General features: G+C 39.4%; 1 protein-coding gene across 2 annotated transcripts; it reads left to right on the plus strand.

Moving 5' to 3' along the window:
- Positions 1 to 65,955: 65,955 nt before the first annotated feature.
- EPS8 (EGFR pathway substrate 8, signaling adaptor) lies at positions 65,956 to 120,678 on the plus strand. Of its 2 annotated transcripts, none has more exons than XM_009955150.2 (20): positions 65,956 to 66,017; positions 67,082 to 67,155; positions 77,120 to 77,187; positions 79,151 to 79,312; positions 79,516 to 79,665; positions 81,982 to 82,064; positions 84,108 to 84,244; positions 86,114 to 86,187; positions 87,221 to 87,347; positions 87,659 to 87,747; positions 91,272 to 91,346; positions 91,909 to 92,057; positions 94,404 to 94,587; positions 98,807 to 98,940; positions 102,625 to 102,736; positions 103,623 to 103,766; positions 111,245 to 111,482; positions 115,006 to 115,186; positions 115,622 to 115,751; positions 120,565 to 120,678. In XM_009955150.2, the coding sequence occupies exons 1-20, from the start codon at positions 65,956 to 65,958 to the stop codon at positions 120,676 to 120,678; spliced, it is 2,487 nt and encodes an 828-aa protein (XP_009953452.1). The 2 variants fall into 2 exon arrangements, with proteins under 2 accessions (XP_009953452.1, XP_086323124.1); XM_086466998.1 differs by lacking the exon at positions 65,956 to 66,017 and adding an exon at positions 104,068 to 104,103 and having other exon boundaries at positions 67,134 to 67,155.
- The last annotated feature ends 1,218 nt before the right edge of the window (positions 120,679 to 121,896 follow it).

Consider the following 121,896-nt stretch of genomic DNA (forward strand, 5'->3'; position numbering starts at 1 on the left):
CTAATCAAAAAAGGCTTGGTTTTTAAGATGCAGGCATCTCCCACATGCAAGAATGTGATGGCTGCTCCCTTTCTTCTTCTGTGTAAGATGTTCTCTCTTATTTTGAGTGATGTTTTACCACTCATTCTGTGGTAGGGCTGTAGGCCAATGCTGTCGGTGCCCCCAAGCACTCAATGGAGCAGAGCACAGGCTGGATCACAGATGATGGGCTTGATGCCTCTCTGAGCTTGCAGCTGGACTGAATTATGGTTCTTTACAATCTAGCTGAGGCGTTTAGCACCATCTGTAAGCTGTTTGTAGGCAGCAATGGGTTTCACATTCTGGAGTACGTTTGGGTGAGAGAGAAGAGAGGCTGGGAGGGGCAGCAACCCCAGTTGCTGGTTGTGGGTGTATTTCACGTGCATATTCAGTCAAGATGCACCCAGAATAATGGATAATGCTGAAATTTCTTTGTAAGAGTCTTTTTCACCATGGTCAGATCCCTCTAGATTACTACATTCAACTTTTGTAGGCTTTTTGATAGGTATGTTGGGACATCTGTAAATATTCATTCAGTTCCAGCTGGTAGTTTCCTGTTGCCTACTTCTCATCATCTGTTTATTTGCAGCATTGAGGGATGGCTATGGTGCCTGTGGGGTAAAAAATAAAGAACAGATGGATCTTTCTTGAGCCCAAACTACCTTTGGGCTCTGCTTGTGGTGGGGTTTCCATGACTTTGTGGTAAGTAAGAGGCCATTTTCCTGATTCAGGGGTTGGAACACTTCATAGCTTCCATTTGCCAGGATATTGTGAGGTGATTGGGGTTTTTTTTTTGTTTGATTTTTTTTTTTTCTCCTTTTCCCCCACCCAGAAGGACAGGGGGGAATCTAGTTCTCAACTAATACTGCCAGTTCCTCTTTGCCCTTGGAGAATATTGCATTACAGATTTTAGGGGTTATGTTTGTTTTGTTGTGGTAGGGTTTTTTTTTTTTTTTAAGCCAGTTTTAGTAAACAAGTTGAACTTGCTCAAGGCTAGAGATACAAAGAAATTTAGGGTGGTGACTTGAGGCCTTATGCTGAGACATGTTTGCAAACCAGCTCTGTTACCAACTTGGAAGCCATGGGTAATTTGTTTTCTCTGTAAGTGTCCCTGAAGAGGAGGCAAACAGAAAGTATTTAAAAAAAACAAAGCTTGTAGTTAGCTTTCTGCTGTTCCTGGAGGTGAAGGAGAGGGAGTTATTGTGCATGTCCATGGTTCTTTTTTCTTCTCTTTTATGATCTTTAATAGTTGGGAGTGGGGTAGTGTTTTACATAGTTATAATTAGAAATCTGTTGTTGATGCTTTGCATGTCAGTCCTGACTTGAATGCAAATAACCATTCAGTTAGGTAGAACAGGTATAGTTTATACCCCCAGGACACTGATTGAGAGTAACTGTGTGAGGCCATAGATATTTCCCTTCCCTCATGCAAATAGAGAGGGAAGCATTTGCCCAGCCCCCTCCTTGTTCTGCAATCTTGCTTAACCTGGAATATAATGGAGTGAAGCATGGGATTTGTAACAGCTTACAAAGGGGAAAAATAAGTACAGACTCTTTAATATTAATCTTTTCTTCCTTGTTGGGTACAATCTAAGGAGAGAGCTCCTGCATCTACTGCTGTGTCCCAGTGCTTGTGCTGGGAAGTGCTCATCTGGGCTTCATGGCTCGAACGAGTTCTCCATTGGGCTGTGACAGTGGAATGTGGTTTTCAGCCCTGGTTTTGTAAGGAGGTTCACAGTAAAAATAATACTGGAAACTGTCAAATCACAAAGGATTCGCAGATTTCTAAAAAACAATATGCCAAGCTAAAGTTAGATTTTTAGGAACTGTCTCAGCATTGATACATGGGGAAAATTTTATTTTCTTGCCTGGCTAGAGGACTGCCAGCTTTCATGCTGTCAAGAAGAATCCGCATGTAACCTGAATAACACATAGTCATGTCTCACTGGAACTTAAAAATATGATATAGTGGGCTGACAGGCTCTTTGTTGTATCAGCATTGTGTGGTTGTAGTGCAAACAAAAATGCACTTCAAGTACCTAGAAAAGAATTAGACTGAAAAATATGTCATGTTTTTAATTCTGTGAATTGTTATGTCTCTGAGTAAGTCTTGTATGCAAAACATTTTTACTTCCCTCAGGAAGACAGGTGATTAAACATAATATTCTCATTTTCCTGTTGCTGCAGTATTTTTGCAGCTCAGTAATAAGCACTTCTTTTTTTAAGCCATCTGTGCCCACCGTGTTTGGTTTTGCCCACTGAAAACAGTCTTCATTTCTGACAGTTTCATGTAAGTCAGTAACATTTTGGGGACAAAGCTTTGCCATGCTTTTGCTACTCACTGTAGGACCAGGGAGGAGGTATTTGAATTCCCAGCTGCATGTTGACGACACTGTGGTCAAAACTTTTTTTTTTTTTTTGGTCTCTTCTGCAGCCATCCCACCATTGCTGGTATTGGTATAAATAATGAGTGGTTAAAAAAGTGAACAAAGTGGCTTAAACTCCCGTTTCTGTAAATATAGCATCTTCCTGCCTAGTTTTCCTGAGAGAATTTGTTCTAATGCTGTTTGCACTACAGACTGTGGAGTGTATTAATCTCACTACTTTCACAAGGGTAAATCAGGGGATCTTGTGAAGTCACTGGCCCAGCATTGCTACTAAGCAAATGTTTGCCTGGTTAATTTATTAATATTATACATGATACAACTCAAAGCTATTACAGACAAGTATTTAGCTGTTTTTACACTGTAGAAGGAACATGTCATCTCTCAGTGGAACAGCTACATGAGTGTCAATAGAAGAAAATAATGTGCGCAGACTGAGTGCTTTATCTTCATTCTGCTGCCATATTCAAAGCCATCCTGCATCTACGTTAATTTCCTATAAGGAAAGATTTAGAATTTTGAAATCCTGGCCTGAGTTATCATTCTTCTGAAGTAACTTAGCAAACTGGAATGTAGCCTTGCCGTGTCATGGTTGGTCGAGGTCCTGAGGCAATATTTAGTGGAACAGAATAAACAGTGCTCCAGTTAACACAGTCATCTCTTATGCAGAAAGATGCGTTTATGCCTTTCAAGACAAAGAACCTTTTCACTGTACATCCAGCTATTATTCTTTGTGGAGAATTGCCACATCTTTGTTTTCCTTGGGGTGGGAAAAGAGTTTAACGTGTTCTTTCTGAAGAGCACAGAGTTTGAAGCCACAACACTTACATGAGGATTAACTTTTTTAAGGACTTGAGGGTCCCTGTGGAGTTGCCTGAAGCCCATTACTCAAAGAATGAATTCTCAGTCTAATATATTAGTTATGTTTGTCCAATTCCTAGAGGGGCAGTAAATCAAATTAATCTTAATTAAATTTAAGCCTGTGATAGGAGGGGCCAAAAAAATAAATAAAATCATAGTATTATAGAGTTTAAAGGTTGAAAGGATCATTAGACAAGCAGACCATTACTTTTTCCGTTTAAACTGTAAATATATTTTAAATTCACATTTCTGTAAATACATTTTAAGTTAATAATTTTTAGACTCAAGTTAGACTTTCAGTAGTACACTGACTACTGTGCTTTTGTCTTCATGGGAAGAGTATTTTTACGACCAGTAGATTGAAAGCTCATTTGATAAGCCTGTCTTTCATGTGAAGCCTGTAAATATTTTTGATCAAATTTGTGACTGTAATTTTAATATTAATATTAGAAACAAAATGCCTGTAGTGGATGTTTCCATATGCTCTCCACTTCTGCTTCTGAAGGGTGTACTTAGTGTTCTTCTGTATCTCTTCTTTTATGTCTCGTAAGAAAATTTGTGCACAGACAGTCGGCAGCATTTTATTTTGTTTTATTTTTTTGCATTAAATTAGATTTTGGTGCCCAGAGCTGTGAAAGACAGTATTAGCTTTGGTCTTTCTTCTAGGAGGACCCTAGTTAAAAGCTGTCACTTCTCCTTGGCCCATTTCTTCATTCATTTAATTTTAGAACAATTCCTAGAAGTCTGCAGGAAGTTTTTACGTGCAGGGTGTGCTTGGTGTAATCCACTGACGTAATTTATATATTTCATAGGGCTATGTCCTAGGTGGGCAACCTGACGTAGCTGGTTTATGTTTGTGGGTTTTGTTTTGTTTTGTTTCTTGTGGCATGGCACGACAATGACAGCAGAGGGAAATGAAACTGTTACCTCCAGAGCATGATCTTGATGCATCAAAAGGTTCTTCTTTCTCTTTTTCCCTGGCATCTCCCATGTGCATCCTCCCTTTATTTTAACAGTCTTTATTTCATCCTGGCAAACAGTGAAACTGTGCGTTTGTTATTAAACTCTAATAAGGGTGCACAAATTGTTTCGAAGGTAAAGATAAACACGACTGCTTGGGCTATGTAAATAATGCAGTGTGTTACCTGACATACTGGAGCGGCTTCTAGAATTTCTCGCCTCGTCACATCTCTTGCAAACAATTGGTAGTAAAGGTCAGCTTCCGGTTAGTCTGGTAGCTGTTACTTTCTTCATTAGGCTTAAAAAGGCACGTGTCTCTTCCCTGTTTTTTGTAATGTTCCAAAGAAATGAAACGTCCAGGGAGACTGACCACAATTTTCCTCTTTCTTTGCTTTAATGTGTTTTGCCATTACAGAGGTTGAGAGGTTTGCTGAGCACCCAGCCACTATCCTAGGCTTTTGAGCAGGTTGCTGAGCCCGATTCTTTGAATAAGTTATGTTGTGGTTTATTAGACTATCTAATAATTCACAATGATACAGATGTTAACATGCTTAATGCCTTCTTTGCCTCAGTCTTTAGTAACAGGAACACTTGTACCAGGGGGAGTCAGCCCCCCAAGCCAAGAGACAGGGGTCGGGAGCAAAATGTCACCCCCACAATCCAGGAGGAGATGGTCAGTGACCTGCTGCTCCACATTCATGTGAATAAATCTATGGGGCTGGATGGGGTACATACTAGAGTGCTGAGAGAACTGGCAGGGGTGCTCACCGAGCCACTGTCCATCATTTATCAGCAGTCCTGGCTGACTGAGGAGGTCCTGGCAGATTGGAAGTCAGCCAGTATAACACCCATCTATAAGAAGGGATGGAAGGATGATCCGGGAAATTACAGGCCTGTCAGTTTGACATCAGTGCCAGGGAAGCTGATGGAGCAGGTCATCCTGAGTTCTATTATGCAGCACATGCAGGACAACCAGGTGATCAGGCCCAGTCAGCATGGGTTTGTGAAGAGCAGGTTCTGTTTAACAAACCTGACCTCCTTCTGTGACACGGTGACCCGCTTGTTGGATGAGGGAAAGGCTGTGGATGTCATCTACCTTGACTTTAACAAGGCATTTCACACTGTTTCCTACAGTGTTCTCCTAGAGAAAATAACTGCTCTTGGCTTGGATGGGCGTATGCTTTACTGGGTGAAAAACTGTTTGGATGGCCAAGTGCAGAGAGTTGTGGTCAATGGAGTTAAATCCAGTTGGTGGCCGGTCACGAGTGGTGTTCCCCAGGGCTCAGTACTGGGGCTGCTCCTGTTTAACATCTTTATCAATGATTTGGACAAGGGGATGGAGTGCACCCTCAGTAAGTTTGCAGATGACACCAAGCTGGGTGGAAGTGTCAATCTGCTTGAGGGTAGGGAAGCTCTACAGAGGGATCTAGATAGGCTGGATCGCTGGGCCGAGACCAGTCCCATGAGTTTCAATAAGGCCAAGTGCTGGGTCCTGTACTTCGGCCACAACAACCCCCAGCAGCGCTACAGGCTTGAGGAGGAGTGGCTGGAGAGCTGCCAGGCAGAGAGGGACCTGGGAGTGTTGATTGACACCCTGCTGAACATGAGCCAGCAGTGTGTCTGGGTGACCAAGAAGGCCAATGGCATCCTGGCCTGTATCAGCAATAGTGCTGTCAGCAGGAGCAGGGAGGTGGTCATTCCCCTGTACTCGGCTTTGGTGAGGCTGCACCTCGAGGACTGTGTCCAGTTTTGGGCCCCTCTCTACAAGAAGAACATTGAGGTGCTGGAGAGGGTACAGGGACGGGCTACCAAGCTAGTAAAGGGTTTGGAGCATGTCTCGTATGAGGAGCAGCTGAGGGATCCGGGGCTGTTTAGCCTGGAGAAGAGAAGGCTGAGGGGAGACCTTATCACTCTCTACAACTACCTGAAAGGAGGTTGTAGTGAGGCGGGGGTCAGTCTGTTCTCCCTGGTAACAAGCGATAGAACAAGGGGAAATGGCCTTAAGCTGCACCAGGGCGGGTTCAGGCTAGATATTAGGAAGAATTTCTTTACCGAAAGGGTTGTCAGGCATCGGAACAGGCTGCCCAGGGAGGTGGTGGAATCACCATCCCTGGAGGTGTTTAAGAGATGGGTAGATGTTGTACTTAGGGACATGGTTTAGTGGTGTTGGTAGAACTAGGACAAAGGTTGGACTCGATGATCTTGAAGGTCTTTTCCAGCCAAAACTGTTCTATTATTCTGTAATTCTATGATTTCTCAACATACACAGCCATTCTGTATTCACAGACAAACCTGTATTTAGTAAGAGTTTAAGACTGGAACCTTGCTGACTTGGTCACAGCTTCACCACTTCAGCTGAGCTGTGTTCTTGTATCTACTAGCAGAAAAACCTGCTTTCCTTACTGACAAACAGGCAGCTTCAGTTTGGGATACATTTGTTGTCTTCTGTAGATCTCAAGGCTGCAGAATTGTCCTACTTCATGGGATATATTGCCAGATTTCTGCTCTGTGAAAGGAGAGATGGTGAGGAAGAGAAGAAATTAAAAGTGTTGTGCTTAGGAGCTTCATGGGTTTGCACTAAATCTGCTCTGAATGTGGAGAAAGCTTTCTCCTTTTGTTCTGAGCCTGATAATACATGTGTGTAAGATGTGTTTTGTGGTACCTGTGTTGTCACCCTTTCTGTTACAACCTCATTATCTTAAGTTTTGTATTTTGGCCCTGAGTTTATTGCTCCATGCAAAGATGTGGCATAACTTCTTTCAGCCTACAGTGAACACTACTTTATCCACATTTTTCTTTAATTTGTTTACCAGTTTGGGGTTTTGTTTGTTTTTTGATTCAGCACCACAAATGTGATATTTAAAGCCACAATTGCAAATCTAAAAGTAGCTTTGTATGCGTAAAATAACAAGGTGATGTACATTATTTTAAATGCTTGGAGCGGATTTCTGCTTTTATTTATCTATTTTCCCCAGCAGAATTCTGGTGGTAAGATTAAAATGATGAAATACTGGATTAGGAATTGTTTGTTCAGAGGGATTTTATGTTTGAGTGTGTTAAGCATTGGTAATGACAATACATGACTCTATGTAGTGAACAAAAACAAACACAAATAAAATACTTTGTTGATATTGGCAAGGCAAATTTTTAGGCATTCTTGGGAAACTGGTTTTCCTTTAGCTTTCACTTTTTTTTTTTCTTCTGGATGGGTTGCACAGAAGTCCCTTTTGGTCATATAGATCTTCAATGTCCTTATTCTGGCTGTGTGGCTCTGAATTTGTCTAGGTGTGTTGCTTTAGGTTATTGTGTTTTGGTCATACTTGCCAGGTAAAAATAATGTGGAAATACAAGGGATGTGCAGATAGGTTAATATACAGACAGAGAAAAGTGTCCATGTAACCATGGTGGTTTGGGCTTTTTTTTTTTTTCAGTTTGCAGGGTGGTTGAGCTTTTTGTGTGTTTGTTTTTATGTACGATCGGTTAGCCCAGCATTAGGCTTTTTTGTTTGTGGTGTAAATCCTGCTTTTGGCCTAACGTGAATGTTAATTACACTTATGTACTTACATGTGTCACACTACAGAATCAGCTCCTTATTAGTAAGACAAAAAGCACAGATGAGATGATATAAGAAAGTCAAAAAGAAGCTGAGATCAGATCAAGGACAAATGCTCTTGTTCCAAAATTATAAATCAGAGCAATAATGATGCTTAGAAAAGTTGGAAGGTATTTAAACATGAGGATTTCCTTTTTGTACACTCTGAACTTGCAGAAGGGCATTACTGCAAGACATTACTGAAAACGTTACCTTTTAATAGGCTTCAATAAAAGAAACATTAGCAAGAAAACCTTTATAGAGATAAGTGGTGGAATTTGTTGTCCTTTGTGGTTTTTTGACAAGTTGGACCTTTTAGAAAGCCAATTCCTATCTCAGACTTGAAAGCAGTTGGGTAGAAATTTATTAAAGGAATGTTACTTTATAGTTGTCCATCGTAGGGCTCCTTATGAGTACTTAGCCATCATTGGTACCAGTCATCACCTACAGGAAATGGAGCTAGGGGACCTTGTTCTACAGGAAAGGAACTGTCATATTTGTTGTTCTTGTGTAGGATCTGAGGAGAATATTTAGCCCAGGTACTGCAGAAATACCTGCCTTTCAGAGTATTGTGAGCTCTGTCCTGGCCAGAGTCCTGCTCCAGACTGGATTGCTCCTGGTGATGTGTACTAGTGCAATGGGAACTAACAATAGAAGTAATAAAGTGGTAGTGATAAAGTACTACATAAATGATTTTGTTGTATTGAATCTTTTGTTTATAGGAATTAGTAGTTTTGTTCTGTTGGGAGCGTTGAAGATTCTTTTGAAGGAATAGAGTGGCCCCAAGAAAGTTGCCACCTTGTCCTTGTTGCAGAGTAGGCGCAGTATTAGGTTTCTGATTTTTCTTTTGACAAAATAACATTGCTTTTTTCGTTAGACCTGGTAGTTGGCCTGAAAACAGGTTTGCGCTCTTGCCCCGCCCCGCCCCACCCCCCCCCACCGCCCCCCCAGCTGCATTACTAGACTAGTAAAAGCTGTTACAAACGTTGCTTTTCATAGTTGCATTGACTTTTAGGATGGTTTAACTTGGAACACAATGCAGTGAAGCATATTAAATTCTGATAAACCACTAATTCATGATGTAGAGGTTATACAGAAAATAATAATGAGTTCAAAGACTGTGGTCAGTACCAATGACGGAGTAGAAGAAAAAAGGGTCATTAGCTGCCGTGTAATAAGTTGCTTTGAGTTACAGCAGAAGCTTTATTACCTTGATGAGCCAATCAAAAGAGACTGGAAAACATCACGTACAATGCAATGTTTTGACCCCAGTGGACCAGGTGAGCTCTAACATCAGAGATTCTAGTTGGGGATAAAGGCATAGGTAAGAAATGGTGTTTGAGAAAATGGGGAGATGAACTGAAAATTGTGGCATCCAGATGACTTGATGCTGCAACTATTTGTGATTCCCAGGGAAAGGATAGCATGTACTGATGAAGAATATCTGCTTTTATTATTGAGTATAAACCATGTGACTTGATGTGCTTGAGTGTGAGAAAAAAAATTATATGAGCTTGATAGAAGTTTTAGGTGTTTCAGAGGTCACGTCTGTGGTGTGCTTTATCTTCTGTTGAGATAAAAACTTCATGAGTCCAAGTTTTGATATAGCTTGGAAGCAACATCTGATTATGTCATGGTGGGGAAACTCCCCATCAGCTACAAAGAGAAAATTGTTGGCACTAAAATGGATTTATAACCACAGGCTGTGCTTAAAATAACTTCTATTATCATAGTGGCGATAATGTGGTAGAATTCTGTAGGTGCATTGATCCGGAAACCTCCATGCTTTTCTTTGTAGAAGTGATTTCAAAAGGCTGCCTGATTTTTGTGCTTTCCTTGATAAACAGAAAAGATTCAAGATCTTCCTCATGATGCAGTTTTGCAGTATGGTAAGAGAGTTAGGAAGGGTCAGGTGCAGGAAGCACTAATAACTGCACAGTTTTAAGTTTATACCACTCTGAACCAAATTTTCAGTCATTTACCTTTTGGCCATGAGTTTTCTTCTTAACTATCTCGCTATTGATTGCTCTTTCATGCTGCTTCCCTATCGTTCTCCTTGTGAAGGGATTCCCTTTTTTCTGGCTTCCTTCCTCCACATCTCTAGAAGTCTTACAAGAGAAGTAAGCTATAATAAATTTGCCCAAGGGAAGATTAGCAATTTTTCTAAACAAATATCTTTATTTGTTAAATTTCAGTGTGAATACTGGGCATGTTGTGTAGCATGCTTTGCTTTTCTGAAAAACTAAGAGGAACCTGACTTTTCAGGCTATGGTGGGATAGTTGCCTGGATTGTTTCAGCTCTCGTTTTACAAGAGGGCTAGCAAAGGAAGGACTTGATAGCAAGCAGCTAGGAAAGTTATTTTTTTTTACTACTGAGTACAGCAGATGTTTTGGTAGGCTCTAGTGATATGTGAAGGATGAATGATTTTTTTACCTCAGTCCGTGCATATCCTCTTTGTTTCCCTGTTTCTGGTGAATGTCATCTGGGGTTTTTTTCCCTTTGCTGAGCAGGAAAATTGAGCAAAAAAAGTCAGCTAGAAGAACACTGTTACTTTTCACGGTCTAGTTTCTGCTGCTCTGAGCACCTGTGGCAAACGTCATCCACTTCTAGGCCGGTAGTAGGAAGAAAGAAAATGAAATAAATGAAAAGTCTTTGGGTGGGACTGGGGGAATGCAAACCATCTGCATGGTGAATAGGGATATGATGGGTATTTTTGCCACAAGATGGTATCTGGAAATTGGTATCTAAAATAATCTTCAAGTCACATTGAACGTGGTAAGTCTGGGAATCGAGGGCTGAACAGCTCTGCTCTGAACACGCTTCAGAGCAACTAGAAAGACACCTTCTCCTTCTCACACCCCCTGCTCCTTTCCAAAACCACAAATTGTTTTTCTTACTGCTTCTTCCAATACCACACGTGATGCTTCCCATGCATCTTTTAAGCTACATCAGTCCTTGTCAAAGGACTGAGAGTTGAGGTAGTTTTTAAGAGCGTTCACAATCTTACGATCTCCTTTCACAGGAGTAGGCATGGAATTTGTACTTCAGCCGCTAACATCCACATGTCCATTCCCCACTGCGATACCTTCTATGCGCATTAAAGTCTGTAAAGGTATTTGAAGACAATCTTCCTGAGTAATACGCTGTGCTCAGTTTTGTTTGCTTACCACATGTATCTGAAGAGACGAATTTGTCTTCTGAAGCGCTAACAAAAAATCCTGGGCCTATTGAAATGTAAGACCAACCATCTGTTGACTTCAGAAAGGCAGAACTTAACCATGCAAGTCTTTTACATTGAAGTAAAGAGATATTATTAATAAAAAAGAATAATTTTAGGTGTCTTACCAAAATACGCCTCTGGTAGGGAGACTAAGGGTTTATCTATGAATATATTTGCCACTGTAACTTTTATGCCCTTAAGTTTAAAAGTGGATCCAAGTTGAATATATGAAAACAACTTTTATAAACCCTGAGACTAATATAATTTGTTTCCTATTTCAAAATAAAACAAAATAAAAATGGTACTGATTGGTTTTCAAGTGAATAAACCTGATCCTTGTAGAGCTTGAAACCTAGACATTGTGGCAGGAGGAACCTGAAAGTAAAACAGATTTCATTGTTCATCCTGCAAGAAGTTGAAGCTAGGAAAAAGGCAAAAGTAAACAAGGAAACAGTGACAAGTAATTAGCCACTGAAATAATCTAACAGATGTTAATAAACCAAGTCTGGCATTAATGTACAGAACCAAGGAAGGTGTAAACATTCAAAGGGCAGTAATAATAATTTAAAAAAAAATAATAAAAACCTATAGCAATTTTGAACTTCTGTGGCTATGAGGATGGACAACTTCTAGTCATCTGACTCAGATTTAGGAAACTTTGTGCCAGTATAAGTAACGTGAAATACATTTTGCAGTTCTGTTGTCTTTCTATCAGGTTTCTGTCTTCCTTTCTTATCCTTCCCAGTTCTGAGAGGTGTTTTATTGGTCTGTTTAGGATGACCCCTCTACAGTGGGATTGTAGTGCAGCATTTTGAAATTATATTGTTGACTATAATGTTTTAAGAAGTGTCTGACTTGTACATGGGTTGTTCTGTGGAGGTTTCCATCTCTTTTGGCATTCTGCTTGTTTCAGGCAAAATGATGCAGCATCTTCGCCCATGAGACTCTGAGAAGAGATGGACATTTGTGTGCCAAATATGACAAATAGGGCTGTGGTACATTGGTGGGAAAATCTGTACTTCTAGTGGTTCTGGAAGTAGTTTTGCATTGTATGTTTTGTGAAATGAGGATTTCTATTAGTCAAGAGACTTTCACAAGTGTACGTGTAAACAGAACTGTTGTAGAGTAGACATCAGTGTGTTTTTTTGTGGGCTCAGTGTCCTCATATAGAGTAGAGGATGTATACAATTTATTTTAAATCCATTAGTGTTTCTAAAAAGGATTTACAAAAACATTACACTAAACTATATATTGACTCTTTTGACCTTACCAGTAATGCTTTTCTCTTTGCCTTGGAAAAAAGCTTTTCCCTGTGTACTTGCCCATCAGCTCCTGGAAGGCAAAATGAGGTAAAAGCTGAGCTGAAGTTGGGGCGGTTTGGTTTTTTTTTGTTGTTGTTGTTTTACTTTTTTGCTAGAAGATGTATAGGACTGATTTAAGAACAAAATATTATGTTACGTAAACTGGTATTTAATGACTTCCAGTTCTTTTTCCTGTGCTGCTTTACTATCTCAATGTGTTGCATCTCTTATCTCCACATTCTCAAACCCTGCTGGTGAGCATCAAAAGACTAGCATTAAAAAAAGAAGAAAAAAAAAAAAAAAGTTGATTACAGTTGCTTAGAATGCTTTGGAAAAAATGTTCCACCCCCCCCCTTCTAGGCTATTAGTAATAATTTCACAGAGCAGCAGTGGTTCTAATTTTGTTCAGGTGGCCAGTTCCACTAACTGAAGTGTGTGACTGGTGTGACTGTGCTTTTTTCAAGGCAAGCCTATGCCAAATTAATTGAAAATTATTTTTTTTCTTAAGTAAGTCCGGCCAGGCTGCACTCACTTGGATTAAATACAAACTAAAAGAAAACTCACATTGGTTCAGGAAGTTTGTTTTGTGGTTATTTGGAAGAGAACATTCTGTCCCCTCTCTGCAAAACCAATACAAACAGTCTCTTGGCACAGACAGTATTCTTTGTAGATACCTTACTCTAAATTATCTCTCAGTTATTTTGCAAGGTTAAGTATCACAGTTCCTATTTCCTGGATAAATTCTGCCTTGTATAATTGTGCTTTCACACTGTAAGTCACATCTGCAGAGGTATTTGAGATCTGTTGATGAAACATACCGAATAATAGAAATTATGATTATACATTGTAGGGTAGTAAATGTTGTTTATAAAATAGCACTTATTCAGAAGTGGTTGTATCTCATTGTAGAAATGATCATGTAGATATGGCTTGTATGACTGTTGATCTTACTGAAAAAGAGCTGTAGAAGTAGCAGTAGAACATCCAGAACTGTGAGGGATTTTTCTTTATTGTGTAGTTGAGGAATTGTGTGTGAGCTTTGTAGTGAGATGTCCTTTTCCCTTTTGTTTAGCTTTTTTATTTTTTAAAGAATATTATTAAGCTACTCTGGATTACTAAAGTACAGAGGACAATGCATTTCATGTACTTATATTGGGTGTTTCTCACATGTGAGAATCTGGCATGAGCTGCTGGAATTACAAATAACAGCAGGGAAAGAAATGTTTGCTGTGCAGCCTTAATCAAACAGGGAGAAATCTTCAATGCCCTCTTTTGATAATATTTTCAGTGGAACCATTTAGGGGAGGATCTTAAGTGATGTTGATGAGTTATTGGACTGATCGTTAAGTGGCTCCTCCTGACTTGGGCTCTTACTAGAAGGGAAATGAAAGATATCTTGCACCTTGTAGGAGGCAGTCCTACTTGTAGTAAGTATATTCCCAGAGAGTGATAAAAGCACAACAAATCCCTGCTGTAACAGCTTTGAAGTGAGCTGAAGGTTTACATAATTTTTGAGAAAGAGCTATTTTTTTTCTATTATAAAAAGAAAACACACTGGAAAACCTCAACCTTGTGAACTTTCCATTTCTATACATTTAAATCCAAAGATTAAAGTGTTTTGATTGTCATGTCTGTCTTAGCTTGCTAGCAAAGCCTTTTTCCTATAATTAAAAGGGCATCAATTTTTCTAATTGATGCCAAATCCAATCTAAGCCACCCATGCAATTATTTCACCCTTCCCTCCCTCTCCCATCATTATCTGATATTTTGTTTGCACAGTCATTATTCATTAACTGTGTTCATGTCCAGGGCTGTGAACAGTAAAATCACATTAGCAAGGAGGAGCTCTATGAGACTCACCAGTGAAATCTGTTTTTTTCCTTTTTGGTTTTACATTGGCTTTTGGAAGAGAATCCCAAAACCTGTCACAAATTTTGGAGACAAGGAGCTTGGAAACAATGAATGTGCCAGTGTTTGGTACTTTCTTTTCTTAGCAGAATTCTTTAGTTCTTCCATACTACTGAGAAGAATTAAATTCTGCATAAGAAACTACTGAGATCACAAGTTACTACTGGGAAAGAGGTGTAGTCTCTCTGTTTTTTTACATACATACTAATACATACATGTGTGTGTATATATGTATGCATGCAACCAAGCCTGTTCCTGTGTCTCAGGGCGTTATAGATGACCCTCTTTTATTTAGAGGTAAGTTTTGAGCATGTCTCTTTTTTCCTTTTTGGTGTACCCTCAGGTGGCTGTGTTTGCCCCCTTGCCCTTTTGAGAGATAGACACTGACACACAAAGGTCTCGCAGTGATTCTGAGATTGCTCCTGAAGGCTTTTTCGTCTGTTGCTTTTTCAGCATTTGACCTTGGTTCCTCTGAAATCAGTGGCAACCCTCTCACGCTGGCCCAGGGTGTTGGCAAGCATTGGATGTGCTACTAACCATACCTGGCTCCCAGAGTGTTCGCTTGCAGTTGTATTTTAGTTGAAAAGACTGTCACCTTTATCCATCTTTTGCAAAGGAGAAAATGGGCACGGAGGGTTAGAGAGTCTTGCCCAATGCCAGTGAGCTGGGAAAGGCCAAGGCTCGTCACTGGGAAATGAGGTATGACTGGAAGGCAGCCTGTGCTGCCTTAATGTGTTGTGCCCACGTGTCGTCCTTTCTTCAGTGTGGGTTTCCTGGTCAGCAAACCATTAATTGCCTAGCCCCCCTTAAAATTTGAGAATTTTAGGTTTTTGACAGAATTAGGTGATTAACAGATAAATCATCACTATAATCTGGTCACATTAGTAAGCAGCTTGATAAGGTTCAGATATACTAGCTCAATATACTACTTCCTATATTAATATGCCACTACTGGATCAATTCAGTCAATCTGAATTGACCTGTTGCCATTTGCTCTGTTACTGGATTGCATTGTTACTGCTTCTTCCTAATTCTGTTGCTATATCAAATTGATCCGTACCTTTAAATTATTTTTAATTTGATTTACTGTAAAATGTAAAACATCACAGCATGGCTGGTCCTGTAAGGGAGGAGAGTGGGACCTCTCATAGAAGTCACAGAATTGCGATTATGTCAAAACGACATCCCAAAGAGAGTAACTCATAAGAAAATTCAACTGTAAACAGGGCAGGTTTGGCAAAATTTGAAGGACTGGTCAGCGGTGGGACGGGGCAGCTATGAAGCTGGAAGCAACTTGTACGTACAACCATGTTAGAACAAAGTTTTGGATATGACGAAAGAAATGAAATAGAAAAGGCTGAGGGCCAGGAGCGCAGGGGCTCCGTGGGCAGCAATTGCTTCCCGTCGGGGATAGGGATGCGAGGTAAGGAAAGGGCTTCACTGTCACCAATACCTCCATCCTTGTGGTTGACCAAGCTTTTACAACATGTGTTTATGAATGTGTTACACACTCGTTCCCTTTGGGTTTGCAGCCTTCTCAGCTCTGCTGAGCCTGTCAGGTCCACAGCTTTGTAAACTCCCCACCCCGCTCTTGAAGAGACTCAGCCTTGGATCCTTTCTTGAAAGTAGGGTATAGGGTGGAGGTTGTCCACGTATCCTGACTACGAGGTTCGCATTAGCTGTACAGAGGAGTTATTTTTGATGTTACTGGTATTTAGAAAGTTCACGTTTGACAGTAGTGGATGAACTCTAATCAGAAATGTACTTCTCCCTCTCGTGCAATAACAGAATTCACATTTTAAGAAGTCAGCGCTTAGCAAGTCTAACTGATTGTGTAATGCGCAGTGGAATTGCAAAGCTGAACCTGTTTCTTTTTTGTTTTTTTCAGTGATTTGTCCTGTTGAGCAGCTGCCTTCTGAGTGGCTCTGGAGAGATGCCAGCCACTTGAGCTGAATCAAGCAGTGGCAGGGACAGCATCTACCCGGGCTGAAGTTTTAATCTCAGGCACGTGGCGTTTGCACAAGTGATCACTGGTGAGTCGTACATAAGTGCAGCTTCTCTCTCTCTCTCTGTCTCCTTAACAACTGCCACCTTGTTGCGAACTGTAAGCTTCTGGATGCAAAGACTGGCCTGCCTTGCTTGTTTTTCCCAGAGGGTGACTGATGAAAATGAGAGTGATCCAGGTTACCAGCTACTCTTAGGAAGTCCTTACCTATCTGTTTGTATGTTTACGGATTATTTTTTCCTTTCCCTCCACTGATTGTGTAACATCCTGGTGAGGCCAAACTTCAAATCTGTAGCAGTTGGTGTGTTGTACTAGACAATATCACTGTACCTTTTTAATCAGAGGAGGTTTTATACCGTCTGCCATAGCGCTTCATAGCCTGGGAATACAAGCTGTGGGGCTCTGATAACAGAAGTAGTGACTGGCTGCTGTCAGCATGAGGATGATTAAAAATGTGTGTGTGCGTGCTTGTTCACTCCCTTTCCAGCTGAATAGAAAATGAAACTCCCAAAGCCTTTTATGTAAGTGCATGGTTGTGGGTTTTGTTTTGTTTTTTTTTTTCCCTGTTTAAATCTGTGTGTGGCTGTGTGCAAACTTTGTCCTCAGCTTACTTTTGAAGATGCTTTGTAAAGAGTAAGAGTGAGCCATGTAGCAAAAAGCAATGCAGCAATATTGAAAGCAAAGCGCAAAACACTGTCTAACCCCAAGTGCAGGACACTCTCCACGTACGCTGCACTTGAAGCTCTATGCTCTACTAGACAGTGCTCTCGGAAATAGAAAAAAAAACCCTGCATTTGAGCTCACACACATTTCTTAAAGCAGCCATAGGCAAAATCATCAAATTGGATGTATTCAGAGCACAGGGTGATTTACATCATGATGTAATCACTACTTGATGTGAACCTCTGAACCATGATCCTGTCTTCAGTTCAATACTAGGCATACCCTCTCTGCAAAAGATAATAGCTAGCAATTTTTTAAATTTTTTGGTTTGTTTTGTTTTGGGGGAAGGTAGTTTCCAGTTGGTTTCTGCCATCTGTGATTTTCCTTGATAAAACAATGGCAATCTGCTTCTTCCAGCAGCTGAAATGCTGTGATTCTTTGACAGTAAACGTGTGGAGTGCTGCCTTGCACCTTGTAACATGCTGCTTTATTTAAGACACTGTCATGCTGGGCTGACTGCTGTCTTCCCAGGAGGGTTGCAGCAAGGAATTATTGGTGAGATGCAGCCTGGTCGCAAAGCACATGTTCGCTGCTAAAACCAACATACGTGCCCTTAACTATTGGTAATAATTTAAACATTTCTATGAAATTTGGGGCAAGTAGCCACTCTGTACATGGATAGAGTCCTGTTAAAGCATCAGCAGGGTACAGCTTAGCATCAGATACTGAATCTTCCTATGAATATCAGAGTTGAAGATTGGTGCTTTTAAGCTGAACCACTTGAAGTTATCTTCCTGAGAAGGTAGAAGCAGCCCCCTGTAAGGATGGTGCAGGAAGGGCAATACGCGTTCTGGGCTCCTGTCCAACTCTTTCAGGCTTTTACCATGTTGTTAAAAGCGCTCATTAGAATATTTGGATGAAAACCTGGAGATCAGTGCCATATTGAGCTGTACATTGTAACTTGATTATCAACGGAGTTAGGAAATTACTCTGGCCCAAAAAATTATGAAGGTAATTCTGGCTTTATGTTGGAGGCAGCAAAGTCAGAACAAGGAACTCAAGGACATTATTTCAACGTTCAGTAGTCTATTAAACCAGGCTAAAATAAGTAGGTTTTAATTAATGGAAAGTCTGGGAAAACAAATTTGGTGCTATTGTCAAGTATCCATTGTATTTTTGCAAGTTGGAAGATACCTGTCCTTAAGTGCCCCTCATTCTCCTTACTGCTGCTCTTCCAGCTTCAGTTCAAGTGTAACAGCTGCTATCTTGGGAACTGCTGAAAGTAAATGCAGTTCCTTTATACTGCTCAAGAACTCTGAACGCCAGCACTTAAATAATATAACAACTTCAGTGCTAACTCCAGCAGCTTTGGAAAAGAAAGGTTTTAAAATTGTTGCTATTGATTTTCTGGGTGTGTAGAAATAGAGAAAGCAAGGTATCGTAATTGAAGAGATGTTTATTTTATTGAAAATCATTATCGCTTGGGTAGGTGCACTTTTTTCACCAGTATATATTTTCAATTATTAGAAGTTAGAGACTGCAGATTTTCTAGAAGCCTAATAATTTCATGTACATAAAACTATTCTCTTACAGTGGAAGCGTGTCTATGTCTTGATCAGGAAGGTCCCACATTTAAGTCTGGTTGCTGTCTGTTGTATCTGTGGTCCCAGACTGACTCACAAGCTTGAATGCCAGCATGGGGAAGAAGGCAAAAACCTTTGCTCCCCTGCAGTGTGGGTGGGAAGGCATCTCCATGTGGAGAGACTTCTTTCGAAACCCAAGATAATCAGGAAGGTACATTGAAAATGCACTGCACAAATGAAGATTGAGTCAGCCAATGCCTGCTTATCACATCAAGTAGTGATTACATCATGACGTAAATCACCCTGTGCTCTGAATACATCCAATTTGATGGTTTTGCCTATGGCTGCTTTAAGAAATGTGTGTGAGCTCAAATGCAGGGTTTTTTTTTCTATTTCCGAGAGCACTGTCTAGTAGAGCATAGAGCTTCAAGTGCAGCGTACGTGGAGAGTGTCCTGCACTTGGGGTTAGACAGTGTTTTGCGCTTTGCTTTCAATATTGCTGCATTGCTTTTTGCTACCTGTAAATGCAAATGCAGTGTCCTCTTTTGAAACAGCAGTTTGAATCTGTATCTGTAACCTGAGTTTTCTCATACATCTTTTTTTTTTCATTGATCCTTCTCTTTTTGTATGTGTGTGTGTGTTTTTAGTTCTTCTTAATTATGGGCAACCTTTGGTGTCAGACCTGTGATGGGCTAATACAAATATTACAGAATCAGGTAAAGGAACCTCCTGCCCCAGATGTTTGTGTATGTTGCTGGCACGCTGAAACACACTGTCAGAAATTGCAAACCATCATAAGCCTCCAGATGATTCATGGTCAGCTATAATGATTATTTTGAAACTTAAAAATGTTAGCTTAAGCAGTTGATATAAATTAAACCACTCTTTTGTTAGCGTGCGTTTTGCTTAGATTCATGGAATCGCTGAAGCTAGATGGGTATTTCTGGTGGATTCGCTACAGCAGAATTTGTCTTATTCTCGACAGGAGTAAATGGGACTTAACCTTTGAGACTTCGTGTTATCTGCTCCAATCACCTGTGTTTTCCATTTAAAAAATAAAATCCCTAGGAACCATTGGGGTTTTTTTAATCCTGTATTTCAAAACCCATGGTTACCCTTTCTTTTCAATCCTGAAGATAGGGAGGGCATTCTCACATCAAGACCTGGCTGCTCAGATGAGGGATTTGATTTTGGAGAAATAGACAAACCTGGGCATTTTGAGTATTGTCATTGCGTGTGTTGTGGCTGCTGATGCCCACATGTCCCGCCCTGCAGTCAAAGGATCAGAGTCATGAATGAGAGCCACGTTGCTCGCTGAGTGTTCACAGCTTGTCATTACAGACAGTGTTTTTTCCTCCTGGCTTGTAGTTGAAAAGATTTAGGAATTATCATCATCTCTTGTTCTCAAGTGACTTGGTTAAGCCTTGGGGTTTGTTCTTCCCAGATTCGGGGAGAGGAGAGACACTCTGTTTTTCGTTTGTGCCGAGTTTACAATTATTTTACTGTCTCATTCAGATTTTCTTAATGTATCCAAAATCATTAAGCTCCCGCAGAGTGAAAGAGGATGTGAAGAAAAGGAGTGGCAAGGGGAGAGGAAGGGAGAAATGGTAGTTAAACAGGTTGGGGGTTTTCTTGGGTTTAGGTGGGGTGTTTATTTTACAGCAGTTATTCCTGGTACATAGGGGAGGGTGCAGGGAAGGTGGGGTGACGGTGGGTACATGTAATAGACTATGGCATCTGATCAGCCATGTGGCAAGAAGGAATTATACATTAGCCAGTTCTTTTCTGTCCTTTTGACTGGGGCTATAGAAGGGTTTTTTTGTTTAACGCCTAAATATGGCCATTCTGTGCTCTGGGCATGTGCTCTGGGCTGCTGAAATTTGAATTAATAAATGAGATCCAGTGACATAAAAACAAATGAAAGCAAACAAGCCCCCTGTAGGGTGCAGACGGAGAGCACCCTTCGTCCTCTGTCATCAGAGGAACAAGGCTGTTTGAATTGGCTTCCACCTTTGTTTTGAGAGGTTGCTGTGGTGATGAATAACCTTTGCTGAGGGTGTGTGAGCAAAAGTGGCGTGTGCCTTGGTTCTTGCATATCAAACAATACTGCCGAGCACATGGCTTTTAACCCCCACATCAGAGCGTATGTCCTGGCAAGGGTCGGCTGCTCCCCAAAATGAGTTAAATAACAAAACCATTGTCTTAGATCTAATTCCTGACACGGTGTCAATCTGCTGATCGCTTCCTTACGTTGCTTTCATACTAGGTAGCAGGACACTGGGTGACAGCAAAGCAGTAGCTTTTTTTTCATTGTATGGCAGGGGAGTTGCAGGTGGCTGATACAACTTATTTGCGCAACTTATGACACCTGAGCTTTGTCTTGTTACCTGGGCTTGAGGAAGGATAGTATGTAGAGAAATAGGCTGACAGAGGTACTCTGTAGAAGGAAAGAGGGAAATGCTATTATTTGAGAGGGCTTTCTTTTTTTCCCTAACATTGCAAAGATTACATTTTCTATACTGAGGAAAAAACCTGGGGATCGTCTGTGCATTAGTATTGTTTCTTTTTACTCTCCATTCATCAATAAATATTACAAAAAAGTTATTATTAAATTTACTGCAGCTCAAAATAGATAAGTGTGTTTTTCATACTAAGATGCGAAACTCTGATATAACAACTGCATGTTGATACAAAAGGGACTGTGTGAAAACTAGAATATACGTATGAATATTCTGTGAAAGACACTTTTTTCATGAAGTCGCACTGGTACAAGTACAGTTTGATGGTACAGTTGTCTGAAGATGTATAAATATAACTTCTAGGTAAAGAATTGCCTTCAAGAAAGTCTTGTAAATTTTATTTGTTTCACCCCTGCTAGAAAACCCTAGCAAGGGTTGGCAAGAATGAATTGCCATCTGAGAATTTTCTTCCCTGCTTATTACCCATGTTGCCAGTGTCTGTGAAGCTGCCCAATACATAACTTCTAGGAGGTACTCTGGGAAAAACTAAGTCAGTTGGGGATGATCCAGTGGCCATGACAAATACAGTGAACGTCTACTTCTGCTGCGTAATTCCTGAACTTTAAAAAAAAAAAAAAAAATGTGAATTACTCAGTTCTGTGTCAGCTCCCCATCTCTTCAGAGACCATCATAATTGGTGGTTTCATTTGTGAAGCTCTTTGAAGGTTGTCTTGTTCTTGACTGCAGCCATACTGAAGGATCAAAGAGGTAGATGAAAACGTTTTAAAAGCAGTAAGGCCTCTCGCAGTATTTAAAGTGAAGGTGGCGAAGGCAGAGTGCATGGCCCCCTTGCACGACTGATGGGACTTCTTGCTGAGTTAGAGCAGTTGGGGAAATAACCTCTCCCTCCAGCAGTTTTTTGAAGGTTGTCATCTTGAAGTTTTCCCCAGCACAATTTGAGCATGCTTTCATCTCCCTTTAGTGGCTCAGTTAAAATCACCTTCACTAAGGAGTACTTAATTGTGTCTTTTAATAACATTATTCAGGCTCCCTTCCTGGATTTTTCACAATCTGGAGAGCACTGCTAATAGACTGGAGCCAGCATTCACAGGAACAACTTAATAGCAGTACCATAGCTTCGCTTTTTACATCTGACACATTCTCCAAGTCTAACGCCACAACTCTCGTACTTCTTCAAATTCATTTGTTCCGTTTCAGTTCTGTCTTTTGAAATATTTTGTGATGAATGAGTTCACTTTACAAGCCAGTGATCAGCAGCAGCTGTTCATAGTCATGCCTTAAATTGAATCCATCTGTCAGTGGGCTCTTTAAAGTGGAAGTTTCACATTGTCAGGAGACCTGATTACACCAGAGTGGTATCTGGGTGCTGTTTGCCAAAAAGAAAAGGAAAAAAAAAAAAAAACAAAGTGAAGTATGTTTGGATGGGCTCTGGGTTACCCTTACAGTTTCATCTGTAGAACCATGATTTAAGTGGCTGAGAGGAGAGGAGCACAAAGTGGCTACAAGCAGTACTTTTGCACTGACATGCAGATAGGTGTTCAGATGTAGGCTGAAATTAGGAGGTGACCTGCAGTAAGCTTTGTAGAAACCAGATGCAGTGCTTGCTGCTTTTTTTCTGATCCTGACCCTTTGATGAACCTCATCACCAGCTCTTCACACTTTTTGTTTGTAGCATTGGGGCAGATTAATGTTCTTCAGAGGATGGACTGAAGAGGAAAAGACATGGCTTATTCAAATCAGCAAAAGGAGACAACACTGCCTCTTATTGCCCTAGTATTCATGCATAATTTTAATTTGTAACTAGAGGAGGGTGAAATGTGTCTACTGAGGCTATTTTGGAAACTGCATTTAAGGCAACGTCTGAGAGCAACAAATGGTCATTTGCTGACTGCATTAATTGTTCTCATAATTTTATGTGAAAATTTCAGTCTGTAATATTCTCTGTAAATTACATACTGGATATGGAAACCAGCTGATTCATGGCCTGCAGTCTGTTGGTCTTATCCACAGGTACCTTCTCATACTTTCCTTCTCCCCAGTTTGTTCCTTGCCAAGAGTTTTGTGGAGAGGACTGGGTTTGTGCTGGGGTGTATGTATAGCTCTATGGAAAAACATTTCTTACCAGCAGAAGCTTATTCACCAGAGTACTGCATGTTTACCCAAGTACATAATTATTAATTTTCATTTCACTTTAGGAAAATAAACCTTCCTTGGAGGAGCAGAACAGTAGTACAGCTTCCTTTGCCACTGCAGAACTGTTGTTTTGTAGTAGGAGGGCCATGTTTAATTTCTAGGTTCAGTCATGGTCTCCAACCGCAGAGACTACCCTTTGTCAGTGGTCAGATGAACGTTGTCTCGGCAGCCCACATCGCCTGCAGCAGCAGGAGACCTCACACAGTGGGTGAAGTCCACTCATGTTTCTCTGCTATAAACTTCTCCGTCGCACTTTTGCTGTTGCAGCGTGCAGGCATTACTGCTCAACAGTGCAGCTGCATCGCTGCTGCATTCCTAGTGCAGTGCCAAGCCAGCCCTTTAATTACACTAAATTTAGTGCTGGCAGAAGCATAGAGAAATGCAGGGGAGGGGGGGAATATAGCAAAACAGAACACCCAGACTGGCTTTGTGAGCTTGTATTCTGTGTCAGTCAGAGCTGGTACAGTGTCTTTGAAATGCAGTGTCTGTTGTCATATGGTAAGAGAGGAACCTCTTAGCTTTTCTTTAGCATATAGATATCAGCACTGTGTATACCAGAGCCTGTTATTGCTGTGTGCTTGATAAATACAGATGTGTTGGGGTTTTTTAATGGAGACTCATTAATGTGTTCCACATGGAGATGGTGAGAATTGCACATTGAGTGAAGAGATTGATTGATGTTGGCTTGTGCTAAGGAAATATGGCTGACAGAAGGAGTCAATTCATGCTCTTTTTTTCCGTAGAGTGCATTATTTTTGTTGTATGTGTTTAATCAGGGAACTTAGCAGGGGAATGCCATTGCTTAATAGCTGACTGTATCTTGTAATCTTCCTTTGGAATACTTAATAGAGTTATAATACAGTTATTAAGATCTAGCACTGATTTCAATGCCCACCTGGGATTTTGGGTTATAAACATGCAGTATTTGTAAATTAGCTGCAGACCCAGAGTAAGTATTTGGTCCTTCACCATTTAACCTAACAAGCAGTAAAAGCTGCGTGTCTGAGCATGTGAAAAGCCTTGATCTGTATCCCTTCTCGCTGAGGGCACTCAGACCTCTGAAAACTGCTGGGTTCTGATGTCAGCTTTTCAAACTTCACAAGCTGGGCCTGAACGGAGGGATTGGGCAGGAGAAGAAAGAGGAAAACTCTTCTTTCCCTTGCCACATAGAGAAATGGAGGTGAACATGGAGAGCACACTGAAAGGGATGGGCTTCCCACATCAGGAGGAGCTATGTGGTGTGACATCTCTATAAAGAAGCTCGGGGGAGTGTCTGTGTGCAGCATCAGCCTACTCGGCTCCCAAGTCCTTCTCCAAGATCAGTGTGAACAGGCAGGGTATGCCAAGCCACTGCTGTGTGCATATTTGAAGAGGCAGCATTGATATCTAAAAGCATTATGAATTAAATTCTCAATACCTTGTGTAGACTGTGCTAATCACTGAGGATGAAATGATTAATTTTTAAAACCTTTAAATAGGTTATTTTCCTTTGTTTTTTACAATTGTTTTTTAAAAAGCAGCTTTTTGGAACCATAGTATGCTTTAAGTAGAAAAGCTGATTGGTGTTTGGGTACCCTGTATCTTTGGTTTCTCACTTGAAACTAGATGAATAATGTATTTTCTGAATACCTGTGACTGAATGCAGGTTTAACATTTATGTTGCTGAGAGAAATTCATAGCATGAGCAGTATGATTAGTGCTGTGTAAGATTTTAATTTTTTTCTGATTTATTTTTTCATGAGTAGTTACGAGTAACATTCTAGTATCTGGTTTAATTTTTATCAGATGTGCACAGATATCTTGTTCCTGAAAATGCAGACCTGGGAATGGGGTAAGGAACAGACAGCACTGTCTGAAGAGTTTTTTTAATCTCTGTTACTTGCTGCAATTCTTGGTGAAGGTCTGAAATGGTAATGGCTGAGCCAGTAAGGATGTGATAGACAGCAAAACATCTTGAAGTTCTTGTAGTACATATTAGTATGTAATGCCGATGTTGGCATTATTACAGTTCCTCAGTTTATATTGTAGCTATTATAGGAGAAGCTGAAATACTCTTTGCTAAATTGGAAATTTCTTCCATTTTATTTACTTATTTAGAAATTCTATATGAAAGATCTGTTGATGTATAGAAAATGTAAAACTCTGAAAATGTTTACTATAATATATCGTTGCCAATATCTTTTCCTGCAAGATTTCTCAATGCACCCTAGATTATTAATGGGAGAGTCTTGTGTTTTTTGGAATTCCTTTCAGTAAGTGAGGTGGAGTACACCCCGCTGTAAGGCATCCAGGATTTCTCACTGTTATCTACTGCATCTGGGAAGATTTGTGTAGAGGGAAAAAAGAGTCTGCTCTGTGCTATTTATTCACGGACAGTATTCCCTAAAAGCACTGTATATATTATGTAACCAAATAGCATCTGTCATGTAGGAGCAATGAGCTAAAGATTTATGTTTGTTTCCAAATGCAAGTATCCAAAATTAAGTACATTTTGGGCAATTAATTATCAAATTTATTTACCTGAAGCCAGTTTACTTTCATCCCCCCCACAGTCAAACACTGCTGTGATAAAGTTGTAGCTTTCACTGGGACAAATGAAATTTAGTTTTCTGGTGGCATGTCTGTTTTGGGTGTGCAGAAAAGCCCCTGCAGATTGCCGCTTCACTGAAATCCTCAACAGCCAGCTGAATATCGAGCTGTAGCTGTTTGCACTTGTGATAGTGTGTCTGTGTCTTTTAAAGAGACACAAAAACATGTACCTTTCCTTTATATCTACCATCTTGTAGATCTTTCTTCTCTTTATGGGTAGGCAGTACATCTTAAGTAACTTGGTAGCTGCCTTAGGAATTATCTGTTGTATTCTTTTAAGGAGAGGAGCACACGCTTGTCGTAGTCGGCATTGCGCTGCTTGCTGTTGGGCTCCTCTTTGCAATTGCTCACTCAAACGCATGTACTAGTCAGTAAGAGAGGGCATGGGTGGCTGAATCATAGTCTGCGATTTCAAAGAATAACCACTTTCCTGCTGGCGTAATTTATATTTTAATCCTCAGTTGCTCTACAGTTGGGTCAAGGCAAACCTGCAATACTGGCTTTTGTGGCACAGGACGCTCTGTTTGAAGCTGGGTATGTGGCAAGGCATTGTACTTATTACCAAGCTCCTAATATCCATCAGATTTCATCCTTGTTGGTGTCCTTCCTGCAGCTTAATCAAGAGGCTTTGCTAACATACCATAGCTCTTACAGAGGTTGTGCAACGCCTGCCTCGTAACACAGGGCTGCATCTGTATTTTGTCTTCTGTGGCTAAATAGCATTTTGGGCAAAGAGGAGAGTGCTGTACTACTTTCTTGGTACACTTAACTGATGATAAATAGGGATCTGATTCAGCTGACAGCTTATACTGTATTGATATGTTCCTGTCAAATTGTGTTGAGTAGGGTTGTGTGCTCCCCAGGGAGTTTCAGGAACCTGTGAACTTTGGCACCTGCCTGTTTAGAGGCAGGGGCAGCTGGTTCTGACTAGTAATTCTTAGAGGTGAAGTGCAGAAGAATATGGTCTGTATAACAAATAAGGAAGTGCAAATTCCTTCTGTGAAAAGGAATAGTGTAGTTCAGGATACTGGCAAGACGTTGATACACCTGTACAGTTGTATAGCATTGAACTGCAAACACCAGTTGAAGGTTTCAGTTTTTAAAGAGGAAGGGTATCATTCTTCAGTTTTCATGCTGATCCCTCTGTGGGGTGAGGAAGGGACTTTCTCTGGCTAAAATTCTTAGTGGAAGTCAGGAATATCGCCTGCTTTATGTTGTGGTCAACCACGGAGTGTTGGCTGGTAGCAGATGCAAAATATTAAAGCAAATAGATCAGACATGTGAGTCATTATAGTTGTGTATTGTAAAGGAGGGCTCATTTTTTTCTTGTTCCATTGCTTTTCTCATTTAAGTAAAGCTGTTGACTTTTCCTTCTTGTGTAAATGAATTTTTCTTATAGTTCTTACAACTCTTTTCTGTATGCTTTCAAAAAAAAAAAGTTAGACTATATCTTCTACAGCTGCTAATTGTTTCTCATGCTTCTTACTCATGTTTAGAGAAGAGGAGGTCCAAAGAAATTCAGACCAGAACTCTTTCTACTTATTTATTACTGTTACTTGTCTTCTTAAAAACACAACAAAGTGGGGGAAAAAAGCCTTTCTATAATGTGACCGTTTCAAAAAGCAACATCTCACTTTTAAACTAGTTTATTACTTAATGGATTGTATTATTTGGGAAAAAAAGTTGGAAAAATTTTCCTCTCTACTGTCATTGATGGTGGATAGAGTGACGCTCCTCATCTTCACTCATAATGACATATTTTTTTCCCATCACTTAAACACTTTGAATTAAAGATGCTTTTAAAATCAATTATCAATATGGAAAATACAATTATTCAAGCAGCTGTAAGCCACAGTCCCCTTTCCCTGCTCCCTTCTCCAAATTAGTTCTTCCTTTCTATACTTCTCAGTGCTGTATCTGCATATGTGGGAGGAGGGAATCACTTTCTCTGCTCGCTCTTCACTGGGCATATTTCCATTCGTTGCTGGCAAAGAAGCTCTTCATTATTGAACCAGCAAAATCTTTCAGCTGCTGTTTATAACTTTAGAGATTAGGTTTGCTCCCGTAGGTGATTGTAAGTGGGAGGAGTTCCTGAAATCTGTTGCTATTCTGACGCTCCAGCTTTGGTTTGAACAGCTGCCTTCTGCTCTGGGCTTTTCCTCAAAAATACGCAGGTGAGCTCGCTTCTCAGGTGTTTTTTAACCAGCCCTTTAATCTCCTGGCTTGGTACCTAAGACCTGGGTGGCCTGGCAAAGCAGCACCGGGGGGTGTGCCCTGTCTGACTTTGTCGCGTCCAGGGTGTACGCAACCTGTCTGAATGGGTGTTCTGAATTGTTCCATGCTCAGGTGTTAGGTGCCATGTTTGCTGTTGAAATAACAGAGCATGACCTTGTGCCATCAATAGAAAATGTGAGATGAACTTTGTGGTATATGTAGGGAGCTGTGGGAATGATATTTAATAATATACTGTTCCTGATCGCAAAAATCTCTGTAGAAAACCCTTTTGACAACTTTGGTAGGGATTGAATAGGTGCAGTTGAAATGTTATGGGGTTCTGGCATAATACATGGTAGTGATCTTACGTACTCGGCTTTCATTATCAACAGTGTTCCAAAATATATGCATTGAGATTTTTCAAAGCAGATTGGAAAATGTAATACTGCAAGTAGCATTCATGTCACTAGGAATTCTCGCTGTTCTCTGTTCTGCTTTGCAAATTTATATATTTTTTTTTTCTTTAGTCTTTCAAGTTACATGCTTAAAAAATGGCAGTAAGTAGGCAAGTGTACCTTTTAAAAGAAGTCCTTATTGCTTGTGGTATCACAGTGTAATAAAATTGAACTTGATCCTAGGGGCTTTGAAAAGACTGCAGTAATTGTCTAGACGTTTACCTTTGTAAAGTTACCTCTTTGCATTGAAATATACAGTGATTTAGTGTGTTGTTGATACTAAACTCATGATTCCTTCAATTAAACTACTGTGAGTAGCCATACTTTGATTCCCTCCTTCCCTTTTACAAAGGTATTCATTGTTGCAAAACTGTAATGTGATGCATAGATGTTGCACAGAAACAAGGTAATAATTTACTTAACAAATAAAAGAATTCTTGGTTAACGCCCTTGGAAAACTCAATGAGGAACTTCATACAATACTTAACTCATAAAGAAGGTGACACCTCTTTGCTGATATGCAAAGTTATTTGTCTTTTAGGGAAGAGGTAAAGCAGCATCTTGAGTGTCGGTACTATCTGACTGTGTCTTAAAATATTTTTTTTTTAAGGTGGAGCTTTGAAAGAAGTTATTACTAACTGTGAAAGAATGTGTTACTTCCTATCTGAGGATTTTAATGGTTTCAATTTGTCACTTGTCAAAGTACATAACAAAATTAGTGTGTGGTGTACAACACTGATAAATCTTAGACTGTTGGCCCTTTGAGCATTTATAGCTTATGAGCAATGTAGTGTCTTGCAAAAAAAGATTTTTGTGAGAATTGATATCATCATTTGTAGACCTTCAGAATCTGATTCCTCTGAGACTACAAAAGTATGATTATCGCAACAATCTTAGGCTTCAATTTAAGTTATTTTCCTGACCCCAAACTGCAAGGTTTACACACACCTGTTTTATTTTGTGGATAAAATAGTGTCAGTTCAGGTTGAATTTAGCTGTGAGTACACAGTCTTAATGCTAAGGATTTCTGTTCTAAGCGTTAGGATTTTGTACCAAAAGTTATGAAGCATGTTGTTTTTAACAACTTTCGGAGTATAGTAATGGCTTAGAGAGAATGTGTAGACTTGCCAGCAGATGCTGCAGTAGAAGACTTAAATTTTTGAGTTTTGTATTGAAGGAAAGAACATGCCTTAATTCTGATCTGGATTATTTTATTTTTTTTTTTTTACTGGTGAATGTATCATTTGTAATCAAACTGAAATTGTTTTTGAATAGTGAAGAATCGCTTGTTTTGAGTGCTCTGCTAATAAAATAATGTTTCCATACTAAATTTCAGCCAAAATTGTCATAACCATTGAAAGAGGGGCTCCAATGCCAGCCTGTGGTGAGAGGAGGGAGGAACATTCCTGGTTTTAGAGTTTGAGAAAAGCACTCATTGAGTTATGAATTAGTGAGGATCTGGGGTGAATCCAGTTAAAGGGAAGAATGAGACACATCTTTCTTGAGACATTATTTTCTTTACGCAAGATAACCTGTTTTAGAAATAACATGTGCAAGTGGGACTGGGACATGTCCAAGGTGGCAATGAAATAGTGTTAACTCTGGTCTAGAAGTCCTGAAGCGATGCCTGCACGTTTGTTGAGCTGTGCCCACAGCATGTGTGACGGTTGCTGTTTTGCAGGAGCAGCTTCTGTTTCAGCTCAGAGCAAATCAAGTATCAGTGGTACTGAGCGGGAAGTAGGAATGTGCAGGGCCTTTTCTCTGAGGGCTGTTGTGTTAGCCTAACAGATTATTCAAATGTTTTCCCGTTGACTTAGCGCAGTCACTGGTTTCAGCTGTAACCTTTAAGTAGGACTTAAGTCTGTCAATAGATACTGAAGATAGCTGTGAATCTGGGAGGAGGGAAGAGGAGCTCTTCTTAAGAGGTGGTGTGGAGCTGTGGGACTAGAGAAGGAGAGAGGCAAGATGATGCACCCTTTGGAAAGGAGCGTAACGTCAGTTTGGATGAGTGTGGGATGGGGTCAGGCTCTGTCCCTAGTGCAGTGCCCGCAGGTCTCTGCAGTGGTTCTCTTGAGTGCAGCTGTCAAGTCCCTCTCATCAGTGTCTGTGGGTGTTACTGCACTCCTGGCGGAATAGAAATCCTATGTAAGGAGCTGGGAGATAAAGCATGAGGTAGAACTTTTCCTGTAGAAAACGGAAGGTGAATAATACACCCCAAATGCTGCCCCTCTCCCCGGAACAAGGAGTGCAGGAGTGCGTGGGGGCACAGGGCAGGCGTCGTGTCTGACATGGGATCTCTCAACGCAAGACCCCAAGTAGTTTTCACTCTTTCCTTCAGTTTCGATGGATGTTGATAAATAGTTGTGACCAATGCAGATAGTGCCTAGGGAGCTGCCTGTTGGTTTTTATTTTGCTGTGTCCATGACAGTGACAAAGATGACTTCAAGATCAAGAATTTCTTCACAGCTTAATTAAAGGTCTTGTTGACTTTTACCTCGATTACCTTTCACCCATCCCTACAGCAGTACTCAGAAAACGCCCTTTGCAACCAGCTATCTGTGTGCTTAATTTGAGCTGAGGAAAAAAACCCACCTCATTTCTCTCATGCTCTGACTTTAAACCCTCTAACACTGGTGACACAGAGAGTTTTTCACTTACCCTAGCTTCCCAAGTCTCCTGCAAGCGACTGGGTGGGCAGCCACCGGGGTTAGCCTGCTCCTTGGGCCCAAGACCCTCCCACTAGGGTCACGGGCGGTGATTTGGGGCAGCCCACCGCCACCCAGGGCTCAGGTGATTGTTTCTGCCTGGCACATTGTCTGTTCCTGGCTCTTAACAATGTCATTTGGGAAGAAGATCAACAACTTAAAAGTAGGAAGAAAGTAGCTGCCCATCCTGTAGAGACAAGGAACGGGCTTCTGGTCCCAGAGCAGGAAATACGTTTCAGTGGATCCAGGTATGTTTGCTCTTAATTTACTGTTTGTTGCTTATGTTTCTTCAGTAAGCTTTGCCTGTGATTTTTTTTTTTTTTTTTTCTGAATGGAAATGTTTGAATTAGAGTACTTATCAATACATTCTTGAGCAATATGAAAGGCCTAAGTCCAAGGTAACATATGACACCTTGTTCAGCCTATGTCTTGCTGTACTTGGTAATAGAAACTCTCTCCAGAATGTGTGAAACACTTTGTTCTGTGATCTTGTGAACTGAAGAGACAGGGCTACAGCTATCTGTAATCATGCTATCTTTGACTCGGTCATTTTCATCATGAGAAAGTTGAAAATCGAGGTTGTTCTGTATTTGTTTTGGTTAAGTTCTTTTGCTGAACTGAACTTTGAGGACTGTTGTGTGTAGAACCATAGATCATAGAACAGTTTTGGTTGGAAGGGTCCTTCAAGATCATTGAGTCCAATCTTTGTCCTAGTTCTGTCAACACGAGTAAACCATGTCCCTAAGTACATCTACCCATCTCTTAAACACCTCTTAAACTCCACCACCTCCCTGGGCAGGCTGTTCCAATGCCTGACAACCCTTTCAGTAAAGAAATTCTTCCTGATATCCAGCCTGAGCAACCTTTACTATTTGCAGTGGAAGAAGGATGGGTGTTAATTCGATAAAGCTACCAGCCATTGCTGCTTTCTCACACAACTAAATTGCCGAAAAGGGCAGCAAAAAAGTGTGCCACAGGGTGAGAGAAAATCGTACTCGAGTTTTGAGCAGTGGTAAGTTAGGTTTGGTTCAGTAGCTGTATGATTGGGCAGTCCAGAGACTGGGGTTTTGAGAGTCCCTTTGTGCTCTGTAGTTATTGTCATTAAGGGCAGTGACTCACAGGTATAAATGTCAGGCCACACCTATACTGTCGCCAGCTTTGGTCCTGCTGGGGATGAAGAGAGGAGGAAGGTGGGTCCAAGTGCCAAGGTGTTTGCTCAGAAAGGAGGGCTGTAGGGAGGTGGGACAGAGCGATGGTCCCAAGTCCCCGCCCCGCTTTTCCTAGGAGGGCGGGTGGCAAATGGGGCAGGAACCACTTGCCATCTGGAATCAGCCAGTGAGAAATCAGTGGAGCCACACTGAACTGAACTGTACTATAACTCCACCATTTTGGCTCTTTTAATTGCACTAGATTTTAATTTTTTGTTGTTGTTACCCAAGCACAAGATCTTGCCTTTTGACCAGTTTGGCTTCTGAATTCATTTGCAAGAAGCAGTCATTTCATACTTCAGATGGCAGTGTGCTGTTGGATATTAGTGTTTGACCTTTAGAATTAGTTATCTAATTAAGGAGCAGGTTGACCACGTAGTCTGTGTTTGACCAAATTGCTGAGAAATAACTTTGTGAATACTAATGATGCTAAATACAGAGCGCTTGATATCCTAGTGCTTGCAGAAGCAGCTGCAACTTTTTTGACCTCCTGTATTCAGCCAGCCCCAGGAATGAACGCTGTGATTTGGCTTAAGTGGCTTTTTGCTCAAACTCCTTATACTCAAAACCCGATTGAAACTACACAGGAGACATTTGAAAAAAGAGAAAAGCCCATTTGTTTCATAGTCTGCTTTTCATGACGTGTTATTTTTTGATAGTTGATGTGACATTTAAAAAAATATTGCTGTAGAATGTATCTTCAGGAGAGTCTGTATTGGCATTTGGAGAACATTATTAAAGTTTGAATTCTGAATTAAAAACCAAGTGATACTGAAGTTTGAGGTTTTAATAAAAAAAGTGAAGTTGATATTAATAAGAATGTTTTAAAGATATAAATTGTGCTTTCCACTTGAGGTTAAATCCTACTGTAGTGTATTATAAACTTACTTTTTTTTTCTTAAAATTTGTAAATTGGCCTGAATGTCCCCCAGAATTTTGGGGTAACAACTGTGCTTAGCCTCCTTACCCTCATATTGGTACTTCTGGTTTATTTTGCACAGTTCAGTATGTTTAGTATCGATGCTTTAATACTTTATCTTACAGTATTTGTGTTAAATAGTTTAAAGGAGTATTAGTATTTTATTGCAAAATCTATTAAATTGCAAACAACCCTACTTGATGTTTTTGTGAGAGGATTTTTAGAAATTTTCCATGTATTTTTAGAATGCCCTGAATCTGTGATAGCTATGTGCTCTGAGTATTGAGTCACGTTAAAGGATTCCCACTTGCAGCTCCCCTGCATCTGAGTGCCTTTTAACATGAATTCAGAGTACTACTTGTGCATAGGCTGCAGCAGCTCCGTAAGCAGTGATGACAGCGTCGGATGCAGTACTGATGGCTGTCCTGCTTTTGGATTTATCCTGTCCCTCAATTTCCTTCTCCGCAGCACCGAGCCTCCCCCTCCTTCTTTTCTGACAAAGACTCCTCTATGCTTTTAAAATGTATGTTTTCCTTTAGTGCAAAAGAGGAATACTGCTTAGAGTTCATCAGACTGAACTGAAACAAAGCTACTTTTTATAGCAGTGGTTTTTTAATTATTTTGCTTTAGAAAGAGAAATTTGGCTTATTTACTGTGCACTGGTAAAGCTCTTACTGAGCTTCCAAAGACAAGTTGTGAACATGAGCTAAGGGGATATTTTCGAGTAGCTAAATAGTAATTGGTGACCTGAACACATAGAAAAACTACACTCTCTTCTCTTTTCTTTTCTCTCTCTCTCCTCACACCCCGCCCCCCCCCCCCCCCCCCCCCCTTCTTTTTTTCTCTTTCTGAAAGCTGATTTTTTTTTTCCTTCTTGTTACCATGCTTTGTGTTCTGGGATTTACATTGGTGTATGGCATTGAAGAATGCTTGCTTCAAACTCATGAAGTCTGAGTTCCTTTCAAGAAGTAATTAAAGAGTGAAGGAGAAAAAGCTAGATTTAGCAATTTGATCTCTTTTATTTTTCTTTTTTCAGTCACAGAACACTGAGAAAGGGAGGCTTTGGATAATGGCAGCTATGAGTCTGAGAGAGATTAATATGCTCCCCAAGATGCTTTGGGGTGGGTTTACAGATGGGATGCTAGTCCATATTTTGCTTCCTCGGTACAAGCACATTTGTTTCAAACCTGTTTCGTTTATAAGGATTCTGAAAGCAGTCCTAGAATCGAAATGCACAAGGCACTAGGATTTACCAGAATAAGTGTCAGTGTTTAGATGTTCACCAAGAACAAATCAGGTACCATGTTAGCATCTTAGTGTGTCTTTATAATTATAGAGTTTCTGTCTCTACCTGTTAAGTGATTGTTTTACTAAAAGGGTTATAATTGGCATTTTACTTTTATTCTGAAGCATCTTACTGTACTATGGTTTCTGATTTATTTTTATTTAAATGTAGCACCTTATAACTTTACAATACACAGTAAATACACAGATTATTTTACAGTATCCTGCATGGATTTTTGTAGAGATTCATTAGTTTAACAGCTGTCTAAAACTGAGTGATTATAGTACATTTAAGCTGATGCTGTCATCCATCTGCTCCTGTGTAGTCCTTATAAATTCTGCTCTGTCAAAGCTTTCAGCAGGTTCAGCTCTGCCATCAGCAACTTCTGCTTGCCTGAGTTTTTCAGGTGGCTTCTGTGTATCTAAATCCATGTAGTTAGTAATTGACAACATATAAAATGTCAAGAGTACATAGCATTGGCTGGGGTCTTAAGCTACAAGTTGATATAAAAAGAGAAAACCAATAGTAAGGGAGACGTTTGGTGACTACACTGGCTAATTAATTGAGCTTAGAGACAAATCCTTCGTGACAGGCCCTGGTCATGTTCTGGCTCAGCAAGAGTAGCAAGAGTTGGTTTATACTGAAATAGAGGAGGGATGAATAAGAGATGTGAAGCTTTGTCCCCTTCTTTTTTGTCCCCTTCTTTTTTGTCCCCTTCTTTTTTGTCCCCTTCTTTTTTGTCCCCTTCTTTTTTGTCCCCTTCTTTTTTGTCCCCTTCTTTTTTGTCCCCTTCTTTTTTGTCCCCTTCTTTTTTGTCCCCTTCTTTTTTGTCCCCTTCTTTTTTGTCCCCTTCTTTTTTGTCCCCTTCTTTTTTGTCCCCTTCTTTTTTTGTCCCCTTCACTTCTAAAAAGAAACAGATCCGTCTTCTCTTCAGGAGAGACCTCCTTTCAGCACTGTATCAAAGTGCAGGGGCCTGTTAATCGCTTCTGTGTTTTGAGTTGGAAGAAAAAAATCAGTCCGGTTATTCACCTCTGCGATCAGTCAAGGAGGTAGCTCTGAGAACTATGAGTGGGTATCTTGTTTCTGTTTTTATCCAAATCGAGAGGGAGGGAAAAATATTGTAAGTTGGTGACAGCTTTGATGCACAGGTGTGAATACTTTAGTAACCATCATGTTGTATAGATCCCAGACACCTGTCCAAACATCAGGGTTAGCCTAGAGAAAATATTGTTATTTATTTTGCTACCTGAGTTGTTAGTGTCTACTAAAATCTGTTTGCAGCTGAGCTTAAATGTATTTTAATTCTGTTTGTACTAACAAATGCTTGAAAAATCTAGAACTATCACACTGCTTATGAATTGGGACACATAGCTTTTTAACTTTTTAAACAGAAATACAAAATGAGAACATGGTAGCGGATCAGTGGATGTGTCAAATGGAGAAACTGCCTGTCCAGAGCTGAAGCTCTTTGAGACCCTATTTGCAGTGATGTGAGGTGAGGGGGCCTGTATACATTGAACAATGACTTCTCCAGACCAGTCACTTTTGTGAAAAGGCATTAAATTTCAAAGCTTTTTGCTGAAGAGTTTTCCTATTTCAGGATTGAAAATGCTTACATGACACCTTTAAACAACCAAGGGCATATTTTTTTCCAGGAGTACAGGAAGCTTTAGCTCACATGAGCCATGTAGTCTGCGTGTCCATCCTCTCCCTGCCCTTTGCAGGGGTGCTGTGCCTGCTCGGAGGGAGGCATTTGAAAGACTGTTCCCTGCGGTGTTTCCTAGATGAGGATGGGTTAGTGGAACTTCAGAAAAAAAGGTGGTTTTCACTAACAACTTCTTTTTTTTTTTTTTTTTTTTTTTTCCTTCTACTTCCTTAGGAAAGTACCCAAATTCTTAGTGACTAACTGGGTTGAGTAGAAAAGGGCAAAGGTTGTGAACAAACACAGAGCCTCATAAAGCTTTATGCAGAGTCATTTTAGAAAGCAAAAATCGACTGAGGATTGGAAATGCAGCTGGCAGAACAACTTTTAAAGTCTGGAGAGGTGTTTTAGGGGTGTTTACTGCATGTGTAACGCATTGCTTCATCACCTCATTCTCTGTGGCAAATGAGCGGTTCAAGATGGGGAGAAAAAGGTGATGACAGAGGGAGCTGCATAGGGATGTGGTAGAGAAGACAATGGCCAGGACGTAAAATGGGGTATGGAAACAGAAGTGCTGATGTCCTTAATGTTAACACTCTAGCTCAGCTGTGCTATGTTTATATGCTGGTTTGGGGTTTTGATCTGTGGGGTTTTCTTATGTAAGCTCTTCTGTTGCAAAGGTTTGACAGAGTGATGCACTTGCACTCTGGTAAGCACCCGTTCAGTAAGAATGCATCTGCTCCTGCAGTGTGTGGTGTTTGATTGCAGAGGTAAGTCCCTTCCAAAGGGGGTTCTCTGTTGCACTTACCAAAACAGTATGTGTAGCTACCAGCCAAGTTATCTAGCCAGCACAAGCAGCAAAAACAGCAGTGTTGGTATAGTGACACCCAGGCATTGCTGCTTTTAGGACTGGACCAAAAAACTCAATGTGCTGCTGCGTTGATGGACCAGTGAGAGATCTTTAATGTGTTTCTTCATTGTACTGTATGCATGTGATCCAAACTGAGGCCATGCACGTGTACAGTAGGTTGGTTTAGCAGGTAGAGAAATGCCAGCATGTATCAGGTTATGCTCGTCAAGCCCAAACAAGGAAACAAGACATGGATTTAAGGGAACATCTGCTGATGCATTGTGAAAGTTTGCCTCTGTCTTCCACTTGAGTCATAAGAATAGGCAAAAAAAAACCTTCTTGGTGATTCCTTGTGAAATAAGAGAGAGCCATATGCTACTACTAGACTGTCAGGGATATAAAAGGACATTTTCCCAATACCAGCCTGACGCTTGCTGACTGAGAATACGTGCTTGTAAAGTCTTGTGTGAGAGAAAGTAAAGCACGGAGAGAAATCATCTGCCTCCTGTGGTTGAAGATCATAGAATCACAGCATGATTTGTGTTGAAATGGACCTCAAAGATCATCTGGTTGCAACCCGCCTGCCATGGCAGGGATACCTCCCACCAGACCAGGTTGCTCAAGGCTCCATCCAACCTTGTCTTGAAAGATGTGCTGCACTTCATGATTCAGGAGGTGTAAAAGAAGCCACATGTAAAATGTTTCAGAAAGGTAGAATGTGGCAGCCTAGACTAGCGAGGCTGCAGTTGGTGGGGCCTCAGAGGACAGGGATAATCCCAAACCTGCCCTGGAAGGAATAGATAGATGTGGTTTTCTTGCACTTGGAAATAGTGGAATAGTGATACATTTTGCTTCCATGGCAGTTTCTCACCAAAATACCCATTTATTCTTAACCAAATGTCATCATATGAATAACATTAAAATAATATGCTATAACTGTTTCTAGCATGCAAACGTTTGAGGCATATACATATGTGAGCGTATGTCGCACAGGTGGTATGCCTACGTACGAACACAGAGGTGTTTAGAAACGGCACTTCTCCTGTACCGAAATAGTGCGTCCCAGGCCGCAATTGCATCAAGATGCACTGCAAGCCTGCAGTCGTACCACCTGCCTCTTAATACATTTCCTGAGATACATCCTCATGTTGCATGTCTCTGAGCAGCTCAAACAGCTTATCAGGGTGAAGAAGGACAAGGCAATAGTAATAAGTAAGTGCAGGAAGATGAACTGGTGGGAGAAGCCTTCCCTCCTCTCCCCAGAACTACCTCAGCTTGCAGGTGAGCACTGGCAGGATTCAGTCCTGGACTAGAGACAACTCTTCTGAGCCGCAGGGTGCAATGGTTGCAGAGCTACTGAACTCATGATAGCTGTGCTGATGTTTGCCTGATAAGGACCAAGCCTTCTATGCCAGGTTAACTTGAACGGCATTTCATTCTTGCAGAAGCTTGACATAACTAAAAGGCTTGGCAGCTTGAGTCATAAAAAGCCACGAATTTGAGATAAGTTGATTCAGTTTATTTTGTTGTGTGCCAGAAACTCTATTTATAAAATGTCTGACCTAAAGATGCAACAAAAAAGAGAGCAAGTTCCTCTGATCTTCTTTGGCGCCATGTGGTGGTTTGGCCCTGGCCAGATGCCAGGTACCCACCAAAGCCACTCTATCACTCTCACCCCCTCAGCTGGACAGGGGAGAAAATATAACAACGGGCACGTGGGTCAGATAAAGACAGTTTAATGAAGCAAAAGCCACGCGCGGAAGCAAAAGCAAAGCAAAAGATCTTATTCTCTACTTCCCATCAGCAGGCGATGTCCAGCCACTTCCTGGGAAGTAGGGCTCCGGTATGCGTAGCGGTTGCTCTGGACGACAAACGTGAAACGAATGTCCCCCCTGTCACTCCTGAGATCCAGATGGGTTCTGTGCCCCTATACCCTGATGGCACCAACGTACATTGCACACCAGTATCTACTAAAGCTTTGTACTTCTGTGGGTCTGATGTGCCAGGCCATCTTTATCTGACCCACGTGCCCGTTGTTATATTTTCTCTCCCCTGTCCAGCTGAGGGGGTGAGAGTGATAGAGTGGCTTTGGTGGGTACCTGGGATCTGGCCAGGGCCAAACCACCACACGCCATTTTGAGGCTCTTTCAACACAAGGAAAGTACTTTGTTAATGTCAACCATCCTCTTAAATCTGAAGGATGGAGGGAACGGAAAGCTCTGACAATCAGTAACAACATGAAACTTTTAGTGGATCTGTTTCTGTTCTCTGCTGTAAGTTTTTGCCGCCTTTGGTGGCATGAAATGAAGTAGATCTAACGTATCACAAGCATGTACATTGTTTCTGGCACAAATTGAGTGGTTTTAGTAATGCTTTTTTTAGAAGAGATAATTGCCTACTAATTCAGTCTTTGTGTCTGTTCATTAAGATGATCAGTTTATTGAAGTCTTTAGTACTTAATTGAGGCTTTTTTTAAAAGGAAAAGAATATGGAAAAAAAGAAAACCAATATGGCAGAACTTCTTAGCTAAAAGAGTAAAATACTGCTTGGCTTCTTTATAAGAAATTTCAGGCTTGATATAATTATTTTGGGGTGGACTTTTGAAAAAAGTGGCAGCATGACGCACAATAGCAACACTGACTTCTTACTGAGATGTTAAGAAAGATATAGGCGCTTCCAGATGGAAATATGGTGTATGTTATATTTGATTTAAGAGAAATAGTTAGCTTTCAGGAGCTGCAAGTCAGATAATAGTAAGAAAATAATGGTGATGTATTTTGTCTGTGAGTCCTGGGAGGCTCTGGAAGCAGGTCTTCTTTTCTTATGTTTCTTCTTTCGGAGAACCTTATCTCTCTGACTTCAGGGTTCCAAAGAGCAGGCACTGTTACTAGTTATTTTTTCTAAGTATTGTCAAAATATACTCCAACAGATTTTAAACCATTACTTTCAAGTGTATGTTTCCTCTCCTAATGTTTCCTAATAGTTTCTAAGAAGTGGTGGCTTGCCAATTTGAATGCTGAGGACTTGCATGGCCGGTTTCTTTTCAGTCACTTACTAACCAGTCCTGTAAAATAGAATTTAGTTCTATTCTGGTAGTATCATAAATTAAAATAGTTTTTCTGGTCTATATTCTTCACTGAAATGGTGAGCTGGTATTTATGTATAATATGTATATGTTGTATTTTATTGTGTGTACTATACCTGCAGCCTACACATGAGGCAGTGAACTTTGGCAGTGAAAACTGCTTGTTGAAAAGGCACTTGCTTACTGATTTGTTGCTCTAGTTTCCCCCCCTTTAGGATCGCTTGCATCTGTAGCATTTTACAAAGAACTGCAGCCATTGAATTTGGGAAGTGCTTGTTTAAAAGTAGCTCTACGAGGCTGGAATTTCTATTTGGCTCTGGATTAAACATTTCCCAATCTCATAGACCGATCTCCCTTCCTGAGCATTTTCACATCATACAGTTTTTGCAAAGCGGAGCATGCTCCGACACTGCCTCTATATCCTGTTACCTGTTATTGAGTGTGTGGCCAGAACTGTCCAGGTATGTAATTGAAAATTAATGAAGAACTTAGCTTTGTATAGTAGACAGTGGTATTCAGTTTGCTGCACAACAATAGCATTGATATCCTGTTTCAAACAAGCATGAAAGTAGTGGAACCTTTTTTTATCTCACTAGTCAGCAGCAATCACTCCTGACTGCACACCGGAGGCAGATCTGCTGAGTGCAAAGGTGCCAGTTTTATGTTGTTATTTATCAAACCAGAACTGCTGCCTTTACTCTCAAAGCATTTATTTATTTTGGAGATTAGTACTCTTGCAGAAGAAAAGTATAAACCCATTTGGGGAGAAATGACGTTCAGAGAAAGTGCTTCAAACCTGCTTTTAGAAGTCACTGCCTTTATTTTTCTCCATTATTTCAATATTTATCGAATAGGTTCAAAGAAACTTTCTATTTGTCATCTATATGCCACCCTAGACCTGTTAATAGAATACCTGTGGTAAAATACCTGTCAGCCTGCATAGCAGTGAAGCAAGCTAGAGTGTAGCACAAGACCTGCACAGACCCTTCATTTATTCCTAGCTTTGCTATGTATCTTCTGTACATGCAAATTCTATTGACTTTATTTTTATCATTTTATCTGTGGCCAGAACTACAAGAATGCTGGTACTGTTAGCAAGCACACGAGCAGATGCAGCTTAGTTGTAAATGAGTTATGAGGGGAAAAGGAAATTCAGGGAATTGATTATATTAGAGTAGTATTTTCTCTGGGTGCTCTAAGATGTTTGGGATTTGATGTTAATTGTCAAAAAGAATAACTGCTACTGCTTTCTAATTTTACGATGTTTCAACACAAGGATAGATGCAGAGGCAGAGAGAGGGTGACGTAAGTTCAAGAGTAATTAGGTGAGCTGAGCTGGGCATGGGGTGATGCAGAGATTCCTTGGGAGGCTGCTGCAGCCATGCTGAGTACTAGGCTTGCACTCTCTAGGGCAACTGTTCCTTTATGTTATTTAATGTATCCTCTGTGGCTCCTGACCCAGCTTCTTTTCTTGACTTTGAGACACGCTCTGAGTCTAGAGGGCGCATGTGGCATACAGTAAATTTTTGCTTAAAATTAAATTGAGATTATTTCTTTTAAGGGCAAAGCAATCAATATAAAGGTAAAGATGCCTGTCTGTTTAAAAAAAAGAATAAAAATTTAAAAGTTACTGAGACCTGACTATCCAAAAGTTTGAAAGTCACCACTCTAGGGAATTGAGAGGCTATCCAAACTCAGTTCTGCACTATTGACAGCTTTTGCTTATTCATAGAGGATGGGAGACCATAAGGGGCTGGGAAAGGGCAACAATACAAATAAACCAAATCTTGAAAGTGACCTGCAAAAGATGGAAGTGATTTATATTGGTTTGCAATGTACAGGGCAAAGTGAGGGCTATGTGAAGTTAGAAGCAAGATCCCCCCATCCCTTCACTTTTGTGTGTTGTTGGGTTTTTTTTTTTCATTTGTGGTTGGTTGGTGTTTTTTTTTTTTTTTTTTTGTAGTTTGTTTTTGAGATTGTTCATGCTATTGCTTCCTTGACTTGCAGGAAGGGATTGTTGGGGGGGGGCGGGGAGCTCAAATGCTTGTTCTTGGAACACTTGCATCTTCTTTTAACTTGCAAGACTTAAATGTTTTTGATAAAGTTGGCTTTGTCTCCAAAATGTGAATTTAGTACTTAAAATTAGATAGCGAATCAGTGTTTTAAGGAGTATTTTCTCATCTCCACTGACCTTCTCCCACCACCAAGGTCATTCAGCTGTACTGCAGAGAGGAAGTGGTGAAGGAAAAATGTTTTCAGTTTGCCAGGAACCACTACAACCACTAAGGATTTTAAGCAGTGGGTCATTTTAAGCACTGTGATTTGTTAAAGTACCTGGAATTTGCTGAGAACATTTTTGTTGTTGCTGTTGCTGCTGGAGAAGCAGTTATTCAATTTTCCAGTATGGTCAAAGTGTGAACAGCAAAATTTGTTCCCATCCTTTGGACACACCTTCTAATGCAGACTGCTTTCAACACTATCCTGAAGTGACCATTTTCAAGCTTGTTAGCTTAAGAGAGTTTGTTTCTGCATATGGGAATCATGTAGGATGGTCAAACCATTAAATAATGTACAGCCTGTTGCACTTGGCATGGCTCCTTATTGTGGCCTCGATATATATGCCAAGTACCAAACACATCAGGGCATACTGAGGTACTACAGTTCCTATTTAAATATAAATATGTGTGTGTGTGTGTTTGTGTGTGTATATATATATGAATTATGGTAATCCCAAATGATGATATCAATTTGCAGCCTGACATATTGTCTGTGCTAGGTAGTAAATGTTTATTCTCTCCTGGATGCTAAAGGACAGAGCTTGCTGTAACTCAATCGCTGTCCTCCCCGTGGCCCCATAGTGAGGCCTCAGTTAAGGGGAGTGTATAAACAGCTGCAGCAAGGCTGTTGCAAATACAGATGTCTTCATGAAGTGGGATTTCTGGGTCACCAGGGACCATGCAAGCCATACTAAATGGGTTTGTAGGAACTTCTCCATGTGTTAGCCAACTAAGCTGTGCTGCTGTCCTCCAGAGAAATGTTCTGTTGACTTCTGCCCACGGTTCTCCCCACACCAGGCTGTCCACCTTTATCCTCTAGGTTCCTGCAGTGATCTGTCTTTGCTATGCTGCCATCTCCGCAGCCTGGTTGTCCCAATACCATGTTCCCTAAAATGCTGTTGAACTTCATTTGAGTCATAGGTCAGCAGCTGTGCTCTTGCCAAGACCTTTACTTCTGTTTTGATCACATTCAGATATAACAGGATGTAAGCGTGGGACCAAAATAGGAGAGTTTATTTTGCTGGTGGGCAGGAGCTATTTGTCGATCACTTGCTGAATTTCTGATGGCTTGAAGGGTCATTGTGATTAGTGTACATAATTCATAGATCATATCTTGGTTTAACTTCAAAGTTAGCCTTGTTTTGGTCAGCAGGTTGGGACTAGATGACCTCCAGAGATCACACCCAGCCTAAATTATTCTGCAATTTATACTGTGATTTAAACACAGTACAGTTAAGGAGTAGATGCTACAGGCAAAAGAACTGGTGAGCATAGCACAGAATTGGGAAACAATAGGTGATTCACGAGGCTAAAAGATAGAGGGGAGTTAAGCATGTATCTCTTGCAACTGAATATGTTTGCATAAGCTAGTATTCAAGATAAGCCCCTATCTAATTGATAGTTCATAGAAATAAAGATCTGTGTATATATTTGTTACGAATTTTGTTTATAATTCTTATTCTTAACTCTCCTTAAAAGAGAGCTAGCCACAAAATGTTTACTACTAAGCTATGCAAGTAGTATGTGTGTGGCAGGGGAATCATGGTGTAAAAAAAAAATAACTTGTAGCTTTTTGTAACCTCTGATAGGTCATTAACACACTTGTATTCCTTTATATACCCATTTAAAAACAACTCAGAAACTGCAGGGTGGTAGCACTTATTCACCAGAATAAAACTTACTACAATAATATATTCTCAGTGATACATTTGTGTATATTCAGTATATTCATTTTGCATGTGACTTCTTAAGTTACTGAATCATTGAACTTTCATGCCTCGTATAACCAGGCATTTGCTTTGCTACTGCCATCATCACAAAGTATAAACACCATTGCTCGGCTATAATGATATGTACCATTAATGATATTAATGTTTATTCTACAAATGGTGATTTGTGGTCCAGTGTACATTAACTACTGGTGCATAACATGGCATTTTTTCCCTTGAAGTAGAAGCGTGTGCTTTTGGCATTTGAACAATAAATACAAATCTGAAATGGTACAAATACCTGCTTGGAAGTCAAATCAACACAGGGCTTAGTGCATGTTTTATGAAGTATGATTATTTGGTCTCACTTATCTGAAACTACCTTTATTTTCAGAAGGCAGGTACTCAAAGTTATGCTCTTTTGGCTTGTATGATTAGTACCTGTATTACAAAGTTACACCCCCCCAAATCAACTGGATTTTTTTCTGGATCCCCTTTGCAAGTTATCCAAGCCACCATCACCCTGGGGATCTTGTGAATGTGCTGGCCCCAGTGATGTGGGCTGTTCATCTTAGCTGTGCCATGGAGAGTCCAGGTATTGCCCTGAGCTATGTCCTAATTTGTACTATGGTCATCATTGTTTCTCATTATAATCTTTTTTTTTGCCCTTTTCCTTTTTTTTTTTTTCCCTTTTCCTTTTTTTTTTTTTTTTGCCCTTTTCCTTTTTTTTTTTTTTTTTTTTTTCCCTTTTCCTTTTTTTTTTTTTTTACCCTTTTCCTTTTTCAGATTCTCTTGTCACTGTGGGACTGTGGCACATAAGTCCTTGTGCACCCTCCAGCTCCAGCCAAGATCCTTGACAGTCCTGGGGATTGTTGTGTTGTTTTAAAAGCTGATGCCAGCCAATATTGCTCTGCCTGCTCCCAGGTGTATTGTTTTTGAAACCTTTGTATTTGCTTGGCTGACAGGGTGTGTGCTTTTCCTGCTCCTCCCCAGCCATGTGCCTGTGCAGAGGAGGGAGCCTGTACCTGCTGCTCGTGCTGTTCCCGCCTCTGTAGCTTACCAGCGACTCCCTGGCACTTGTGCCAGCAAAAGGCATCCATGCTGGTGCTTTGAGAGAGGATCCTGCAGTGGAGGACAGCTGCATAGGTGGGGTTGGCTACATGGGTTCACAGCCAGCGTCATCGAGTGATGATGCAATCCGTGCAGTGTCGGCAGGCTTTCCGATGCCAGCGTGTGGTGTGTCCTGTGGGCACAGGAGTTGGCAGAGTGGCTCCGACTTCCCCAGCACGGGCTGGAGCATCAGCTCCTGCTGCTCCAGAGAGCTTTCGCTTTCACGGAGTGAAAGCTCGGAGAGCTGCCGGCGTGTTCTGAATAACTTCTTTCATTTGAAGATTCAGTAAAAACGCTGACAACTTACTGTGATTCTTCTTCTTTTGGAACACATCTTCCCCTTTTAAACACATACGTTTACACTCTGTAATTTTTCTTTCTCAAAGTCTGTCCCATAGTGTTATTTAAGGGTGGGTATCTCCTCTGTTCACCTTATAGCTGTTACTGGGTGCTGGTGATTACACTACAAAAATAGAAACCAGTGATTTATGTTCATTCTTGGTAGTAAATGACCTTGGGACCTGGTCTTTCAGGAACTAAACTGTAAATAATTAAGCTTTACCTCTGTGGAACCCTCACTCAACCCAGGCTGTAATCTTATAACAGTTAACTTCTAACTAATTGCTTTCCCAGAGACTGTGGTTATGTGAGGTGGTCAAAATAAATAAATAAATAAAAATTAAATGCTATGCACACCTTTTTTATGTGCACAATACAGTAAGCACTGTGCACAGTCAAAAAACCAAAAGCTGTTGTAACTGCAGAACAGCCATGCATTAGTTCCAACTTGGCCTAGCAATTTGAAATAGGAGCTGGCTCTCAAGATCATAATTCCATATTTTATTCTGAAAATCTGTCAGAACTATGAAGTTCGGGCATCTGAGTTTTGTTCTCGACCAACATGATATTGGTAATTGAGATTTATTTTTCTTCATATCCAAAGAAAAGGGGCTGTGGAGGAAACATGGGAGGGTGCAATTTTTCTGGATTACCTGATGAAGTGGAGGATTGTAAATTTCTGAAAAGATTAAATGTTCTTTCTAAAACTTTTTTTTTTTTTAAGTTTGGAGGATTCAAAGAATGCCAGTCACCTATCCTGGTTTAGATTTTTTTGATTTGGCAAGGCTAAGTAGTATTTTGGGCATTGTGATCGGACACATCCGTGAACAGCAGCACTCAAATTACAGAGTGTGGGAATTTAATCCTGGGAGCATATTGTGGTGAAATAAATTATTTACTGAGGCATTTTGGAGTGAGTGTTAAAGATGACAAAAATGTCCAGCTGACTGCACTGTTGCACACACAAATACGTTTTTCTTCTGAGAATCATCTTGGTGCATGCGAGTGCCTTGATTCTCATGAAATTGGAATCTTTTTCAAAATCATTATTTACAAGAGACTAATGGAAGCTGGGCAACTGGCTGCTCTATGGTTCTTTTGCCTCCTTCCCCTAAAACTCTCTGGAAAGGGAAAAAAAATGGAAAATTGTATGTTTCATTTGGAGAGAGTCTGGTTGCATCTCATGATGCTCTTTTGCTTTTAGAGCTTTCTTTCACTTCTAATTCATGCTATCCATTAGCCTATCACGTAGTTGACTTGTAATGATGATCTGTTCTGAATAACTGTTTCTATGTCCAGATAGTCTCATAGTCAGTACGCTATTGTGACTTTATCCCGTGCATCCTGCTTCTAAGTAGTTCTTAAATGTCGTCTCCATCTTCTAACAGTGTTCTGGTATTCTTGGAAACCTTAGGGACTTCTTTTTTTTTTCTGCTTTCATAATTTGCTTTTAAGTATTGAACTGTTGATCTGAATATTTCTTATATTAGCAATCACCTTTCAAGTGTCTGTTTTCTGTGTACAACAAGAGGAGGATTAAAATTTAATAAGGATTTTAAAAAAATAGAATGAAAAATAAAGTGGAAGCAAGGTTTTCCCCCCAGCCTTATTTGTAGGCTTGAGAGAGAGTAACAGCTAACTCAGACTCTGTGGGATATGGACAGTAGGTAAATATATTATATTATAGAGATACATTATGCTGCTTACAATTTCATTTGTTACTCTTCTGGCTTGCAATGTAGCCCAAATTCCTCAAGTTTTGTACAATCTTTTCTCTTCCACAAATCTGGAGCTGTGGATGCTTCCTCCCCCCTCTTCAACACTCTGCTCCTGGGGAGGGGGGCGGCCAAATGCCATTTCTGAGTAACAAACCATCTCATGTCCAGGCCAACAGCATGAGTCAGGAGTGAGAGATTTCTTCCGTTCCTTGCCTCCGCTTGTACAGTTTTGGAAATCAGCTCTGGAAAAGCATTTGTGGTCAGTTTGGCATTAGTTTTTATATTGCATGTGGCTAGTTTCTGCATCATTTTCTGTATTATCCTCTTGGATAATATCCCCTTGGAGTGCACTAAAACATGAGGAGGAGAGGAACATTAGATAAGAACAACCTAATATTAGGGAAGTGCAAATTACGTGACATCACATTTTACATATTTCCATTTCAGGAGCAAGTCCAAGAGAGTCTCTCCTCCCTCATTAGAGCTGCCTTACTGTCTTGAGTACTAGGGACAATTTACAGTTGTTAAAGTCTTTGTTAACCATTCAAAGCAAGTGTCATCTGCTGCAGTTCAATGTGTTAGGCTTCATTACGCTGTGCAATGTATGCCCAAAAATTTGAAGGAGCGACATTGCTACCACTGGTTTTGTGTTACTGGAGCACTTCGGCCTTCTCATCACGTGCCAGAGCCATCTGATGACATACGTTAGGGCTGTGGTGCCATTGCTGCTCACGATTAAAAGGAAAGCAATGTTTAGCATCTCTTGAGCTTCCAGATTTCACCAAGCCTGAGCAAGAGAGTGGGACCACACTGCTGATGGTACAGTTGTGAAGGGACCTGGTTGCGAAGCCTGGCAGACTGGTGCCTCTGCTTCTAGCTGACGTGAAAGCATTCAGTGCCAGGGAGGGGAAAGCCCTGTGCATGGTTGGAAGTAGCTATCTGCTAAGCAGTACTAAAACTTGGCAGAAGTGAGGTACGCTGGAGCCCCTGCTGCTCGCCAGTTGATCTGGGAAGCAGGAAAAGATGTTAGGACATCTGGTGGGATTTCCCTGTTTGTAGAATAATGGGTCACTTCACTCCCCAAAATCTATGATTTTCTAATATGTTCCTTGCAGAAGCACACAAATATTCCAGGGACTTTTTCTAAACTGAGCTATACACGCTCTCCCCTGGGAAAAGAGGGAATGAGGAAGATGTGGGGCAACAGGGCTTGGTCTTTCAGAAATGATAACGCATTTTGAGACTATTGGCCACAAGTGTGCTTAATTGAGCCTAAAATGGTGTGAGCTTTTTCCCTATCCCTGGATAAAAAGTTTTCAGTATTTTCTCCAAATGAGCATGGGTTTTTAGCAAGTCTCAAGGCTGTCAGCTGAAACCTGGTGTGCCCTTCCTTTCACCAGGTGTGAGAATCCAAACCAAGGACCCCTCCTAAAGCGCAAGAGAAACTCCTGGGTGACAGGAGCAAGCGTGCCATGCAAGTAGGGCAGGGATGTGTGGGCGGCAGGGGAAGGGCAGCACAGTTGTGCTCTCAGCACTACATTTCTGCTGGCAGAAGGAATCTCTTGTCTCATCTGCATTTTTTTTTTTTCTCTTTGGGTGTAAGATTTTCAAGAGGTGCTGCTCCAGCAGTAAAACTGGAAAGCTCGTGCCCAGGAGAGCAGTCTTGTAGCAGGAAAAAGGCTGAATCCAATGGCTTTCTTCTTTTCTAATTTCTGTAATCCTTGACCTCCCCAATCTGGTAAGAGCAGCGATCCCATTCCATTTTTCTAACTTCTTTTAGAGAAAATGGGTGTGTATATCTCCCGTTAACATCACCTGAGAGGCTGGCACTGGCAGAGATTCACATATACTCAGAAGAACTGAATCACAAAGCTGAGTAATGGCAAAGGAAGCAAATTTTTTTGGATATGCATTTTGCCTAAATGTCACCTTCAGTGCTCTGAACTCCAGCCATGCTGTTTTCCCTTTGACAAAGGGTATGAAGGTAGTTGGCTTGGCCAGCTTGACTAGCTATTAATTATGCCGATGCCTTTGGCTAGGAGTATTGACCTTGTTACGCATGGGCAGTGAATGACTTGTTGACCTCTCTGTTCCTGCCATGCCATGCAACATCCCAATTGATGGCTTCGCTCCCACCAGCCCTCCTGCATTGCTGAAGAGTAAAACAGCCTCTACATCCCTGGCATGGGTGAGACGGTTGGCCCCACAGGGTCATTTCTGGAGAAGGTGGCTTAGTGGGATGTGGAGCCAGGCTCACACCAGGGTGGCTGCCTGGGACCCGGGTCTTGCAGCTGTAACAAGGGAGGTCAGGGGAAAAGAAGCGTGGTGCTGAGTGGTGGGGCAGCTCTGCCTTGGGAGAAGCCTTTACAGACCATCACCAGCTGTTACTTGGGTATTTACAGAAACAGCTTCGTAGAGCTGAACAGTGTGCTGAGCACGGTACAGGGCAGGTTGCTGCTGTAATACCAGCTTAGATGTGACTGAAGGTCTACCCTCACCCAGGTCCTCACTGTGCCTGAGCAGCTGAAGCCCTGGGGCCATTTTGCTGTGGGGTGGGCAATCGAGCACACAGACCAGGGAGGCTCGTCTTACTTGAGCAGTAGGTTACACCTTTCTGACTTGCTTGTGGAAACAGGGGACAAAATGTAGTGTTTCAGACCAGGCCAGAGGAGATTAAGTAACACAAAGCGCTGTTGCTGTGTTGCCAGCTGGCAGTGTCCAGCTGCAGGCTGCAGCAGCAGGTGACAGGGCACCTCCAATGCAAAATCCTCGCTGGTCTGCACGGCTGACTGCATTCTGTGGAGGTTTCCCATTGTGTTGTGGCCTCTTTTTGCAATAGAACTGGGTTAGCGTGTTGGTGAAGTAACATATGGATAGCTGATGTAGGGGTAAAGACAAGACTGGAGAGAACAGAAGATCTGAAAAGCCATTTAGGTCTGTTTCTTAGAGAGTAAGAAGGTGGCTGAGGAACCTGAGAGCAGACCCCTGTTCAGTGGGCTTTTTGCAAAGTACCAGTTTGGGGTAAGGAGTCTCTTAAGAGCTACCTCCTTGGTTTGTGGCAAAAATTTTTGGAATGTGACCCATGTTTGGGTCTGGGGACTATCTAAGCTGTTTGTGGATGGACAAAGATGGGGCATCTGGCAAGCTTCCTGATGTCCCAGTAGACTGTCTTATCCCTGTGCTAAATCTTATTTGGGCCATAACCTCAACCCTTGCAAGTTGCAGCTCGCTTTTCTGCACTGCATTTCAAACTCTGGCTCCCAGGGAGAAGTTGAGATTTTTATGCATCCTTGTAAAGGCAGAAAGAGGGTATAGGCAATTAGAGCAGTAATTGCTTATACCATTTCACGTAAATCTATCTGTGAATGACCATGAGTTTTTAGAAAGTTTAGTGCACTAGCTAGGAAACATAAATTACCACATCTGTTCACAAAAAAAACCCTACCTCTAATGCTTTTCCTACCTCTGTTGTGAAAGACAGTATTTACAAGTCTCAGTGTCGTTTATCTCAGTGGTCATCCAACCCAGTCAGACAGGGGATGAAGGACAGTCGGAATGTGGATGGCAAGCAGAGTGCCTGTCTTAAAGGCTTTGGACGATATCAGGAACTGCTTTTGAGGCTGCAGTTGGATTATTTTTTTCTTGAATTACTTTGTTTCAGAAAATCTGCTGTAGATGTGTATGACAAAAGGGAAAGGAAGAGAAAAGCATAAGGCTGAATTTAACAATATGAGGAAAGAGAAGAGGTTATACAAAGTTGAAGAAGCAAGGGGTTATGGTTTAGAAAAACACTGAGATAATGAAAGATAATATATAGATGAAGTAACTGTAATATTGTTTCCCTTGAAACTTGACTTGTGGACTCCTATGGGAAAATAGAAGCTGACGTCTGCTTACTTTGGATTGCTTAGCTGGAAAAACATATGAGATGACACGCATGAGACAACATCCTTGTAGGCCTGTTACAGTGTTGATGTGAGTGATAAGTTATAAAAGAGAGATGAGGAAGCAGTAAGCCAGCTCTCTTTATCAAACGAGTAAGGAACAGGATATTTTTATAAGCCCATTTTAACACTGATCAGATCCATGTTATGGTTATATGTTTTTTCTTTTTTTCTTCTTCTTCTAAAATTAAGAACCTAGAGTATTTCTTGAGTATGCTGTGGATAGAAACAGTATCAAGTGAGTTTAAATTGCGAAAAGGATTTAGATCGTTTGTTGAGAAAAACTTTTTTGGAGTAAGGCTAATGAACCCCCGGGTTTCCCCAGGCTTGGTTTTCAGCTGCTCTCACTAGTGGCCCAAGGAGGAGGTTGGGAAGTACTGCCTTTTGGGAAGTACCTTAGCACAGTTGCACCTGCCTTAAGGATGGGACATGACTTCTTTCTTTCCTTTTCAGCCCAATTTTCTGTGATTGTTTGGGAAACTGTTTAGAAAAACATACGGTTTTGGGGAAGCACGTATCACAGTAAATCACACTACGATCTGAATAACTTCCCAAGAATTTTCTCCAGGTTCTTTTATACCCTGGCTCTGCCACAGACCTGCCCTAGGTTAAGCAGCAAGCGTCTTGATCAGGGTTCTGTGTGAAAGCGTAGGTACCTAAGTGTATGTGTGAGTATGTTTCTTAATTTGTATACCTCTAAAACATGAATATACTTTAGTCTCTTCTATAATTTTTAATTAGAATGGAGTTCGAAAGTGTACATGCTTAACATTTTAAACATTGTCTAAAGATATCTGAAAGCTTTTTTTTTCATAAAAGAGTTTCTTTACAAGCTTTGCCTTTATTCTTTAGTCTTATTTTTCTCTTTTAGTTGCTTCTTACAGTAATATAAAGACATATGTAATGAAAACAAGTAATGAGTACTGGGAGTGGTGAATAGAAAAAGAGTAAGTAGAGAAAAAGAGTTCTGCTTTCCATAGGATTTCAAAAGTCTTTGGGTGCTTGCTAGAAGTGCTGGCTCTAATCCAATGTGCTTTTGTTGGCATACATGAACAAATTATCCAGGGCACAGCTATTTTTCTTACTGTAGTAAAAACAGGGACTCTGAATGGAGGCTTTGTGTAGGACAAATATTTTTCCTTTGAAACTGGGTATGAGTTTAAAGTTTATCTAGTGTGCCGTCTGGAAAAGGAAAAAGTATCCTTTTCAATCTCATCAAATAGAAACTGTGTACCAGTATAGGCAACTCAGAGCTATATAAACAAAATTTAATCATTGTTGAGGAGCTGGTGAAGTTTTATAATAAACAGGATTTCTTAGTTGCCTGCAATATGGGAGAAAGCTCTATTTATATATGCCTTTGTCCTTCAAAAATTTTCTGTGGATGCCTTCTCTGTAGCATCTTCTGCAGAGCTTTACATGTTTTCAAGCCACATGGGTGTAACCAGGACGATAATGGCTTAATGGAAAATAGTTCTTAAGATAACATTAATTGCTTTAAGGACTGTCTCCACCGGTAATCCTTCTTATTCCAACTGAAGGTGTAACTCACTTTGTGGTAGTCATTGCTATTGAAAGTCAAGCAGCCTGTGAAGTCTGACAGTTCTGGTTAGTATCATGTATTAGAAGTACCAAAGAGATACGGAATGGTCCAAATATGCTTCTCTGGGAGGGAGGGGAAAGACAACAAAGAAAACTCCAAGCAACCTATAGTATCTCAAATGACTATCATTTGTGCAAGATCCTCATAGATTAGTGGCTCATCCTGAAAGGTAAAGAGATTATTTAATTCTTTCTTAGGTCTGTAAGAGGGTAACCACGTATTTGAAAAAAGATTTTTTGGATGGTATTTCTTACATCATGTTAAGATCACTACAATCATCTCTAGAACATTTCTTGAAGTGTATGGAGATAAATGCTGCGCTCAGATTTCCCCCACTTCATCCATCACCCCTCCAAGCAGAAAAATATCAAAAAACGTTACTGCATATGGCTTTTTAAGCTCGTTCATTTTCTCCCCTCCACCTTTCCACCCACGCTTATTTCACGCATGCTTATTTCTAATAAAAGAACCGAGTGGAGAACAGTAAATCTGTATTCTGGAAGCTTTTTGAAAGTTAGCTTCCTTCAAAACCTGTGGGAACTTTGAAAAAATAGAGCTCCTCTGAGGTTTGCTGGGAGCAGGGTCTATTGGACACCTCCCAAACAGAGGTTTCCATTGGCAACCTGTCTGCTATCAGTTTAAAAAAAAAATTGACGATGGAAATGCCTTTGCAAAATGTTTTCTATTCAGTGAATGAGCAAATTGCAATAAAATGCCTGGTTGCAGTATTTCAAAGTCCTTTTCTAGTGATAGCTTGTAAAATTTGGCTTGATAATCAGCAGTGACAAATTCCGGGACAAAATTTTCTTGTGATGTGTAAAACTTCAAACTCCACAATTAGAGGAAATTGGACCCAAAACCATTTTGCACTGATTATATTTTTTCTTATATAAAGGTTTCAAATGTTGTTATCTTTAATCACTGGATGCTTGCTGGAAACCTAGTATGTAATTATAAGGGTACTGAAATTTTTAAAAGTATATACTTTTACTTCTAAAAGTCAAGCCTGTAACTTGCCAAACCTGGGCATTCACATCAGAGAGTGCTTTTGGAAGTAAGAATTTGTTAATTGATTTGGAAAAAAAACACGTTTCTGGATTTGATCATGTAATTAAAAAAACCCCAAAACTTCAAAAATTTTACATTAGTTGAAAATATATTTTCATTATTGAAATGCATGTAGAGGAAGGGCTTGGTCCGAATTAATGGAGGAGATAATTGTATCTGTACAGAGAAACATAAGTAATTGAAACTAGACAATCAGAGACATGAAACGTCAAAAGTTTAAATTAATTTTCTTCCCACAAATTGTGGAATACTTTATTGTTCAGTCTATTTCCTTCCATGAAACAAATGCTGAGTTACGGAAGTGAGCTCTGAATACCATGGCGGGGTGTGACTTCATTCAGCTGTGACCTCAGTTCAGTAAGTTTTACACTTGAATCACTTTGTGCTGAATAATGTAGCCCCAACATAGACTGGTCAGTTATGCTTAGATCTTTAAGATAGTGCCTTTTATTTACTCACTGAATTGCAATATAGTCTCTTTGGGTTATGTGCACATTAATGCAAACAAAAATTGATGCTCAAGATTTTTGGTGACCCAAACAAGTATCTCCAGCTGATGTTTGTATGCAGGTGGGTTATTGCTCATCTGAAAGTGCTGAGAACTGCGTAAGCTGTGTTCAAGGTCATGCATCTTACTGTGCAGTCATATGCCTGTTTTTAACCCTGGGTGAGGAGAAGTTGTCCTTGAAGTTTATTGTTTCAAATTCATGGTGCAGAAGGGAAAACATCAGGGAAATGCTCTGTGATATAGAGGGACTGGCCATTTGACTTAACAGTTCTGTACAAGTGAACAAGTCACACAGCTCTTCTCATATCTCTGTTACCCCACTCTGCTGTGGGGTGAGAAATGATTTTCGATAACCTGATTGGTGTCAAGACGGTATTTTATCTAGAAGAGAAACAAGAAAAAGGAATGTTCCCTTGAAAAACTTTTTTTTTTTCCCAATGCGTATTTTCCAGTGACAACAAAATCATTGTATTTTTGACAGTATTAAATTGAATATCTCAACTGGTTCACTTAGCACCCCTGTGTGATGGTGGTATGGTTTCTTTCTTTCAGAGATGGGAAAGCCAAACAGGGTTTGTAAGTCAGGGACTGCTGGTGTTAGGTCTTAAAATAGCTTATGGTGCAACTTAGTCTCCAGTTCTCTTTAAAAATTAATTTTGGTTACTTTTGGCTTTTCTCTTTTCTGCCTTATTTTCAGAGTCCCTATGTGGGGTTTTTTTGCCGTTACCTTATGTCCTGATTTGAGCTAGAACAGAACTGATCCTCCATTCAGTGATTTTACTTTTCAGCTAAGTCTTTTCTAAGTAACTGCACTTTCTGATGTTAACGGCATATTTTTCCAGTGTCTGCTCCTAGCAGTGACAGCGCTTGATGTTTGTAGTCACTCCCAAGGAATGGGATGCAGAAAGGCTCTTGCTTATCCTTGCTCCTGCAGCAACTGAGGTCACTGCTAAGTCCTGCACCCCATGTTGAAGTGCCGTAAGTGAAAGGGGTGTAAGGAAGTAAAAGGTCGCACCTGTGGGGAGGAGCGAACCGGACGGGTGACCCAAACCTGACCAGCTAAGTATTCCATCCCATGGATGTCTGATTCGATATAAAGCTGAGGGATCACAAGGGCTAAGCCCTCTTCTTCCATGGCCGACATCAGAGGAGGACTCAGTCCATTCTTCTCTCTGTGATCCCAATCTGTGCATTCGTGAATCCAGCTCCTGAATCCGGTTCCATTTGCTGCTGGGTCCAGCCTGGGACTTCCCCAGTGCCAGTCCTGCAGTGCCAGTGGTGACGTATCCGTTATCAGGGATTTGAGGCTGGTATTGGTTTTGTATATATTTGTATATATTTCATTATTTTCTTACTGTTATTATCTTTCTTTATCGTTATTGATTCATTAAAGCTCTTTCAGTTTTCTTTTCCAAAGCATAAGTCTCTCTCCCTTATTCTCTTTTTCTTCCCCTTCTGTGGGGCAGAGAGGGGTTAATAGAGAGCATCTGTCATTTGTTTGGTGGCTGGCCCAGCCTCAACCTGTGACACCCGACTATGTGGACATTGTGTATCTAGGCCCTTTCTCACAATGTCTCCTACTATTAATGAAAAATACAAGACGTAGTGATCAATTGAGTGACTGGAAAGCAACTTAGATACCAACTTTCAGGAGCAGTATTTTCCCCTGTAAATTAAAGACAAAGTAATTTTCATAGGCCTCTGAGTTTGAAAGAAATAGGATTCCTGTAACATGGGGTAAGTTTTAAAGACAACATACAGTTTTCTGTTGTTAATGTCTGTAAACCAGCTTCAGAGTCAAATCCCCATGCCAAGGTAGGGCACGGAGTTTTGACACTCAGGTGTTGTTAGTGTTGCTGTTATACGCTACAGGTTCATAGCTACATAGATTTGAGGACAAATTCTACTTATTACGTGTTTTATGTGCGTGTGACAACTGAAACCTGGTCCCTTTTAGGAGACATGCTGACTAGATTTGGAATTAATTCAAATACTTTCCCAGTATGGCATGTTAATTTAATACTTTTATGTACACATGATGTTGCAAGTACATTGAAAAAAAAGAGGGGAATATTTTAAATTACTTCTAAGAATATGAACGCACTACTAAATTTTCTAGCATTAAAATATTGTTTAATCCCCAAAAACTTGTGATGATGGTGTTTATTTTAAATCATGTTACCTGAAGTCATGAGCTTTTGCATGTCAGCCTTATGAAGCTTCATTTCCTGCCTTGTTTGTACATTATTTGATTTAGGCCTTTCTTCATAGGGAAATTTGAAGAGTTAATCAGCATTATTAGAATAGTGTGTGCTTATTTATTAAGTTTTAAAAGAAAAGGTTTAGTTTTGCTATTGAGCTCCACTGTGAGCTTACCTTTCAGCTCAGCATTGCTAATTTGCTGTGGTCTGACCAATAGTTTTTAAATCTTAGATATTTATTCACCTTCATTAAACATAGCCTTCTCTGTTTTCACTGAACTGCGTGGAAACTGCCCTTTTTTGGGAATTTTTGCACCTTATAGAAAATATGAAGGTTCCAGTAAGATACAGAGTATGAACCCTTCCCATAGTAAAGTTTGAGGCTTTTCAGACTTGTTTGAATTGGTATTCAGAGCACTGTATTGGTGGAAGAGATCAAGGTTTCATAAATGATACTGGGTCCCATATCATCAATGGATACCATCAAAGGGAGGTTCAGAGTAGTACAGAGCTTGGGTGTTTAAGGTAATCAGGAAACCAGTGGATGTTGCTCCTACACAACTTTTGTCTTTTTTTAATTCAAGATTGTAACCAACTACTAACCTAGAAATCGGTTCTTCTAAGTAACTAGCTGATGAATATTAATGGAAATGGGCCTTTCTCCTGATTTATTCTGTATGCTGCCATGTTAAGAATAAATAAGAATAGATATCAGCTGTGTAGGGTTGTTTGTTGTTGTTGTTTGGTTTGTTTTGTTTTAAATAGCTAGAGTGAAGGTTTAAGTAGGGAGCAATAAGAAAGCCTTGCAATGAGAGTCATCTATTTCCACGGCTGGGACCACAGTAACTGCTATGTCGGTGTCTGTCTACAAGGCCTGCAGGATAAAAGCTAATATGACAACTTCGCCAAAACTGAGGAAAGTAAATTGGAGAAAAGAAGAATTAGATCTTGCTACAGTTCTATTAAACTAAATTAGAGAGGCATTGATGAGTGTTCCTGTCCTTTTTTCCTCCTCCTCCTCCATGTTAATTTTAATGGTTTGGTTGGAGTATGTCATTATATAGTTTCAGCTCAGCTTTTGTTATGGACTCTATACCACGCCAATTTTAATAATGTCAATGTGTCATGACACAGCTATTAAGCTTGCAAGTAGATGTGGATAGGTGGTTAAGCCAGTTTTATTTGGCCAACTTGCAGCAGCAAGCAGCATTTTAACTATGTTGGGAGTTCACTTTTTTTTTTTTGGCCACACTGAGGGGAAAACTATCGAAAACAACAGACAATACCTAAAGACATTATCTTTTTCATTTTTATATACTTACAGTAACACTACACTAAGCCTTATCATTTCTTCACAAGCACTTTAGTGCAAGAAACTGTTCAGAAATATTTCATCAGCTACACTCACAACTTGTTTTCAACATGAAAGGGAAAAATGATGTCCAAATTTCACGATCTTTTTGACATGTGATGTTTTCAGGGTGGCAGTAAGCGTGCTGATATTGGTATCTGGAAAGAAGCGCCCTTTTGCACACTTTTTCTTGCTGAATTTTCCATTTAAGCATGCATACTCCTATTATAATATCATTTATAAGTTCTCATTTCTAAAGTCAAATTGATGGCTTGTTGGTTGTATGCTGCAAGCTGACTTCAAATCAGTGTCTGGAGTGCCCTCTTTTGAAATCTAATGATCTTGTTTGAAGTATGATTTAACAAGGAATAAAAGGAAGTAATGAGGAAAATCAGTGTGAAGAAGAGGAATGAAACTGTGGTATCTGTGCTAGGTCAGCTGTATTCACCAGTCAGTGGTTCCAAGTCAGTTTGTTTGTTTGTTATTTTTTGGGGGTTTTGTTTTGTGTGTGTGGTTTTTTTTTTTTTTAATAAATAAAGAACAAAACCAGAACAAATGATTGTATGTCTCTCTTCAGGTGGAGATACTGAGTGCACTGTTGTAGCCATGTTGGGATTAGGTTTTGTGAGTAAAAATAGTATCCTTTGCTATCTCAGTACTGTACGGAGCAGGGGAGAGGAAATATTGTAGATACTTTCTAGGCACCTGGGCCCTTCTTCAAGTCTCAAATAAAAGCAGTAGCCTTGAAAATCAAGTTGATTTGAGAACCACTGCTCTGAATTTCAGTAAATATTAAACTCAAGTAGAATTTTAGTTCTTAGCTTTCTCTCTTGCAACTGTCTTACAGCTGTTCCTTGAACACTGGATGGGAGAAGTTAGTGATGTTGGTGGGGCTTGTCCCATGGGAAATGTTTCCCCAATGTCCTTTGTGTGAGTGCGCAGGGATTCCTGGGTGCTGTAGATGAGGTGCTGAAGTAAGCTCTGGTGCATATGCCAGTGGCTCTCTAAATCCATGAGCTCTTTCACTGGAAGAGTTTCTTCTTTTATCCTCTTCACATACTTGAGGTAGACTTACCAGAGACACCAATTTTTGTCATATGTTATAGTCCCCTTTTTCTACCTCCTTCTACAAATTCCTTTATGTGCCATAGACACCTTCCTCTTTAGACTGTTCTTCTGTATGTGTGGAGGGTTTCTTGTTTGGGGGGTTTTTGGGTTTGTGTTTGGGGTTTTTTTCCTTTCTTTTTTTATTTCTTTTATACAAGATACTGGTCTTCCAGCTGTGATACTTTCTGCAAAGTCTGCATAATTATCCAGATCTTGGTAATTAATACTCATGTTGCTTTAGATGAGGTGGTTAGTTCTCTAATTAAAAATAGCAGTGAGAGGTGGCTTTAGTGCTTGGCATATTTATTAACGTTCCTTTGTTGCAATAGGGATTTTAAGTCTTTGAAGCTTTTGTATCTGTAAAGCTGGTTTGTTTTCTTTCAATACAGTTAATTATAAATCATGGCCCAGACCTGAGTGAAATGAATGGAAATAGGTTGCCATGCCAGAATAGGAACCTGTTTTCAAGCAGGGTCTTTATTAGTGTGTCAATAGTAAAAGCTGAATCTGTGAACAGGATCTATCTGAAGTTTATTCATTCAGTTCTTCCTGTTGGTCTTCATATTTCTCCCCTTTCTCAAAATAAAAGATACCTATCTTAATTGTATTGTTAGAATATTTCCTTAGCAGTGAATCACTGGAAAATATCACAGTAGGAAAAAGAAGATTTAAAGGGCGTTTTTTATCTTAAGAAAAAATAAATGAAAAAAACCCCATTTTTGAACTAACAGTTTTCCCAACAGAGAGCTTCTCTTTTAGCTAACAATTCTTGCTCTGAAGACCAGTCTTGCATTAACATATAGAGTCTCCTCTTTATGTCACTAAATTTTCTTAATAAATTTGTCCTATCCCTGCTGATGAATTTAGCATGCTCCTTCTACTGAAGGACTGAGGGAAAATAATAGATTTCAGAAAGTGACAGTGAAAATCAAAATACTTTTTGAAACTGGCAAAAGCAGCGTTGATTGAGCTTATCTGCTGCACCGGTCTGTAGAGGTGGAGGTGAATACACTTACAAATCCCTCTTCCTGGGCAGTGCTGTGTCCCCTGCCTGGCCAGATCCATGTTCATTTGTCTGTCGCAGTCATTAGTTTCTTGAAATGCTCCTACCCCTGTGCCCCCTTAGACAAAGAGGTAGATAATATTCTGGGTTTAAGTTCAGCTTTCTAGAAGGAATGAAACTGAGGGGGGAGAGGGGGGCACATCCAGTCCTTTCCTCCCTACCCCAGGTTGCTTTAGCAGGTACCCCAGTCAGCTAACGTCGCATCCAGCAGAAGCGTTCTTTAGGGATGCACTAAAATCAAAATACAGGATGCAACTCAGTGCAGATTTGTATAAACTAAGCCACAGTGTAATTACTGCTAACATGCTGGACAACTATTCTGAATCCAGAGACCTGAAGTTCACAGCATTTTCAAAATTCTTTTTTTGTGGCTATTTTATTAACATGTTTGCTTGATGCTCTGATGCTTGGACACAGGGATATGTACTGGAGTACTTATTTCTTTCTCAGAAAGCTTCAGCCCTCCCGTTGTTAATAAAGAGTGGCTTGAAAGAGGCAGAGGGCAACAGCCAGGGCAACGGTGAATGAAATCCAAATGTTTTGTCGTGAATTGGCATCACTTGTAGGGTCTAGCTTTCAATTTTCTGTGTGATATTTGTTGTCATCTTTTTGACCAGCCTTTGGATGCTGCAGTCTTCTTAATAGAAAATGGAAAACGTTACAGTACAAAGCTGCTGCCAGCCCAACCAGAGGCAGTTTGTCTCAGAGAAATTCTGATATCAATGTAGCACGGATGGAAAATCCCCAGTGATCATTTCCGAAGTAATACTTACTTATGCATGCATGTGCATCTTGGTGTTTAACTCGAGGCAAGATGTTGAACAGCCAGCAGAACTCGTGTTTGCTCTTGGTTGTTGTCTGAAGCAAGTCCCGAAGCAGAGGGCTGCAGCAATATCTCATCTGACTCCGTGGGACATGCTTCTGTCAGGAGTTTCCCCATGGTAAAATCTGTGGCTGGACTGAAGATACAAATAGGAGAGCATTGGGTCAGAACAACAAGGTGGACACAAGAAGAGAAGACACCAAAATACAAGAACATAAGGAATAACTAAAGAAATTACCTCAGCGTGGAGAAATAAGGGGGTTAAAAGTAGTAACTATTCAAAGACTTAGCATGAGGAAGGGAAGTGTGCAGGGGTGAGCAGGGTGAGGTTCGAGAAGAAACAAATGAAAAATAGTCACGCAGGAAGTTAAATAGTTTTTCTATATTCTGTAGAAGAGCAGTACTGAATGCTATGGAATAGCAATAAGAAGGATCTTTTTTTGAATGCATAGTGAGTTCCAGTGTAGCATGGCTACATCTGATTTTTTTGTTGTCGTTTTTGTTGTTCTGTAATATTTTTAAAAGGGAAAGGGTGGAGAAAGAGTGTCCTTATCTGACATTGCTATAATGTCAGATCTACTACAGATAAGTGTTACCTTGTAATAGTCCACTTGGTTTTGTTTACGCTGGAGTTAGCCTGTGCCTGCTATCTAGCTGGGGAAGAATTCTTGGGTTTTTTTGGGGGCATGTGATAACAATGACTTGTTACTAATAACATTTTCTTAATCAGTAGATAATTATTGTTCCAGCCATTCTTGGCTTTCCTTTTCCTTCCCCTACATCCTCCTCTCCTTAACCCTTCCCCTCCCTGCCCTTGGCATAATTTCTAAAATACATAGGGTATTAAACTGTTATTTTTTTCCATCTGATATTGTGGTCTGTTGCTGGGTGGGACTGACTGATTCAGGGTGAGTTGGAAAAGAGCATCGGTCTCTGGAATATCTCATTTTCTTCAATGAGATAGCTCTGTCCTTCTAGAAAAGGTGGTGTGGTTTTTTGTTTTTTTTTTTTAATAAATTAAGGGATTTTATTTAGCTTCAAACTCATACTAGGAAATTAAATGGCAGGGCATATTAGTCGTCAATGTGTCAGCTTGTTGTTGCACATACATTGTAATGCTTTGATTAGGCTGCTGTGCTACCTACCAGGTGGGGAAGGCAAAGAGTATTTTAGCTTTTGGGCATTTTTTTAAATGAATATTTATGACCAGTGTAATCATGTTGTATACTGGTATAACACTTCTCATGTTTGGGATTAGTCCACCTCTAGCTATTGACTACTAAAGAACCAAAGTATATCCGACCCTTGTCATTTGTATTGCTGCTTACTATCAATATGCTTGAGTCCCTTCAAAAATAAAGCTGATGGGAGCAGTGAAGTCCAAGATGGATTTCTTTTTGTTCGGTCTCTGATAATGTGGGAAGAGAATGTAGTATTTATTTGGTTTTGGGAATTTCCTGTTTATAACTATTTTCTTACTGGTTTTTATAATATAATATTTTAATACATTTAAAGATAAATATCTTAATATTTTTCTTACTATTTCTTATTATTTTAGCTATTTTCTTACTATTCTTTTCTTCTTGAATTCTTATTTCATTTTCCTATTTTTACATATTTCTGACAGGCAAAAGCTCATGACTTCAGGTAACATGATTTAAAACAAACACCACCATCACAAGTTTTTTGGGATTAAACAAGATTTTAATGCTAGAAAATTTAGTACTGTGTTCATATTCTCAGGCATGATGTCTTTTCAAAATCCTGAGAAAGGCATGACCGTTCTTGGGCATATTTACAAGTGAACTGTTGATACTTCAGGACCTATTAAAGAGGGAGCATACAGTTAATTTTGAAGGATGTTTATCTTCAAGTTGAGGACACCAGCGTATGTTGCTGTGAACTGCTGGGCTGAGGTGAAAGGGAAGATTAAAGAGGAAGTGGAGTTTATTAATAGACTCATGGATGACAATGGCTTTGCAGTGTGCACGGGTTGAGTTTTGCTACAAGACTGGTTGTAAGAGATGAAAGAGCATTTGAGATGAGAAATACAGCAGAGGAAGCTGTATTAAGTGAATAATAAACGAAGCACTGCACATTCTGTTATCCTTTTATGTTTTTCCCTTTCTCTCCATTATGCACTTAATTAAAATTTTGAAGTGTTTTCCTAGATTACTTTTTTTTCCAGAAACATTTAGGTTGAAAGATATTAAATTGCCTGATAATTTGAGGGAATTAGGAGTAGCTTTTTGATGCTGTTATAAATATTTGGCCTAATTATAAATAATGACTGTAAAAGGTTTGTTTGTATTCATATTCAGGAGCTTTCTTGAACCAAGGGATAGAAGTATTGCAGAGCCTCTTGAAATTGTCATGTCAAAGTAGTTGTCTTGGCATTTCAAAAGCATTGGATTTTTTTTTTTAATAGTAGAAAATTGTGTAAGGAACAGGAAATATTGTTGGCTTTACTGAACTATCAAATAGCAAGTGGTGTTTTGTTTGCGTGTCAGCTAAAACTTACTAAAACTTTTGTGCTTACTTGGCAGAACAAGCTGGGTTGTTGAGGTATTTTTTGAAAAACAGACAAAATTTCTGACTTCAGATTTTCATTATCACTTGATTCAAAATATAATTTTAAAGCTTTCTATATTTACTCTAAGTGGTATTGTGCCTTACAGTGGGCAAGTATTTAGGCATGAGACATACTTTCTTCCCCTAATGTGAAAATCTGCTGTTCAGCTTCATTGCTGCTTTAAAACTCAGTGTGTTATGATAACTTCAAAGACTGAAGCTTTAACTTGTAATATATTACATTCCTTCTACTTAAAATATCTCTTTCACCACTTTCATAAAAGTGGAGTACAAGTAACAAATGAAGTATTTGTCAGATTAAGATGTCAGAGGAGCGAAATAGCTTTGAGGGAGTCTAAACCCAAGGTTTTTTCCAGATCTCACTTTAAAGCAAATAGTTGCAGAATTTGTTATAAATAGGGCTATGAAAAAAATCACAAATGATAAAAGGGTATGGCAGGCAAATAGAACTATTAAATAAGTGTTATCTTTATAAAAGTGTGTATGGAAAGTACAGGAAGTGAGGGGATACTGAAAAGCAACAGATATAATTTGTGTGGGTTTTTTGTATCTGGTTACTCTTCGGAAGATAATCACAGGGTAAACTGTTAAGCCAGATAGCAAAATTGAGCAATGGCTGCAGACAATAAGAATGAAGAGCTGACAGGAAGTGTTGAAGAGCTTCATGGCAGCATGACCTGGAGAAGAGCGCTCTGAGTAGCTCTGGTCCATGCAGTCACTGAAACGGAACACAGAGTGCACAGGGACCTGGCAAATTCTGCTGATAAAACAAATATTTTTATTCTTTCAAGTCATGGGACAATTTCAGGATGCTTCCCAAGCGTTGTAATTGCTAATGAATTGAGCAGCACTTGGCACACATAGTAATTTATTGGAGACAGCTGCTAAGTAGCGCACTCTATAAAAAGTGGCTTAGAGAAGCCAAACAGGCTACCAAGTTGGATACATGATATATTTGTGGGGATGTGTAGGAGAAATAGAAGTAAAATGTGGATATGTCAGTAAAGACATTTTGTAAGGAGCAAAGATTTAAAAGAAAAATTAAAAAAAAAAAAAAGATACTAAGCAAAATTATCAAGTATGTGCATACTAAATCAATACCACACTTGCACATGGTGACATGTGGCACATAATCAATACAGCTCAGTTGTAGTTAGCTCTGCTAACTGCATCTCAGGTAGGAGATGGCAGGCGTTCCTCAGAAAGGTATAAAAATGACTGTTCTTAGCACAGAAGACCAAAAGCAGCTCATATGTCTTGAACTGACAGAAGACTTTTCAGCTGAGAACAGAATTTGATTTTGATTGTGTTTTTGCATGAAAGAGGAAAGTAGCAGAACATGTGTGGACAGAAAATACAGAAAGTACTGTAGGTCAATCAGCTGCTGCTTCTTTGTAAAACAGGAGGAGAACAGCTAAAGTGAGGCAGTAAGTTGATTCAGAAGATAAGCTGGTTGTAAGGTGGCTCTAATACAACAAAGCAGGTTGGGCTTACTTTGGAAATGGAGTTTCTGTTAGATACGAGTGTTATCTGACCTACCTTTGACTATTTTGCAGAGTCAAAATAAATCTTTTTTCTATTTAATGACTGAGATGTAGAGAAATATTCAAGTATATATCGTTCCTGTATGTATAAATGAAAGAGTATTTGCTTATGGTAAATTTGAATAGAGATTTGTTAGTTGTTTACAGGCTTATGAAAGTCACTTTCCAGAGTCAATTTTAACTTCAATGGGCACGTTATTAAAGGGAGAAGGCATTCTTTTAACTGCTTCATCATAGCTTTTTCAGTGTTGCTGTTACATGAGAGGTTTCATTTGGCACGCTAAACTTCCAGGATGTTAAATGCTGCTTGAAAAAAAAAAGGCTTTCTGTAGTCCCAAAATAGCTAACCAAGTTTTCTTCTGTGCTAACAATTGTGTTTTGTTTTGATAATGCATCTTTCTAACAATTCAGCTGATAAGTTTCATAGACTATGTATCAAAAGGTCATTTCAAAAGTTTGGTTCGAAAAAAAGGAACTGTGTTAAAATCAGGAGTGCTTGACTATTACAGTTGCCATTTGGAACATCTTGTTCACTTCTGCAGTAGATGTTCTTTGTTTAGTCAGTCTTTTATTTCTAAAGCTATTCCTAAAGACCATTGTATCAATAATAATAGCTTTATTCACTAAATTATAAATTATTTGAAGCAATAACTATCAAATTGCAATTGGGAGAAGTTCCATAACAGGTTTTTAAGGCATCACTGTGATGCAAATAATAACAATTGAGCTTGTTGATGCAATTTCTTTCCCATTTGAACCATGATTTTCTCATTAGGTTTGTATTACATCTGTATTAAACCTTCATCTTTTAAGAGACTTCATTTCACGTGCTGTTGTTTCTTTTCCCAGATCGTTTCCCTCAGTAAGTGACAATAAGAATGAACGGACATATATCAAACACCCCTCCTGGTGGATATGGAAGTTATTTTCCTCAAATGAAGTAAGGTTATGCCTTTGATTTGCCTTTTATGGACAAAAAAATAGTGTTGTATCTTCTTCTTCATGCTTTCATTTCAGATAGAGCTATAATTATTAGATCCCATGGGAATAATACAAAGGCAATTTCTGTGAAAGAATGTGCAGTTTCCAAACGATGTAACCAAACTGACAGATACAATCTGGCTGATTTTTGTATTACTGTAAGGGAAAAGCTGTATTACTGAATGGAATCATCTGGAACAGAAAAATAAATTGCTGTAGCCATAACATACTTCTTATATTACTCGGAGAGGTCTTTGTATGCCTGAGACATTTAAGGTTAGCTCTGAGTGAATGCATTTTTATGCATAAAAGATGAGGTTGCCCTCTCCGTCAACAAAGCAACTGTTGCCTGAAAGTGTTACCTTGCCTGAGATAAGAGGATTGTCCCTGTATCAGAAGCATGGCACTAGGCTCATTCGTGGCATTAGTGAGAATTGACCTAATCTGATGCCAAAGAACATGTATTCCTGTATGGAGCAGGGCAGCTGTGCTGTCATCTGCTTCTCATATTTTTGTCCCTTTAAAGTGAGTTTGCATGTGACTCATTGTTACACTAGAAGGAAGTTGGATTGCCTTTTCATTTGTTGTAGGCAGTGGTAGTTCTTTTAAGTCTTTTATGAAAGAAAAGCAGTTAAAATTGTTAAAAACAGTTAATGTGTATGTGGGGAAAAAAGCCAAAAGCCTACCAAGCCTCTGGTGGTGGTGGTGTTGTTATTATTATTAATAATAATAATATTATGTAGTGATTTTGATTACTTACATTGTGGTAATATCTATGTGTATACCACACCCCGTTGTATGTGATATTGTATAATGCAACAAAAACAAGCTCAGAAGGGCTTCCAGCCTAAGTGAAACACACTTCTTTGTAGTCATGGTAGAGAACAAATACCCAGTGTCATTACCTCTGTTAGTAATGTCGTAGATACGTGTAGTCCTACACAAGGCAAGGGATTTTGGAATGCTATTTTCTGCGTGGCAAATACATCTATAGAGAAGTTAACCAGAAATGTTTTCTTCCAGTGGCTATGGTTCCCCAACGTTTGCTCAGGCAGAGAGGGAGCAGAATTCAAGAACAAGTGCAAAAGCTCTTTATGGTAAGGCAGCATAAAGTCTCTAAACTTTTATGTTAAAATTGTGGTTTAAATATTGATTGTGATGTCATGGTGGAAATATTTTATGCATAAAAATTTGAAAGTGTAGATACACATGGATATGTATGTCAACAAAATTAAAGAATAAAGTGATTTTATTCCTTCTAAAGCTAGCTAGGCAAGCTAGAAAATGATTTTATGGTTTACTAAGCAGAGATCTCCTACGTGCTAATTTTTAAGGCTGCAATGAATGTATAAAGCATTTATCGTAAAACCAAGAGTGGTATTTATAGCTAAGGTATGCACCAGAGAGAAGGCATTCAGGGGTCTAGCTGTGCTATAGGTTTGATTCATGACCTGTGTCTGCCCCTGCCTCCCCAACTTTATCCCCTGCTAGCAGAAAAAGGAATTTACAGTATTATTCTTGTTTGACATAGGGATTTCATGGATATTAGATTTGATGTAACAGATTTGGAGTCCGATTTGGCCTGCTATTTTCAACAGGCTTTGTGACTGTTGAAAGTGATGTTACTTACAAATGCCTAAACCAACTACAAATGCTAGTATTTGACTTGGCTGTATACACTACTCTGTAGCCCATGGCCAAATCACTGTGGAGGCAGAATGTAGTAATGTTCCTTGCCAGCCAAATTGCACCATTTCCTGGTTGTCCACCTCCACTGTGAATACATCCTGCTGATAGCTGTGCTGGTAATGGAAATACAAGCAGCAATGGAGATGAGAGATGTTCTGCTGTGTAAATCTGTGCCTGTTGTTAAATGCTCTTTTGAAAGTCAGTACAACTGATGAGACTGGAAGAACAAGGTTTGCAGTGAGAACCCAGTCCTGTGCAGGACCCCTCGCTCCTCAGCCTGCTCTCCCTTGTTGCATCTACCACCTTTTCTGCAGGTGAACAAACTGGAAAGCTCAAAGAGAAGTGGTTAATACCTGCAACATCCTTGGTAGTAACTAATCTTTTCTCCCCCTGTTTCGGGTGGGGTGATGGCTGGGAGAGACCTTAGAGGTTAGGGGAGTGATGGCAACATGCTTTATGGCATTAGAACAGCGTTAACTTTGCCTTTGGAAGGATACCCTACAGGCCCTGAGTTTGGTTACTTACCGATGAGCACGTGAGAAGAACTTTGTTCTATTGGTTGCCTTGTTGGCTTTCAAACTACTTCAAAATTCATGATGCTAAAATCCCACAAAGGAGGCTGGAGATCTCTGAGCTTTGTATCCTCTGAAAAGAGGAGTGGTGTGAAAAAGCTGACGTGGTTTGGTGACTGAAAACACTGTGCTAGAGTTGTGTGACGAATCATAGAATCATTCAGGTTGGAAAAGACCTTTGAGATCAAATCCAACCATCAGCCCTACTTTACCAAGTACACCCCTAAACCATATCTCCAAGCAGAACATCTCAATGACTTTTAAACACATTAAGGGATGGTGACTCAACCACCTCCCTGGGCAGCCTATTCCAATGCCTGACAACCCTTTCAGTAAAATAATTTTTCCTAATGTCTAGGCTAAACCTACCCTGGCACAGCTTGAGTCCATTCCCTCTTGTTCTACCATTAATTACCTGCGAGAAAAGACCAGCACCTACCACTCTACAATGTCCTTTCAGGTAGTTGTAGAGAGCAGTAAGGTCTCCCCTCAGCCTCCTTTTCTTAAGACTAAATAGCCCCAGTTCCCTCAGTTGCTCTTCATAAGACTTATTCTCTAGGCCTTTCACCAGCTTTGTTGCCTTTCTCTGCACTCTCCCCAGCACCTCAATACAATGTCTTGTATTGAGGTGCCCAAAACTGAACACAGCACTTGAGGTGTGGCCTCACCAATGCCAAGTACAGGGGGACGATCACCTCCCTACTCCCACTGGCCACGCTATTCCTAATACAAGCCAGGATGCCATTGGCTTTTTTGGCCACCCAGGCTCACTGCCGGCTCATATCCAGATGCTGTCAATCAGTACCCCCAGGTCCCTTTCTGCTGGACAGCTTTCCAGCCACTCTTCCCCAAGCCTGTAGCGTTGCATGGGGTTGTTATGGCCCAAGTGCAGGACCCGGCACTTCGATTTGTTGAAGCTCATACAGTTGGCTTCAGCCCATTGATCCAGCCTGTCCAAGTCCCTCTCTGTAGAGCCTCCCTACCCTCAAGCAGATCAACACTCCCACCTAACTTGGTGTCATCTGCAAACTTACTAGGGGTGCATTCTATCCCTTCGTCGAGATCATTGATAAATATGTTAAACAGAAGCAGCCCTAGTACTGACCCCTGCGGAACACCACTTGTGACCAGCCACCAGCTGGATTTAACTCCACTGATCACCAGTCTCTGGGCCCAGCCATCCAGCTAGTGTTTTACCCAGCAAAGCATATGCTCATCCAAGCCATGAGCAGCCAATTTCTTCACTAGAATTCCATGGGAAACAGTGTCGAAGGCTTTACAGAGGTCGAGGTAAACAATATCTACAGCCTTTCCCTCATCCATCAAGTAGGTCATCTTGTCATAGAAGGAGATCAGGTTCATTAGCAGGCTCCTAAGTGACCACTTGATCTTGAACTGAATTTTTTCCAAGCACAGTAAAGACTAAAAAAATAACAATAATAATGATGTGTATATATATGTATATAAGTGTGTATATATGTAAACACACATATATGTCACGGCTTGAAGTTTGTCTTGAGTTCCAGTGCTGAGGTGATTCATGATTGTTCAGTCCTTCAGTCGTCAGGCAGAAGGTTGGCCACAGTGCTAGTAGGAAAGGAGGCTGGAGTTTTATTGGTGTTACAGACAGTTCAGTTAAAAACTAGACCGGAGCCATCACTGTCTCTGATGTGGTTATCTGATAGCAAAAACTTCCTTGCAATTGCCTTTTTTCCTGTGTCAAATAATCTCTTTGTTTTCACTCGTTTCCTTCCTGAAATGAACTGTTTTCTATTTGTATGATAAATCTCTTGCTGAACTGGGAGGGAAGATGCCCTCTGCACATTCTTGTGAGGGTTTATTTCATCATATGCTTCCTGATATTTCCATCTGAAACGGGTTTTGGCTCGTACTGTCATCTGTTGTCCTATCACTGGCTTCTCCATCTGTCTCCTGCAGCCCTGCTTGCAGGGAGATGTGCAACGTCAGTCGGCGCCAATAGCCAGGGCTGTGCTGGCGGTTTGCCAGCAAGTGATAGAGTGTGGAGCAGCCCTGTTCCCCAGGAGTTGAGAGCTAGTTCGCTCCAAATTGTTAATTATATGACACAGCATTGAAAGATGTTACTAAAATTGTTTTCACACCACATCAGAAGAGATTAGGTGGTTTATATATTGTGTTTATACTCCCATGGCTGTGATTAGGTGTTAGCAGTGAAATTGCAGTGCATTTTTGCATTGCTAAAATACCTCATTCAGAGCAAGAACTGTAGTGTAATAAATTCAAGGAAATCACAAGCAGATCATAGACTAGGTAAAAGAGTCCATTAAAAGAAGCCATCCATGTGACATGCTTGTATTATTTGATACTCAAATGAAATAAATTCACAGTTGACTTCTAAACAACACACTTGCTTTGATAGCTAGTTCCACATAGCTATAGGTAGAAGTTTGTGGCATAAATCTCTGAAAGTGATAGTGTTTGCTCCTCTGAAAATGAGATTTGTCTTGAACTCAGGTTTTGACCTTTCTCCCCGGATGTATAGGTCATGTCTCTTCCACTTTGCTCTCAGATTCAAGTTGAGTTTTTCCAGCAGCTACAATACATTCTTAAAGGGATGTCAGCAATCATTCCAACGCAAACCACAAATATACGGTAGTAAACTAAGTGTTGGGCTTTTCTGCTTGATGACCTGTGGTAACAATTTATACTGTCACTCCAGGATTCTTAGGACAACTTGTGATGGAGATTCTTAATCCATATCCACATGAATTGCCATCAGATTTCAGAGCTTTGTCTCTTTGTGCACTGTACAGGCGCTTTCTAATTTGGCTTTGGAAGGGGAAGAAGGGATCCAACATTACCCTTCTTTGTCTTATCATAACCATAGCACTGATAACGTTTATTACATCTGGTCTATGTTGTTATTTGTAAGACATTGGTGGAAGTCTAGGCATTGAGATTCCTCCCTTCTGTTTTAGGCTTTTAGGAATGGAAAATTTGTTGTCTCTAAAGGTATTGTAGCCCTAACCAGCAGCACTTGTGCTTCAGGTCATCTGTTAAGACCCAGCCAGAGATCTTTTTCTTCTGGTAAGAATTTTCCCTAGCTAGATAAAGAGATAGATTTCTTTTCCTGTGATACATTTCTCTGTGTGGTCTTCTGGACCGTGGCACAAAGCCAGGCTACAGTAGAGTTTATTAAGAAGCTTTCTGCTTTGCCATGTTGCTGCACCCTCTTCTAATTGGAAAATGGGTGAGACAGGACTCTAGCTATGTCAGCTTCTGTTCATAGCTCTGCCTCACTGGACCTTGAGCAATGCTGGTGTTTTTGTCTGAAACTGTGGAATAGTTACCTTTCCAAAGTATGAAATGGTCTTTCACAGAAATAACTGGGGAGAGCACAGAGTTCTTAGTGTAGTAGGGGCGAGGAAGAGAATCAATGATGGCAGTCTTAAGTCCCGCTTTCTGTGTCATGTATTGTCTAGTAGTCTTTTTGTACTTGGCTAAAAGTCTTTGGTCAAGAGGTTGTTTTTTGTCTTCTGGTGTTTTGGATGCTTCCAAAAATGGTATGAAATCAGTACCTTTTAACATCTGTTTGAAACCAGAAACATGGCCCATTCCTGATGATTGGTGGATTCTGTAAGTTCACAAAGACGTGAATAACAGTAGCATCTGTCCACATCAGACAGCAGGAAGAGTATTAGTTCCTGTGGATCAATGTTTCTCTTCCTTTGAAAGGTTTAGTAGCTAGTAGATCTTACAGTCAGGACCTACGAGTGAAATGCTGTGCTGCTTTTAAGTTTATTGCCCTTGCATTGTGAGAGATTTTATTTTGCTCAAATTCCTCTGGGTTGCATTTGCTATAGATTGTGGTTAAGAATTTAACTTAAGTGTCTTCTGCCATGATCATTTTTTATTTTTTATTTTTTCCTTTATTAGAGAGAAAATATTTTAGGTGAATTGTGTGCAGCTTGTCAGCAGGGTTTGAGCTAACTGGAGTGTTAAAGCTGCACTGTGTCTTACATGTTGTATGTAAGAGCTGCAGTAAGTAGAGTAAATAGAAAAAATCAATAGTTTTGACAGTTTTAGACATCCTTTGATAGTTTTATACATCCTATCTAAAGTGTCTGTTGCAGAATTTCGCTTTAGCTTCAACAACTCTCTTCACGCATGAAGGGACCTGTGAGAGGCTGAGATTGATTGGGAGGATTAGGAGAGTGAAATGGAGCATACAAAACATTTTTTTTTTTTTTTTTTGGTGTCAGGGGTTGACCCCAACCAGCAACTAAGGACCTACCCAGTTGCTTGCTCATTCCCCCTGTCTCCTTCCTGCAGCAGGAGAGGGGAGAGAATTGGAAGAGCAAAAGCAAGAAAAAAATGATGGCTCGAGATAAAGACAGCTTAATAAGTGAAGGAAAGAGGGGGAAGGAAAAAACCCTAAGTAATGCAAAGGCAATCACTCACCACCTCCCACAAGCAGACCGATGCCCAGACAGTGTCTGAGCAAGGGCTACTTCGGAAAGACTACCCACTAGTTTTATTGCTGAGCATGACATTATACAGTATGGAATATCCCTTTGATCAGTTGGGGTCAGCTGTCCGAGCTGTGTCCCCTCCCAGCCTCTTGTGCACCACCAGCCTACCCACTGGGGTAGCAGAATGAAAAATAGAGAAGGCCTTGACACTGTCTAGCAACAGCTAAAACACCCCTGGGTTATCAACACTGTTTTGGTCACAAACCCAAAACACAGGACCATGCAGACTGCTGTGAAGAAAATTAATTCCATCCCAGCCAGACCTAGTACGTTCAGTAAGTCAGCAAATTCTGTTGCTCGTCTCCAATAGTAGGGTGTGAGTTCCTTACATTTGAAGATCATGTAATAAATCAAGAGGCGTTCTCAGGGTTTCTGTAAAGCAGTCATAATAATATTGATGAATATTAATTAGCCACTTTGATAAGTGAAAGTGTTGAGGAGATGGACGCTATGTTTCCAGAAGAATGACAGTAGGCAACTCTGTAGGAGAAGAAGGAAAATAAGGAGCTGTATGTGGATGAAAAAGCCTGAGAGAGTCACGTGCTCAGATATATCTGACTTGGAAGTGGAAACGTGGAAGTGTTGTAGGAAGAAGCAGCAGCACTCTCCTATCATCTGGGTAGAGAAAGGTGTAAAACAGGTTTGCATGTTTATATCAATTTTGATAGAAGTTCAAGGCAGTGGAGCACATAAGCAGACAGGCATGCAAAAGGATTTGTCTCCTCCTTTTTGAGGGCAAGGCAGAGGTTTGTAGGTAGAATCAGGGTCATGAGCCAGGCACTAGGAGAAAGCAAAGTCTGAGATTTAGTTTTGAGATACTGACAAAAACCATGGGAAAGGGGATGCCTTCTAGATGCTGGTCCTTTTTTTTTGTTTTGTTTTGTTTTGTTTTTTGTTTCCCTTTGTGTTACGTTCATATTGTCATGGGGGGACTTTATTCACTCTTTCTTCAATGCAATTTATGCCAAGCAGCCAAGAATACCATGAGAGCCTGGGTGATTAGCAGCTGCGTTGACCCTGTATGGGAGAGGACACTCACTTTCTAACTATTGAATTGTGAAAGGGTTGAAAAACGAAAGTTGAGGAAAAACCCTTCCAGAAGCAATGAAAGAATTTTGCCTGATGCTAGGGTACTTATTAGAAGATGTATTTTGAAGGATGAATAATTTCAGGATGGAGCGGTTACCCATAGTATCTATCTCCAGCTCCTCTATAGCAGTGTTGACAACATCCACAGTTGCTATAGACTGCTACTTAGTTCATCCAAAACCATGTAAAAGTTGCAGCACTGAGAACTGCTTAAGAGCCAGTGAGGTACCCTCTTTATTTTGGTTTGGTCTGTAACTGCAACAAGACTTGGAAGTCTCCCCAATTTTAGTTTGCATGCTTAACTGCGGAGTTTAGATTTATCACTTTCTTGGACACACAGAAAAGGGAATCTCCAAGTCTGCATGGTGGCTTTTGGTAGAAGGACCTACAGGATAACAAGAAATGGTGGTCAATGCCTCAAGCCTGTCAGTGTTTAAGAGGCATTTGCCCTTAATAACATGCTTTAACTTTTGGTCAGTACTGAAGTGGTTAGGCAGTTGGACTAGATGATTTTGTAGATCCCTTCTAACTGAAATATTCTGTTCTGTGCTAAAAGATAACTTGGATCTCTGGCAGGTTCTAATAATCATTCTACCTGCATTAAAGAAATAAATGGATAAATAGGAATTGCTGCTGAACTCAGTATGGACTGTCAGTTATTGTGGTGACCATACTTTTTGTTTATTAACACGAACACAGATTGGCTTTTGCTAATCGGAAATTTTATTGAAGTTCTCATTACTCTTCTGTTGTAATTAAGAATGCTGATCTTAAGGGGCTCTCCTTGGCTCTCAAGTGTAGGCAACTGCAAATTTTATTAGCATTCAGAAAGCTCTATCTCTTACATAAACACTATTGTTCTCACCATGACATAGTGTTTTGAAAACCTTGCCATCATGTCTATTGTGAGTGTTGTGCTGCTCTGTGGAAGAGGACGTGTTAATCAGTGCTACAGATGGTTTTGGATATCCTGTCTTAACACAGGACAAAATTTCTGTGAAGCAGAGTAAGGAATCTCTTGCAAAACTTACTCTGCTTTTTACTTCCTTTGAAGCCTCTACATATGCCAGGATTTCTTTGTTTATTTAAAACAACTCCAACTGTTCTTGTTTGCAGGATTTATAAATCTTACAGTGGATGTAAAAATTCTTATCCTTCTTTAAATTGATTGTTAATTGAAAGAAGTAAAGAAGTGACTTTTTTTTTTTTTTTTTTTTTTTTTTTTTTTTTAAAGCATATATTCTTCCTTACTGGACAGCGTTTAACTATCATTTACAGTCCATAACAGAAGACTGTTAACTGATTCCCTAGGAGAAGCAAATAATTCTATGGGTTTAAACTAGATACTACTTTGTAATTCCCTTGTTTTGTTAGGAACAGATGGCCTTTACTTCTTCAGATCATCATCCAAACAAAAAAAGAAAGGTAGTAAATGAGACAGTATTGTTTCACTGACTGTTTTGTTGGGGTGTGCATGTGTGTGTGTATCTATTGTGGTTAGAAAGAAAATCAACCAGGAAAATACTTAAAGTAATATGCTGCAAAAGCAGAAATAGTAGTTACAGTTGGAATCAATGGAGATCCTGTGCCCTGGGATTTCAAAATTATGGATAATGAAAGTAAGACATCTATTTTGAAATATTCACACACCTAGTTAAAAATTATGATAATCCATGATGTTGAATTTGGCTGATTGCACTGCACATGTCTCCTGCAAGCTGAGTAGTTGCTGTACAGGAGCAGGATGACTCTGTTGCATGAGCAGTGGTTGTCATCATGGGAGGGGGGCTTCAAGCCAGGGAGGGATTTCAGAAACTGTATTGTCTTTCATGAAAGTCACTAAGAAGTGCAGAGATAATGGTGTGATTATAAAAGGTGACAAATACTTCTACAAGTGACATCTGAAAATGAGGTTGCTGGTGGCTTTGTCAGCACCTGAAATTCCTGTATGAAGGAACTATCTGGTCACAGAAGACACTTTTACAGTATGGCTTTTATGGTGTCCTCACTGCAGATCTCTGTCACAGATCATGCTTGGTAGTAGTCAGCATTTTTTTTTATTTGCAAAAATAACTTTCCTGTCAACAGATTCACACACTTCTATTTTACCTCCAAGTACTCCCAAGTATGATGAAATTCATATATTTTGTGTGTACATCAGGTACTTGCTTCTGAACAAAATCAAACTGCCTATTTTACTTGAAGATCAGAAATCAAGTTATTTAATGAAATGGAGAGGAAAGAATTGCCTACCTGTAGAGTTTCCTTGGACCGTTCTTGGCCATGTCATCTAGTGACTTTCTTCCTTGGACAAAGGTCTTGGTATGCCAGATAAGGCACATATGTGGTTATAGTGAAAAAATAGAAAAAACTTCCAAATGTTGCATTCAATTTTTTTTCCACTAAAGCTGAAAAGTTTTCTTCAGTATTCATCTAAGTTCATTATTTCGTGGTATGGGTGTGTGTTGTGTCTTCATCTTGTTTTTTCCTGTCCCTCCTCTCCTGGTTTAATATTAAGCTATTGCATAGAGTAAAAGGCAAATGACGTTTCTGATTTTGCAGCATTGTGTTTTGTTTGCTGAAAGATATTTCTGGTTAGAGATATTTGGTGTGTAGTTCTCTCTCTCTTTTTTTTTTTTTTTTTTTTTTCTTTTGAATCTCCTTTCCATGAGTATTTCTACATTAGTAATTCATCAAATTGAATACACTTTAGGAAGAAATAAAGGATGAGTCAAGTCTGTTTTGTGTGTGGCTTTGTTGTTTTGCAGATTTGACATGAGAATTATCTGTATCTCAGAAAATACTTTTGCTTTCAAGTGCATTCATACAAACACACTAAGCCTGACGCTAGTTATCGTATTGCCACTGAAGTGGCAAGCTAGTGACTTTAATAATCAGGTTTCACAATGAAGCATTTTCAGTCAGAATGCTGCTCCCCTCCGGTGTCCTGACTCACTGTGATGAAATAACTGGCTTTTTTTTTTTGCACCCTCCGGCACTCTGTTAACATTGCTGACGTAAGTATGATCCTTGTGCTGGACTCTGGGGGTGAAGGTTTTTTGTGTCGAGATTCAGAAATTAATGGAAGCTCATATTCTGTTTTCATATACAACTAGTCTTAAGTAGCTCTGAGAAGTATTCAAAACAGCATGATAAGAAATTGAATGAATAATTGTTCTTTCTTTTCCTTACGTCTCTAGAACAAAGAAAGAATTATGCACGAGACAGTGCCAGCAGCATATCCGAAACTTCGCAGTATCACGTAGAGGTGAGACGAGGATTGATATACCAATTAAGGCTTTCAGTTACATGCAGTTATTTTTGCCTCCATGATTTTTGAGGATACGTATGCTTGAAGGCATATGCATATTCCAAAATATCCTGCCAGCCCGAGGTCACTTCAGAATAGATTACACTGAAATGTCTCAAATTCTATAGCTTTGCCATAATGAGCTGAAATTTTGATGTGGAAGAATGTAAGCAAAGTTGTGTGTAGTTTGGCAAATAGACAGGACTTCTCAATGGGTTATCAATTCAAAGTGTTACACTGCCCTGTCTCTGAACCTGGCTTGTTGCAAGGATGAGGCAGAGCTGAAAAACCCCGTACTGTTGGTGAGGCCCACTGGATGATATTTAAAATGAGTACTTTGATCAGTTATAATCAGCAGAAGCGACAGAATATTCAGAAAGAGCTGAGCATTAACCCCTAAAAGCCCCAGTTAGTCTATTATGTAGTAGTTAAACAAATACATTCTGCCTGCACGCGTTCTTCCCCAGTGCGAAGCGCAAAATGTGTTACTTCCCGTCTTAAGCCAATTTGCAGAATTACTGCATGCTCCTGCCATATTTTATACAGGAGTAGATATATTTAAAATATTCAGCAAAGTAAGCCTGGGTACCTATATGTACCTGTTAAGCATTTTTGGAAGCAATGCCTCATTCTGTATTCTTACTTTGGCGCAAACTTTTTCCCACTCCCATCAGACTGCTGTCATGGGTTAAGCCAAGTCTTGCAAATACTGTAGATTCTCGGCTCCTTTTTGCTGGGTTTTAAATTAACTGTAAGTTGTGAGATCATATGCAGAAGTGTCTTAATTTCAAGTGCTTCTATCCTATGATCAGCTTGCAAATGAACACTTGTATTGCTCCTAATTTTCTGTTTTTCCTTGGTTTCTTCATAATGGCTTTGATACTGTACTGGCATAAAAATTAGTACTTGTATTTGGAGTCTAAGCATTCCAGTGTGAGCAGCAAGTTAGTTTCTTTCACTTCTTTTAAATATTTTGATTATATGCAGCCTTTATCTACTGTCTTGTCTGTCATTACTAGGTGCTGTTATCCTGTAATAGAAGAAAGCACGCTTTTTTTTTTTTTTTTTAAATTTATTTAGAAGATAGATGTGCAGGCATATATTAAATTTGGTTCAGCTTGAATGACTGTAACCAGGTCTTCAATAAAAATGTGAAGCTGAATTTATGCCTGGATAAAATTAAATAATTTTGTGTGTTTTCTTGCATGCTTGGCGTATTGCAGGAGAAATTGTCAAAACCATAATGACAGGGAAGCTGGTTGAGGTGATGTCTGTGAGGTAGTATTTAATTTCTAGACCATTAGTTGAATCTGGAGAATATTGCAAGTTGACGGTGAGCAATAGTAGTTAGTATACTACGTTTCTACGTTGTTCCACATAAAAGAAGCAACTAGCCTGTCCATAAGGTATCCCAGTCAGATGCAAGCCCATCATGGTTGCCATCAGCGTGCTAGCTGGCAGCTCTGGAAGAGCTGAGGACACTCCAGGTCAGGGTGGTGGTGGAGGTACTTTGGCAGGGTGTTTCTGGGAACCTTCTGCTGACGCTTCCTGGATTCAGCTTGCCAAGAGAGACAGGTTTTCACTCCTCAAGAAAGCTAATTAAGTAGTCAGGGTTTAATTCTAGCTTTGATACCTGAAAGATGTCAGAATATGTCTTCAAGTCTTAACCACTTACTGTAGTGAGGAAATGACAGAGGATGACAAACAGTAAGTTACAAAAATCAGTTGACTTAAAATGACATTATGGACTAAACAACTGCTTTTATGCCTTATTGGTGGGATCTGTCATATACAAATGCACTTTTGTCCATGAATAATTTGTATTGCTTTTTCCTGGAAATTTGCATACTGACACTGCTGAGCAATAAGGAAATTTACAGGTTTTTTTTTTTTTTTTTAAAATGTACGTTCCATTCACTAGCATTTGACCACCTTTGTTCTGGACCGAAAAGAGGCAATGATTACAGTAGATGATGGAATAAGGAAGCTGAAATTGCTGGATGCCAAAGGCAAAGTGTGGACTCAAGATATGATTCTTCAAGTAGATGACAAAGCTGTCAGTTTGGTGGACTTGGAATCAAAGGTAAGATCTGTGAGTGGCAGTCTCATTTTCAGAGACACAGAGAGAGAGAAAAAGGGAGCAGGCAGAAAAATGATGTATGTGAGAGTCAGTATTTTAATTAGCTTATTATCACTTTCCCTTTTTAACTCGTGCAGCTTCTCTGAGATCAGGACACACTGTAGTAAGGTGGTGTTTTGTGTTTGTTTTTTTTTCTCTTCCGGCAGAATGAACTGGAGAATTTTCCTTTAAGCACAATTCAGCATTGCCAGGCTGTGATGAATGCATGCAATTACAATTCAATTCTTGCATTAGTATGTAAAGAACCAACCCAAAACAAGCCTGATTTGCATCTTTTCCAATGTGATGAGATTAAGGTAAGGTAGTAATGGAGATCTGCTATGACTTCTTTGAATAGGGGAAACTATATATATTGGCAAGTATGGTGGATAAAATCAAATGAGCTGATTCATAGAAAATAATTCTGTTCTTTTATTCTCAGAAATATGCTTTAAGTTTAATGCACTTATGATATTGACACTACTTACAGTATGTTAGTAAATGTAGTGTAGTATGTCTTGCAAGAGAGTTGTCCAGTGTGTAAGCTGAATCCTTACTGCATGTTCAAATACGTTGTTACTGTAAATATTGATTCTTGAGCTCTGTAGCTGTTCACTTAGATTCGCAAATGAGTAAAGCTCTGGAATATGTATATGGTTTGCATTTACACTTCCAGAGAAAATGGTGTGAAATAGTTTGAGTTATCTCGTATTTGTTTTATAATCTGCAAAGAACTCATCTGAGCCCCGAGTCTTTCCCCTTTTGCTGCTTTTTTTGTCACCGAACAATTAAACCTTCTCTACATTCTTACCTCTCTACATCTCTGCTCTGCTGGAGAGATAATGAAAAGGAAAAAATTACTTGCAGGAGGGGCAAAACAAGGAAAGAGATTGTTTGTCTCTGATTAAAATATTTCCTTCAAGCATAAATAATTTTTAATATATTCTGCAATATTTCTTTACTTCCAGGGTTATGAATTTTGATTTCTGTTAGTTTTTCTATATAATTGGTATTTCTTTAAATTTCAGCTGATAATTTCATGGGGATTTTTAAAATTCCTTTGTAGTAGTTCATATCATTGTCTTAAAACAACAGATTGCTAATTACACTGTGCAACCATTTTGAAATTGGTATAGTGAGAGTGGTGTGAAGATGACTGGCTAATTGTGTGATTCATTGCATAGAATTTGATGTCTCAACAGAAACTGGGATCCTGTGAAAAGTTCAGGTCACATTATGTTAAATAATGCAGGGATCCTTTTTGAGGTCTGGTTGGACCCAGCTTCCTGAAGTGTAGAGGTGGTCTCTTTTCTTCAGACTTCTGTCTTTTGAAGTGGTTCCTCTGTGTACAAATAAAAATGCAGAGCATGCACATAAGCATGACTTGGAAGTCCAGGATCCCCCTTTTCTTCTCAGGTATTGTTTGAGTCTGTGACTGTACCCTAGGTTTTGTTCCTTACCCATGAGACTTGGCTGATTTTGAAAGATTAGGTCTTTCTCCCTTTTCTTCTTCCTGCTTTTGATTAGAAGTTACCATGAACCTCAGGAGCCTCTGCAATAAAAGATTAGTCAAAATCCATACTATTCGGGGCATTCAATATTTTCTAAAGAAAAAATTGTTAAATAATAAATATCAAGAGTATGATTAATGGAATTCTTCTAGGTTTAAGTTCCTCAAATCCCCTTAAGTTTTTTCAGTTAATTCCTTAACCTTAGTGTATCCCTCATCCATATTCTGTAGTGCAATTCATTATAGCCTGAGAAGTCCCTTAATCTTCTTGGATCCTAAATTCAACAGTCTTCTGGTCCCAGCAGAACTTACATATTCCTCCCCAAAAGTTACATACTTCTCCGTTATAAGGATACTAAGAAAGCTGTAGACCTTGTAGAGTGAGCCAGACACTGACAGATTTGGGCTGTGACAACCTGTGTATGAAATTAATTTGTCAGCTGAAGACATGTAACAGAGCATTCTAAATCCTATGAGAAGCCATGACCTATTTAACACAAGATCTATTAAAATAATGCCTTAGATGTGCATCAAAATTTCACTTCTGGGCCACTGGTGGAGGCAGACTGTAGTTATGGAAAGACAGGAACCTACAGGTTCAGAAATGTTCTGAAAAATTCATCTTCTGTTACATCAGAGAGAAATTGGAGGCTATTGTTTTTTCCTAAAGGAAACTGTATCACTACAAGTTACTTCCCTAATCCTCTATACTGCTACTATCTATAGTAGCTTTTTTTTTTAATAGTATGTGTTTCCCCTAACATACTTGAGAAAAACAAAAATGATGTATGCAGAGGGAAAAAATAGTTTATGCAATAATGGTTGACTTGAGATAATTACAGCTGTTCAGACAAATTTGGTTTCTAGATGACATACTCATCTGATGATAATGCTTGAGATTGGAACAGTGACAAAAATACCAACTCCCAGACAATTGCATTGTGTGTTTCTTTGTTCTATTTAATGTGTAAAATAATTTATGCCAGAACTTTTAAATAAATGGAGTTTGAAAAAGTATTCTGAAATCTAAAGATGCCCTAAAAAAAGTGCATGAGGAGATCTTTATTTCACCTATCTGTGTGGTCTAGGTGATAACTGATGGTTTCTGCTTCTGTCTCTTTAGGCTAGCTTTATTCATGAAGATATTGAAAGTGCAATCAGTGACAGCAAAAGTGGGAAACAAAAGAAGAGGCTTGAAACACTGAGGTAAAAACCTAACTTCTTGACAGTATATAGGCTCATCAAATAGCATTACAGCATTCAGAAGCTCCCCAAGTCTGCCTGCTGTCTTTTGCTCTTTTTTGCTATTTGATAATATACTTCCAAAACCACGTGTAGAAGCCTTACTTTAATAATTATCTCATACTCTCTCAATTTATAGCGTCACTCTTACCTTTCCCAACTCCACCTTGGTGACGGGAACAGCTGACATCAATACCACTTGCCAGAGAATAGCATTGCATGTCTCAGTTCTGCGTATGGGTCGAGTAGTTCAGGCTTTAAATTAAAAAAATAAATGCCCCACAGCTCCAAGTAAGATTATGATAAAAGGTTTTGGGATCTAAAGATGTTGAGTAAAACAGCAACTGAAGACTGAGTAATCTTCCTGCCTGCCTGGTTAACGATGCTGAAATCTCCTTGTTTCCCTGGTAGCAAAAGCTTCTCTCCCAGTTGGAAAATGTGGAGGAAAAGAGTTTGTTTGGATCAGAGAAGATTAATACAGAAATGAGAGGTAGCCAACAGAGATGGAAAAACAAGAGGCACAAATATATTAGATGCTGAATAGTAATGGTGGTGGTTTGTTGAAAAGTTAGTATGTAACTGCATCCTGACAGTATCCCTCAATAATACTTAGTTTTGTGGTTCAGGTAGAGAAATCTCTGCTGGACAAAAATCATTAAGTAAAAATGTCACCATTATATGAATGAGTTTATAACAGTCTTAGCTACCTGTTAAATTCTGATGCGCAGCTTATGAAGTTTTCCTAGAGTAATGGACACTTCTATAAAACCAAAACAAAAACTGAACTGTATCTAACTTTATCTGTGGGTTTAAAACTAAATAAGTAGACTTCACTGTGGGACTGTAACAAACCAGGTATAAGCACAAAGAGGCAATCCAGAAGGACTCAAACACATTGGATGTGCTGGGAAACTAATGAATTTAATTGGGAAAAGAAGGTAGGTCAGTACATCGGGAGGGAAAAATGATCTGAGATATCAGTCTGCAAGGGCTGTGAGGCCAAAAAGCGATGTGTGTGTGACAGCTTGGCACCGGTTACTTGCTGTCGTATCATGTACATACTGGCATCGGGTCACGAGGAGAGACCCTCCTGCCTGACATTGCATTATCAAGTTGCTGCAAGGTTATTGAAAAGTAGAAGTGTGGGACACATGGAGAAAAGTGCACAGGAAATTGGAGGAAGGAAAGGTTAAGGAAACATTTTTTTGTTTGGTCTTCAAAAACCGAATAACGCTTGAAGTGTTGTTGCTGAATGCCATGAATGAGAGAGGATTATAAAGAGATTGATTCAGGGAGAAGATCTTGCTTTTAAATAGGGGTGTGGAGAAGGGATGGGATGTGTGTATGACAGCAGTTGTTGGGATTTTTTGTCCATTGGTCTCAAGTTGCAGAATGAATTCAAAGACCGCTTTCCTTATGGTATTCAAAACTAGATTCAGAACAAGAAAACTGGAAAATTGCAGGTGGGAACATGAGACATTTATATTAAGACAGGATGAACAGGTCACTGATACAAAAAGGAAAATCAGGCTGTAAATTTAATTGGTTTGTTGGTAGGGTTTTAAGAAACAGGTGGTTGGCAACCTGTCAAATTTAGGGAACAGATACTCAATTGTGATGACTTGAAAGGTGACTTCTAATGAAGACTTTCACATAAAATGGAAGTCCAGCCATAAACGACAGGGTGGTAAAAATGCCATATGCTAAACCCAAGCCACTGTATTTACCTGTGTAAACTGGCAAGTCTCTAGACATAATATTCTGTGGCACGGCTTGAGGATTTCCCATGTGGCCAGGTGACAGAGGTTTGCGAACCCCATCATGGAGTGTGTTTCCTACTATATTTACACATAATGGTCTGGAGTACTGCTTACTTGGCAAGTCCATGGTATGTTCAACAGTAGAAGGGGGTCCTTGTGAAGCCTCCTTGTCTTCTCTAATTAGATACTAGAAGATAGAACGTTTTTCCTTCAAGTGTCACATGTGGGCTTTCTTCTCTTCCTCTAGAATGATATCCAAAGCTGACAGCACCATCCCGCCGCCGCCGCGAGCACCTGCCCCTGTGCCACCGGGAACCATCACCCAAGTGGACGTGAGAAGCCGCGTGGCAGCGTGGTCCGCATGGGCCGCTGAGCAGGGGGACCGTGAGTATTCCTGGGAGCCTGGCAAACATTTGTTTTGGGCAGTAGGTTTTTATGATGCTCGGTAATAACAAAAATAGTTTGGAATGCCCACTTTCATAAAGATTACTGTAACTGAATCCAGATACAGAAACGGTTGTAGCAGGTCACCCCTCTGTCCTTGCTGAGAGCAGACAAGATTATTCTTTGAGTCTTGTCTGAAATGCCCCAAGCTACTGTTGCCTGATCTGGGGAATAAGACCTGACTGTCATAATCTGACTTGTCATTTACTTGCACTTACCCATTTTCTGAATTGCTGTTCAGAGCTTCTTTTACTTGTGTTTAGCTGGGTGGGGGTGTGGGCTTCGGGTTTTAACCTGCGGGTCTTTTTGTGAACGTAGTAACATTCACAGTAATCAGTACTGTCATACCTCTGTTAATTTAATGATGCTGTCTTTAGTAATAGGGAGAGCATAAGCCAGATATTTTGGACAATTAAAAGATATAATCATGGATTAAAAGGTGACTAGAGATCAGCATTATTTATTTATTTTATATTTATCTTTATAATGGCCTGTATGGCTAAACTAGTGGGTTTTGTTGGTTTTTCTTTTTTTTTTTTTTCTTTTTTTTCCTTTTTTGGGGGTTTTGGTTTGTTTTTTTTTCTGTTTTAAAGCCCTAACCAAAGAATGCTGTAGCTTTTCTGGTAGGATTGGATTTTATTTTATTTTTTTACATCTCTGATGGAAACATTTTTATTTTGATCATATTTCTTTGAAAAAAAAATTTTTTAGAAACAATAAAGTTCCATCTGTAAAACAGGATGTATTAAGGGAATAATCTTGGTTAAGGTGAGACCTTTTTTGATTTGGGTTTGGTTTAGGTTTTTTTTTTTTTTTTTTTTTAATAACAGATACTAAAATTTTAGAATTAGAAGTCATTAACCATGAAGTCTTTATTATTTTTGGTTTATTAAACTGTATCACTCAACAGAGTACACAACTATGCAAAGTAAACAACTAAAAATGTTCAGAGAAACCTGTCATGTTAAGAATGTTTTCATCTACTAACCTGCAGTATTACATCTATCTTGAGTAAAGGCTAGTTTGTTCTTCTTTTGATGACTTCTCAACTTCAGAAAAGTTTCATTAGTTCTTCAAGTGGTCTATCTTGCCAGGCCACTTCTGGACCTGAGTTACTGCAGTTCCTTTTGTTCCACTCATGTGGATCTTTCCTAAAATGTATTTACTAAAATCTCACCTCTTAACAAAAGCAATACAGTATTTAGTGTGACTTAAAAATTCAAAACTATAATTTCTCAAAACATTAACCTTGTCCTTTTAGAATAAAAGGCACTGACTCTGTCCATTGGTATTTGGAAATACTTGTTTTATCGCATCATTACCTCCTATTTCTATGTTGCCAGACGTGGTCTCTCTGTCCAAATTCCTACGTCCCTTTTCTCTTATTACCTTTTCCATCAAAATTGTCTTTGAAGTTGTGGCTACACTTTCCTTCTTGCTTAGTTCTGCTGGAGTACCTTTCAGCATATTGTGCAAAATGGGATGGTTTCTCATTATATTTATAACCTGCTACTTTCTGCTGTAATTTTTTGATTTGGACCCTGGTAGCATGCTTCTGTGGTTAACTTCATTTATGCAGCTACCTTGACTGAAAGCATGCACCTAAGATTTTTTTTTGAGAGGCTTGCCAGCACTGGGCATTAGGATGCAAGATTTTCAGGTTCTGTGGAGTCCTTGCAAAGTGAATGGTACAAATATTTTCTGTCTGTTTCTCACAGCAGTATGGTTTCAAGCATAAGCTGTATAGGAAGTGTTGGTTGCTAATTCTGTGTATATAGATGTCTTATTCTCTTCTTCCCTTTTCTGCAGTTGAAAAACATAGACCATACCAGGATCATGAAGAAACAGCAGAGATGATAGCAGCCAGGATTGACAGAGATGTTGTAAGTGAGAAACTACAAGCAATATTGCTTAATGTCTGTGAATTGTTGCAGCTCTACTTCGTGGGAAGGCTTTTTCCGTGTGAAGAATTCAGTTCTGCAGGAAAGCTTTCCAGGCAGCCTATGTTTGAGTGGTAGACCTTAAAAATGAATAGGTGGTTTTTCTTTTTCTTATTTTTGTCTTTAAAAACAAACCAAAACAAAACGGTATTGAACATTGATGCCAAGTTTTCTGCTCTGAAGAGCTAGAAATATAAATACTAATTTTGTGTGGTAGACAAAATTCAGCAAACTGTGTAAGGATAAAGTTAAATTCCATTAATTTAGTGTTACTTAAGTATATGTGATATCTGGAAAATGAACATAGAGTCATTTCTGATATTGCCTATATGCAACAGCTTTGGGCAGGTCTTACGTTGTACGCGATATCAAATACTGCCCCATTTGTCAGTTCAAACTTTCTACTTTTCTACTCAGATGTTGCCTTCAGCCACATCCAAGGGTCTTGAGGAAAGCATGTTGGGGCCTGCTGAATTGGTATACATGTTTTCCCCAGGAGCTCCTTCATTCTCCTCCACTTGCTCTTTGAAAACAGTTCTTCAAAGAGTGCTTCTATAAAACCACATTCTGCCATTCAACAAACAGCTTAATACTTTGTACTAAAGGAGATGATGAAGTTATGCTGTTTAGGAAAATGCTGTCCTACATAAATAATTAGAATTTTTCCATGTGTTGTGAGAGAAAATGTGATGTGTGAACAAACTTTGTAATTCCAATCCAAATTTAATAATTCTGATGTTTATATTTTAAAATATAAGTTTTATATTTTATGGCCCTAAGTTTTTAAAAATCTAAGATTTAAAGTACTTTACAGGTGTGTAAAGTTAAGAACATAATGTATCTAAATAGGCAATGCTCTAGCATGGGCTTTGTTCCAAGGACAAAGTTGGTCTCTGAGAGTGTAGGCGTTTTGATTTCTGGAGTATTTCTGCTATAGTTTCTGTAGAGAAACTGTTACTTTTCTTTTCTCCCATAGCAAATTCTGAACCATATTTTGGATGACATTGAGTATTTTGTAACCAAACTTCAAAAAGCTGCTGAAGCCTTTGCTGAACTTTCGAAGAGGAAGAAAACGAAGAAAAGTAAAAAGAAAGGACCTGGAGGTAGGAGTAGTTCTTACTGCACACAATTCTGTTTCTCTAAGGATTATTGAAGTAGCAAGCAAATGTGTCTTTTCATGTTGTTTTTTCATGAATGTGGTTGTTTTCTTTCACTTGAAGCAAGGATTTTTTGTGCTTAAATTCGGTGGGGAGTGACTAGAGATATGACTGTGGGATATGCTCACTGTTGTGGGTTCTATATTTACAAAACTATCTAAGTTGGTAAATTTATTATGTATTTATGTTTACTATACCTGTAATATTTATAGAAATTATATACCATATAAATGGATTTATAAAATTTTGTTCACCAGAGGGGGTTCTTACTCTCCGTGCAAAACCACCACCTCCAGATGAATTTGTTGACTGCTTCCAAAAATTCAAACATGGCTTCAATCTTCTGGTAAGTGACTGCTAGTGGATATGGTGATGTGAGACATGTAGTAACAGGGTTTTCTTTCTGGGATAGCTGATGTTAAGTATAACATGATCTTTGTTTTCCTCACCGCTACAAATTAATTTGGGTGTCAGTTTTGCTGCATTGATTTCCTATGTCTTACTTCACTAGAATGAAGTGAAGAACTAAATTTCTGGGGAAAGATGAAGAGAAGAAGGGAGGAATCAGTAACACAACAGATTTGCTTTGTAGTTATTTTTGAGTTTTCTTGGAGGTTCCTCTTGTTCCAGTGGATGTGGATGCTTTATTGATGACTCCTCTGAGGGAGCTGCGGAAGGTTATCTTGTCTTTGGGAACATATTAATCAAGTCTTTTGCCTTCTGCCTATAGCTTTCTTAGTGCCTTGTCCACATAGAGAAACCTTGCGGGTCTTAAATGCCCTACTGCTGCCAACTGAGCAGAGGCGGTCATGCCATCCAGGGAATTGTGAGCCTAGTTCTGCATTGTGTTGGTCTCCACTGCTCTTTCAAAAGGAGTAAACCTAAAAGTAACCTCTTCAAGAATACTGATATACCTGGAAATGTAATCTTGTTTGATCCTTGGCTGACACACAGAAGTATAGCTCTGCTGATACTTGACTGGTCTTGGACATTCAACTCTTCCTTCTGCACCCAAAGTTGAACCAAGGCAAAAGCAGAGCTAGCCACCTCTGGCCTAGGTTGGCCTTTGAGCCAGCTTTGGGATGCTGCTCCTCAAGGACTGCACACAGTGACTAGATGAGCATAATTGTTTTTCAGCATTGTTGTGTTTCTTCTTTTTGTGGTTCTTTAAAGCTCTTTACTTGGGAAATTCGAGTTTAAATCATAAAAGAATTCCCAGGAACATCTGTTGGGATGATGATTCTGTGGCATGCTTGCCAGCATCACCAGCTGTGGCCTTAATTTAGTTTTATTCAGCTATGCCCATCAGACTCTCTGTGCTTGTTTGCCATCATTATATAGGACTTTTCTGGCCTCAGAATGCTCCATCCGACATATTGCTGTTGCTTTATAGGTTCTCTACAAGCAGAGATGCTAATTCAAGAGCCTTCTCCTGGCATCTCCTTTTCTGCAAGTGCTGTTAAAGGAAGGCAGCAAGTGGGACACCTTCAAAGCATTTACTTTCAGAAACTGATTGTCCCTTCCAATTGCTGCAGAAGCTGTGCCAACAGGGAAAATTGTTCTTGCATTCACTAAGTCAAATATTTTTTTTCCTCTTGGGGAATGAGTTCTGATTGCAGGGCTGAAGGAGTTATTTAGAAATGTTAAGAATATCTTTCTTTTTAAAACTCTATATCAAATGCTGTGATTCTGACCCTAAACGATTTCTGTTGGGGGGAGGGGGGGAGGAGTATGTCTTGAAATATGCTGATCCTTCACAGTAGTAGTGCTTGTAATGTTAATTTTTTTCTACTCTTAATTCCTACCACATTCTGCATTTGAATTAGATTTTCACCCAAGAACAACATGTGCATCTTTGAATCTTTATCTTCTGTGCAGGAGAAGAAGCAGTTCTTGTTTTGATGCTCAGCAGCATCTAGGACTGTGTTTCTCATGTTGCTCTTGAAGAGCTGTGCTGTTACAGTGCTTTACTTCATCATCATCGCAGGAGCCACAAAAGCCTGAAATTTCACTTCCTGGTGCTTTATGTCAGACATGGACAACTGTATAAAATGAAGAATCTAGTTTAATAAGAGGAGTAGCTAGAAGACTAAAATCTTTGCCAGTAGAACGGGAACTGTTTTAAAATGCCATGCTGGAAGCTTCTAGAAAATGCCTACCATCTGTCAAAATAATTTTAGAAAGATTGAAAGTAAGTTGTTATGACTGAAGAACAATCTATAGGAAGTTATTAGAAGTAAAACCACATCCTCCTGCTTTCCTTGTTTGGAGGCACACTCTGGAAGACTAGATGTAAAAGTAGAATGAGGCTAGCCAAAAGCAGTTTGAGAACAGATGGCAAGATGCAATAAAAACTACTATAACTTTTAAAAACACATTCTGGCATGCTTCTCCTGGAGCTTGCAGGGCCGATGAGTGATCAGTAAATAAAAGAAATCTCCAAGAAGCTGTACCAGAGAAAGTATATGATTTTTTAAAATGCATATATTTACTTGGAAAAGCTTAGTAGTGGACAATATGTTCATGAAAACCATTTTTTATAGGGAGCACAAGAGATTATCTGTTTCAAATTGAAGAACTGGTAATGGATTAAAGAACAGCAAATCAAAATGGCAAGTTACAGGCAGATGAATAGAAGCCCTGTTTGAAAGGGCATCATTCATCCATCTATTCCAAAAACTAAATCAGCAAACCACACAGTATGGTATGTAACCTTTCTCAAACTGCTATTCTTCCAGAGAAGGAGAAGTGGTTAAGGTAATGCTGACAATCTCTAGAGTCATTCCGAGCATCTGAGGGACTGTGACAACCAGGTACCCCTGAGGAACCTGCACGTGGGATGCAGTTTCTAGGCAGGTATATTAAATTGAGGAAGAAGCAAACATGCATCTTGCAAAACAAAACAATGTCTACAAATACATCAGTTCTTTGTTTCTTTGGATTTCCAAAACACATCCATCAAGGGTGCACATCCTGAAGTTCTTAAAGAAACTGAGATTCTTATTTCTATTAGAAAACAAATTATAGGACTAGAATGCCAGTTCTTAAAGTGCAGTAAATACAGCAGTGAAGTCCCACACACTGCACTGCAGAGGCCTTTGCTGTCCAACATATTTTCAGGTGTTCTGCCAAATGGGGAGTGTAGAGTCTACAAACATTGAAACATCTCATGACAGCAGATAAAGTGACAGATGAAATTCAATATTGATAGTCATGGACAGGTGGGGAAAAATATTATATATAAACCAAATCAGAACAAAATGTTGATGTAATACAGATTCCTGTGAGAACATCATCCATGTTCAATGGTGATCAACCAAGCAAATGTTAAGAACAATTAGGGGGAGAAAAAAGAAAATTAACAAAGAAAAAGCATCAATATGCTGTTATGTTCCCTGGCCTCATTTTGTTCCCAGTGAAGCAAAACTGAAGAAGGTACAGGGAGGACAACAATACTCGAAGGAATTGCTTTAAGTTGGAAAAGACCAGAGGAAGAAAGTAATAAATCTGTAAATGGTTATGAGCATCACTAGAAAATGTAGCCAGAGAAGGCTTACTCAGTTTTCATTTGGAAATGAATTACAGAATACTAATGAAAATAAGAGGTGGCAAATTTCCAAAGGAGATGCTTCTTTACAAAGCATGTAATTCAGTTGCGGAACTTCTTGTTTTGCACAATAGGTGCTAAAGATATACATGGATTCAAAAGCAGCTGGATGAATTAGCACTTGCACGTAGCAGATGTTGCAAACAAAACACTGGGCTTAGGTGGACCTGTGGCCTGACCAGGGATGGCCATCCTTACGTGAAGTATTTATTGTCATAAAAATTAAATGTTTCTTAAAATATGTCATTTTCCTGTTCCTTCAGGCCAAATTAAAGTTCCATATCCAGAATCCTAGTGCAGCTGAACTGGTTCATTTTCTATTTACCCCACTACATATGGTAAGGTTTTATAATTTTCTCAGTGTTTTCCTTCAGAGCTCTTGTATTTATATGCTCTGTAACCTTTTCAAGGATAACAAGATTGAAATGTTGTGTCCCTGGACAATAACTAAGGAGAAATATGTGTCTCAGGATGAGATTCTCTTTAGAAAATAATTTATATCCTCTTCTGCATATATTCCCATCTATTAAATATATTTATTTAAATAATCTTTAGCTTTGTGTGTTACAGTTTGCCATTATAACTTCTAATTAACAATAAAAAATTGAGAAAGTTTACATAATGCAGGAGGACAGCTGAAAGCATAGCCATGTGTCTGTTTACTAGAAGTATGTGGGTCTAAATGAACAGCAGTTCTTCTGCAATAAATGGTTGAGTCAATCTGTATGACGTTAAGACACATTGTTAGCTTCTCAGAGTTTGGGGGGTTGGGGGAGAGGGGAGGGTCTGGGATGTTTTTGTGACTAATAAATGTTTCCTGGAAGCATTGTAGTAACTTATATTCACAGTACCTTCCTTACTGATAATGTGTATGTTCTTTGTATTAATATTTGAATTTAGGTGGTACAGACAACAGGAGGTCCAGAGCTTGCTGGTACAGTACTCAGCCCCCTCTTAACAAAAGATACAATAGACTTCCTGCGTTATACTGTCACCAGTGAGGAAGGACAGTTATGGATGTCATTGGGTGACACATGGACCAAAGCCAGGTGAGAAAAAGCCTTCGCATATTTTAGAGTTGATCTCTAAACTCAAGTTTATTGACATGATCTTAACCAGGTAATCCACCCCCCAGTAAACTCACTATTAATTTGATAGGCTTTGGACTCTTCAGAACTGTTCTTTGAAGTTTTTTGGAAAGGAACTCTTCAGCCTCAATGGGATACGGGAGTGGTTTGATTTTAGTGGTCTCAAGGAGGAAGAAAATGTAGACCGAAATTTTTGTTTTGTGCGTGGTAACAAGAACCTCTTGATATAACCTCTTGCAGTCATTTTTTCTGAACTGTCCCTTGCATGTTTCCAGTTGTTTTTCACCATTACTTTTCCAACACAGCTATCTGGACTTCATTAAAAATCAGTTTGAAGAAGCTGCAATAAAAAGTGACAAAATATTGAAGAACAAGATACGGATGTCTATTTTCAATTTCCAATAATTATCAAATGCTAAGAATTTACAATGTCTTTAGTTTTTCAAAAGCATCATAATGCTATAAAGAAAATGCTTATAATTTTTAAACTATGTTTATTGGCTGAACCATGTTATATGTGCATACCCTCCTACACATTGCACTTAATGGATTCACTATTATGGTTAGACTTGGTTAAAAATTAACTGTTTCAGGCATTTGTTGGTTTTGTGCTAAGTATATAGTTTGAAATTACTTAGGTAAATAGAACATGCAAAAGAAAAAGCTTAAATTAGCAAGGTGCATTTTAACTCTGTAATCTATGGTAGATAAGTACATTTGATGATGATTAAGTATGCAATCACTTGGCCTGGAAATGTTTCATATATTTTATTTTATTCATCCTTGCTCTTACATTTCAAATTGTAACATAAACATCTACCAGGTGGAATTCTTTAATTAATTAAGTGATTGACTAAAAAGTAGTTGAGTGTTTTGCTGGCAAGGAAGGCTCCACGGAAAGCCCTAGAGCATGGAGTGACAAACACCCTCAGAAGAGGGAGAGTGTCATGTACAGGTCTTTCCCTTCCTTGATCTCATTCTGCTGCAGGACCAGGAATGTCTAAATTTGTCCTGTGGGCCTATTGTTCAGCCTATGACTACAAATGAGCTGGAAACAGGAATTGCAGCTCCTTGTGATTGCCAGAGAGCTCACCCCAGCAAAGCACCATTTGCTTGCCTTTACCTGCTTCAAGCTCTGCTGGCTTCATAGCAAGCTTGTGGTGGGACTGGCAGTGGAAATTGCCTCATAGCGCTGGAGCCCCATGCAAGGAAGATGGATCACTGGGTAAAATAATGGGCTCTTTGTCCTGGGAATTACCGTAATAATTTGTTTACTCCATGCTGGAAAAAGTTTAACGGAAAGAGAAGTAGCTCATTGGGCAGTGAAGAATTGAAGCACTTAGGATCTAGTTGGTTGACCTGTGCAGATTAGAAATGATGGTCTGATTGATCTCAGTATCCGGAGGTACACTGTGGTGTGGTGTAGCGGGAACAGTGAATGAAAAAACTCAAGGGTTACTGACCCAGCTCAGTCATGCTAATGGGCCTAGTAATTGCTGACTGCTTCTGCAACTTGTGTGACTGGCAGCATTTGTCCCTTAATTTTGAGCAGTGTCAACAATGAGTCTGCTAAAAGACTGTAATGTACGTTCCCGTTTCTGCTTCCACTGTAAAGATACATTAATTTATATTGCGGAACAGTGTGTTATGTATAGTGCAAAGGCAAAGCATGAAAGCGTTTATTTAGGTATTTTGTTTTACGATAGGGAATGCTAATGGAACTCTGAAAAGTAATACAGTATTTTAAAAAGATGAATCTGGACTGTAAAACAGCAAATGTGATGATAATTCTTGTGTCTTGGAGCAGGTAGAGTTGTGGGTTTTGTCAGTATAAGCTATTGTTTAACATTTTCTTTTCGGTGTAGCTGGGCCCCCTAAGCTTCCATGCTTCTTACCTGCTTTCAGACTTTCTTATAAAGCAGGCTGTTTCTTTGAAGTCTTTTGTCTGGTTCTTTAACACAAATGCAGCATTGCAGTATTTTTGCCCATCTAACAGTTAAAACAAATCATAGATTTGTTTGTGATTGATTCTTCTATTACTCATCCTTTGCTACAAGTCAGAAATTTGTTGTGTTTTACCACCGACAAGTTCTTAAAGCAGGAGCAGTTTCTTTCTGCAGGGCACAGCGGGGAGCATAGTTGTGGTCAGTAAATGTTTTCTCCAATTTTTTAGCACAATTCTGCCTGTATTGTAATCCAGCCTCTGCTCTATACTAATAAAAATTCTAAAGCCTTTCAATTTTTAGGTCTATTAAACCCATATTTGTGTGGCCCTTGATACAGATCTCTAATTTGCTTTTCATACAGAGCGGATTGGCCCAAAGACCATTTTATTCCACCTTATGTCCCCCGTTTCCGAAATGGTTGGGAGCCTCCTTTGCTGAACTTCATGGGAGCTCCAAAGGAGCAAGAACTCAATCATTTGGCTGAGTCCGTGGCAAACGTTGCAGAGCAACAGCGAAAGCAAGAAATGAAAAGACTGTCAACTGAGGTAGGTTACCTGCGACAGCATTTTGTAAGTTAGCTGAAGGCAACACCAACTGCTTCCTTCATAAAGAAAATATTCTTTAACATTGTTGGAGTAACCATGCCCTGATGTCTGCTACATTAGTGCAAGCTCATTGCACTTGTAATAAAGTTATATGAAACCAAATACCTACTCAGCCACCAAAAATGTGATTAGAAAAAATATAGGGCTTTTGCCGTCTCCTCTCACAGATCACAGAATCACAGAGTGTTAGGGGTTGGAAGGGACCTCAAAAGATCGTCTAGTCCACCCCCCGCTGCCAAAGCAGGACCACCTAGAGTAGGTCACACAGGAATGCATCCAGGCGGGTTTTGAATGTCTCCAGAGAAGGAGACTCCACAGCCTCTCTGGGCAGCCTGTTCCAGTGCTCTGTCACCCTCTCAGTGAAAAAGTTTTTCCTTACGTTAATGTGGAACCTCCTGTGCTCCAGCTTGCACCCATTGCCCCTTGTTCTATCATTGTCCTCTCCTTGACTTTTGATGCACTTTCTCCACCTCAGTTGGGAGGACAGTCCAAGCCCCTAAGGTTCAGTTTGATTCTTGACCTGTGCTTTCACATCCCATTGATTTGGATCATATATACCTCAGGTGGAATTTGAACAATGTGTTCTCAAATGTGCATCCATCCGCAGGCACACAGACAAAAAGAAAAAGACCACTGCTTTGTAGGGAATTTTGGATTTCAGCTGCTGCTTCACAAATGTGGAGTTTAATATTCCTTTCATTAATTTCTTGATACTTTCACTGTATTGCAAGATTTCAGAGGTGCTATCAAAGTAATGCCGTGTCAGGTAATGTAGGCCTACTTCTGAAAAACAGCTGCCAATTAGAAGAGTGATTGTACAGGAACATTTTCCCATCCTTTTCTCCCAAGCAATGTGATGAACGTAGCAAAAGATAGGTTATTCTGTTTAGAGAATGGAGACATGCATCGCCACCTAAAGCCTTCAGAGAAATCAGAGTGTGTTTTCTGACCACCTTTATGTTCAGCCCCTTTATTTTGCAACAAAGGTTCTACCTCCTACTTTTTCAATAGAGTTGGTCAGAAAATGTACTTTGATTTTTGTGAAAATTTTAAGAATATATGTGGATGTTGTTGCTTTTTAATTCACAAAAACTCCCACAACTATTGCCTTTTAAAACATATAAAAGTTTTCATTTCGGAAGCTTTTTGTTGTTGGGAGGACATAAGCTTTAATTTAAAATTTTGGTTTCTTTTTCTATTGTAGTTTTAGTTTAAATGAAGTGTTAGCTAGTCCAAGGTCCCCTGTTATCAGCTGTGATATGGAAGTGCACCTAAGAATTTTCTAGGCTCACTCCATAGTCTTTACTATCTTTCTCAAGCAATCTACACCAGTACTATATTTGGAGTATACTTTAATGCAATGATACTGGATTTTATCTTAATTTTACTATATATGTATAACATATATGTTATTGAAAAAATGCACATATGGAAGAAGATTCAAGGGAAGGATTATTGGCTGTTAGGGGATGGTGTTCTCTTGCAGACCAATTCTCTTGTTGGAGACAACAAAGCTTCCATGGCAAAAGTTTATCAAAACTGCCCGTTGAACGCCTGTTGCTATAAAACTTTGTTGTAATGAAAATTTCCGTTACTAAAGGAAAAAAAAAAAGTCTAGTCTGCTATAGAGAGACAAACAAATTGAGTAAAAAGTCTGCCAAGCAAAGAAGGATAACATGGTACATATTTGATCACTTAAAACACTGTTTGGCTTTATGCCTAACAAGATATACAAGAATAAATGTGCCAAAAACCAAGTTATTGCCAGTGATTCATTTTGAGGAAAAAAAAAGGCATTTAGTCGAGTTAAAGGGCGCAATAACATGAAATGTAGCTGCTGCCATCGCTGTCACCCCCTTCCCCTAGTGATCTCCCCAAAAAGTCTCATCAAACATTGTCTCAGTGTTTCACTGCTGCTCTACATTTCCATGCAGAGTTCTTTTGTTTGCACTGTGCTTCTTCTAAATAATAATTAAAAAACCCCCGACAAAATAGTATTGAAAAAATAAGAGCATTAATTTTTCTCTTCTGACGATTGTAAGGAATTTGTTTGTTATTCATAAATATAATAAGTTAAAACAGATTTGGAGGGGGAGAATACATTGTGGTATTTTGGTTGCTTGTGGTTCAGGGAGTTGGTTTCATTCTTTTTTATGCTGGTAGTGTTGGCTGGATTGGAGTTGCTTGTGCCAACTCAGCCTCTTTGTCTAAATCTTCGAAAGACAAAAAAAAAAAAATATTCAAAAGTTTGTATCCCAGTTCACTGAAGATGTTTATGTGCCTAGCACTTGGGATGTCAGGCTCTGTTTTCATGGCTGTCACTGACTCCCACGTGGTCTTGGGCAAGTCATTTAACCTTGGTACCTTGGCTCCCTGTGCCAGTGCCTCCTCAGCACATCCCTAGGGGGAAAAGTGCTGAGCTGCTTAATAGCAGTGAAATGCTGTCGGTGCTCAGCTGGAAAAAGCTGTGCCAGTGCAAAGTGCTGTTTGTCTGCAGCAAAAGCACCACCCTGGAGTGGGTGATAATATAAGAATAATTATTCTTTCATAAGTCTGCCCTAACAGCTTGTTTAACAAAGAGTGATGGAAAAATAAGATGAGAATTTAAGTGTTTGTCTCTTGCTGCTAATTGGCCTCGTGTCTCAGCATGACATTGCTCTCCCGAGGACCGAGGCTGCATGTCAAGAGTGGTGCCGTGCTGGGAGCGGAGAGGGGGTGCGTGCGGCTGCCCTCCCTGCTGGGCAGGGGCTGCTCTGGCATCTGGCAAAGTGCGTTGGAGGTTCCTGCTCATGAGAACCTTTTTTTTTTGTTTGTTTCTGTTCCTGAATCTTAAGATGTAGCCACACACAGAGCTCCCACTGGAGGGGTTTCAAGGCGGAGTCAGTTCAGTGATAAGCACTTCAAGTGGCAGTGAAACAACAGGGAACTAGTGATAGAGAGTCCAGTGTGGCTAAGGCGATGCAAATGATTTGTGTGTGAAGTAAAATGAGTTCCTGCTTCCTGGGTGTCTTTTGATGTAAGACATAAGCTAGATGGCACTTGAGATTTTTTTCAAAGAGGTCTTAATAATACAGTTTTAAAGAATATTCTATACGTATGGGGGTTTTGGGATGGTTTTAATTACTTTTCGTAAACCCTCAGGCTCGTGGGCAGGTGTCTCTGGGTCCCAGGTCAGATACTTGGAGGCAGAAATGAGTTGGGTGGCTTTTCTGTAGCCACAGAGGCCAAATGAAAAAAAAAAAAACACCCACAAAAAAAAAACCCAAAACCAACCCAAAACCAGGGTTAGAGATTTGGCAATTTCTGATGAATCTCAGCTGTTCTAACTTGTGCAACTGCATAGTGGTACAAGGAAAAGATGTAAAATGAGCAACTTCAATATCATAATCTCCAGAAATTAACTGCTTACCTTGTTTTTGTTTTTGGAAATGATGGTTAAAATAGTCTTTACTAGAAGCAGAGTGTCATTGCTGGATTTAAGGTATTTTTTTTTAAAGGATTGCTGTTTAAAAAGAATTTTCTAAAGCCTTGAGTATTCATATATATGTGCTTGTGATAAATTGTGATTGTTTTCCTTAACGAAAATCCTTAATTTCACTGACTATCATGTCCTTTTTGCATTTCTTCTTTAACTTCAGTCACGTGCAGTGGAAGGGTGACATAAATGAACCACTTGATACTGGAATCCTCCATTGGAGTGGTAATTTTACTTAGGAAGTTTTATTTCTTATACAGACTTACTGCTAGCTAGCTAGTTTTCTGGCTTTAAATGTGCATTTAGAACAAAAGCTCAAAGTGGATTCTCAGTGCAGTTTTTTTTAAAGCCATTCAGTCATTGTTTGTAAATTGTGTTGCTGTAGTGATATCTGAGAGATGACATGGACCTTGCCCCAGAGAACTGTTTTTCTAAAGAATATCCACTGCAATATTAATGTAGTGGGATGACTTGGGATAGAAATTCTTTTATTCTTATCCTTTTGATCTCCCTGTTTATGTATTTGAAATGCAGAAGTTATTAACTTTTCATAGCAGAACTGTGAGCACCTGAGGACGCGTGAAGGCTGACAGGGACCCTAGGGGTGCTGGATTAAGTGAACTAGGCGGTGCCACTGGTGACGCTAATCCACTTTGTGGCTTTGTTTCCTTTTTTGTCTTCCAGCCTCCCGGTGTTCCCGACTACCCTCCGTCCGATGGGTATGCATTCAGTAACACCGTTTACAAAAGAGGGCCTCTGCTGGACCAGGGGGCGGCTGTTGCTGCCTTTAAGCAAACCGTTAGCCGGCATGTAGATAGGTAACACTGAATCAACGGCATACATGGTGCTGTGGATAACTGTCCCGACTTACTGCTATTGGGGTGGTGGTGTCTGTAATTACCTCTGGTTGTGTCTGGAGCAGATCATTATTTCTGGTTAGCAGTGGGTATTCCGCTTTCGCTTCTCTAAGGCATATCATCAGGACTCTTTTAGTATAATTTCTATGAAACTACCCTGTTTATGTATGCTGTTAAATCGATGCTTTTGTCAAAAACGTTATAGTGGAATTCCAACCCAATTGAGAACGCAGAATCCTCCTATTTGGGTTCAAATTTTATTTCTGCCCTGTTTGATGTTTTCAAATATACTCTTTGCTCTTTTCAGAACTACGAAGAATGACAACTCTGCTCTGAGATACATCTGTCCTTGTTTTGAATGATTGTTTGATTTGTTTAGCTGCTCACTTAGTGCTCCATAGTCTCCTGCTTTTTGTTTTTGTGCGTAAATATCCCCTTCCAGAATGGTATCTTCTCGTTTCTTCCATTCTCTTTCAAATGATACAGAAAATGCTCTGAAATGTTTGCGTAGCAACCAGTGTCTTTTTGCACATCCTCTTTCATCCCCTTCATTTTAGCCTAAATCCAAATAGCTTGACAAGATCAAATGCAGTGATCCTTGGAGTCTCAGCTTTGTCTGTGGGGAGAATTTATACCAGCACAAGCTGTAGAAGCAGATCGATAAAGCAGTGTTGGAATTGCTCCCCCATGCCAAGCCATATTCCATATAAACCGTATGAACAGTATTTTGGCTTGTGTGCCATGGAAGATGTTTAAGTTAAGTTTTTAGGATCAGACTACTCATTAAAACAGCATTGATATAACTGTTTTCATGAAAACCTTTGCATAATCCCTGGTTTTGAGCTATCTGCTAAAAGATCCTGTTGTTAAATCTGCATGCAAACAAATTCCTATGTGGTGCATTGGTTGAAGATTCAATTCTTTTCCTGAATTTTTGATTTATTCTTCATAATAACAACAGCAGTTGTAATCATCTCTTAATCATTTTCTCAAACTTGGTTACTTTTTGAATTCTTGTCTCAGGATCAGTCAGCTTGAGATCTAGATGATCTGTACTCTAAATTCCTTTCTTTCTTACCTGTAATGTGATAAGACCTGTTTTGTCCTTTCAGAGTAAGAGTATTCCATGCAAATGTTGTTGCCTTCATTTCAGGTTTAGACAATGAGTCTTATTGTATTGAACTTTTGATGATATCAGTGTATCTGGCTGCAACTGAAAGAGTCATCCAGGCCTCCTTTGTGGTGAGAAATGGATGTTTCTAAGAAGCAGTTCATGTAAGGTGAAATTAGTCTTTTGAAAGATATGAAATGAGCCATGCTGTAGTGGTGCCTGTTTCTCACCACTGATTGTAGGAGGGAGTCGAGGTGGCTGGTACTGATGCAAACATCCACAGTGTGCCCCTATCTTCCAGTCTGTTCAGCACAACACAAACTTCCATTTGTTAATTGGCTCATGAGACATATAATACTTGCCTGGTAGGAGCTCATTATTGGGGGAAATTCTTAATGTGTATTACCCCAAGTAACTTCCATTTAAAGACAAATTTTAAAACATCTGTGAAGAAGCAGGTGCAGAAGTGGGTTTGGGGGAGGGAGTGAGAAATTCAAGCTGACCCTTTCAGCCGTCATTTGCTGGTCCTTGTTCAGAGTTGGCATTCCTAATGAGCATCCCGGAGGCAGTGACCAAGCCACCCACTATTGTCTAAGGGACAGATAGGTTATACATTGTCCCAGGAAATTTTAATCACAGGGACTTTCAGTGAGCCTTCTTCCAACATGCCAAGACCTCCAGTAAGGTGAGATTTCCTTGGGTGATTTAAATTAAGTGTCAGGATCTTAAACTTTCAGTATGGTAGTAGGTGTATCAGGGACTGACTCTGATGCTGAAAGAGTACTGAATAGTTTTTCAGCAAGTTGCATGATGATTCAAAGTAGCATGCTGTGTAGTTTAGTTTTGTGCCAACATTTGAAGAAAAGCACCCTGAAAGTCTGTGCAGTCCACTAGGCACTGGAGAACAGAGGGCTGCAGTTACGGTGTATCTGATAGGTAGTAAGAAAACACAGTGGAGGATGGATGGAGGGAAGTGTTGAAAAGTATTTGTGCCCTGAATAAACTGTTTGGCTCATTAAGCTGGACTTGAAGACTTATGGTCTCTTCAGAAGCATGTAGCCATTGCCCAGCCCTTGTTCTGGGGACATTGCTGTTGATTGAATCAGAGTGCAGTAAAACTGAAATTTAAGCATTTTTAAAAATTCTTCATGAGTTATGTTTTTTGAAGGGATCAGGATAGTTAGGATGGTTGAGGTAGGAAAACAGTGTGAAATGTGTTTGGAAGGGTAGCCTAAAAGTAAAAGAACCTTCAAAGGTACGTTAGTCATATCCCTGAGATAGTAAGAAAGGACTTCAAAATTATATGAATTTTGAATGGGTGGTAGAAACAAATTGGAATTACTCACATATCTTTCGGCCTCGTAACAGCTATTCTGCAGGATGGGGTTCATCCCATGTTTTTCACTCTCTCCTTAAACACTTTCAGTGTATTGTCTTTCTTTCAAAATAATCTTCTAATCTAAATATGACTCTTCCTTTGTTCTGCTCTTCAAGTCAAGTGAGACAGTTCTCCACAGCCATGCAATAGCTAGGTAACTGCTGGATTGCTTGGGCACGCCTGCAAACCATGGTTACGCAGCACCAACATCAGCAACTGTCTGCATTCGTATCCCTGTGCTGTGATGCTGTATGCAGCATTTCGAGTCATTGATTGCTTCATGGTTTCATTATCCGTTTGGATTTTTTTTTTTTTTTTTTTTTACTTTAATACTGGGTATGGATTTGGGTTGTTGGGTGTGATTTGCAATAAGTGAATGATGTTACTGTTTCTTTTGGACATTTTGAGAGGGCTGGGGAGCTTCTCAACTTGAAGAGGTAACTGCATCAAAGAAACTAGTAGCTTCTTACCCAAAGGCATTCTGAACAGGTCTTTCCTCACGGGAACAGAAAGACACAGAATTAAACTGTGGTATGCCTTGTTCTACAATGAACCCTGATTATAACTGCCAAGATTTTTAATTGATACAGTAACTTGAGGCTGTTAGAGTAGATTGTACTTTACGGTCAATTAAGAAAAACTGATTTACAGTAGGTGAGCATTTTTTAGAGTTTAATTCCATTGGTGTTGATGGCAAAAATTTATTAATCTAATATGTATTTGAAACAATTTATGATGGACACTAGACATACAGTTTCATACAAAGCACAAGATATCAATTATATACTAAGTATAGTTGTTTGTTTACATGGAAAATAGTTGTTTAACCTGCTGTAGGAAAACAGACTAAATATAGTGTGCATGTTTATTTTAAAACAATGGCATCTGCTAATCTAAGTTGAGTTATACATCTTGCAAGCAGTGAGCCAATAAAGTTTACCAGTTCTTGAGGTCTATGTAGCTGAACCACCTCTTTTATTATTTTTGGGGGGGACTTAAATCAGTGTGTTATGAATAGGTAGTTCTACAGCAGCAGCATGTTATGGTAGGGTGGGGTTTTTTGTTTGAAAGTCTTGCAGGTTGTTGGAAGAGTGAATTTTGTGGTTTTGTTTGCTTGAATGTCTCACTGAACAATAGTCTGATCTCTGCTTTGCAGAAACTATGAAGCACACAATAAAGCACAGACCAAGAAATATGCCAAATGCAAGTACGAATTTATGGCAAGAAACAACAGTGAGCTTTCTGTCATGAAAGAAGAGATAGTAGAGGTAATTTTTTTTTGCACAGAGAAAACAATTAATTTCTGATACTACTCAAAGCTAAGGGTACCTTTCCAGCAGACGGTGTGGCTGTCCATAATGATTACTTCAGTGCGTTTGAGTCATCTCCCTTAATATGGAAAGTTCAATTGGTTTTGCATTATAGACAAGATAAATGGGGATTCTGCGCTAACTTATGAATTGATGCTGTAGAGATCCATGCTAGAAATATATTTGTGTGTTACTTTTGCCATCTTTGCTGTTGCTTTTAAAAGCCTCATTTAGTAGTATTTAAATAACTGGCTCTGGCAAACACTATCTGTGGATGCACCAGGCGTATTGAAAGACTGCCCTTTCCTGGAGGAGCTGGTATCCTGAAAGCTGGAAACATTTGGAAGGGAGGTAGCAACAAAGACAGAAAACCTTGTTTATGAGATTGCACGGCAGGTAGTCAGACTTCAGACTTCTCCTGGCCATCCTGTTTACTCTGAAGTGCACTCTCTCCAAATTTGTACTCTCCTGGAACGATGCACTTTTCCTTGGGTTATTACTTACTCCTTTTGTCAACAGCATATAGGTTGTAGAGATGCCAGCCTCTTTGCACATTTTCATTCAACTGTCTTGTCCAGCACATGACTGAGTTTAGAGGTTCATTACACACTTTTCTTCCATATCCTTTCTTGAGAGCCATGTTTTGAAAGTGCAGTATGACCTTGTAGAATTAATGACAGTGATAATTAAGGAAGCCTACAAGGGTTTCTTAGGGAGATATGGGTAAGGTCTGTTGGCAGTTGCAGAACCTGGCAAAGTTATGGTTTTGTTTTGAAATGATGCACAGTCTAAATGCTGGCAGGAAGAAAGAAAAATACATAATTAATTTACCAAATTATTTCAGATTCTGGATGACAGAAAGCAGTGGTGGAAGGTTCAGAATAGAAGTGGCAGCACAGGCTTTGTGCCAAACAACATTTTGGACCCTCTGAGGAGTCAAGAAGGTGGTCTAGGATGGTCAGAGCCTGCATATACCCGCACCATCCAGGTATGGTCTGCTCCTTGGGAGCAAAACTTTCATTTGAAGTGTGCATGTGGAGGAGGAAGAGATTCAAAGCAAGGCTAAAATATCTGCATGTTCCATTGATATGTCAAAAGATTTATATTTCTTGTACACGCTGAGGCTGATTTCTGTATTGCATAGAGTCTAACATGAAAATAAAGTTGATAGAGGTGCAGCAAAATGTTTTCCTTTAAGGGTGTGCTTATTTGCTTAGAGGTGGTAATTTTGATCCTAATGGATGTGTATGCATTTATTTTAATTGCAAATATCCTTTGTGGATTGATAGCTGTTGATGCCAAAGAAGGAATTTGAATTATTTAAGGTAGGGTCATCTTTGCTTCTCCTAGGAGAGTGAACACTAGCTTTTCTTTTTATTTTCTGTCTTTGTGTGTCTCTGTCTTAGTCTTTAATTTATTTAATTATTGTAATTTTAGAGTAATAAAAAATAGGCGTCTTTGCTTTTGAATTCACAAAGCAGGTATTTTTCAGTTACTATGCCTGTTCATCAATAGCACTCTATTCTCCTGACCTAATTGTGGTTTTCTTTCTTTCATATTGTGGTGTGGAATTAATTTTTTTTTTTTGTTATTGTTTCTTTTATGTGTTGAACAGAATTAGAGGGTAAAATGTTTTTAAAAAAATAATCTTACATGAATGCAAATGTCTACCTGAGTAAGGATATACAGGATAAAGTTGTAAAGTGTATTTTTAGACAACATTTAAGTGGGCCAGAGGCTCATAAAATAGGAAGTTGTATTTTCTAAGACCCATGTCTTCCTTTTTATTTCTAATGATTTTGAAAGGTTAGGCAAACAAGTTTGGATTAAGCAGAAATTCCAGGCCTACCTCTGAATCACACTTTTACAGTCCAAATGCAAACCAAACTTCTGTTGAAACTTGAAGTGAAATTTAATTTAATTTAATCTAATATTCATTCCTTGTGCCTACACACTCTAGCTGATGACCAAAAAAAATGAGAAATGCCATAATGTTACTGTTGACTGTCTCTGCTGCAGACTCCTCTAAAAGTCCCAGTCAAAGGTGTTGCTGTGCCGGATTCTGTGTGCACAGTTATCATGAAAGCTGCAGTTTTTGAACTATTTTCTGTTTTTGCCATGGATATGGAAAATCTCTTGAGAAACAGGTCCCAAGCTATTTTTGGCACAATAATGTGGTAGACCTGTATTGAGCCTGGTGGGCTTGAATTGGACTGTTTCTGAGGTTTCTTTCCTAATTGTTTGCCTATAATGTATGAGTTCATTCTAAATTGATTATGGTTTTTGTCTGTCTCTGAAATGAAGCATGCATCTAGAGTGCTTTTTAGATCCTGATTTAAAGATTTGAATTTTTTTTTTCTTTGGGTGCATGTCATTTTGTGTGTTTGGAATTTGCCAAGAAATCCTGAGCAGACTGAGTACATTTTTGAGTAGAGGTTCTTATGCTATTCTTTGTAAAGCACTGCAGGTTTTGAGGTTTTCTGTTTGAAATAATGACATGACATGACATGGGAAATAATAAAATAATAATTTTCACAAATCCTTCTCCGTGGACCTATGAAAATTAAGGTCAGAGAACAACATTTAAGATAATTTTGTTTCTTTGCCCTCTGGCAGGTTGTTCCCTACAGTCAATGGTTTGTTTTGCTTGTAGCTTTATCATATTCAAATGTGAGTTTGAAATACTGTGAAATTATTTAGGAATGTAATAAATTACACAGGATAAAGGGAGTCTTTACCAAGATGTGTCTGTAATGTTGTTCTTAACTTTGTGGTGACTGTTATAATTTTAGCACTCCTAAGCGTGCTCATTTGTCTTTTTGCCTGTGATAGATACATGGTTCATTTGGAATCTGTTTGCATAACCCTATTTATTTTCATAACAGTGCTATGAGACATTGCTGCTATTTTGGAGAGAAATGAGGCACCAAAGGGATGACTGCCTTGCCCAAGGTCAAACAGGAGAACTTGTGGGTAGAGCAGGAAATTGAAGTGGTTCCTATCAGTGCCTTTGCCAGACCCTAGACACGAGCGGGCTCAGCGCCTGGTGCTGTGCAGCTTTTGCCAGTCTTCTAAGTCATCTTTGGTTTTTGAAAGACTGCTTTCAAAGTAGGCTTGCTGTGTACAAGATTAGCGTATTTCTTTACAGATTAATGGCCTTCAAAGCACAGCTGACCAAAGGATGCTTCCAGATTATTAGGAAGGATTAAGGATTCCATTGAAAGAGATAATTTTGTCATTCAATTATTCTTCAGATGGACACCCTTTCTTTGAGAGATGGATGTCTCATTATCACAATTACTTTCGGAGCTGCAAAGTTTATTTTACTATTACTCTGTTTCCTCTCCTAGTGACCTCTGAGTCTACACACTAGATTAGATCCTGATTTTTCTCTCAATCCCTTTCAGGATCCAGGTGCCAGATAGTTACTTGAAAGCATTGAATTGTCTAAGATGATACTTGAAGGAACATTGCAGAGGCTGTAACGTTGTCTTTCTTCTGGTCAGTTGAATTAGTCAGGAAAACCTTATTTTTGCTTGTTTGGTACTTTTGTACATTAAGGAGAGCATTTTGCTGATGGTTTCTGTTTTCCTCTGATGTTAATTATTGTTTATCACCGTTTCCTGTGGTATTGGTCATTTAGTCTGCCTTTTTATTGTGAACCAGAAGTGGTACTTCACCGTCCCATTACGTATGAACATAAAGTTTCCCAAGCACTCTGATTTCTTCTTTTGTACGAGTATTGCTGGTGAACCTAGAAAATTAGTAATCATAATATTTCCTATTTACTGTGAATTTTATTAACTTAATGCTCTTGAAAAAAGGAATTTGAGGAACATTAACTGGGATAGAGGTGTGTATCTTGGTGGGCATGTTAATTAATCTCATGACACCCTTTGTGAGGTGAAACAGTTATGTTATCAGTGATGTGTATGAAATCCTGAGGCACAGAGAGTAAATATTAAGCCAAATGCAGTCCTGTAGTCTAATTTAAAAAAAAAACAAACATGACTGTACACAGAAGTATGTAAGAGGCACGTTTATGGTACGTAAACATCAATACAAAAGTCTCCACCTCACCTGGGACAAGTGTCCTTTCTGTTTCTTGGTGATCAACCAGCCAACCCTTTCTTTCAAGTCTCTTTGTTTAGCAGCTCACTTAAAATATCTCTGTGGGAAGTTATTTCACCTCGAGCACAGCATTTGTGCTGCAAGTTAGTGTCATAGTGTCATACTCATTTTTTGCCAACTGGTATCTTTCCTGCAGATCATGAAGTGTTTGTTAATGAAGAGATGCAGTTGCCAGGTGTGCATTTTGCAGTGGCCAAAGAGAAGTCATAATTTTTGACCAAGAGCCAGTATCCCTTTTACCTCACTTCCTATGAAATGCTTTTTAAAGTTGCCATGAGATCAAGACTTTTTGATGGCTTTAAAAAGTCCAATTCAACATTGATCCAATCCCAAACTATGGGATGCCACTTATCATACAAAAATGTAATGAATAGTTGTAAAAACAATTTGATTAATGATAGGAATTAAAAGTCCCCAGTTTGCCCATTTTTTTATTTTTTATTTTTTTAAGAAATGGGGAGTAATCTTAGCTAGTACCAATTTGAATAAGTAAATTCTGTCCAAATTTTTCCTTCTTCCATCCTAATGTGCTTCTTGCTTTCTGCAAGATTCTAGCAAGACAGGTTTGTAAATCCAATAAAAACAGAAATTCTTTACACCCCGCAAAGAGCTAATTAGGTGACTTGTAATGGGGTTTTAATAGACAGCTGTTTGCATAATAGCTGAGCCCACCAAAGGAAACTGTCAAAAGACTTCCCTTGAAATTTGCTCTTCTAGTCCTTGGGTACCTCATTGTCCCTTTGGGGTGAAGACAAATAGTTGGTTCTTCCTTAAAATGAATCTCAAGAAAACATCCAAACCACATGGCTGTTGACAAAACCGAGGCTGAATGCTCTGCAGCCCTCTTGGTGAACTCCTGTCACTGGGCAAACAGGAACATGGCACTAAAATGTTCAGAGAGTGAACGAGAGGCTCTGTGTCTGTGTTAATTTAATGAGAGCATTGCCCAGCACTAATGCTAGTTATCGTTGTATCTAATGCCTTTTTAATGCTAAGTCTGTATTTGCCATGGTCTGAATACACATATTCCCTTTTTTTGATGCCAAAATGTATTTGAAAATACGTCGTTCCCAGTTTTTTTTAGAATGATCAAGAGTTAGGGTTGATACCTTTGGCACCTTTACTCAAGCTTATTATTTTGCTTACTTTAAAAATAGATCAAATCATACTGAATCTTGATTCTTGACAAGGTGCAGCCTGTAGTGTGTTGAAAAAGAGCTTTGGGACTTCTATTCTAAACAAAATATTTTCTGGCAAAAACCAAGTTTATCATCACTGTCCAAGTAATTTAAAGGATTTGTTCTGATTTACATGAGCTGAGGATTGCAAATTTATTCTTAAAAGAAAAAAATATGAGGAAGAAGGAAAAACAAAATGCAGAATTGTTCGTTATTCTTACGGCTGTCAGCAACTTAGTGAGTACATGTCTGTCAGCAGTGACCTTTACCTCATTTTCTAAGCTGGCCATCATTTATAAAGCTAAAATAAGTAAGTTCCTTTTTTAATACATGCCATGACTTAATTCTTATTGTTCTACAGTTGCAAGTGTTCTCTACATTCACCTTATGATCTTCATTCCAGTGTCAGTTTTTTGTTTGTGTTTCGTTTTTTATTAAACATCTTTCTAAGTTTCTGTCTGGGTAGGTGCTTTGAAAAGAGCTCATTGCTTATATGGTGTCACATATGTGTTTTGTAGCCAACACTCAGTTCATTATTTGAAAGAAGAAAATGAGACTAACTCACTATGTGAGTTGCTTAGTGAGTAAGAGGAGGTAATTATTAGCACCGATGTTCCTTTGTTTTAAATTACTAATGTGTATGAAATTTCAGGAGTGATGTGTGAGGCAGTTACTTTTTACCTTTCTAACACTACTATTTGATGTGATTTACTCCATTTTCCTCACAGCAATTGCTGGGAGAGCTTTCAGAGGTAACAAAATTACTCTTCTGATATTGAACCTCAAAAATTACTATTTTGGACTATGTGGTCCCCAAATTCCATAATGCATGCTTGGTTTGTTTGTAGCAATGAATAGAAGTGATGGGATGAATGTGTGGATGTCCTCAAAAGATCTGGAGTTAAAAAAAGAAGTGTTAAAAAAAAGAAATATTAAATGTGATTCAAATGTGTAAGTGGCTTTTGGGCACTGTCCAACCAAATGTGAAGATTATTTCAATGTGATTTCATCTGTAAATTTAGAATTTGAGTGACACTTCCAGTTTAATTTTTATTTTCACTCCAGCAAGTCGTTTTGATGAGGCTTGATTGCAGTACAATATGTTTTTGAAACTACATCAGTAGCATCCAGTGAGAGCTACGTGTAGTGTTTAGCTATCACTTTTTCTGGATTATGATTGTGGTGATGTGCAGTTGGTGCCTTGGTTTGTAATGAATCCCCTCTGCCATAAAAAAAGCTCTGCTTTTTCCTTGCATGTTGTTTAAGAATGTCGGGGCACACATGAGTGTATGTTGTGGGGATAACAGGCTAGCAATTGGAATCTGTGAACAAAATTAAAAAAAAATAAAATCTGAATATCATGAGAACATTTTAATATCTGTGAAAATTTTGAATTCATTAACAAGATTTTGGATATACCACAGTATTTACTATATACCTAGTAGGACACTCTCTTTCCTCCAAAGGACAGGTTTCTTAAATATACATTATTCTGCTTCTTCTCTTTTATGTTATGCATTTCACTTTTCTTGGCATTTGACATCTAAAAAAGAGTTTATTGTCTTAACATTGAAGTGGTAGAATACAGAGAAGTTAATCATATGATTGTTTTTTTTTTTTTTAAATATCCCTGCAATGCACTGCACAAGGTGGCCATGCAATAATTGAGATGAATGCCTTTGAACAACTAAATGCTAAGGAAAAATAACTTAAAAAGTTTTAATGGGGATTGTATTGTAAGACTATATGTTTGCTTCAGTAGCTGACTACTACAATTTAAGTGAAAAATTATCTAAGGCAAATAAAAGACTTTTTCTCTAGGCTTAGTTGGCCAGGCATAGAAGCTGATGGGATAAATTTTCTGCTGGTGTAGCTCAGCATAGCTTAGCTGTAATGGGCCCAGTCTACCTTCACTACAAAATACCTTGTCCATCAGTTAAACTTACTGAGTTGGAGATTCCTGCATAAGGGCAGTTACTGACATTTAATGAAAGTTTGATTGTTGTCAGGGCAGTGATCTGCTGCTCAGGAATGGTTCCTACAAATATTTCCCCACTTGATCTGCCGTAAATCCTCTGCCTCCAAGGAAATAGGGAAAAGTATTTCAGGAAGGAGCAATGAATCTGGGGAATGTACTCATCTGTTTTCATACCAAAGTAAGCAGACTTCTCATAACTAAGAAATGAGGCATCCCTATTGAGCAAACAAACTTTAATATTAAACCTTCAAGCTGTGTTAGTCCAAAACTGCGGAGAGGGAGCACTGTTAAAACAGTGAGATGTGGAGTTTGAACTGTTTGAAAGAAAAGGGTAGCAGAGATTGCTTATGAGCTTCTGAGCTTGTCTGTCATTGGGATTGCTTTGGGAAAATACATGCATCTTCCTCTAACAGGCACCATGCTAAAGGCAAAGAAGGAGAAAAGAAATTATTCTCCAGAATTATTCTTGAGACATCTGCTAGGTAGTTATTAGCAGCAAGATAATTTGCATGTTGCGTAAAGTAGGGGAAAAGAAACAACAGCCCTATTCCCAGAATTGTGGAGTTTGTGGTTTGGGTGTTTTAATTGGGTTATTGTATTGAGGTGGCATGTAGTGACTACACAAGTAGCTGAAAAGGCACAACTGAATGGGTAAGAGGAGCAGGAACATCTTAAATGGTGTCTGCAGTTCAAGGAACTGTGTGTTATCCCAACCTCAGTGATGTTTGTAAGTTAAACCATTGGTCAGGCTTAGGTGTGGCTGGATGTGTTCATTTGTCACTATTTTTTACGTAACATCTGTAAAATACAGATTTTTACACTGATGAAGTCCAACAATTCAAATTTTTGGAAGCTGTTAAAAGGTGCCAGGTAATAGAATTTTGGAATTTAAAAACAATTTAATTTATAGAACTCACCTATTTGAAGGAAAGAAACATGTTTCAGATGGTGCCACTGCTGTGAATTTTGTATCTGAGGGAGAAGGAAATTGATGCCAAACATTGATGCCAAATCAAGTTTTGGCAAATTTTGGAACTATATATGGCAAGTAAGATGTCTCTGTCTAATAAAGGAAATCAATTGGTGCGATGCATCCCAGCATTTTCTGCAGAAACCTGAGTTTGTCCGATCTCTTGTCCAAGTTTTGTTGTTAAACTGAGTATCTCTGCATCTTTTCAGAAACAAAGGACAGACTACGTTGCAAAGCAACCTGATCCAGTTCCCGCTACTCCTTCACCACCTCCCACACCTGCTCCAGTCCCCGTGGCTGTCCCCCTCCCTCCTAGCGCACCAGCACCTATACCAGTTCCTGTGCCCAAAGCACCAGCAACCATCAGCCGCCAAAGCAGCACCTCTAGCGACAGTGGTGGTAGTGTTGCACGAGACACCCAGAGGCAGAAGCAAGTCCCTGTGGATCGTAAGTTTGTCTAAGCAGCAAGAAAAAAAGGATTTCTCCCACTCCTGTGTATTTTGCTTCATCCTTAAATTCCTTAAAACCTTGTGTTTCAGATAAATGTTTATGAAATGTTTAGCTTTAACCCTATGTTTATAATACACATTTTCTATGTATGTGTGTTCCGACCCTCCCTAATCACAATGGTAAGTAGGGACAAAACACTTCTGTGCTTGTCTCAGTCCTAAATCCCCTCCTTTTATGACTGTCCGGGATCTTCAGCGACTTTTTCAACACTGTAAATGCCCATGCTGGTATTCTGTCTAACATTTTCCACCTGAACTCATTACAACCTGAATTTCTTTTAAAATCAGTTAAGCTGTTCTTACACTTCTATCCATGGTCATCTGTACTTCTAGGGCATTTGCACCGTTCTCGAACATGTATCCAAGGCTTGCAAGAAGACTTGCAGGTCTGGCTGATACATAGGAACCATGTTGCAGTAGTGTTGTAGGACACTTGTCTTATACTTGGGTCCCCTTAGCTTGGTCAAAGCAACTGGCAGGCCACTGAGCCAAACTTTCATGTCCTTGTCTTAGGAGGACAAGAGAAGATACTCCGTAGCCCATTATCTGGAAAAACATGGTAATCTGCATCCAGCAGTGTGTGGTGGTCATTAAAAGTTCTTCTTAAGGCCACTTTGTAAATATAAAGCCTAACTGCTGCTGAGGCTCCTCCTCTGTATTGACTGAAAAGCAGGTTAGGTTAGGAGAACTTATTTAGTCAATAATTTCTGTCCTAAATGCACTTTAAGCAATGTGATTGCTTGGCTTAAAAATAACTAAAACTTGTAGGGAAGCATTTGCTATAGCTATTAAAGTAATAGCTGTTAAAATGATGAGCTTTTTGCAGTTCAAGAGTTCACAGCTTTTCCCATCCCCTGCCTCCCTGCCTTATCAGAAAATTCCACTTCCACCTGAAGTAAAAACTGGCACCAAGCATAATAGTGTCTGCAGTAGGGCTTCTTTTCCCCCCTGTCCCCAGTGGGTGGGAAGCATGCCTGCTTGGATAACCACACTCAGTTGGTGGCATCTCATTTGACATTGCCTGGTGGTGGACAAGCTCTCACCTAAGCTCTGAACTCGAGAAGGCACTGGGACCTTTTTAATATTTTCACATAACAGACTGGCTGGCTGGAAATTTTAAACAAGCAGCCTGAGAGGAGGAACAGGCTTCACTGCTGTTCCTTAGAGAAACAGTAGGGCCAGCTTCTGCCCGTGTCCTATTCTGGGCAGTTTGTTACTTTAAAAACAGAAATCCAAAGAGTTATAAAAGATGTGGAAAGTAAGGGTGAGTTTCACACACATACACACAAATGATCATTTTATTTCCATGTAAGGACTTTGCATGCTGTAACAGCTGTGTTCCCCTGAATCTGAAGGCCTTCTCTATCCATTACAGATGGAAAATGTGAAGACCATCCTGGCTTCAGTTACAGGGTGTGAGGTGTGAAGGGTTGCTGTAGACTAAGTGGTTATGAGACATCTCTTGCCCTCTTAGCCTCCACTGAAGCCCTGGGCCATGTTTGAGAGCTCTTCCCAGAAGTTGTTGCTCAAGCCCAGTTAATGGGCTTCAGGTACCTCATGGTCCTTGCAGAATAGTTGCCTCTGCAAAGGTAATGGGCAATTCTGCCCGTACACCTGCTGCCCAAGTACCCACCCGAACCCTGCTGAGAACATGCAATGTAGTACCCGCTTCACACTGAGGGTATCGTGTTTATTTATGATAATGCATCTAACAACAGTAAGAATCTGTTATCTAACAGCTAAATATTTATCTTTTGATATAGTCTTGGTCTAGATAAAACATAAGTCTTTCAAAATCTGTGTAAATAGAAAGAAGATAGCGATTTGCTCGCTCTCTTCCTGTTTGGGAAAATAACCGATGCATGCTTCAATAATATTGCCTGAAGTCTTTACTCATATATCCCGTCTCAGACCTCAATATATCACTGAGCCCATGTCATTTTGGCTTCTGATTCACACGCTGGGGGAAGAAAACCCAACACAATAGGGCCTGAATGCCTCAAATATTTTACTAAAGATATTTTCTCCACTTTCAACCTGGAGCTATTTTGTAAAAGAAAAAAGGATTAACCAAGGAATTCTCTTGTTTTGTTGTGATGATTAAAAAAAAAGGAATCGTGAAAGTCTATGTAAAGCTTGCTTTATTCGTCTAACTGGCTAGAGATGTTGATCCTTGGAGAGGTTTTGGGAGAAGATAAAAGTAGAAGAAGAAACATGTTTGCTATCTTATTTTCATATTGAAGTTGTGTCATTCTCCTCTGTTGCTATTGGTATAATAGGAGAAAAGGAATAGCCTTTGCCATCTGATTGCATCAGAGAAGGCACTGTAGTTACTGTTCGTGTATCAAAGTGAGAAGGTTGAGTAAAGATGACTAAAAATATCTTGGCAAGGAAATCCTGAGAATTTTTGAGATCACTTAAAGTTGTGTGTCAAAGTACTTTTATAGTAATTGCAGAGTTGCTGAAAGTAGAGTTTAACTGTTCTAAATCAGTAACTTCTCTGTGTCCAAAAAGATATTTACACCCTTTTGGATTCTGCCTATTTTTGTGAAGTTTTCTATAGAACTTTTTATGTGCATTTTAAACAATTTTCAGTTTCATTATAATTGATTTTGTTTAAATGCATGAAAAGCATTTCAGTTTGTTGCCTGCTAATGACCAGCAACTGAACTAAATGCTTCAGACAAATGGGTTCTGTGGGATAGCAAACATGTAAAGTTGTGTTTAAAACAAATAAGTCTTACCAATTCCTGTGTGAGAGCAAGTACTTTGGGGGGGCGTTGGTGGGGGTTTTTTGTGTTGTTTTTTTTTTTTATTCTTTCTTCCTTTTTTAATGCAAAGTGTGACATTGTTTCAGGTAACCAGTCACTCCAGGCTTGGAGTGAATTCAAATTTCTTAAAACCCCTTCAAAAATGTGATAATTATAATAGCTTATTAGATGTAAGGTGTCAGCAGCAGTGAAATTTTTTTGCCTACATTGATTTGCACTGAAAAGTTGAGTTTTCAATTAAAAAATTTTTGTGGAAAGTGATGCCTTTCCACGGTGTAAGCTATCTTATATTCTTCCTCATTTTTTTTTTGTTTTCATTTTAAAACACCATAATTGTATTTGAAGAAACGCAGACTATGACAATTGAATTACCCTTCGTGCTCATTTTCTGCAGCTTGGGTGCTGTCAGACTGATCTGTGTGACATCAAGCTTATCTCCTCTTCCTAGGGGGTCTCAGTTGAATTTGAGGTTTGTTTGGGTTTTTTTGCTTTTCTTTTGTTTCACAAAGAGAGGAGTGGGAATGTTGAAATCTTCCCTGGGGAAAAAGGAGAGTAATAATTCAGTCAGATCTAGTGAATGAATCTTTAAAGAAAAAAAATAGTTTAAGTTTTAAAGCGAAGTATAAGAAATTACCTGGCTTTGATAAAGCAACCTTGAGAATAACTCCTGGGGGGCATCTCTCTCTCCAGGCAGGAAATCGCAGATGGAGGAGGTGCAGGATGAACTTGTCCACCGGCTGACCATCGGCCGGAGCGCTGCCCAGAGGAAGTTCCATGTGCCACGACCAAACATCCCAGTAGTTAACATCACTTATGACTCTTCACCTGAGGATGTGAAAGCATGGTTGCAGTCCAAAGGATTCAACCCTGTGTAAGTTCGAGGGTGAATGTAAGAAAAGTTATTAAAATTATTCTCCTGTCAGTAAGTAGGACGTAGTCTGACCACTTTTTAAAACCAAGCAGCCTTCTGAAAATCAAGACATGTCAGCTTGCACGCTTGGAAAAAAGAATTTGGTTTTTTACATATATATACATATATATTTATGTATATATATGGCCATAGATATCAACGTGGTTATAGATCTATAGAGATATATTTAGGAGAAAAAAAAATTGTATATATTAGCATCCACCAAAAGGTACTTGTAGTGGATACTGAATTGACTTCAAGGGCCATGTTGCATTAAATTTTGTCTTGATTTAGTAGGCCTACCTGAGACCATGTGGGATGAAGCCAACCTATTTCTCTCCCTTGGCCTAGTGTATTTTTGCTTATTTCTTGTTTGTTCCTTTGGTGTGATCCCAGGACTGTCAATAGCCTTGGCGTGCTGACGGGTGCTCAGCTTTTCTCCCTCAATAAAGAGGAACTGAGGACTGTTTGCCCAGAAGGCTCTAGAGTCTACAGCCAAATTACGGTACAGAAATCTGCCTTGGAGGTACGTATACCCCTTCTTACTAACCTAATGCCTGGTCACTGCTTTTGAACCTCTAGCAGTAAATAGCTCTTTCTGTGAGGCAGCTGTTTTAACTCAGTTCCCATCACGTTGATAAGCATTATTTGCACCTGAGTTATTTAGTATTAAACCACTGAAACAGCATCCCTCAAAACATCAGGTGGGGTCTCTCCCCACTTCTAAAGGCATCCACAAAGCGTTAGAGAAAGCGCATGGTCGAAATCAAGTTTAAGACATTGTATGCTGTAATCAGGCTGCAAGAAGACAAAAAGAGCTGAAAAGGCCTTTGGGGAAAACAACAGGAGAGAGCAAAATGCCCTTTTTCTTTCTTGCTTCTTGCTCTGCCTGGTACTTGGACAAACAGGTACTCCTGGTACTTTTGGTGGGGATGAGTTTGTTTTGCTTTATCTTTGTAGAGATCTGACTTATTAGGTGTGAGGAAGTGATAGAGTGAGCTCACTGTTGAATCTCGAGGCCTTTCAGGTCAAACACTGGGGCATCTCTCTTGGTGGGTTCCTAAGTAGGGGAAACCACATTTGACACTGTGCTAGCAGAATTACTGAGCTAAGGATAAAAGTATTGTGTCTCTGTATTCATTGCTCTGCGGAAGTTTGCTTTAATTACAGTAGTATTGTTCCTTAACCACCCCAAAAGTTTGTATACAGAGCTGTGCTAGGAAGAATGCTTACCAATTTTAAACCAAGATAGTTGCGAGTGCATCTACTTTTTTAAAACTTGCTGTGGCAAGTGGAGAAATAGACTCGATACTGTCTAGAGGTGAGACTAACCCAAACAAGAAGCTATATTCTTCACATCCTGTTTAAAAGAAAACCTTGAAGACGTTTAAAATGTGTTTCTATCCCTTCATGAAGCTGGGACTGTCTCACTTATATGACTTTAAGCTTTAACTACCCGGCATATTTTTAAAGACAAGTTGATGATGATGCGTATTTTACAATCTACCTGATTAGTGTGGATCAGAGCGCATTGCTTTCTAACACTGTTAAAATTTCTTTATTCCCTTCTTCAAGCCCTGTTTTCCTGTGAGAGGAAGAAATATTTCACTTTTCTTAGGAATATATGTCACTACAGTCCAGAGCAATCCATCATTTCCTAGTGAAGATATATGTGTACTGAAATGGAAGTGCCTTTGTGGTGGAAGTCAGTTTGAAAAGTAGAGATGCACTGGACTGTAGAAGTCTGTCCTTTTTTCCTCCATGATGTTATTCTGCTTGCCTCAGTTAAGTCTCGTTCTGCAGGAAACTGAGCACACAACACTTGTCTAATAAATGCTCTACAAGTGTTAATAAACAGGTACTGAGAGTTTAACAAGGCCATTGAATTTTGTTAATGAAAAGGTAATTGAAATATTTATTTCTCAGTTATTTGAGGCTTAACTGATGAACTTGAGAATTTATGCAATTCCTGATTGCTTTAGCTTGTTGTTTGCTGAATTATGCAAAACATTGTCACATCTTCCTTTCTGTCCCTATAATACTTCAAGTTGCAGGTTTTAGAAAGGCTGTCCTTCTTTAAGAGAAGCTATGAGTATCACAGCCAAAATGTCTACATGTGACCTAGAAAAGATGAGCTTGCGTGTTCCAAAAAGGGCTATGTTCTTAGTACTTAAACTGGAAATGTTTCTAGTAACAGAACATTTAAACACACACGTACTTGCACCAGTGTCAGGTCTATTTTACAGTTGAATGCTTTTTATAAGCAGTTACTGGGTTATGGGTTTGACCACCATAATTGTCCTACATGATTAATCAATGGTAATTTTCATTAAGTTCTCGGGCATCCTTTATGTAGTACTTGTGGTCTCATATTGCAGTAAATGACCTAGGTGTTAAGTACAAATAGCAATAACAGCCAGAGACAGAGCAAACCCCCCACACTCTAGCATTACAGAACTCCATGCCTTGTCTTTATTTGCTATTTCTACTCAGGATCTTCCACAAGTGTTTCTGGTTCGTACTATTTCTGCAAGCCAGTGAAAGGCCTACATCTCAGATTTGGGGCTGCATTCCCAAATACAGACAAACAGATTTTCACCTTTATGCAGCTGCAGTTTTCTTTTTAGTGTTCTTCTACCTCAGGCTGAGGAATTCAGTATTTTGTAATTGGAATTCCAATTGTTGTTGGAATTTAGTAATTTTACCCTTGTGAGGAAAAGAATTAATATGTGCCCCACTTTCAGTTGTTTTTACTTTATTTTCATGGTAATTCCATTCAGCTTTGAATCACACCAGAGTTTAAAACATCCAAGGAAGCAAGATTCCTAATGGAGTTTTGTGGCCCCTATATAAATGTCACCGGTAACAGACTGCAAGTATGGAGAAGGTGTTTGAATCTTTTTGGGCCTGGCCAAACAAAAGCAGAAAGACAACTCTGAGAAAACAGTGTGTCAAGACAGCAGAGAGCTGGCCATAGCCAGGGCCAAACACCTCCTTTCTGCTAGGGGAAACAGTGGTGGCAAGCAGCGGTGTCTCAGGAGGAGGCAGGATGCACCACACTCTTTGTACTGATCAGAGTATCCCTCTCAGGAGCCGTTTGCTGGGACTGCTCCAGAGATTTGAAGTTCACCTATGCCAAGTACAGTGCATTACAGCAACTTGGCTGGTCATATATGGATTTATTTTTTCATTGCAAAGTAAGAATATTAATAGTCTCTGTGATTATTAGGTTTTATGTGTCCATTTCATTAACTTTTGTTGAGCATTTCAAGCTCTGGTGTTGAAAAGCGCTACAGAAGATAAGCTTAGAGACACAATATTCTGACCACCACCTTTGTCGTCTCCAGAAGGGAACACTTCATGTCCACATCCTCATTGTCTTCCTGTTCCATCAACGGGAAGCATGAGCATACATCGCTTTAAAACTGAAAATGTTTTCTCTCTGATTTATGTATCAAATTTACCTGGAAGAATAGCTTCTTCTCTTTGACACCTCAGTGAAAGGAATGACCCAGACACAGAAGTGGGATGAAATAATGGAGTTTACTGATACCTTATGATCTGGTTAGAGACTAAGCTGGGTAGATCACTACAGCCAAGGTCTAGCAGTCTGTTCCAAAAATTGTATTCCTAAGAACAGCCCTAGGCTACTTAGCTATGCCATACCTTGCCTCAGAGTAAGATGTGCCTGTTGTGCTGTGCCACGTGATGTATTGCACTTGGTTTAGTTGAGCAGCATTTCAAGCTCATCAGTCATGTCGTACTTGATGTTATCAGGAAGGTAAACTGTTTCAGCCTTGACTGCTCAGTCATTTTCCAGAAAAATATTTCTACGTGACCTCTGATAAAGCACGTTGTTGAGTATCTGCTGATGTTTTTTTATGCATGACTTCAGTAATGGGTGACTGCTGCACTTGCTCTGTATCTGAGACCAAGGGGGCAAGGACAAGATGAATTAAGACAAATAAAACTGCTCTCACCTTCAGAGAGTCAATTATAAGCCCTCTGCTTTGCCCTTCCACTCTGGGAGAAGAGAGCAATGGTAATTTCCCTAGGAGAAGCATCCTAGCTTCCCTCCCTGTGGCCACCTAACCTGTCTACCAGGTAATGGCATCAGATAAGGCATTGTAATGGAGAAAAGGGGATAAATCTAAATTAAATTTTATGTAAATGAGATACATTTTCAGAGTTCAGAATCGACTGAAGGATTTTCCCCTTAACAGTCCTGAAATTTGTTTTACAAATTTCAAAAACAGTTTCTGCTTCCTTATCCAGACGCTATTTTGGAGGCTTTGAAGCTTGGAAGGTCATGTCGTAGCCAAATAACACAGTAGCGGATATGGCTCTTGCTTTATAATCCTCTAGTTTTATTCAAAGTCATGCACACTTTGGAAAGTTCTGCTCTAGTGGATATGTGCCCTGGCCTTGCAAATAACTTGATTTACATTGTCAAAGCAATCTGTTTGCAACTAGTTCAGCCAACATGTTTTTCACCCTAAAAGGTGAAATAAAGCCTTGTCCTCACAATACTTCACTGTTCCTATAATAGGAATCAATTTTTATTACTGTGCTCTAAGTTTGAATCCTGTTTCTCTGAACAGCAAATGCATGGTGCTGTATTGTGTAATATGCGGTACTAAGACTGAATCATAGAATCACAGAATGGTTTGGGCTGGAAGGGACCTTAAAGATCATCCATTTCCAAACCCACTGCCATGGGCAGGGACACCTTCTACCAGACGAGGTTGCTCCAAGCCCCATCCAGCCTGGCCTTGAACACTGCCAGGGAGGGGGCAGCCACAGCTTCTCTGGGCAACCTGTGCCAGTGTCTCACCAGAGAAGCTGTGGATCCTTACTTAGGCCTTGGCTGTGCAAACCCATGTGCATGTGTGAATTTTGTGTTTACATAAATCTAAAACCACTGAGGGTTTATGTGCTTTAATTTTTAAATATGATTGTCCTGATTTTTAAATACTCAAGGGCGGAATCTTAACAAACTTGCTGAGTTTTAATTCTGCTTTTACTGAAGCCATATTTCACCCTGTAAATATCCAACACTTCCAGGGGCTTGCATGAGAACTGGAGATGCTCAGAAGTGCTGAAAGTCAAGCTGACACTTCTAATAGTCTGCAGTTTCTTTCCTGGTCCGTATTTAAGGATAGTGTAAATACTTTCTTATTCCAAATGTTATTTAACCAGATTCTTAGTGCATTTTTAGTTCTGGGGTTGCAAGGTGAGTTTGATTTATTCAAACATTTATCTTAATAAAATGCCGCAGAGAAACTTCATCACATGTCAAAACCACAAATAAAGTCTTTTTCTTTTTTATTTGTTTATAGGCTAACAGTGGTAGTTCAGAACTGCAAGAAATTATGAGAAGACGACAAGAAAAAATCAGTGCAGCTGCCACAGATTCAGGTGTGGAGTCCTTTGATGAAGGAAGCAGCCACTAAATGTGTTTCCTCTTTAATTCTATTGTCCATAGCATTGTACCACCCAGCTTTGCTTTAGGAAGCAGTGAAGGGGAATGTCTTACTATATCATAGATGTAACTAGCCACCATAAAGAAAATTTACAGTAGTCTCCACAGAAGTACCTGCTGCTGGCTTGTCATCATTAAAAATGAACAGATGAGAAATTCAGTGGAAGTTCCTGACAGGTGAAAATATTGGCACATGACTCATTTACACACGAAGATGAGTCTTTGCTTTATGGAATTAACATGACAGTTAAACTGGAACGCATCTTCGTGATTCATCCAAGGGAAGCTGAGCCAGCAATAAAACAGCATTTGAACCCTTCAGTAATAATAAGATTCTGAATCCCATCTCTTGCTGTAGTGTGCAATTATGTCTTTTTGGCTCAGTCCTTCTTGTCATGCATTTGGCTGCAGGATGTTTACTTAAGTCGTTGATGCCAGCAATCAGAGAGGAAATGTTTAGAGAATGAACAGCAGCCCAACATACACTGAATCTTTCTTGCATCACTTCCAACATGTTTTATTACTAACGATGCTGTTTATAGCAAAATAATACTCTGTACATTGATTTTATCAATACTTCACTAGTGATGAACTATAAAATTGCAGAAGAAGGAGTAACCAGAAAATAGTAATACAACTCAGCTCAAAGAGGTGATCAGATCTCCTGTAGGTAGCCATGAAACAATTTGCAGTATGTCGGGGTTTTTTTTTTTAAATACTTGCATTTTTTTTTTCTGTAACTTAACCCATCAAAAGAACAGTGTATAATCTAGACTTCTCTGTGTGTCAATCCCAGATGTCAGTTTTTCCTTATGTAAAAAGCTATTGTTCCTTTATAAATGTAATCTTTGGAAAAGTGTTTTCCTGGAAGCAAAAGGGGGAGAAAAGGAAATATCCCTTCCAGCAAACATTATTTTTGAAGACGCAATGATTTTTGTCACAAAATATTCTGTTATTTCACATGGTCGTGTGATTTTATATATAATATATGTATTATATATAATATATAATATCACTTAATGTAGACAAATTTAATCACCTAGTTTGATTAAGTTTCATAGTGCCTTTTTCACATGAATCAGCTTAAAGTCTGCAATAAACAGTATTTCTTTTCTGTTAAATAGTTGTATCTTTGTGGCTACAAAGATAGTATTGAAATAAGAAAGTGTTCTTGATTTTTTCCATTAGT

This window comes from Leptosomus discolor, chromosome 1 (genome assembly GCF_034619465.1).
Source record: "Leptosomus discolor isolate bLepDis1 chromosome 1, bLepDis1.hap2, whole genome shotgun sequence".
Lineage (NCBI taxonomy): Eukaryota > Metazoa > Chordata > Aves > Leptosomiformes > Leptosomidae > Leptosomus > Leptosomus discolor.

Excerpts from the sequence above, each read along its gene's own strand:
- EPS8 (XM_009955150.2), top strand. The coding sequence starts at position 65,956 with ATGAACGGACATATATCAAACACCCCTCCTGGTGGATATGGAAGTTAT. Across the intron at positions 79,666-81,981 it reads TCCAATGTGATGAGATTAAG|GCTAGCTTTATTCATGAAGA; the intron begins GTAAGGTAGTAA and ends CTGTCTCTTTAG. Across the intron at positions 84,245-86,113 it reads GGCCGCTGAGCAGGGGGACC|TTGAAAAACATAGACCATAC; the intron begins GTGAGTATTCCT and ends CCTTTTCTGCAG.